Source organism: Trachurus trachurus, assembly GCF_905171665.1.
Source record: "Trachurus trachurus genome assembly, chromosome: 10".
NCBI lineage: Eukaryota > Metazoa > Chordata > Actinopteri > Carangiformes > Carangidae > Trachurus > Trachurus trachurus.
This window is the reverse complement of record NC_139894.1, coordinates 37646104-37790282: the sequence shown is the minus strand read 5'-3', so window position 1 is coordinate 37790282 and position 144179 is coordinate 37646104. Positions and strand designations below refer to the sequence as shown.

Genomic DNA, 144179 nt, shown 5'->3' with positions numbered 1-144179 from the left:
CCCAAGTCAGGGAGGACCCCAACTCCTCCTCGTACATGTGTGCTGCCTCAGCAGCATTGGGCAGCAGCTCTGTGGGCATTCTTGCTGGACAACTAGCAGCTGCAAGTTGGTTTGGTATCCCTCTGCCTAAAATTGGTAAAGATTTGTTTTTAAAATTTTGTCAGTTTTAAAACTACATTCATACTGTATAAATATTATCACACCTTACCTGGTATCCTGTGGGCGTTCCAAGACTGCACAACTCTTCCAAGTCCTATCTGACTCACTTGACATGCCAGGTTAGAGACACAAAATTTTGTTGTATTATCCTGCATATCGAGTAACTCCTGATCCAGCAGGCGAACCATGGCCTGTTTTAGGGGGTGTTTACCCGATTGTTGACCTCTGGCCAAATTCTCTCCACTCGAAGGTTCTGTTTAAACACAAAAAAAAACTTTCTTTTACAATCCAAAAATCAGAAAAGGTAGCAGACGGCATTGATTTAACTATCACTGCTGTCAGGTTTTATCTGCATATTACACACTGGGCCAACTTTTTTTATTTTATTTAGGTTTGTCAATCATTTTCACTGAAAATATTTTGTTTAATTTCAAAAGGTCAACACTAAACATGTCAACTCTAAACATACCAACTAACTACAGTACTTTCAGTTACCGGGCTCCTTTACTGTGGACACTCTAACTACATTTAAGTCCAGTCCAGACCTCCTCTCATCCTCTCCTCTCCTCTCCTCCTCTCCTCTCCTCTCCTCCTCTCTTCTCCTCCTCTCCTCTCCTCCTCTCCTTTCATCCTCTCCTCCTCTCTTCTCCTCTCCTCTCCTCCTCTCTTCTCCTCTCCTCTCATCCTCCTCCTCTCTTCTCCTCTCCTCTCCTCTCCTCCCCCCCCCCCCCCCCCCCCCCCAGTGGCGGAGCCAGGAAATTTTCTGTGGGGTGGCCAGGATGGTCATGTGATCATTATGGGGTGGCAATGTCTCACTGTAAAATATAGCGATATTTAGGTCACCTGCTGTAAACCACACACCTCCATAATATTTAGAACGCAGGTAATGATGGAAAAGATCAACTAATATTCAGTGTATCTAACTTTTTTTCTTATTCCTGCAAGTAAAGTAACAAATATGCTTACACTACAAATAGCACAATATACAGACAACTGCACAGTGTACTGTGATGAGAGGATTCGGGAGATGATCAGCTCCGCTTGTAGTGATCACTATGAGCTCATTCTGTTGGTGTATCAGGAATACACAGACATAATTTGAGAAACAATTGTTTTATTATAGGCTGATCAAGCTACAGTATAAAAACACACAAATAATGGCCAGCAAATTGGGTCAACATACAGTAAGGATTCCAGTCATAGACAAGGCTTAAGGGCTACTGTGCAAATGCACAAAACAGTTATATGTTGATGGTCTGGAATGTTGTTGAAAATAAATTGGAGAAACCTTAGGGTGAGCAACAGAGGAGGGATCCCTCAGGATGGGCAGACATGCAATGGATGTTGTTACAGACAAAACAATTTACAACACATAGTTCACCATCTCCTGCTGTGGGTCTGTCTGTTGTCTGTTGACACCTGTCAGTTGAACCACACACACGATAAAATATTAATAGGAGGATTTGGTCATGTCAGGTTTAAATTATACTATACTATTACCTAGCATTGTTACTTAGAATGTAATGATTACTTGCAATACATAAAGTAAATAGTAGCTGTGGGCATACCTACCTTGTGATGAGCCCTGCATAGGTTCTGTGGTGACAGTGTCTGCAACACAAATGTTAAAACTGTCAGTAAGTCTTAATGATTTTATCAAGCATCATTACATATTACATTATAGGTGATACAAAAGGCAGAAACGGCAGCAGTCACAGTGTGCAGTAGCTACAGGATCTGTGTTCTCATCCTGTTCCTGTCTGTCCTCACCACTGTCCCTCCTTTCAACATGCCCTGTCTTTCTACTGAAGTAGCAGGCAATTTTTGTTTTCATTTTGCCTGACAGGTAAGGAGAGCAGCAAAATACATTAAGTTACCACACGACTATCGTTATTTGAGTGTTTATGCTTATGCTGCTCTGCTACAGAGAGTAGCAGCATGCAAGTCACTATTAAAAGATATTGTGTGCTGACTGTGTGGGGAAAAAACATTGCAGCTGGTGATTAATCAATGGTATAATGATGTCTATTTTTTTTAAGTGCAAAAGACTTGTCTAAAATCACAAAATACACACAATATAATATAACGTAAATGAGGGCAGTCAGAGCAGACTCTCCATTCGCTAATGTAGGCTACCACAAGGAGACCAGATGTATGTGTCTGAAATGCTTCAGAACTGGAGTAAAGTCACAGTCAACAAGTAAGAAAACTCGACCAGAACCGACCAAAGTGATCACTTACCTCCAAAGGTGTCCTTGCTTGGCGACAGCGTATTATGACAAACTGGCTGCTCCTGCTCTGCCCCTCTGCTCTGCTCCCGCGGTAAGTTTGTTGTGTGCTGCAGTAAAATGCGTCCGTGCGGAAACGGCGGTAGGGCGGAACTAAAGTTCCGCGCGCAGAGCCGTTTTTTGTCAAATTATGCCCCAGCCATGGGGGTGGCCACCCCTTAGCTCCGCCACTGCCCCCCCCCCCCCCCCCCTTTTCCCCGGCTGTTAAACTGGCCTGTTCCTATGAACCAGTCTGCCATCCAGTCCTCCCATTAAAGGGGAACTAAACCCCTCAGTTTTGGATGACGTGCTCTAAGCTTGAAATTCAAAAAATGCCTTGATTATGGGCGGGACTCCAGGAGCACTCTCCGATCCCCCCCTCCCCCCTCCCCCCTGCGCCCCATTCACACCCGCGAAATCACACAAAAGAGAAAAAAAAGTAATAAACACACATCGACACTTCTGCTAGCGCTAACGAGCTACTAACGAGCGACTCAACAGCACTAGTAGGGCGGACACTACTAGGAGAGGAGGACGCCAGAGCCGTGACACAGCATCTACAGCTGATCCGCCGGCTCGTTAGCTTGTTAACGGCTCGTTAGCGCCGGCCGCACTAACGATTCCCGTTCAGGCAGCTGTTAGCAGCCGAGCCGTTAGCTGCAGCAGAGCAGCTAGAGTGCCTAGCAACCGTTGCGGCAGGCAGCAGCCGGTGCTGATTGGTCGGGGAGCTGGTGGCCGGTGACGAAAGCTGCCTCCAAAACGTCATCTGCCTCCATCTCAGCCAATAGAAAAATTCGATTGTAATAGCCGTGTTTCAACCCATAGAGGGCAGTCACTCTACATTTTTACTACAAAATACACCAAATTGAAATATTTTGACTAAAATGTCAAAAGTTGGACCAGAATCAACTGACAACACTACCTTATACCCAAATATATTTGTTTTCAGCAGAAAAAAGTGGTTTGGGGGTTTAGTTCCTCTTTAAGCTGGTCTGCTCTCCCTGCCTCCCTTGCCTACCAGAAGCTTCCTCCTTCAGCTGTCGTTAACATTTCCATGTTTCTCACATTCTCTGTTGTAAACTGTTTTCTTGTCTGTAACAACATCTATGTCCCGTCTGTCCGTCCTGGGTGAGGGATCCCTCCTCTGTTGCTCACCCTGAGGTTTCTCCTGGTTTTCCCTGTTAAAAGGGTTTTCTATGGAGTTTTTCCTCAGTCAATATGAGGGTCTAAGGGCAGAGGATGTTGTTATGATGCCATGTGAAGCCCTTGCTTTTAAATCTGTACTGTACCTGCCCAGGGACTGCAGATGTAAAGGAGCGAAATAGCTAATCATAGCTAAATCTGGCATAAATCATTTTCTCTCATTTGAGATTTATGTATTTGTGCATGGCCCCCCTTTCATAAATAAATAAATACAATTTTAATTATTATCTTTATATGTAATCAGTAGGACAAAATGTACCCTTGAAGAAGTTGTCTGCATGTAAGGAAGCCTACTGATGTTATGTCTGTGTTGAGACAGCTTCTCTTGCATGTACAGGGTCAAATAAAACTCCCTGCCATGATCGACTCTGATTTGGTCCCACATTCCATTGTTGGCAACTGCTTTCCTGTAATAGAGAATTGTGCAAATTATATGGATACATGAATGTGGATATGATAAATTCAGATTTTTAACCTTGACTACTTGCCTGTAAACTTCCTCATAAATAACAAGATTGTTCTTCACTGGAATTGTGGATTCAGCAACAATTTTGCTGCTGAAACCATCAATAGCCAAGACATGTGTCACTCCAAACATTCCCAGCTTCTCATTCTGATCAAGGTGGAGTTTGTGGCCCATGTATTCCACATGGTAAGGAACTGGATTTAGATTACGCGCTCCCTAAAACAATAGGCTCTGTGCACAACTCGCGTGACGTACTTCCGTTTTCCCCGGTTGTCGGCAGAAGAGTTTCCGGTTTTCTTCCTGCTTCACTACAACAGCGGTGAATATGAATCTAAACGAACAAATGAGAGCTGCAACTGTACGAAAGAAGAAAAAAAATAACATGAGGGATGGATATAAGTTGCAGAAGGTTGTAGGGGGCTCAAATGAGCATTGTTGTGTGCCACTGTGTACTGGATCGAGTCGGTATAACACCGAACTCAGCTTCCACCGGTTTCCTAAACATACTGACCACCGTACACAGTGGCTTCACAAGATCCGCAGAACCGGGTTTACCATTACTCCGCATACAAAGGTCTGCAGCCGTCATTTCACCAAGGACCAGATCCGCACCACTGCAAAAGGAAGACGGTTTTTAACTGCCAACGCCATACCAACTTTGTTCGAGTGGAACGCTTACAGCAACAAGACGCGGGCCGGTGTTTGGGAGCGCCGCACTCGTCCGACATCATCGAGTCCGGAATCTGGCCCGGCGGAGACTGAGGAGGAGATTGTGGATATGGTCCCGATGCCCATAGACCACGATTACGTAGAAAGTGCAGCGGTGTGTGTTGACCGGGAGCAATACAATAAATTACGTGAGGAGGTCGAGATGCTCAGACAGCAGGTCCAAACACTACACCTGCAGAATTCATTTGGACTCCAGCGGTTTGAATCCTCACCAGAAGACATCCGATTTTACACCAGGTAGGATGTGACAACAAATCAAAATTAGGCTAATAGTTAATATTAAGATCAACATTTGATGTTGCTGTAATTACTATTGTATCTATTGTCTGATCAACTGTAATACTGGATCTATATTTTAGATTCCCCTCATATGAGCATCTGATTGCGTTTTGGAACCTGGTCAGTGCTGCTTCACTGAAAATGGTCAGGGTCACCAGCACCAGAGCAAAGGACACATCAGCTGAAACCTCTGTGCCCAGACCGACTGTAAGTGACACACACAACACACCACAACACACACACACACACACACACACACAGGGACAACACGGAGCTGCTTGTGCATATTTAGTTGTTTACATCAGGATGAGTTCATCAAATCAGTATAAATAAGATATAGTTCATATCAGAGTTTATATCATAATAGTGTACTGGCAGGAAAGTAGTAAAGAAAATATTGTGTTGGTCATAATATACCTAGAACAAGTTACTGCTTGTGTCTATTGATTTAAAAAAAAGTTTAAATATTACAGTTTTTCTCAAATGCTAAAACACTAAACCCTGTTGTCTGAACCAAATTCCCAGTTGCCTGAACCCACTGATTGAATCAGTCACTCTTTTGGCAAAACTATAAACACTTTTCACCTGTTTAGACACAACTTACCAACACATTTTCATTGTGATGCACCTGTGTTGCATAATGCTGAGCACAGGTGGCAAAAGTCAAACACAAGTAAAGCACAAGTTTCACCGGTTGAACACAACAACTCAAAATTGATAACACTTGTGTCTAATGATGTGAGGGCACATATACTGTAAGCTAGTTCAGGATGAAGTCCTGTGGTCTGATCCAGTACAGAGAAATGATGCTGTGGCTGAGTTATGCACTTCTCATTTCTATATTTTTGTACTTTATTTTTTACGTAGGCTTACTGCATACAAGTGCTAAATGCACAAGATTTCTGTTTGTCTTTGTACTGTACAAGTGCTACGTGTAAATGCACAAGATTTCTGGTTTTTGTACTTCTTTTTTTTTTACTATGTACAAGTGCTAAATGCACAGGTTTTTTGTTTTGCAAGAGGAGAAGATAAGAGACGACAGGGTGAAGGAAGAAAGGATGAGGGAGGGAGGGAGGGAGGGAGGGATGAACTGGAAGAAAAAAGAAGAAGGAAGGAAAAGGGGATGAAATGGATGTGGAGAGGTAAGGAGGAGGGTGAAAGAAAGGGAAGGAGAGAAGTGCTACAGTGTAAATGCACAGGTTTTTTGTTTTGCAACATGCATTTAGCTACAGTGAACGATAAACATTTATTTCTACAGCTTCATGTGCTGAGCATTGTGTTTTCTATTTGTCTATGTAGTGTTTAGTGGCTGCTCAGTAGTGTTTTTAATTTTGATTGATTCGGGGCACGATTTGACAACATAGTTCAGTTTTGGGCACAGATTGAACTGTTTTGAGGTGAAAGTTTGGTTTTGCAAGAAGAGTCTGAGGTTTTGTGAATGTAGCTTGAAAATTGGGGTTTGTGTTCACAGTTTAGAGAAAATGAGAGAAGCTTTCGAGAAATGTGTCTTAGCAATCGAGAAAAACTGTACCATGTGGAGAAATTATTAATTAATGTTAGTTCAAAATCATAATTTTCATGAACATACTATGTATTTTTCTAATTGTATTACCCATTTTGTTCACACTGTACATTTCTCCCTGCAGAAACTGCTGCCGATAGATGAACTCTTCCTATTCTTGTCTTATCTATCCACTGGCTGTACCCAGAGAGAGCTGGGCCACAGATTCAATATCCACCGGACAACCGTCAGCCGGATTATTGTGACCTGGGCCAACTTCCTATACAGCCTACTTGGCTCAGTGTGTATCTGGATGTCTCCTGCAGCTGTGAAGGCCTGTCTTCCAGTCAGAGGCGGTCCTGGCTGGATTTACGCCCTGGGCGAACCATCCCTTGCAACCCCCCCCCCCCCCCCCCCCCCCGCGTCGCCCACAAAAAAAAAAAAAAAAAACTTACCCCCAAACCCTGACACCAACACAACAATATATTATATTATTTGTCTTATTTTAATATATATAATCTTAAATACAAAAAGGTAACAAGAACAGAGAAAAAACAAGATAAATAAATGAAATACAGTATATAAACACCAATGTAAATTGCACAAATCCTTCCACAGGATCTAATAACCATGCTTGAAAAATCCCTGAAGAAAGCTAAAAAAAAAAAAAAAAAAAAAATACTCTGTGGAGCATTAAAAAAAGATTCCTGCAGTATACTATATCGTATTTTACATACGAGTTTTGTTTTGCATCATCCTAATACCATCTCTGAATAGTTCCAGTTATGATAACACACCAGTTTTGTACATAGAGAAACAGCAGATAATTAACATAATCTGAATTCAGTGCTCAGACTGTAGCAGATTTTTCACCCTGGGTTTTTCACCCTGTTTACAACTGGCATTAACATTACCAACAGGTGTGAAGTGCAATCTAAAACTTGACTTTTCTCGCCTTCTTTGCTGCAAAATCATCAATTACATCATCATACGAAATCTGTTGTGCAACTGTATGATTGATGCTGATGATGGCAAGTCCAGAGAGACGCTCCTGGGACATAGTGGACCTCAAGTATGTTTTAATAAGCTTCAGCTTGGAAAAACTCCTCTCTGCTTCAGCTACTGTCACTGGGAGGGTCAAACCAATTCTGAGTGCAGTCCACAGATTGGGGTAGATTTCTGCGAGCTCTTTCTCGTGGATGAAAGTCAGCAGCTCAAGCAGAGTCATCGACTTTGATGGGAGGTCAGGGAAGTTCTTTAGCTCCTGCACAAGCTCTCTGCCATCCACGTCTGAGTGTCCTTTAAAGTGCAGTGTAGTTTGCAGGGTCTCACATTCTTTTTGCAGCTCTTTGTCTGGGAGGTTTCTGAAATTAGAGAGAACTCCAAACTTCTCTCTAATATTCTGCAGTGTGGAAAATCTTTCCTGAACAGCTGAAGCTGCAGCATCAACAACCACATTGAAAAATGTGACCTCCAGCTTCTTCAGAGCATCACTTAAAGGCTCATCAAATGCTTCATAGGAGAAGTGACGCTTTGTGGATCTCAGTCTCTTCTGTTGCAGAACAGCCTCAACATTCATTTCTTCACAAATATCCTTGGCTGACATCTGTGCTGTCACAAAGCCTGTTGCCCTGTAGCTTTGAAGATCTTTCTCAATCCTATTGAGAAGACTGACTGCTACGTCAACTTGCATGCTGGGAGACTGCATCAGCTTGCTCACATGGTGTGTCTGGCTCAAGATGTCGTACCACACCACTGTACAGATGCTGAAGCGGTAGGATCCCACCTCCTCCGACAAGGACTGGGCCTCAACCTTAATGATGGGATCTTTAGTGTGATCTCTCACCTCAATCAGTGCCTCTCTCACAGCAGCTGCCTGATATCTCAGGGGCTCAACACTCTTCACTTTACTTTCCCACCTTGTGTCAGTCCACATCTTCAAAGTGATGCCCACATGTTTTTTCAGTATGGCCCATCTCTGAGTGGAGGCTGAAAACAGGGTGAAAAGCTTTTGTAAGATGCCAAAATAATTCAGGGCATCAGTGGAAGCCTTAGAAGCATCGGCCACAACCAAATTCAGGGTATGAGCCCCACATGGCACAAAAAGAGCTCTTGGATTCATTTGTAGAAGCCTGGCTTGAACACCCTTGTTTTTCCCCTTCATGTTTGCCCCGTTGTCGTAAGCCTGTCCTCTGCAGTCCTCAAAAGGAACTTTGAGCTCCTCTAGTCTCTTGAGAATCAGAGATGCCAAATGCAGACCTGTTGATTCCTCTGCCTCCAAAAACCCCATGAAATGTTCCTTTATGCAGGGCTTCTCCTCTGTCAGTGACACCACACGAATTACAACTGACAGCTGTTCGGTGTGGCTGATGTCTGGTGTGCAATCGAGAATAATTGAGAAATATTTTGCCTGCTTGATGTCACTCACCATTCCTGAAATGATCTTGCTGCTCATCAAATTAACCAGTTCATTCTGTATGCTGTGACTGAGGTAGCTGGGGTGACCAGAGGTACTTTTTTGGACCCGGTTAAGGTGCTCTTTCATTACTGGGTCAAATTGTGCCATCAGTTCAACCTCTTTGAGGAAATTGCCATTAGATGGCGTGAACAATGTTTCTGTACTCCCCCTTAGTGCAAGATTTCTCACTGCCAGAGACTGCACAATCGCAGTCAAACGGGTCAACACTGCTCTCCATCTCATCTTCTCAGCCTCTAGAAGTGCCATCTCCTGGTTATCAATTGTTTCCCCCTTTTTCATCCTGACTGCCAGTTCTTTCCATACTTTCATGGAGTTGAGGTGTTCTGGACTGGTGTCGTGAGAGGTGAGCAAAGAACTTGCATGTTTCCAGTCTGTCAGGCCTGAGCTTGTTAAGTGAATTATCCTCTTAGAAAAGAGTTTGCAGCAGAAGCAGAAAAGGCTGTTGTTTTTCTCTGAATAGATTAACCAGCTTCTGAGAATCTTTTCACCATTAACCAATGTTTTCTTGAAATACTGGTGGTGGCAACTTCTTCCATCCAACTCATTCCTGGGGAAAACAAGGTCAGCAGGTACCTCACTTGGTCCTCTGCAAACCAGCTGTGTCCGAATCCTGTCGGTCAGAACTGAAGGCCAATTAGCAGGGTCAGTAGACACAGGCTCATCCTCAGGCACAGGATTTGGTGGGGTTTCGGGTTGAGGCATTTCTAATAAAGAGAAAATTGTATTGTCATTAGTATACATGCTATTCACAGCATTCATAGCATTTGCAAAAGTAAAAATTTATGCAAAAACGCACACATACAGCCCCCCACACACTCTCTCTCTCTCACACACACACACACACACACACCTGAGGAGTCCTGCAAGGAACATGTGGCTGAGGAGGTAGATGGCTCCAGGACCATCCCTGAAAAGGCCTGTGTGGCTGCAGAGGTAGATGGCTCCTCATCAGACTCCAGGACCATGTCTGTGGCTGCTGTGGACGTATCTGACTCCTCATTTTGGCCAGTGGGTGCTTGTGCTCCAGTTCCAAAATATTTCAGAAGTGCCCCTGAATTTACAATTAAGATACAATTTGTAAGTTAAATCACACTTGCGTCACACAGTTACCCAATTAAAATTACCATAATGCACATTTTATTAACATTTGTTTTAACATCCTACTAACTAAACATAACACACTACAAATTATTTAAAAAGCTATATCACATGTGGCTTACAAAATACCATGTCATAGGGCCTATTAAAAGTTATTTAAGTTAGCATAGTGTATAGCAATAAAAAAATTCCAGTCAGGAGGACGTCTGTGTGAATATGCACTTGTGTTGCAAACACAAACTAGACTAGGTTGCCTATTGGTGAAATTAGTTGCATGACATGATGCCTCAATTCTAATAGTTAACAAAACTAAAAACCAAATTCAGCAACACAGTTGTCTTCTGTGGCTAATAGCAACATATTAGCAAGAGGCTAATAAATAGCCTATAGCCTGTCCCTCACGTCACACTAGAAATCTGCATACCTTTATCTTTTGCCCGTTTCTCCTCTTCTTCTTTTCTTCTCTTTCTGAACTGGGCACCTGATGGCTTCCTTGGTCTTTTACCTTTATCCATGATGAAGATGAAGACTCGACATCATTAACTTTTGCATGACCTTTTGCCAACACCGTCCGTTCGCCCGTCAATCAACCGGAGTCACGTGACATCACGTAAATAAATTCACGGAGATGACTGCACAGATTTTTTTTGGATTTTTTTTTTTTTTTACATTTTTCACATAACCCAATTAATTACATGTAGGTATATGGGTCTATGTTAATTTTAGGAATGAAATACAATTTATTTGGCAGCAGTTCGTGTTGTGTGGTGGCCTAGCATCAGTCTATCCCCCGCCCCCCTCCCTCTTGCAAACCTCTGCAGTCGCAAGTTGATCCCCCGCCGCCCCCCTCCCTGTGCCTCTTCTGACACACACACACAACCTGTATCACTCTGAATCTCAGCAGCAAGTTGACGTGAGGGCGCCAAAGCGCCCACTCCACCAACTTTGACATGGAAATGAGCGGCGGTAGTATGGCGTATAGTATAGTATATGGCGAATTTTTTTTTTTTTTTTTTTTTTTTGGAGGGCGCTCGCTCGTGCGCCCTCACATAGATTGCGCCCTGGGCGGTCGCCCACATTGCCCATAGCAAAAACCGGCCCTGCTTCCAGTTGACTTTCATGGCAGCTACGGAGACACACAAGTGGTGCTTGACTGTACTGAGCTACGCTGCCAGACTCCCTCATCCCTGCTCCTGCAAAGTGAGGTCTTCTCTGCTTATAAATCCCACTGCACCTTCAAGGCCATGGTGGGAATGGCCCCTCACGGAGCCCTGACCTTTGTGTCGGCCCTCTTTGAGGGTTCCATGAGCGACAAAGAGGTATTTCGCCAGTCAGGGATTACATCCCTCCTAACACCTGACATGGCCATCATGGTCGACAAGGGCTTCTTGGTGGATGACCTTGTACCTGGGAAAGTTCATCGACCTGCCTTCCTCTCCAAGAAGACACAAATGTCAGAAGTGGATGTTTTGGAGACGCAGTCCATTGCTCGTCTAAGAGTGCACGTTGAGAGGCTGATCCGAAGAGTTAAAGAGAATAAACTCTTTGAAACCACCATCCCTCTCTCCATCTCAGGGAGCATAAACCAGCTCTTCACAGTAGCATGTCTCCTCTCAAATTACCAGAATGGGCCTCTGGTCAAGAAATGGAGAGTTTGAAATGATGAGGAAGAAGTATCAGTAGGGAGTTATTGAAACAGGGGTGTGGTTATTGTCATTTTCAGGTGTTTCGGTCTGTCAAAGTTACCTTTTCTGTTTTGAATGCTATTTTGTGCAAAGTAATGTACTTCATATGTGAACAAAATACTGCATGTTTTCAGCAGTTATTCACTCATGACAGATGCTAGTTTATGATGTCATAATCACTCAGCAGGTGTGCTACTTACTGGTGAGAAGCACACAGTTTTTCACTGTCACTTTGTGGCCAATATTTGAACCTTTTGGTGTTTTTTGCATACTATGTTATTTGTGTAATTCAAGTTTGTATAGATCGGCGAAGGTAATGTTAGGTAACCAGAATATGAATAAATGTGAATAAATGTATTGTTGATACTGCCCGGATGTCTGCTGAGTCTACTTCTCATTCAATGGACCCAAAAATCAACTCACTTCATTCAATGTTGCATCATATGAAGAGTTCTTTTCCAAAACGCTATAAATCCATTTTACTAGTTTTCCAGAAAATGACATTTTTTACCTAGACCCACCCATTTTGTTAATATTCAATTTATCCTGTTAAAATGATTGTTGGCTCAGTCTGGACATGATGAACAATGATTATTAAATCAAACAACAATATTGTTGATTAAAAACTCAAAGTTTATTTTATTTTTTCTCAAAACGCTATAAATCCACATTTAAAAGAACAATAATTGATGGTTTCTGTCTTGAAAAACCAACCAACATGACATGAGAACATCACTGAGGTGCTGCGTGTCTCTCTCTCTCTCTCTCTCTCATGTTATACTCACCTGAAGGACTGAGAGATCAGGTAAATCCCCACTGAGGCCTTTGTAGAGTGTGCTCCTACATAAAGCATAAAACTGAGGTAAGTGTTATACACATTTTCATTCAAACATTCATGCAGAATATACTAAAAAATAAACTAAAATACTCAGCTTTTACCTTACACCTTCTCTTGTTGCTGCACTCTTTGGTTTAGCAGACAGCACATTCATCTTATCCACAGGGCCTGGCTTTATACCCTATCAAGTTAGGCAGGATATAGTTTAGAAAATACCACCAACACGTATGACTGTGGAATAGATATGCCTTTTTTCTTCACTTACCAACGTTCTCGGCTTGTGCCATTGTTGTTCTCCCTCGGTACAGCTTAGTACAGGGGGGACCACTGACACCTTCAGCTGAGAATAATGTGCTGACTGGAATAGCAAAGCCACACAGTGGTTACACAAAGCTGCTCCAGCCACACATGTGCAGCTGTGATGCATCAGCTCCACAGGACTGGAATCTTTCAGTACCACCTGTAAAAGTAAAGTGTCATAGTTAATACTTATCAATCTTAGCTTGTTTTATTGTTTAATCATTCTTTTAGGACACAGTCTGGGTTGTTTTTTTCCTCAATAATTTTTACGTCTCATAACCACTAAGCAAATGTGTGTGTGTGTGTGTGTGTGTGTGTGTGTGTGTGTGTGTGTGTGTGTGTGTGTGTGTGTGTGTGTGTGCTGTTTGTTTTACAATATTTCAACTGCACTGAATCAATATCCCTAATTGATTTAATGTGATTCATGGTAGCCAGCTTGCATCTTAAATGAATGACTGAGTTTAGATAAAACATAGCTAATAACAACAGTGAGAGGCATGCACAAAGACATGGTGAAAAAAATATTAATAGGAACACAGTCAAGCAGTAACTCATAAACTTACCTGCCTTCTCTACTGTAAGGGGAATTGCAGTTTTTTAATAACATAATAACATGAACGCATGCAGTAACCCAGTGGGGACCAGCAAGGTAACGTTAAACTTACCTGTTAACCACTCTTTTCATTGTGTGCAAATGTAAGAGTTACATGAAACATCTATGACCTTAGCTAAGTCCCCAACAACATCGGGAACACTGGGTTTTTCAAGCAACCGCTTGTAAAGCAACCGCTGTCAGCAACCGCTGTCTTATCTATCCAAGCTTCCCCACCATACACTCAAACTGTGAGGCTTCTCGGCTTTCCTCATCGATCTGTGACACAGTGCCCTGACAACAACTTCACCTGTGCCCTGATCTTTGCCCGACACTGAGAGAGACATAGAGTGAACACAGTCAGTAAAACAACAAACAATTTAGTAATACGAAACAAACGCATCCATCCATCCATCCATTGTCGCTAACGTTAGCTGGTCGGCTAACAACAACAACATAATCTACTTACCCTCATACTGGTGCACGTAACTTGATATATAAAGACGAAAGCCCTTCTCTCGCTTGCTTGTGGGAGCAGGGGAGTGGGCATCAACAATGCGGTGGACATCGTTTACCGAGATTTTTGGAAGATTTTGCAGGCATCTTGAAAAGTTCATTGTGGCGAATGAAGCAGGAACAAAACCGGAAACTCTTCTGCCGACAACCGGGGAAAACGGAAGTACGTCACGCGAGTTGTGCACAGAGCCTATTACAATGCAATCCATGAAAAGTGCATTAAAGCAGAAGTGAGTGATCCGGTCGTTTTCGCTAATGCTGCGTTCCAGGCAGGCTTTTGAAATCGTAAATTACAGCTTCAAGTCACAACTTACGACTTTGTAGCGTTCCAGGCAACCCACTCGTGTTTTTCCGACCTGTTTTACCGGTGAAAGTCACTATAACGGCCACTCGTAACTTCCGACCGGTGAACTCGTACCAGATCGAACTGGTACCACTTCACGGTCGGAAAAATACGAGTTTCCTTGAACGCACCATAACAGTCCTCGTCGCTACGTCACCACATTCACGGCGTTCCTTGGCTGCACACACAGCCCTGCATGCTGTTCTCTCTCCTCATTGGATAAAAACTGTAGGATACGATAAATGTTTTCTCTTCGGCTCAGAGCAGAGCAGAGGGACTGAGAGACCCGTGTTTCAGTCCAAACACTCTATGTAAGTGATTGCTGTCGGAAGATATAACTATTTAAGACTTATATTAACACAAATATATCACTCACTTCTGCTTTAACATTAAATCTGCTAAAATATTCTAATTATTCACAAACCTAATACATGCATGTGCATGTACTGATAATATACTGTAAGTCTAAATTAAACTTTTCATGAGGTCACTAATTTCAAAAATCATCTTTTTGCTCACAAATACAATTAATGTAGGTGACTCACCTGGCGGCGCAGCTCATTATATGGCTGGTGAACCTCTCTGAGAATCCTTCCCACTCGTGCTTCACCTGCTTTAACTCCCACAGATGACAGGTATCCTGTCATGAACTTTCGTCCATAAGTTGGACCTGTCTGTCAAGACAAAAAAGGGTTAAATTAAATAATTTGCCTAGCCTTGTAACTAAGACTTAATACTAATTTAAGGTTTACATTAAAAGTCAACAAGTCGACAAAAACTGTCGTGACTTTTGTGAAACTTGACATAGGTATAGCCTAACTACCTTTTACAAATTACACACATGACAAGGTCAAATATATTCACAGGAATTAGGCACAGTGTGTTTAATAGGGTGACCATGTTTTTATTTCAAAAAGAGGGCACTCATCCTCGCCTGGAAATACAAAGGCCCAGTGTGTAGTAATCAATAGGCTACATTTCGTAGCACTTTTGTCCCAATTAGAACAGTAAGTGGGGGATTTTTTTTTCTGTTATTAATTTATAAAACTAAACTTTGCACCAAGATGGATTCAACATCATTTTTAAAGTGTAAAGTGTCTTTGAGCATTTGTAAAAGCGCTTATAAATAAAATGTATTATATTATTAGTTATTATTGATATCATAATATAATGATACACGGATTGACCGGAAGTGTCTGGACTTCAAAATAAAAGCCCAGTGCATTGACTTATAGCCAAGAAAAAAAAAAAAACTTGTTTCCCCCTTGTAAATGTTGTGTTTTGAGCAGGTTTTGAGCATATGCATACATTTTCGCAGCTGTTTGCCGCTGATACGTGTGTGTGTTTGTTTATAAATATATATATATATATTACGATCTGCTGCAGTAAGGCCACCACTGGGGGCTGGGTGCATGATAGACCAACTCCTACTCCCGACTCATTTCGACCCTGAGATCTCCAACCCCGGGCATATTTGGCAGGTGGCAGTGGCCCTTTTATGGTTCTTTTCTACTCTTTTCAGCCACATGAGATCCAGTCCCAGACCTCGGTTACAGTCAGGGAACTAGTGGAATCACCTCCGCTGTGCGTAATGGTAATAGTCGCGCGTAATGACAGCTCCTCGCCGGATGAATCTACACATTTTTCCCACTATGTTGGCCCATTTCAAAACTCATTCGGGCGCCAGCATACAATTTATATTATCATTGTTAAGATTACATCAGTGACAAATTTCTTTCCAGTGTGATGTTTACTGAACATTATGTGTAAATCCTCTCTCCACACCCCGGAGATCCAATAACAACTTTTATTCTCAATCCATGTTGTGCATTTACAAAGAATTACCAGCAGGTGTCGCCGTCATCTACAGGATCTGTAATGTAACGTTCCTTGATTACCCCCCCCCCAGAAAAAAAAAAAAAAAAAAAAAAAAAAAATATATATATATATATATATATATATATATATATATATATATATATATATATATATATATATATATATGTATAAAATAAAATGTCATATCCCAATTACATCTCATGAGAAAAGTTTAATAATTTTCATAATTTCTATCCATACTTTGTGCTGAACAGTTTATATGTGGAAGTCTGTTAAATTGTTATAACTACTACTGAAAACACAATTTAATTTATTTAATTCAAGTGTCAGAATAACAGTCTACAGATCAGTGTGCGCTGCAATCTACAGATATGATTTTAAAATTAAAAAAAAAAATAGACGGCAGGTAGAGTGACGTTACACCGGAGTGTGCGTGCGTACGTGCGTGCGTGCGTCCAGCGGATGTTGTTTGTTTCCGTTTGTTTCCCGCACGGCTGTCGGCTAGGGGCAGGCCTACCTCTAAATTACACCAATCAGATTGCGTCACTGATTCTGTCGACCAATCATGCCTAAGCTGCCAAAGATAGTTAGGCGCCAATTGTCAACATAGTTATCGCCAACGCCATTCGCACCGTCATTAAATCATTAAATGAAGATAATGTCCTTGGACAAGTATGCAGATTTTATCGCTGAAAGAAGAAGAAATGGGATGTTCTGTGGGCACATCGCTGCTGCCTTAACTACACAATTTGGGACGACACGGGGGTTTTCAGAGAGGAATGTGCGGAGGTGGTGCGCAGATCATGGGCTTGTGAAGGACTTCTGTCCCGATGACCAACTTGCTGTTGAAGTGGCTCAAGGTATCGTTGAGGTAATATAAACTTGCCTATATTGTTTCGATGTGAAGTTGTTTTGCAGTGCTTTACGTTAATGTGATTTGTTGTAGGTATAGCAGATAGATCACAGATAAAGAAACACATCCAGATAGTCTACACATTAATCTAATACTCCCACATAATAATGTTGATGTATTCAAAATAAATTGTCCCAATTTGGTCTTTAAGTAGCAATTTCAGCACCAGAGCAGGTTCTTGGTGGAAAATGTCGGCCTAAAATGGTCCAATTACTTTGGGTTTGGTATATCCATGTTAAGAATGATTGCATTAAAATGTATTTTGATGCATAAACACATTCTAAATACATTTTGATAAAAAAAAAAAAAAAAAGCAATAATGTTGTTTTTTTAAAGAACTTATACACTCAACATTTACTTGTCACAAGCATTTTTGTGGTCTTCATGCAAAGTGCCTCCGGTTTGAAGGCTGTCCCTGCTGTCCTTTTTGATTGGACATTTGAGATGTCATGTGATTTTGATCATGCAATGTCACAGCTTGTGTGAGCCCACATTTACATTAACTTTCTTTTGCTATAAGACCTATACCCACTTGAGTTTAAGTGTCCCACATTAGACAGTCTCCCACATTTGGCAAATGCACCCGTATTCAACATACTGTACATACCCCCCTCTCCTTTAGACTGGAACATCGTTTGGTCGAAAAATGATGACTGGACATCTGTCCACAAAAGGAGTGAAAGCTTCTGAGGGCAGAGTGGGAAAAATGTTGAAAGATCTTCATCACCCCTACCACACTGAAAGACAGCAGGTAAGGCCAATTAGCCTAGTACTGTTTTTTTCTGCATTTCAATCAAAAGGTAGACTCTGCCATTTAAGGATAAAAAATAATAATAATTGTTTTTTATATTTTAGGGTGCCAGAAATCTGAACCCCATACCCTACAATGCTGAATACATGGGTCACAAGCTACATGTAGATCAAAATGAAAAGCTCGTGATGTTTGGGGTGACCCATGTAATGGCTATCGATGGTTTCAGCAAGAAGGTTGTCAGTCACTCCACCATGCCGATAAAGAACAACATCGTCATTTATGACGAAGTGTACAGGTAAAATAACTTCACAAGCACTTTATTTGTCAGAATGTCTTCTGAAAATGTTCTTGCCTCTAAGGCACTTGTTTCTTGTGCAAAAAAACAACATAATACAACAGACAAACATCAGACAAAGTGTCACATCAGACGATGAACAAAATATAACATCAGACAATTAACAAGATATAACATCGGACAACCATCCAACATTTATTTGTTAATAAAACCCAGAAATTTCCTGTTTTCTTTTCTCTCATTCACCCCCCTCCCCCTGCAAGAAATATCCTGTAGATGGTGGATTATTAAGATAAAGACTTAGAGTGTTGAATAAATAGAAAAAGAAAACCACGATCCTAAAACCGTGATATGAACTGAACCGTGGATATTGTGAACTGTTAACGCCCCTAATGTTTGTCTGTCTGTTTATCCTCAGACCTGCTGTGCTTTCCTATGGCCTATGGGACCAGGTCAGAGTTGACTGTGGGAGAGAATTTTATTTGATGTTATTCATCCAGGGAAGGCTGGCAGAGCACAGACACAATCTTCAAAGGCAGCCATACCTTCAGACACCTTCTACAAGGGTAAGAGTGTCAAGCAATCCTGGTGTCATGGAATTTTTGCATACTTCTAATGAGAGCATGCAGACTGACCTATCCTTAAAACCTACACAGAACCATGTGATAGAGAGAATGTGGGTTGAGGTGAATGCACGAGTCAACTACCCGTTGAAGACAGCTTTGGTACAGCTGGTGGACGAGGAAGAAGTGGACATGGAGGACAGCCTATCAAAGTATTGTGTATCAAACCTGACCTGCCAGATGGCTAGGATTGGCCTCACAAATGTCGTGGCAGCATGGAATGCACACAGGATCCCCGGTATGATTCTGCTAGAGATGTAAAGATAAAGCCTATGGATTCTCAAAAGCAGATGGGCATCAATACATTTAAGCAAGAATAAAATGACAAATTAAATGAAGTTCATATTCAATATTGACAACTCCAAGATGCTGATGGATAGCTAAAACAATAATTTGTCCTGTCAGTTTCAACTTAAATCTCACTACTCAATGTCCTGTCTTGCAGGAAAGGGAATCCCAAATGAGCGGTCTAAGGAAGGGTGTCCTGCCACAATTCCTGTGGATCTCCTGCCTGTTGGTGGTGTTGCAGCTGACCTGTATCAGCAGGAGGTGGGATCCACCTTGAAAAGGGAATCCATTTTTGGACGTGATCCTTTCCCCTCTGAAGCTGCCCAACAGTGGGCTGAAACAGAGTTTAGTTCCCACTTTGACTTGATGACACTACACCAAAATGTAGTTCACAACAACTATGGCCCTTTCAAAGATGCAATTCGGTCTCTTATTGACATCACCAGAAGATGTGTGTGACCTGTAAATCCATGGTGAAGAAGCAGTAGCATTAGCCACATGTTTTTCAAGTACAGTACAACTTTGTAATTTTTCAAATACAATAAAAGCACTTTCTGTACAACCTTACTAGAAATTCATTTTTGAACATGTAAATGAGTTGTGTTCCAAGACAGAAAGAATGTACAATCATAATCTGTTTTATAAACTTAAGTATGTTTTTGGCAAACCTATCCTTTAACATGGGAGTCAACCATCAATTAATCTGTTTTAACTACTTCATTGAACTGATTTTGAAGAGAAAATGTCGTTACCAGCTACTGCTCCATTTCAAAACCTGTTACAAACACAGTGGTGGACAGTAATGGAGTACATTAAATGTAAATGTCATTTACTTGAGTAGGCTACTGTACTTAAGTACATATTTATTTGTTTATTTGTTTATTTGGATCCCCATTAGCTGTTACAACTGCAACAGCTACTCTTCCTGGGGTCCATGATATCCAGAGGATTTGTACTTTACTTGAGTATTAGATTTCTTTGGTACTTATTACTCTTACTTGAATACATCTCCAAGACAAATATTTTTACTTTTACTCAAGTTAATTTCTAGAAAGGCTGAAAAGTACTGGTTACTTTCAGGTCTGCTCTTTTTTTTCTAAAATCCTATTGGACACAAGCTGTGTTTGTCAAAGAAGGAAACCCTAACCCCTAAAAGCAGCACATCAGTGCAGCTGCTTTCAAAGAGTTCATTCTCACTAACAAGAGTTAAAAACTCCTTACATTCATTTAGAAAAAATTATAGTCATTCATTGATGTGAAAAATAAGAAATTTACTCTTACTCTTACTTTTACTTAAAGTAAATTTAAAAGCATGTACTTTTGGATACTTAAGTACCTTTAAAAGCAAGTACTTTTTTACTCTTACTCGAGTAACATGTGGACTGAGATACTTTTACTTGTAACTGATTAAATTTTGACCAGTAGTATTTGTACTCTTACTCAAGTACTGGGGTGGAGTACTCTGTCCATCTCTGATAAAACATCAAAGATTGAACAGGTAAAACGATGACCCCCGAGGGTATGCTCGCAGTGCGACACCTGCTGGTAATTCTTTGTAAATGCACAGCATGGGTTTTACAAGGGGAAAACAAAACATAGAAGTTGTTATTGGATCTCCGGGGTGTGGAGAGAGGATTTACACATAATGTTCAGTAAACATCACACTGGAAAGAAATTTGTCACTGATGTAATCTTAACAATGATAATATAAATTGTATGCTGGCGCCCGAACGAGTTTTGAAATGGGCCGACATAGTGGGAAAAATGTGTAGATTCATCCGGCGAGGAGCTGTCATTACGCGCGACTATTACCATTACGCACAGCGGAGGTGATTCCACTAGTTCCCTGACTGTAACCGAGGTCTGGGACTGGATCTCATGTGGCTGAAAAGAGTAGAAAAGAACCATAAAAGGGCCGCTGCCACCTGCCAAATATGCCCGGGGTTGGAGATCTCAGGGTCGAAATGAGTCGGGAGTAGTTGGTCTATCATGCACCCAGCCCCCAGTGGTGGCCTTACTGCAGCAGATCGTAATATATATATTTATAAACAAACACACACACGTATCAGCGGCAAACAGCTGCGAAAATGTATGCATATGCTCAAAACCTGCTCAAAACACAACATTTACAAGGGGGAAACAAGTTTTTTTTTTTTTCTTGGCTATAAGTCAATGCACTGGGCTTTTATTTTGAAGTCCAGACACTTCCGGTCTGTCATCAGCGTTAATATTATTATCAAAAACGAAAAAAGAGATTTTGTAACAAACAAAATAAAAAATTGGCCGTTATTTGATTTTGGTCTCCTCGTTTTTTGGTTTTAAAAGCAAAAACCAAAAAACGAAAAAACCAGCCTGAATTTTTGTTTTTTTGTTTTTTGTTTGAAACGGAAAACCAAATTACCAGCTTACTTTCGTTTTTTGACAGTTCTGTTTAAAGGAAAAATCGAATGGCCGCGAAGTACACAGACCGGTGAGGAAATCATGTGTCTAGAGTTTAATTTGTGGCCGTGCTGACAGTTTATCCAGAAGAAATCCAGAATGTTTTTTCACTCTCTCTCACTCTAATGTTGATGTCACGCACTCTAAGCTCGGCTCGTTAGACGCAATACACAACCATTATGAAGTTGGATTTTGTCAAAAATTGTAATGATTTTAAAACTGACAAATATCTGAAACTGTTGAAGATATCAATAAGATGAGTTATACGGGAATAGAGTAAAAGTTTGTCTACAGTTTAAAAGTCAAATGGAGTCTGTGGGAGAAAGTATGCTGAAGTTTTAGAGGTTCAAAGAAGTAAGAAGATTTGAAGAGTTTGAAGAAATTTTCAATGCATTCCTATGGAAGAAAAATTGCAGAAAAAGTTCAATATTTTTAAAAGTATAAATAGTATGAAAGAGAAAAGATATAGCAACACTGTCCTGAAAAAGCTGCATGTTTTGATGTATGAATTGTTGAAATAGCACAAAGTATGAAGGAGGAATTAAACGCAGAAAAAGAGCGGAAGAAGTAAGTACGTTTAAAGAAACAAAATGGCCGAACTGAATAACAATACTGTGAATGCTTTCAGCATTCACACTAATAAGAAAAAATCCACACAATAACAGTGTCAAAATGTCACCAGTGCTGCAGGCACTGGTCACTGCAGCTATTTCATTGCTGTTGGGACCAGTGCCCGGTACGATGGCCCATGGCCCTAATATTAGTGGTGGTTTCGTTGTTCATAACACCTTCCAAAAAGCATTTAAATTTAAAAACAAAGTCAACGGTATGTGCTACAGTTTTGAATCTTTCACCAACCTGTAGCCGAGATACTGGTAAAACCTTTGTACAAATTCTGAAGTCCATCACTCCTATCCGCCTATCTCCTCCCACAAATTTTGCTCAATTGTCACCAAACTTGCTACAGAGCATCTCCAGACTGTCCTCCACAAAACTTGTTTCTCAGATTTTTGATTTATCAAAAATTGAGCCTACAGAGCATGAAAACATTTGACTGTAAACAGTACTGTAAACATATACCATCCAATTCTTGATAAATACGTCTTCAATCTTCCTGAAAAAGATTGAGAATATTTTGGAGTCATGGTTGATGAAGTTTGGCAAATATCAGAATTTTATCTCAAAAACTGAATTTTTGAGAACATTCTGAATTCTGCTCTCATGGGAACAACTGCAGCCAATGTAAGAGTGGCATTTTTAAACATCACATTTTCTCTTGTGAAGCAAAACACTTATCATTAAAAACAAATCACCAACATTCCCACCCTGTCTAGATGCAATTTATGTATTATCAGATTTTTGTTTAGTAACAGAATTTCTGACATTTTGACCATTTTTGAAATGCCTGCCTGCTGCCTGAGTCTGTTTGAGAAGAGACATCTGCCTGCGCAACAGTGAATGGCTTACACAATTTGTAAAGCCACTGTGAAACTGCAAAGTCAAAGTCAATGTTTTTTGACTTTAAAAATGTGTAAAAGGGGAATTATGCAAGTCCAGTCGCTTTTTCACTGTTTTATTGGATATATAAACATGAATTACATTACACAAGCAGCAGAAAAATAAATGTACAACTCCTGTAAGTTAAAGAAAATACATCACAGCAAAGAACACAGTAGTTTATTATGAAGAGGTTGACAGACGCTAGGTGCCGAGGTTAATATCTGATTTAGATCTGCTAATTCATCTTGTCTCAGAGGTATTACACACAGCTCATCTTTAGACAGGAATCTCAGTCAGCATGTTTGCTGAAGGTGTTTCTGAAGATCCTCAGCAGAGAGAGTCCACAGCAGTAGAGCTGACTCTTCACTATCAGCACCGTGTAGAGCAGACAGAGCAGCTTCACCCTGCACTGAGCCCGGAGAGGATCCAGGGGAACCACTGCAACAGAAAAGGATTCAAGAGAAACCAGTCAGTGTTCTCTGTGACCGTGTCCACATGAAGCTGAATCACCAAGTCTCCATCACCTTGTTGTGTTTGGGCCTCCACTGTGTCCCCCTCATGTTTGATGTAGCAGCGGTATTTATAGGAGCTGTTCTCTGGTTGACGGATCAGCAAGATGGAGACAGAGCGTCTTGATTCTGTGAGTTGAAGCTGCTCTCCCTCAGCAGGAAGCAGCTCCTCCAGACGACCGTCCTCCTCCTGTCTTTTCCAGGAGAACTGGACCAGAGGAGGAGACATGTCTGAGGCCACACACAGCAGGGAGCTCCTCCCCCCCAGGTGGCTGCTGGGTGCTGCTGGGTACACGCTCACCACCGGCTTCACCACCTGCTCATCTGAAGTTTGAGAAGCAGCACAGACACATTCACACAGTCAACAGCAGCTTCCAGCACCGCACTGCATTCAGTCTGATCCTGGACACTCCATGGACTCTGATCAATCAGCTACTCAACAATACAGCACAGAGGCCACCACCTGTACTGGATTCACCTGCACACACATTCACTGTGCTGTATGTCATGGTTACAGATGATGTTTATCAGACTCAACAAAGTCAAACATGGAAAAACACTATTTAAATTATTTATGTACATATTTCACTTTTATGTCTTCACAATATTACATAATGAATATATTCATTATATTTTAAATGAAAAACACGTGTTTACTATTAAGAAAAATACAAAATTACTAAAATCTATTCAGATGTTATTGCTAATATGTAAAACACAACACAAAATATTGATGATGATAATATATTCTGACAATATTAAATTAGAAATTGGTGAGCATATTTTCTAACATCAGACCACATTTAGGTATGATTTCTGTGCGTGGCCATTTACAAATATTTTATTTCTTGATAATAAATTTGGTTTTGTATCAACTAAATTTATAGTAAATTTATAGTCCTATGATTTTAAATATTTAACCTCTCACAATTCTAGATTAATACACTAATAAACTAAGATGTTTAACTTAAAAAAAGAGTCACAGTTGCATAAAATATTGAAACAATTCTACCAACCCAAACCCCCTAAATGTGTACAATGAAAACTTATATATGGAATATTTTTCTTTATATTATTACCAACATTATTTAATGATGTTTGACATAATTTAGGCAATGACACACAGTTATTAACTAGCTTCAAGACTATCTCCTATATGATTTTATAACTATCTATTTACCAAAATTAAGTGTTTTTATATTTAATAAACAGTTTTCAAATTATACAATTATATTTACTGTTACTTGCTAAAGTCAACTGAGCAGTAAAATCCTTCATGTAGAAGTTCATTTATTTGAGAAGGAGAGAGAAGAGAAAAGCTGTGTGATGGTTGATGAAGCAGCAGCTGATGAGAATCCAGACCAAACTTATTATATCAAACTTTTTTTAAACTCTTCACAAACGTTTTGGCTGCTGCAGAAAGAAAAAAATCCCTTCTGCCGTTCAGAGATTTAAACATCTTTTAACTCATAATTGAACTGTGTAATTGTAGAATAGCTGCATTGCAACTCTGAACAAACTAACATGTAAAGTCTGAAGGCGCACAAACTGACTTTCAAGACATTTTAACTTCTTCAACAAAACAACTGAAGGGAAAAACAAAGATTCTTACCTATTACGTATAGTTTAGTTCCAGAACCAAAGATGTAGTCGCTACCACCTCCTCCACAGTGAAAGAGACTCATACAAAAACCTGCTGCTGCTGAATGTGTCAGCTGAGGTGAACCAGTCCACATTATGAACCAGGATCAGGTTTCAACTCGATCATGTGTTTCTCTAACGTTCACATCAACACCACTGTCTCTTCCTCTCTTTCTTTTTTGAACATACGTATATTCACATTTGAATTGGTCCAGAGACCTTCATGTTCCCCTCAGGAAGAACTACTGTATAAGAACTTCACTGTTGTTCTATTTTTTCATTCTAGGGCCACCATCAGGTCACATTTGAATTTGTCCAACACTTTGGTTTGTTATCAATCACCTGAAATGACGTTATGCAGCCTCAGCTGCTCTTTGTTTTAAAGGGATACGCCAACAACACGAGTCCATGACAAGCAGATACTGTAGACACCATTCTTTTGACCGTGCGTGCAGTAACAAGGGAGAGCCCGTATCGCCCGTAATTAGCTTAGCTCAAATGCTGGAAGTGTATAGGTAGTGTTAGCCTGCCTCCACCTAAAGTCATGAGAGACACTCTTCAGCAACTCTAAACGGACCGATCTTCATCTCAGAGCTGACAAAACTCTCCGGTAAGGCATCTTGAGTGGTCAAATGTCGGTAACGGGACAAGATAAGTCAAAACTGCTCCATCCGGCGGCCGTGCTCCATCTTTCTTTCTTTTTTGTGTCATTGTCGTGTGAGCTACTAGACTAATTTGAATTTCCCTCCTAGGGATGAATAAAGTATTCTCTACTCTACTCTACTAAAATGGAGGGTTCAAGCAAAGACGGTTTATTTTGGTTCAAGCTAGCTACATTGAGGGTAGGTTAGCTTCCTATTTCAAAGTAAAAGCACTTCTGTATGTAAAGGGCAATGGGTGTTTTATTTTGTGAAAGTAACCGGAAGTGCGCTGGTCACAACGGCTAGCTTGAGTAGCACTGAATTCGTCCGAACAAAATTGTAAACAGCTGGTCTTTAGATAAATTAACGACACACTGCTGATCTAAACGGCTACTTTCTCACCTAAAAAACATTTCAAATGTTGATAAAGTGATATATTTACAGAGTTTAGAGCTAAAATGAAATCAGCTTCTGACTGCTGATTTCGGCTGGGGTAGGAGGCAGGCTAACCCTTCCTATACACTTCCAGCTTTTGAGCTAAGCTAATTACGGGCGATACGGCTCTATCTCACTTGTTACTGCACGCACAGTCGAAAGGATGGTGTCTATCTGCTGGTCATGGACGCGGAAGTGAGGCAAGACATGAAAAAAAATGTTGTCCCTTTAACTCTTTCGCGACCACACTAATTCCTCAGCACATCCGCTCAGGACCACATGTTTTTGGCTATTTGTTTACCTTTTATCTCACGTCGAACCGAACTCTGTACATCACCTAGAAACAAACGGTCTTCACGTGGTTGAAGAGTGACTTTACAACATGCTCCTCGAAAAACGGCGTTTCGTTCGTGAGTACGAAGGAGAAGAAGAGAGCTGGGTTTCTCCAAAAACGGAGCTCCCGCTCTAGTTTCAGAGAAAAACGCACTTTTGTGTCAAGTGGCAATCTGCTCATTTTACCGGTACTCTGCAGTGTGGCGTCTCCCAAATCATTTCTACGGCTAAATAAATATATTTGTAGATAAATCTGGGGGGTGTGGCAGCCTGGAGAGCAGCGGTGCAGCGGTGTGGGTCTCTGGCTGCAGCACAGCAGCTCCGTGACACTGCTGTGTGACTGGCCGCCGGGTGAGTGCTCTGGGGCGGGGGCGGCCGGTCACAGCCCCCACTGCAGAGCGCCCGCTCTGCTGCACAGCGCCGTGAAAACAGCCGTGATAACGGGCTTTCAGATCCGAGTCTCCAAACCATAAACGTTTGTAACAGCACAGGAAAAACTCGCCAGATTTGTCGTCGGTCGCTTTTGTCAAAAGAGGGTTTGGAAAGTCGCCAGATTCAGCGAGAAAGTCGCAACAATGTAGCCGACAGCCGCACAGCGCTGCACGCTGTCCCCAGAGCAGCATTCAAGGAGAACGATTACTCAAACAAAACCAAGATCACACAGTTTATAAAAAACATTATGTTTTGATTTTAGTTTTAAACAGTTTTACATATCAGAGGACTACCATATTCACACACAGGGTACCTCAGAGTGTCTATTATGGTAATCTGTAAAAAAACGGTTTTGACGAGTTTACTCGTCAATGGTCGTAAACGTTCGGCAGGCTGTGACGAGTTTACTCGTCAATGGTCGCGAAAGAGTTAAGTCATTAATAGTTCACGTTTGCATGTTCAAGTTCAAGGATTCTTTATTGTCATCATGCATACATGTAACGAAAATTACCTTCGGGTTCCTTGCATAAAAGACACCACAAGGCAAACACACTTTAGAAAAGACAAACACACTATAAATAATATAAAATATGTAAAACAAATCTGTGCAATAAAAACATTGGAAACATGGCGTAGCAGCAGGTCGATGTCATGGTTAAAATGCATCAAGACTCTCATATGTTTAATTGGTAAACTCAATGTTTCGACCAATGTGGTCTTCCTCAGGCAACTAGAGAAATGGCGTGACAGGTAGCAGGTATACAGGATGAAGGCCTGATGGCATCACATCTCTGTCATTAAAGGTGTACAGAAATGGCCGTTTGTCCTGTTTGTCGCGCCGAGTTGTCACGAGCTGCAACACGAGTTCACCCGAGTGAGGAAAACGAATTTGATTGGTCGTTATCAAGCGGGCGGGATATTCAAAGCTTGGGGCGAGCCCGAGCTCCGTGTGTGTGTGCGTGTCTCAGACGTTTGAATGACGGATCCAATATCAGTGGCTGGTGAATCGTGTACAGGCTGACGTATAATCCGTGCGCCTGCATTATCCAATGCGAAAAAAAAAATACACACTTTCATCCCGGATTTACTCAAAAATAGAATTTTGCACAAAGTTTGGCCTACAACGTCTGAAAGATGAGTTATCACATTAATTTTATGTATATAATATATATATATAAATTTATTCAATTTTCTTTTCTGTACACCTTTAACTGGACGGGCAGGCTTCAAGTTGGCCAATTATAAGCCACTTAGTATGCACATAGGTCAAAAAGTGTACAATAAATGCTACACAACACAATACAAAATATACTGTACAGGTCAAGTGTTTCAAAGGTATCAAAAACATGAGATTACAGTCGATAACAGAACAAAACAACAAAATATAAAGTCTGATGAAAACTATTTGGAGGTTTGAGACACCAAATACCATTTCACAAGAAGGGCCTAATGTCTAAGTCCTCATTAATTAAGCTGACTGTTTTCTCTTCACCTTAGCTTCAGTATTTCTTTATAATATCTGATATTAAAAAAAGAATACATAAATTGATATCAAAGAAAAGTCTGATGTGGAGTGTGTGAACCTGGGCTGTGGTTTTATACTCTGACTCTGTTTAGTTTAGTTTATTTAAAGTGTAAAATCACCATGGTGCAACATGGTCTCGGTACACTTTACAAAATGAATTACAATAATTAATCAAATAGCAAGTCACTTTACACAACAGTTTACAATAAATGATCAGAAAAAATACAGGCAAAATAGGCGAACATAGCCTACTGTGGAGGACAAGCAAAGAACGTACAGGGAGATAAATAGGACACTCAAATTTTGCCAAAACATTGTGTAAGAAGGTGCTTCTTAAGAAGTGTTTTAAAAGTTACGGTGGAAGTGGAATGTTTGACATGTAGTGGGAGACTATTCCATAAGCAGGGTGCACGGTAGGAGAAGGCCCTATAACCAAGCGATTTTTTATTGACTGTGGGAACAACCAGAAGATGAGAATTTACAGAGCGGAGAGGGCGGGGTGGAATATAGGGTATGAGTAATTCAGACAGGTATGATGGAGCCAGGCCATTTAATGCCTTATATGTAAGGAGAAGGACCTTGAAATCAGCTCTGGCCTGGACCGGTAACCAGTGGAGAGATTTCAGGACAGGAGTTATATGGCTGTATCTATGGGTTTTGGTCAGTAGTCTAGCGGCTGAGTTCTGTACCAGTTGAAGGCCATGAGTTGTAGAGGCGGGAAGACCGGAGAGGAGAACGTTACAGTAATCTAATCTGGAGGATACTAGAGCATGAAGGACAATTTCAGCGTTATGACGGGACAGAACGGGGCGGATTTTGGCGATGTTACGAAGGTGAAAGAAAGCTGATTTGGTGATTTCCCTGATATGGGGCTGGAATGATAGGGAGGGGTCCAACGTGACTCCTAGATTTTTAACATGTGGACTTTCCGTAATCGTGCAACCATCAACAGTACAACAGAAGGATGGAGACATCTGCTTATTATTACATGATTTGAACACAACTAAATCGGTTTTGGCAGTGTTTAACATGAGGAGGTTTTGAACCCTAACCCTAGCCTCAAAATTACGGGACTGGGAGGTGTCATTGGGCCGTAAAGGCATGTACAGCTGAATGTCATCCGCGTAACATTGATATTTAATGCCGCATTCTGAAATTATCCTTCCTAAAGGAAGCAGGTAAATACAGAACAAAAGAGGGCCAAGGACAGAACCCTGGGGTACCCCAGACCTTACACTAGAGCATTTGGAGTGAGAATTATTATAGTTGACACACTGGGTTCTGTTGGACAGGTAGGAGCGGAACCATGAAAGCGCCGTCCCCTGGACACCAGCGCAGTGTTCCAATCGATGTAGAAGGATGGTGTGGTCTATGGTGTCAAACGCTGCGCTTAAATCAAGCATGAGAAGTATAGATGCTGACCCAGTGTCTGCTGTGATTAGCAGATCGTTAACGACTCTGGTCAGTGCTGTTTCAGTGGAGTGACAGGAGCGGAAGCCAGATTGAAATTTATCAAAAAGATTGTTAGTGGAAAGGTGATCAGTCAGCTGGCCGGCAACAACTCTCTCAAGTAATTTAGATGCAAAGGGAAGAGTGGAGATGGGTCGATAACTGGCAAGAACCAGTGGGTCAGAGTTGGGTTTTTTGAGTAGCGGCTTAATGACTGCAGATTTATATGCTAAAGGGACAAATCCCTCGGAGAGAGACTGGTTCAGGATGGTGCGTATGGGACCATTTAAAATATGAAAGAGTTCCTTAAAGAGGGGAGATGGGAGAGGGTCAGATGTACTAGTAGTGGGCTTGGAGGCTGCCACAAGAGAAGCTAAAGCCTCGGAGGAGATTGGTCGGAACTGTGGAAGAGAGCAGGAGAGCTGGGTCTCAGGGCCAGGACTGACAGTGTTGCTGAGGGCCTGCTGAGCAATGATTACGTTTCGGATTGATGATATTTTATCGGTGAAAAATTTTAGAAAATCGTTTGCTGTAAAGAGATGAGGTGAAAACAGGGGGGGGCTGAGTCAGCTTAGCCACAGTGTTAAACAAGACCCGTGGATTGTTCTTATTCATTTTAATTAAATTTGAGAAATAAGCAGCCCTGGCAGTGGAGAGTGCTTGTTTGTACACTTTAAAACTGTGGGACCAGGCAAGCCGCGAAGACTCAGATTTGGTGACACGCCACCTGTGTTCAAGCCTGCGGCACGTCCGCTTAAGGGAGCGAGTGTGGTTTGTGAACCAGGGGACAGATTTAGATCGTGTGCCTTTACTAGTTTTAAGAGGGGCTAGAGACTCGAGTGATTCTAGCAATGCACTATTTATGTTATCGGTAAGGCAGTTGAGAGACACGCTCATAGAGGAGGCAGATTCAAGTTTGTCAGGCAGGCAGTCAGTCAGAAGGGACTTAACGTGATCATCTATGTGGCGAAAGGAGCGGGGGTTTGGTTCACAGCGGACACCCAGCCCACTGGAAACAACATTAAAAAAGACACAAGAATGGTCAGAGACAGGGACCTGTAAAATGGATGAGATGCCTGCAGTGATACCTTTTGTGAAAACCAAATCCAATGTGTTCCCAAGATTGTGGGTGGCGCTTTTAACATGTTGGATGAAATCAAAACTGGACATGAGATCTAAAAATTCATTAGCTTTTGAATCAGAGCTATCGTTAACATGGAAGTTCAGGTCTCCAAGAAGAACAATATTGTCATATCTAGTCAAGGCAGTTGACAGAAGGTCAGAAAATTCAGAGAGGAAACTGGGATTATGCCTAGGCGGCCTGTAAATATTCAGTGCCAAGACATGTTGGTGGGTTCCAATAACCATAGCTAAGTATTCAAAAGATGTAACAGCACCAAGAGGACATACAGTACATGGAAATGAATTGGAGTAGATGACTGCAAGACCACCACCTGATCTGTCTTGCCTAGCAGAAAATGAGAAACTGTAGTCAGAGGGGGATGCTTCAGTAAGGACAGCATTTGCAGTGGAGGATAACCAGCACTCGGTGAGAAAGAGGAAATGCAAGCGATATTTAGTTATAATGTCATTAATATAAAAGGTCTTATTTGAGAGCGACCTTATATTTAGCAATGCACAGCTAAGGTTGGCCGGAAGATGGACCAGGGGGACAGGATTACTTCTACAGTTGACAGTAACGAGATAGGGAGAGGGACGGGACGGTTTAGCAGACTGTGAACATTGATTGCGTACAGACCTGGGGCCTCATTTATCAAAGAGGGTGTAAAACTGCTACTAAATATTTGCGTACGGCGAAAAGACGAAAATGGCGTACACCCTAAATATTTACACCTTTTTCAGATCAATCAAACTGTGCGTACGCACAACTCTCCGCAATAGATCACACAGGACTCAAGAATGGTGCACACGTGAACACACCTCTTACTCCGCCCCCGGAACGCCTATATAAACTATATATGGTCAGCACGTGCATATTTAATTAGCCATGTGCTCTCTGTGGTGCAGCAACTTTTGTGACAACAAAGTGACAACGGAGACAACCGGCGGAGGACGGGGGAAAGAAGCGGAACTTCTCCGCTTCTCCGAAAGCAGATACACGGGCAATAAATCAGTCAGAAAAATGATCTTGCATTTTAATAAGCTACAATAAAAACAAAAACCTCCCAAATCTCAACAAAAGGGAGCAGAAAGAAGAAGAATCTTATGTAATCTGCCCCTTTATCCCAGAAAATCTTTTTTTTTTTTCTTTCTTTTTACCTAGATGTTAAAACAATGTAGGAAGCAGGACGATAGTTACCATTATTTTGCATGCCTTTCTACACAGTTACAGCTCTACTGGACTCGGTTTAGGTCATTTTCCATTAGGCTACAGCTGAGTCCTTCACAGTTCCTCCTCAGGGCCGCGTTGTCTCGCTCTTTATTCTCTCCTCTCGTCAGCTCCAAACTCACGTGCACCTCGTTAACTCAGGTGACAGAATAATAACAGTCTAGGCTGCAGATCAGTGTGCGCTGCTGCCGGTGTGTTTTTAAACTTGGATGGTTTGATCCTTGTCGGACGTCACATAGCCTAATCAAAAAAGCAAAATCCACAATCCGCTCTGTTTATCAATTAACATAAAGCCTAGTGTTATTATAGAGCGGGTTGGATTGCCAGCATCAACGGTCCACCACTACCACAATTACTTCATAAAATCCTACTGTGCTCTTCTAAACGTACTCTGCTCCTCTCTCCCTCTCACACTGCAGTTCTCTGACTCAGCAACGGTGTCGCCAATTCCTCCTGTTCCTCAAAAAAGGCGTACGCCAGGGTCAAAATGGGTGTAAATGTCCGCACTTTTCCCCGTCAGGTTTTGGCTTGATAGATCCCAAATTTGGCGGAGAAAAGTGCGTACGCACAAAACGAGGGGAAAATGGCGTAAAAAAAGGTGTATCCACAATGATAAATGAGGCCCCTGGTTTGAATTATGACTGGGATAGGGGAGGGGCAGACTTCACCCATAGGCGTTGCAGGTGAGGAAACATGATTGGCATGTGTTGATCTGGAGGTTTTTGTTCAGGCAGCAGGGATCATTTCTCACTGTGGGGAACATACTTCCAACAGCAACAGTAGTAGGAGGCTGAATGAATGGGTTTAACTTTCTCTATCATCAAGCCCCAGCCATTCTGTTTATTAACAGCCGAGAAATCATCTTTCTGAGGATGATTGTAACCTGAGGAAATTTCACCATTTTTTTTGCCAATAGCCTACCAAGGATCACTGTGAATGTTTCTGTCTCTTTCTTCTGGTACCAGAACACATAAAAGCCGCCACACTGTTCAGTTCCTTCACAGCTGAAGGAGACTGATTCACCAACTCTCCTGGTCAATGATGACTGGTTCTTAACCAGCTCTGCTGCCATGGCAACCAGTGCTGCAGAGACACAGACAGGTAGATGAAGGTCAGAGTGACAGTAGGTGTGACAGGTAGAGCGTGTTGGCTCCTTATTGGCTGGAAACACTCACCTGAACACAGCCAGCACAGAGCAGCAGCTGGGAGGAAGAGCATGTTGTGCAGTGGTGTTTCCTCTGGAGAAGCTGAGGAGAAGTGGAGCTCTGATGCTGCTGAGGCCCAACAAGGACCAGCTGTGAGCTCAGACGAGGCCACGTGGTTTCTGACGGCTCCTCAAACTCCCATCAGCCCCTGCTGCTCACACTCATTTGTCTTATTACGTATGCCTGTGACTGCAATGAAAAGCGTTAGACTGGCTGTTTCTGACTGTTGTTTATTTAGTTTCTGCTTATTTTGTTGGAGTTTGTTAAAACTGTATATATTATGCAGAGTACAATCCTAATATTTTGGTGAAGGTTTCTTCTACTGATACATGAAATGATTAAATTTTTTTTTTTTTTTAAATCATGTGTTTGTGTGATTATTTAAACCCAAATAAAAAAATTGTTATCATCCATTAAAGCAGAGTAAGTCAGAGAAGCCTGACACTTATTTAGGATAATATTGAATGTTATTTTAATGGCTGTTGTTTTATGTTTATTATAAATCTTTGCATGAAATAACCAGAAGAATGGCAGGACATGGAGTCTCTCCCATCTGAAACAGACAGGCCTCCACTACTTTGTGTATTGTAATGGAACGACTTTAAACATTAGTATCAGATTATTATAACACTGAGTAGTAATCTCTTTGTGGGTTTCTGTTCTGCTGTTGGTGCTTTAATACGAAATGCAGATGAAGACAGCTGCCCTGTGGTTAGTTAGAGGAAGTGCAAGGACAAGGATTATTATTATTATCAGGCTACGTTTACCTACTTTGTATTTTGTTTTGAGGTCAAATGTGTCAAATGTGCTATAATGGAACCTTTGCCATTCCCAATATCACCCCAGTTGTTTTTGTGGAAAATGCAAAGCCGGTGTTGTGCTGAAAAGAGACACCTTGCCGAAAAACTACTGCCCCAACGGGAATGCTCAAGGCAAGGCAAGGCAATTTTATTTGTATAGCCCGTTTTTACAAACAGTTTGTCTCAAAGGGCTTTACATGGCATCATAACAACATCCTCTGTCCTTAGACCCTCACATCCACTGAGGAAAAACTCCATAGAAAACCCTTTTAACAGGGAAAGCAGGCGACGGTTGGTGCAGGGAGATGGAGCTCCGGTGGATCTGCGGAAACACAGACAGAGTGCGAGACACCAAGGCCAAACTACAAAGTGCAAAAGTTCAAAATGTGCGGAGAGGAGAGGAGAGGAGAGGAGAGGAGAGGAGAGGAGAGGAGAGGAGAGGAGAGGAGAGGGCTCCATGTAACCAGATGTGTCCCCCAGCAGTATATCATCTCATCTGCGGCTTTGCATTTACCTATGCATTTGCCTCGAAAACAACTCTGTCTCGTAACATTTCATTATTATTTCATAGTGTGGTGAATGTGCAGGATACAACTTGTCCACCAGAGCCTCCGTAGCATTAGCTGAGTAGCTCGCATCCCTGCCTGGCCAGTTTCAAAACAGCTTGCACCAACAATTAAAGGTAACAAACCTGTGACTATAGGGATTATGGCAATGGGCGAAATTGCCAAAATGTTGAAATATCCCTTTAAGTGGAGTCACATGTGCTCATGTGATGATGACAAGAGAGACATCAAATGATCAAGACCAATCATAGGTGCCTGATTCAATAACAAATGATCAAAAACAAAATACATACAAAGTAGTTTCTTCCAGTCTGCAGGAAACCTCCATTGTTTCAGAGATGAGAGTTTAGGGTCAGGGTTGAACTGTCTTGCACCTGTGATATCTTTTATCTATTGCTTTTATAATGGTTTTGTAGTGTTAGTTGTCCAACTAATTGTGTTATCCCTTCCTCTCACCAACGATGGAGGTGGTGGTTTCCATTCATGGGCCGTGTGCCCCTGGTTTTTGTTTTCTTTTTACGTCGCTATTTTCTGTGTGTCACATACAGTACGAGTGGGGTGCTCTTCATTAGCCTCAGCCACTATAGCAGTGTAGCCATTTAGTCGTATTTTTGTGACCATCAATCAAATAAACTTTGGAAATTATTTGCTGGGTGTTGAGTGTCATCTCATTACTGTCCCCTATTATGTTATTATTACACAGATTAGCATTGGGTGACATTGTTGGTTTTCATTGGTCATTCATTAAACAGGGTAAATTTAAGTTAATTGCTATTGCTTATTGCTATAATCTCTGTCGCCTCTCGTACCGCCAGAGTACAGTATGCTCTTCTGCCCTTGCGTCTGCATTAATGGCAAAGACTAATTTCATGTTGCACTGTCACCACCAGAGAGCAGCAACTGTTGTGGGCTTTTTGAATGGTCAATAACAGAATCAGTGCAACTGGCAATGTTCTGTAAAAAATAATAGCTGTATTATTCTCTATGATAAACATGGACCTGACTTTATATCTTTGCAATAAAATGCCTCAGAGCTGGGATGTAATGATATCAGTGCGGTTACATGGGTTTCATTCCAGCTGTACTAAATGAAAAAATTGTCCATTTTATCGTAGTCCCTCTATTACATCTGCAGTATTACATGTCTATGTGGTCTGAGCTCTATTAAAGGGATAGTAGCATTTTTTTTAAGTGGGGTTGTATGATCTACAAATAGCCCCTAAGTACATTAATTGCAGTAGAAGACTCTCTGCACTCCTCCCGTTAGCAACACCAGCCCATAGCCCTGCCCAGAGATTTACAACATACATTGTTGTGAATGGACCCAAAGAAACGGCCTATTTTCAAAAAATTATATTATAGCGAACAATGGAACTGTGTATTTTTGTTCACGTAAAACCTCTTTTAGGCCGCGAAAATAGGCCGTTTCTTTGGGTCTGTTCACAACACTGTATGTTGTAAATCTCTGGGCAGGGCTATGGGCTGGCGTTGCTAACGGGAGGAGTGCAGAGAGTCTTCTACTGCAATTAAAGTACTTAGGGGTTATTTGTAGATCATACAACCCCACTTTAAAAAAAATGCTACTATCCCTTTAACGTCTGGGCAACTACAAAAAATAGTTGCTCTCATACAGTGAGGGATAGTGCAATTAAAATTTCACTACAACAGTTTTACATATGACACACATTTAGATATCACAAGGTTTCTTCAATTTATGCCAACAGTTGCATTATGTCACTGCAGGGTAGTACATGTATCTAAAAACTAAAATCAGTCACATGCTCTCCTCCCCCAAATAGGACGGGTTATTTAAACCCACCAGTTTACCTGCTCATCCCTGGCTATGCTGCTGCTGCTACTCTGCTGCTGCTCTGCCTTTCTCTACCGCTGCTGCTGCTGCTGCCTTGCTGCCCATGAGGTTTTGCAAACCCACCACCTCCCCAGCATCCACCTGTGGGCTCTGTCTCTTGATTCCCTGTGGGGGGTCGACTTCATTCCCTGTAATGTCTGGCAAAGCAGATCATTCAGGGAACGAATATGAGTCAGAGCCTGACGCCAAACCTGCTGCAACCATGCTCAAGAATATGCTATCCATGCTGTACTTCAGCTTGCTATGCTTACGCTCAATAAATGATTTCTTCTCATTCCAGAGTTGTCTGATTGAACTAGATTTTACTGCTGCTCGTACAGTATTTGATGCCTCCTGTAGATGAGACAAAAAGCTAACTATGCATAAAACATTCAGATGACTATGCTGTGTACTATAGATCAACCTGAAAATGTAGAATCTATCTATCTCTGAAATTTGTAAATTATGCTTATCATTTGAGGAACAAAGCAAACAAACGGACATGGTATTTCAATGTATAGTTTTTATTATGTCCATTAATGGTGGTTGGGTAAAAAAAAGTTAAATTCAAGAGGTACATTTGAGTTGTTGATGTATCTTCAAACCCGGACTGGCTGGAGATGGGCCCGAGTCGTACACAAGGAGAACAGGGCCCTGTCACACAACACAGCACAACTGACTTCATCCTCCTTTACCACACCATTTATACTTGTACTTTTTGGACTTTGACATATTAATCACATCCTGCTCTCTGCTCCATGATCCTGTTACTCTCTCTGCCCTCCACCATTTGCACTGTTAATCTCTTTCTGGCCCTCCAAGGTGTTTTTACAGGAGTTTCCTCCGGATCGTAGATCCTTTTTCTGATGCTGATTACTACTTGTGCCACCTCATCAGCACACCATGACCCAGGCTTTTGTGCAAAACTAAGACCCTAATGGTTCTTCTATCCATAAATTGTGACACAAGCGCTTCGTGACGGCTGGCTCCGCATGGAACTGAAAGTTCCTGCGTTCCGCTTTCCACTTTCACAAACAAACTCATACTGGGGCTGCCTGTGACCCATGGGGATTTTGGTGTAGTCTTAAAAGTTCACTGAGAGGCAACAGATGCATCTAGATCTATGCATATAGTTTCAATGGTGGATATTCTTTAAGGAGAACAGGAGTTCAAATCAAGGGCAAACATTAAGAAATATTAAAACAATAGACAAGGCAAGGCAAGGCAATATTAAGAGTAAATGTTAAATGATTATATACTAAATGAAAAACACACTTTGATTAAGAAAAGTAGCATAGGATCTACACATTTTGTATTTTCTTTTTCCAACATATAAGCCATTACACACATACAATTTTACACTACATTGTTACTGAACAATCAATAAAAGACTTGACTAAATCTGTTTGATTCTCTTTGAATATCAGAGAAGTTCAGACAGACAAAAAATAACATGATGTAGATATGATGGCAAATTATTAAAAATGAGATATGAACAGCTGAAAACTTCAAATACTAACATGATTCAACTTGACATTTAAAGACTTGAAAAACAACAACACAAACCTACTGAGAGAAATAAATTTGTGACAAACTTAAAAAAAAAAGAATAAAAATAAAAATCTGTTCTTTTAGTTGTTGTTATTTCTGACAACATGACTCTCATCATCTAACCATCACCTTTTCAAAACTAATTCCAAGATCCCAAACTACCATGTTTCTTTGGTGATCATCATCGTATTAGGTCTTAGCATGAATAATGAAATCAGACTGTCAGATGTTGTGATTTATTTATGACTCATTTATAACTCACAGACAAACCATTTTTCAATGATGAACTGTGGGTGTAAATGTCATTTTATGTTTTTTGACCCACAATTATTCTGAGTCACCCAGCTTGTACATTTCATCAAGACTTTGAATCGCTTCAGCTTTACTGTATCCCCACCCTCTAGGAATTTCTCCTCTGCCCAGGAACTTTAATTGATAGTGTTCCTCCAGATTTGTTTTAAATCGAGACACAAACCATTTCCAGTATGCCAGTTTAGACTCATCAGGGGTAATGCTCCAGTTAGCAAACCTTGGTCCAGCAGTTCGGTACTGTTTAAAGGCAACAGCCTCATCTGAATCATGCCGAGGGTGAAATTTTTGATCACTTGCAACATTTGTTGTGCAGAATTCAATGCCCAGTTCCTCTGTGTTTCTGTAATGCCATCCATTGACTGCTATGGATCGATGAAAAATGACACTGTGGTCAGAACCACTGTGGTCTTCCAAAGTGTTGGTGCAAACAGCTCTACAGAATGGACACTTTTCCCAGCAGCACTTGCACAGCTGATCAATCAGGATTTGATCAGGCTTCCGTCTCGATTTCTTAATCATATCCAATGAGAGGCTGCTCATCTCCTCCATGATGGGTTCAAGACCTTTTTCTATCTCTCCTTTCAGAAAGTCAAAATTGTTTATGTCTTTGAAGTTTTGAGAACATATTACATCAAATGTCAGCTCATCTTTTAATGAACTGAAAAATTTCTTCAGCCACATGTCTGTGTCTCCTTTCTGAGTTGTGACTTTGTCTGTTGCTGTAAATAAAGCCTGACTCACAAGCTTTTTCAGGTCATCAACATTTTTCTCAAGTATTTCTCGTGCTTTACCTCTCTGTGTTGTGAAGATGTATTTCTCTACCTCCTCATTAATAAACCTCTCTACTTGTTTCCGTGGGTGTCGGATGTACATGATGAAATCGTCAAAGTCCTCTTTTTCTGCCAGTGACGTCAACACATGTTTCTCCAGGTTCAGTCTGTTCCCATTGAATGCTGGGAAACTGCACCTCATCTCTCCAGCGAGACCAATAGCAGTCTTGTTCCAGACAGCCTCAGCAGTGGAAACCTTCAGTTTGTCACAGATCAGTTCTCCAAGTACAACAGCAGAAGAGCTTCCTTTACAGTAGCTTCTGAAAATATTGTAATATTGAGCCCTATTGCTGTCTAAATATGTGAGTGCATCATTCTTCTTCTTGAATTTGTTGTGGGACTCTGAAAGCCAATGCCCTGCTTTGCCAAACACATACAGTGAGAGATCAACTGTGAACTCCTTCTTTAGAGCATACTTCCTCTCTGATTCAAATTCTGTCACTTTGTCTTTAACATTTTTGGCCACTTCTTGCAAATGAGTTCGATTGTAGCCACTTGTAGCTACAGGTTTGTTCTTGATTGTTTCAAGCGACTGTTTTTCAACATCATCAATCAGGGATCTGAACAGTTGTTGGTCTACTTGTTGGAATGAGCCCTTAATGTACTGTAATGCTTGTTTTAATGGTCTTGCAACAAAGTCAACCACTTGGCCTACAGCACCCTTTTGGGCACTTCTTGTCACCCTCTTCTGAGGTTGTTGTTTTTCATCACAATGCTCCTGATACTTGGTGAGGGCCACATAACGAGAGTAATTACCAACCACTGATATTGCATTGCATCTGCGACTGTTTCTGCATTCATCTATAAGAGCCCATTCAAATCCAAGCTCATGAAGGATATTTGTCTGATCTTCCTCCAAGTTGATGTCTTCAATAGGTTTTATACCTTCAGTTAGTTCTTTCACCCAGACGCTCCAAACAGAGTCAAACTGCTGTTTCAGTTTCTCTTCATCTTTTGCCTTGTCTTTTAACTTCTGAGCGAGCTCTTTGCTTTTCTGAAGCAGCTTCTTCTCAAACTCAGTCTTCTGATCATCAAGCTTTTTACAAGCCTTTTTCTGCTGGATAACTTCATCCAGTTTTCTTTTCACTCCTCTCACCAGTTCATCATGCAACTCCTTGATCTTGATTTCAAATCGGCCTCGCCACCGAACCAACATTTCTTTGTCTCTGTCGTCATCAAAGTACTTTTTCATATCTTCTGTGGTCTCTTTATATGTTTTGCTCATTTCTTTAGACAGATCACTGAGCTCAATCTTATCAAGTTTTCCATTTTCAATTCTGTTATACATCTGGTTTTCAACAGTCAACATTTTGCTCCTCAGGGCCCAGGTCCAGTTCCCATACTGAACCTCAAGTTTTCTGTACACTACAATTTCAAGGGTGTTCTTGAAACTGAAGACAAAGTTTTCATTCAGTAGAGCGTTCCACAGGTCCTGAACTTTGCTTTTGAACTGTGACAGAGTAAACCCAGTAGACTGTGAAGCTTTAGAGACAATGAAGTTCTTCAGCTCTTGGACACTCTCACTATAACCTGGATTTGGAGGAGCCATAGGTGGACTTCCCTCCCATAGCTGGGCAAAGTATTTCACATCTTTTTGCACATCAAATGCAATGACGTCACTGAAAGACTCAACATTACAGACCTCCTCTTTGGCAGCTAGTTGGGCCATCTGGTCCAGTTTCTCTTGCAGGCGTCTCTTTCCATCCATGTTCTTCTCTGCAGCTGAAATATCTGTAACATTCTGGTGAACAAACACACAACTTGGAGAAAGTTTAACTTTCTGCATCCTCATGAAAGCCTGGACAACAATCTGCAGAACATCTTGCATGTCAGCTGGATTCTCTCCAAAGATGTTGATCAATGTCATGTTTCCCAGACCAACAACAAAGGTTGCCAGTTCATTGTCGTGGTTAAGAGTGGTGTTACCTGCTAATTCAAGAGCACGCAGTCCTTCAGTGTCCACCACCAGAACAAAGTCAAACTTCAACTCTTTCTTCATCTCCTTTGACACTTTGACCAGCTGCATGAAGGCCCCCTTGGTGCATCTACCAGCACTCACTGCAAACTGTAACCCAAACATGGCATTCAGCATAGTTGATTTTCCACTGCTTTGTATGCCCAAAACTGACAACACAAACATTTTCGGGTTTCCCAGTTTCTTTTTGACTTCATCTAAAAGACTAGTGATCCATGTTAGAGGCACATGACCTGCATCACCATCCATCAGCTCCATGGGATGTCCTGATATCATCAGCTCTGCAGCCAGCTCAGGGAATTTAGACCAGTCAATCTGTCTCCTCTGTGGTTGTTTCTGCAAAGATTTATGGGCTTCATAGATCTGTCCCATTTCTCTGAAGATGTGCTCCAAGCCAAAAGTTGCTGCCTGCAGTTTTTTGGATATGTGTTCAAGCTCATCTTGTTTTGTTTTTAACATCTTGTCATGGTCTTCCTTCTCAGATTTCTTCTGCTTCTCATCACCGCTGTCAGATCTGTCATGTTTCTTCATGGCCAAGACCTCTGACCACGTCTCATCATATCTCTGGAGAATTGATGTGAGATCGTCTGTGGAGAGAGCGTCCATTAAGATCTTAGTCCATTTCAGGAAATACTCTTTGTCTGTTGATGTCAAAGGTGAGATACTTTTAATGAATAACTTGACCAGTTGACTGCAGGGAACATCACATTGTTTTTGTCTTATTTCCTTCAGTTTTTCTTCTTTTTCAGTTTTTTCCTTCTCGGTGTTGTTTCCTGTGAGGTGATACAGTTCCTTGTGTGTTCTGCACCACTCATGCCACAGTTGGCCATGACAAGGAAGAAATTCATCTTTGATTTTTGAAACATCTTTCCCCTGAAGTAAATTCACGATTTTCATAGCTGTAGATTTCTTTGTTTGGCAGACTTTGTCAGCTTCATCCACTCTGATTCCAGAGACCTGGGCCATGGTTTCAAGCTGGAAGGATGTATGTGGTCCAGACAAGATTTCTCTAATGATCCTTTTTAATTCCTCAGAAATATTTGACTGGCTTTTGTCTTTTAGACCCATTTTGTATTTTCCCTTTTTCATCTGACCTGCACGACAATCATTATCAGCAATGAGACAGATGAGAGGCTTATCAGAGTTAAAAAGAGTTGAGATCACCGTTGTACTTTTGGAACTTTTTTCCAAGGTTGACACAAGAACAACATTGACAGAAGATTTTTGTAGTATGTCACATTGTGTTTCCATTGACAGAGCATCACCATGAAGATTACAGAAGGCAGTGCAGTCAGTGAAGGCATCATTGGGTTTTCCAGCAGGACAGTACCAGGCAATCTCTGCTACACCATCCATCAGATGGCGAGACTTGGTGCTACCTGGACAGTCTCTGTGGAAGAAGGTGTTGTGGCGGTCGTTAATCAAAGTGTTGATTAGCTGAGATTTAGACACTGACAGTGAACCCAGGCGGAAAAATGACACCATGGGTGTCTCAGCTTCACAGATGGGCAAACTCTTCATGGTGATGATGGGTGAATTATCTTTGATTTCAGTTTTCTTCCATGTTTTTCTTATTTGTCTGAATGTCCACAGAGGACACTCAACTTCCATTGTGACTGGGTCAGGGACAAGCAAAGGTAAGGCATACTGACACTGTGAGAGCTTGGTCACCATGTTCTGCTTCAGGAAGCTGTCTGAGCAGTGAAACACTGCCATTTGAACGTCCATTGGATGAATGTGAGTCTGACTTGATTGGTCACAGCCAATATCGCTGCTCAAAAAAGCATCAAAGTCACAAGTTTCAGCAACAGGGGTTGAATGGCTCGCCTCAGCACTGACTTGTCTTACAGATATATATCTGGCTCTGTAGTCTAACATCATCAACCTCTGAAGAAAAGTATGAGCTAGATCTTCCTCAGATATTTCATTGTCCTGTTTTACTGGTCGACCTATTTTAAGAAAATCTGCTGGTGACAACTTCTGTTGATGTTTGTCTGGAAGGTGAAGTCTCTGGAGCAGAATTTTAGTTTCTCTTTGACACTCATTCTTCCTGTTCAGCTCTTCAGAGGCTTCCACCATTGGCTGTAATTAATAAATGAATACATAATATTTATATTAAAATTATAATGTCACCCAGTGGGACAGAAGTAAATAAGAGGAAATTGTGAGTTTCTTACCTTATCCTTGTCGACACTCAGATCCATGTGTATGGTATCTACAGCACAACAATGAACCAAAGTGCCATATATAATTCAACACAGTGTTAAAAAAAATCATGTTAAGCTCAATTAGTTCTATATTGATTTAGTCTCAATTGTATTTTTTTTGTGTGCAAAATTTTACCTTTTTTCCCAGTTGCTGATTGGATTTCAGATTCTTCCTCCATTGTTGTGCCCCCATCTTTTTCCTCTGAGTGGTGAGTAACACGGAAATCAATCACTGGATGGCACTGTAAAAACACAAAATTTATATATATGTAACAAAATATACAAACAAACAATAAAACAGGACTGCACTGTGCTCTCCAGTTAACCTGCAGCTCCACAGATGAGCTGTCAGAGAAGCTCTGCTGTTCCTCTCAGTTCGCAAAACAGTTGTCAACATGCAGAAACTGAGATGGTTTCTCATTACCATCACTATTGTTCTTCCTCTCCGCCATTTTCTTTATACTTATTATTCGTGTGAATGCTGAAAGCATTCACTCAATTGTTCTTCTGTTCGGCCATTTTCTACTGCCTTTTTACGGTCTTCTTCTAGTCCTTCATACTTTGTGCTATTTCAACAATTCATATATCAAAACGTTCAGCTTTTTCTGGACTTTATCGGATGTATTCAAATTTTGCATACTTTTTATACTTTTTCAAATATTTAACTTTTTCTGATTTTTTTTTCCCCCATAGAGAATGCATTGGAACAGTCTTCACGGTTTCAGGGTTCCAAAAGCGCGGTTGCGTGTGGACAGAACATACAACCGGGAACATATGTTCACGGTTTCAAAAATACCCGGGCTCGTGTGGACAAGGCCTCAGTCATTCAAGCTTGACTCTCAAGCTTTCTTGGTGTTGACACAGTATGTTTCCAACAGGTGCAGCTTTGGGCTCGTTAACTTCAGAGTGAGACAGAGTGCAGCTCATCAACAGACAACAGAGTAAAGGTTTATTGATCATGAGGTCATGGGTTCGATTCCTGCCTCATTCATGTCGTACTTTCTGCTAGAGACTTCATTAAAATTCTGATCTGTAGACAAACTTCTAATGGCTCATTTATACTCTTTTCTTTTTTTTAAGCATCATTGAAAAATCTCACATTCATCAAAGTCTCAACCTCTCTTCAGAAGTCAGTGAGCCTCTTATACAGGGATTTCTTTTACCCTTCTCTCATTGAATGTAACTATGGTGAAGTGGTTAGATCACTGGGCTGATCTACTGAAGGTTGCAGGTTCAAGTCCAGCCCCGACCACTTTGTTAGTGAATCATTCCCCCAGTCTTCCTCTGTTGGTTTCTGATAACTTGCTCCTTGTTTAAACTGTGTAAACTACAGCTGCATTGGACAGTGTTTGATTTATCACGGTATAAAATTCTGCATGTTTTATCTCCCTCTGGTTGAGAGGTTAGTTTGCTGGGTTGCCAATCATGAGGTCCAGGGTTGTGGACATGTTTCTTGTTTATACTACTGCTCTAAGATTTAAATGCACTGGAGCAGCAGAGAAAAGCAAAGCTCTTGAATGATTTGTATCCATCATTTCTTGTCCTGCGCTGCCCACTATTGGACGTCACTGGCAGAATTAACCTCCCCTCCCCCGCCTTCAATTGGTTACAGGTGTTTGTTATCTCCTTGCTTACTCATACCAGTTTGCAGCACATCATCACATTACAATGAATGACAACAGTCTTGAAAGCAGTGTGCTCTCTGTAGCCGAGTGGCAGAGTAAAGGTTTAGTGATCATCATGAGGTCATGGGTTCGATTTCTGCCTCAGTCATTTCACATCATTGCTTGACTTTTGATTCCAATTATTCAGCTGTCATTGGACAGTCTTTGATTCCTCATAGTATAAAGCTCATTGTAACTCAGGTCCTCTGTGGCCATATGGTTAGTGTGTTAGGTTACCACTCATGGAGTTGTGGGTTCAATTCCTTCCATGGACATGTTTCTTGTATGCCATTCCGCATGTCTTTGTCAATTTATTCTGCTAATTCAGCATGGTTCAGCAATGGCTTTCAGGATTCACACGCATGTTCCGTTAGGAAATGCTGTTTCTAGTTTTATATTCTTACTACTTTCCGCCTTTTTACGGTCTTCTAGTCCTTCATACTTTGTGCTATTTCAACAATTCTCACATCAAAACGTTCAGCCTTTTCGGGACATTATCGGATTGACCTGTCTCTTTTCAAATATTCATACTTTTTGCAATATTCAACTATTTCAGATTTTTTCCCCCATAGAGAATGCATTGGAACAGTCTTCAAACTCTTCAAATCTTCTTACTTCTTTCAGCCTCTAAAGCTTCAGCATACTTTCTGCCAGAGACTTCATTCAAATTTTTAGCTGTAGACAAACTTTTTAAGTGTTCCTCTATGACTTGATATATTGATATCTTCAACAGTTTCTGATATTTGGCATTTTTAAAATCATTACATTTTTTGACAAAATCCAGCTTTATAATGGGTGTGTGTTGCGCCTAATGAGCAGAGCTAGAGTGGTGACATCGTCAGCCAGAGTGGAGAGAGCCAAAAAAAGCAACTGGAACTTTTGTCTTAAAACTGTCACCACAGCCACAAATTACACTCTATACTCATGATTTTAGCCACAGTTTGTAGCCACACCTGTCTTCTGGCTGACAATCTGGTCAAAAATGCAAAGAGATTTATAGAATAATTTAAAATATTTTTTAAATGCAGCCTGGGTGCTCTCTCTCTGCCATTTACCCCAATGCAATTTTTTTCCACAGTAGAGTAGAACTAGCTCAACTTTGTAATTCACTGGAATGGGCATTATATTTTGTTTGATTTCGCGCCACTAAACAACAATAACACAGACGCACCGTGCCGTGGCACAGCCTCTCGCCACGGAGTGTGATGGTCTCTCGGCCAAAAGCAGGTCGGGAACACCGGTCCCACCGGTGGTCGCGGTCCTTCTGTGGTACGGGTCGGTGCCGGCGGCCTGCTTTGGCCCAGAGACCATCACATTTTACCGCGGGAGGACCTTGGGGAGGACACAGTGTTGCTCCAGATGAAGACCGGGCGGGACTGTCGGCTGAGAGCTTCCTGTTTCGGCTCCGAACTGCTGGAGCCTCGCGTGTGAGAGCAGAGCCGCTGCGCTGCATCCACATGCAGAACTCCGTTTGCAAAAGCCGAGTTATGATGAAAACTTCCAGATCATGAGCTGTCATGAGTTTTTGATCGTCATCTATTTCAGTTCTGCTCGTCGTAGAGTCCCCAAATTTACACATAAGGTGTGTTAAAGTGTCTAGTTTCATAATTAAAAAAAAAAGCAAAAAACGAGAAATCTCGCAGAGAAATCTCGTTTTTGGCAACCAACGCATGGGAATGAAAAACGAGAAATTACGTGGTTGGCACTCAATGAGTTAAGTGTGTGCTCTCTGTGGCGAAGCGGCATGTCATTCCGCATGTCTTTGTCAATTTATTCTGCTAATTCAGCATGGTTCTTAAAAATGTTCCACCGTCACATTCTTGTCTAAGGGGTAAAAACCTGCAAATCCAAACAATCTGCAAACATATTGGATTCCACAAACTTTTATGTGCATGCAGATTTTTTTTTAGATTGTCTTAGATTAGCTTCTAGATTAGCTTGTCTAAATGTGGAATAAGAAGAGAGACTGCACACAACTTTTGCATTTTATGTTCAGATCATTTTTGTGTAAACATAGCCTTAAACATTATATTGTATGGCCTTGAAGTGGCAGCTAGTAGCAGTGTGGACATTGCACATTGGTTGGGCTGGTATGCCTTTATTGTCATTGAAAGAATTCAACGAAATTTACGTTGCTGCCCTGCTGTGGTACCACACAACATACACAAGACAAGATACACAAGGTGTCCTGATGTGTCTGTGTTTCCCTCCAGTTTTCTATTCAACCCTTATCTTTGTTTTGTTTGTTTTCCACCACCTAAGAGTATTTCATGTGCAATTGTTGCACCCACTGAGTTTTTTGTTCACAGAGGTGACGCGAGGACAGCACCTGGCCCAGATGGCGTCCCAGGACGGGTACTCAAGGCCTGCGCAGACCAGCTAGCAGAGGTATTTACAACCATCTTCAACCTCTTGCTCCAACAGGCTGCGGTTTCTACCTGCTTTAAATCAGCTGGGGCACCAAGTGGCGCAGTGGGTTAAGCAGGTGCCCCATATATTGAGGCTATAGTTCTCGTGCAGGCGGCACCGGTTCGAATCCGGCATCGGACGGCCCTTTCCTGCGTGTCAGTCCCCCTCTCTCTGTCTCCCCATTTCCTGTCTCTCTCAACTGTACTGTCAAAAAAATTTACTTAAAAAAAAAAAAAAAATCAGCCATCATCGTCCCTAGCCAAAAAGAACACAGTGAACTGCCTGAATGACTATCGCTTGGTTGCCCTCACCCCTATCATCACTTAATGTTTTGAGAGACTCATCCTTCCCTCCATTAAGTCCGCCATCCCGGCTGAACTCGACCAGCACCAGTTTGCCTACCGAGTGAAAAGGTCAATGGAGGATGCTGTCATGATGGCACTCCACACAGCTCACACTCACCTAGACCAGAGTAACACCTATGTGAGGATGCTATTTGTAATAATAATAATAATAATAATAAATTTAATTTGTAATGCACTTTTCATCGGCACAATCTCAAAGTGCTTGTGGATTTTAGCTCAGCATTCAACACAGTCATCTCCCAAAAACTGGTCATGAAGTTGGGCAACCGGGCCTAGGCAGTTCACTGTCCATGGATTTGGGACTTCCTCAGGAACAGACCCACCCCAGCGTGTCAGGATGGGAGATCGCACTTCCTCTACACTCACCCTGAACACTGCAGGGGTGTGTCCTCAGCCCCCTCCTCTTCTTCCTCTTTACCCATGACTGTTCCTCCATCTATCCCACAAATACCATCGGTAAATTTGCTGACGACACCACCATTGTTATTATTGGACCAACTGATTAATCCAGGTGTGCCTGACCATTATTGTGAGGTCAGACACACCTGGATTAATCAGTGGGTCCAATAATGTAAGACAGGAAAAAAGGGAGCTGGCTTATTTCAGGAAGTAGTGGAGCTGTGCATAGAGCCCATTCTAATTCTAATTTTACCTTTCAGTATGTCTCAATCAATGTACATTAAATTTGTTTGGGATGTCCTTATTACACTTGTAACAGATAGCGCTTGTAACACTTCTAAAAGACAATAGTGCTTCTCAATCAGATGGTGGAAGCACTGAGCTGAAACTCCGCAATGTTGCTTTAAGAAACAACGTCAACAAGGTTATTACAACCCATACCAAAGTTTAACACCACAAGTCCTTTTTTATTTATAATCTCCTCTCCTTCACCATCACGTTGTCTCTACAGCTGTTCTGTTGTCGCTAAACACACGCCGCTACACGTAAAATTATCCTATCTTTATCAGCTTTTTTTATTGCTGTGTGTGTGTGTAAGTGGACCTGCCGCCGCTTCTTAAAACAAAACCTAGAGTAATCATTGTAAATCAAATCCGCCTTAGCTGTTCACGCTGGGGTCGCATTGGAAAAAATCGAATCCGATACGAAAATGTCCGAAAATTCGGATTTGGGTCCCTTGTAACTGCAGTGCGAACGTAGCCATAGTCGGTACATTACCTGTTCTGTATTCTGAGCAACACACTCCTGGTTAGGAGAGCTGACTGTGTCCACTGGTAGGCCATCATAGCTGTGTGTTTCTGTGCCGGGTCACCAGAAAAAAAAGAGTTTTAGACACTTTGTTTGCTTCATGTAAAATATTTCATTATTTTTTATCTTCTCATCAAAACAGCAGTGTCATTTGGAAAGTGCCAAAGTTCAGAACATAGAACTGAAATGGGAAGGATTTTGCCTAAAAAGTTACTGTACAAAAAAAAGTTGTTATTAAAACATCACCTTTCTCATTGGCTGCAGATGATTTTTCAGACGTGACTTTAAGTTCTCCTCCTGCTGTTGTGCTGTCATCCTCCTTCTCTGACTGTTCATCATCACCAGGTTCTTCCACTGGCTCCCTCTAAGAAAACAAGAGATTTAATAGAGACTTCATGTGACCTTGGTCAGCACAGCTGTGGAGATGAAGTATGTAAAGATTGAAACAGATTTCTTACCTTTAGCTCATTTTCATCTATGAGTTCCTTCTCTTCAGCTGCAGCACAATGTAAAAACAGCAGATTATATAAGGTCAATACTATATTGGTAAATGTTTATTTCTGGTGTAAACATAATTCGTATCTCCAAGTGTTATATTATAGAGATATGTTAATATAGGTAAAAATGTTATCAGCAATTTGTAAATCTGACCTGTTTGATTTGGATGAAATGCTGTAGAATCCCCCTTTTCTTCTTCATGCTCTTTATTGTCTCCACATGTCAGTCCACTGTGGCAGTGTGGATCATTTTCAGAGACCATGGCATCTATTTTTTCCAGCAGTGCTATTATTTCATTTTCGTCTCTCATAGTTTTTGTACATGTGTGGAATCTTTTTTCATCAAAACTGCTGAAGTCTTTCAGGTCTGTCAGTGCACTGGCACATTTTTCATCTGACTCATGAGTCACGACTGTCATCAAATAATCAAGTGATTCTTTGCCAAAAGTTTCCTCTAACCACTGCACTCCTGAACTGTAATGGCTGCTGTGCTGACCATTTGGTAACAGCAGGAGAAAGGCATGAATTCCCTGATATAAAGGGAGTCTTTCAGTGTTTTGTTGACCAAGCATGTTGATGATGGAGATATGTCGAGCACACAGATCATACAGTCTAGATGAAAACTGCCCCTCATCTGTTTGTTCATCATGATCAAATAAGATGTTATTTGAACCGACCTCAATAGAATTTGTGTCACCAAATAACAGAAGTGTGAGACTGGGAATCACTGAAACAAAGAGAACAACATCTCTACATTAGACCACGTAAATCAAGGAAACAATATTCTCTTAGTTTTATGATTGTTGATTGAAATGGAAGAATAAGGAAATGGAGTGATTCTCACCTTCTTTGATGTTGGTAGAAACAGTCTGAGATGTTGGACTTGTGTCCTTCAGTGTCTCTCTCTCCTCTGCAGACCGCTCACTAACGTTGATGCTGTTTTCAGTTTTAACCTCTCCGACTGCACCAGCCTCTCCGGCTGTAGGGTCACAGAGAGATTAGTTTAAAACATTTTGATGAAGTAAAACTAAAATATAATTTCGTAGTAAAAAATGGGATTTCTGTAGATGATGTTTTCATGAAAATCTTACCTTTCTCGTTTGTTGCAGGTGGTCCAGACTTGATTTCAGACTCCCCTCCTGTGATTGTATTGTTCTGCTCTGGATCCTCAGTTTCACCAGGTCCAGTCACTGATTTAGACTAAGGAAATAATTGATTTCATGTAATAATTAGTTCACTGGGTTGGAGCTGGGATTAATGTGTTTTCAATGGGAAACAAGGTCAGTGATGAAGAGTAACAACATACACTGTTGTTGCAATCACTAAAATGTTACTAGTACTGACCCAGTGACACTGTCATTGTGACTGAACCAGGTGCTCATTCAGACAAGAGACCTGTATGTTAAAGCAGAAGTAAGCGGAATGTTTGTGTTAATATAAGTCTTAAATAGTTCTATCTTCCGACAGCAATCACTTATATAGAGTGTTTGGTCTGAAACACGGGTCTGTCAGTCACTCTGCTCTGCTGTAAGCCAAGGAGAAAACTTTCCTTGTATCCTACAACCTTTATCCAATGAGGAGAGAGAACGGCATAAAGGGGCAGGACCACCTCTCTGTGTGTGCAGCCAAGGGATGCGCGTGAATGTGGTGATGTAGGGACGAGGACCAATAGATCCATGACAAGGGCTGGGACTGCCATCGGCTAACAAGAAGTTAGCCAAAATGACCGGATCGCTTACTTCTGCTTTAAATTACCATTAACATGAAAGTGTGCATGTCTGTAGCTGGGAGAGCAACATAAAATTGAAGTTCTGTCATGTTAACTGGCTCTGGTGTATGCATATATATATATACAGTATATATATATATATATATATATATATACAGTATATATATATATATTTTTTTTTTTTTTTGTATTTTTTTTTGTATTTTTTTTTTTTTTTACCATGGTTTTAGCTGCACTTTCCTCCAGCTGTTCTTCTGTCAGGTCATGAAAGAAAAAAAGATTGAAAAGGGTCACCTTAAAAATCCAAGAATGGTAATGGTTATAGGAGAATTCCGGTCATGTTTGACCCCTAAATAGTTGTCCTGATGGTCACCCAGTGTTGGGGGGAGCAAAAAACGCGACTAAAATTGATGCAGGCAAACCAGAGTTACACCGTGGCTAGACGGTGCTAGCAATAGCCACAACGCTAACCTATGGGGGCAATTCTTTCAACCACAACAAACACTCAAAAACAATCAAATATCTATGGTACATAACTGTAATCCTTACAACAAACCACTGAACTCATAGGCTGTAGTGTACAGTATAAACAGTATAAACTTTGTGATTTTGCATGTAGTCACTCACCTCAGATAGCCGAACTCTGAAACATCCTGGAAAGACATTACTATCCCATCACAGAGCGCCTGCTCTCCCCACCACAGAAAGAAACACTTTTTCCTTGTTGTGATGATTTCTTTACAAAAATAAACGGTCAGAGATATGTTGGACATTACCACTGCACTGCTACATCGTTTATTTTAGTAAAGAAATCATCACAAGGAAAAAGTGTTAGTTTCTGTGGCGGGGAGAGCAGGCGCTCTGTGATCGGATAGTAATGTCTTTCCAGGATGTTTCAGAGTTCGGCTGTCTGAGGTGAGGGACTACATGCAAAAACACAAAGTTTAGACTGTTTACCCTGTACACTATATGAGTTCAGTTGTGTCTTGTAAGGATTCCAGTCATGTACCATAGATATTTGATTGTTTTTTGAGTGTTTTTAGAGCCCCCATAGGTTAGCGTTGTGGCTATCGCTAGCGCCGTCTAGCCATGGTGTAACTATGGTTTGCCTGCATCAATTTTAGTCACGTTTTTTGCACCTCCCAACACTGGGTGACCATCAGGAAAACAATTTAGGGGCCAAAAATGACAGAAATTCACCTTCAATGAATGCATTAACAAATTTTCATATTACCATTGTCATCTGTCACAGATGGTGTTACGAGTGTCATTTCAGACTCTTCTCCTCCTCCTCCTGTGTCATCATGTTTCTCCTCCTCCATCTTATCACCTGATCAAGTGAACAGACACAAGATAAAGCTTCAGACAAATGTCTAAATTAATTGTGACTGGAAAATGACATTATAAAACCAGATTATGTTTTTATGTAGCTGGGTGGTTAATTAACAAGTGTTATTTTCCACTTGAGGGTTAATGTATTCCAATGTACTAATGTGTTTTTGTTTTCTTTTGTTCTTTCTTTTAAATGTCATATTTCAAATGTAAAAGTAAACCAAATGTAAATGAGTTAAATAAGTGATCACAAGGTGGCAGCATTGAGCTGTTTTGGGTTCAGTTGGGCGCATTTTGTCTTGACCCTCCAAGTGCATTGTGGGTTATTAAGGTAGCTAAGCTGCCAGGACCCTATTGTATTCCTAGGAATTCTTCTTCTTTCTTCTTCCAAGGAAGTCATACATCCCATGGGCGAAAAAACTCACCAAACTTCACAGAAACATCCAACCCCATGCCAGATTCACTCAACTCCAAGGACATGTGCCCCCCCTCCTGGGGGCACAATAAGCGTTTAAATTTAAAAACTTTAAAAAGTCCTACCAAACCAACGGTAAATGCTACAGTTTTGAAACTTCCCCACAATGTAGCCCAGATACTGCTGAAACTTTTGTCCACTTAAACTCATTACAAATTATGATGTCCATCACTCTGTTTTTTTCAATAACTGTAAAACTTTTAAAATGTATCTCCTCCCACAATTTTTGCTCAATTGACACCAAACTTGCTACAGAGCATCTTCAGACTGTCCTCCACAAAACTCGTTTCTCGGATTTTTGATTAATCAAAAATTGAGCCTACAGTGCATGAAAATGTATGACTGTAAACAGTACTGTAAACATATACCATCAAATTCTTGATAAATACATTTTCAATCTTCCTGAAAAAAATTGAGAATATTCTGGAGTCATGGTTGATGAAGTTTAGCAAATATCAGAATTTTATCTCAAAAACTGAATTTTCTAGACATTTTGAATTCTGCTCTCATGGGAACAACTGCAGTGAATGTAAGAGGGACATTTTTAAACATCAGATTTTCTCTTATGAAGCAAAACACTTATTATTAAAAACAGGTCCAACCCCATGCCAGATCCCATGTATTATCAGATTTTTGTTTAGATAACAGAATTTCTGACATTTTGACCATTTTCGAAATCTGCCTTGACAACAGCTGCCCGGGCATTGACTCCCTGAGTCGATAAATTAAGCTACACAGGGGTCTCACTACCAGCCAATTAGCTCAGTGAGTTAGGAGGTGGTTCTTGGTGTCAGAGATTGTGAGTTCGAGGCCCAGCAAGGGTGATGATGATGACAGACAAATGTCCTAATGGTGGCATCACAGCAAGCCTCTAAATTTAAAAATCCAAATAGCTTGGACCGGACCATGTGCGAAGGCTCCTAACATCTTAGACTCATAGTAGATGTTTAACAAATACATATCATTATTTTACCTCAAAAACTGACTTTTCTTTTTACAGTGGTTTCAAATCTGCCTACACGACAGTGAATGGCTTACTCAATTTGTGAAGCCACTGTTGAACTGCCACTTGTCAATTAGCTCAGTGTGATAGACAATGGGCTTTGGTTCCCGAGGTTGTGGGTTCAATCCTTAACTGGTGCAAATTGAACATTATAAGGTCAACTGTCTTGTCTTCCTATTCTCCTGTTTGTTGCTCAGAATTGCCTAATTTTTCCCAAAAGTAGCCCAGACCCGACCCATCGCTGCGCAGCAGCTATAATTGTTCATCTTTTCTGCTGAATGTGAGCCACGAGCGCCTGAGATGTCTCGCCAAAGAGAGGAGACTGTTGTTCTGTTAAATTGGTAGGTAAAATATGTGCACACTGTAAGAGACGCCGTAACAGAATGTGACAATATAGTCTCATTTAGAGATGTTGGTGATTTATTTCAGAGGTTAGCATGCCAGCTGTCGACCGGGTCTAACAGCTAGCTTCAGGAACAGGCACGTGCACACATAGGGCCCAAAGGGTGCTTTAGCCCCTGCCCTTTTTGCCTCGTATTAAAAAGTGCCCTTTTTTATGTTTTTTTTTTTTCAATAAATGCATTCCTGTTGTGCATGAGGATGTAAACAACCGCGCTGTAAAAATGCCACGGTTATCTACCGTACGCTTTTCCTTGTAATACACACGGTATTGTGTATGTACGTTGGTCTGTGTGTTGTCCGCTGCTGCTCCGCTCTGTCCCTCACTGAGGTGCGCGCTCCCTCACATGCACGTCCAGCACGTCCAGAGAGAGAGAGAGAGAGAGAAGCTGCTGCCTCATCGATAACCCGCACATATATGAGACGTGACAGTGGAGCGACTTGTGTCGAATCTCGTGAGTTATAAATCCACCAACATAACTTCCTTGTCGGTTCTGACAAGTCGCCGTCCACTTATTCAACGAGCTTAATAAGAGTCATATTTAAAAAAAGCGCCCATTTGTGTTTGTTTAGCTGACTGCTTGTTAAGAGTTAAGCCCCACCCCGTCCTCTGTCTAACATCACCTGAATGTAGTGAACAACAACAGCAACAGGAGGAATGAATCACTCACTCAGCTTGATTTCACTGACTATTTGAATTTGTTTCCAGATATTGAGTTACTGGTAATTGTGACTTTGCTGTGGTAAATATTGCTGCTGTTGGTAAATATGCACAGTAGCAGTCACAGTAGTCATTTCTTGGTTTTGTGTGTGTAGCCTGTAGGCTTAGCCTACTTTTTTTTTTTCTGCAAGCCATGTTAATGTGCACCCAATACCATATTAGCCTTAGCCACCAGTTCAGAAGTCATGACTCTGTTTCGGGAAGTTGGGAAATTGGTTCAGCATGTTGACTGCAGTCCTGAAGGCGTGCAGGCTTTCTCTACCGACTAAATAGTAACTGTAATTTATTTTAATTTATTTATTTTGATATTAAGGCCTGAAAAAATTGTACACTGCCCTTTTCTAATGTTGAGCCCCTGCCCCTCTATAGTCATGTGCACGTCCCTGTTCAGGAAGCTCCAGCTCCCGTAAGTGATTGTGGTAATATTTTGAATGCATATTTTCGAGTTATGTGACGGTGTCATGATTTTTATGATGTGTGTATTTTGTTGTTTCTGCAGACCTTCATAGCCCACTGCCGTATTTTGTTTCCTATGACATTTTTATTTTTTATTTTTTTGGTTTCGGTTCTCTCTAAGTCTCAGATGAGAACGAATGACTTTGAGTTTAGAAATTAGGTCAGACAAGCCTTTTTGCAACTGATGTGAAATAAATAAGGAGGCTACAAGAACTCCAGTAATTGTGTCCTGTGTGCTTCTAATTCCCGGGCTATATATGTATATATATATACATATATACATATATAGCCCGGGAATATATATATATATATATATGTGTGTGTGTTAGGGCTGTTTTCGACTAAGGATTTTCATAGGCGAATCTGATTCGTCAGATTTTGCCGTAGTCGGCTGGTCGTCGAACTTTTTTTTTTTTTTTTTTAGATAGCAGCAAATTTGCGACTTTTTCCCATTTCAAACAAAAGAGCTAAAACACCCAAAAAATATGGTAGGTGTAAAACAAATACCTTTATTTATTTCCCACACTTTGGATGATTTTTAGTAGCCATTGTGAGCCAGGGTATGCGTTTATGTCACATTGCCCTGGACAACGCTCCTTTTGCTCGGACTGTGAGTGGCAAATCAAACATCCCTCAACGTGATGAAGGATAGCGGTGGTCGTGGACACAGAGAAACCGGGTAAAACATGTAGTATCAAAACAAACTGAGGTCAGAAGGACTCGACAATCCGTACATTACGTTAATCAATCCTGTAACACACAGTGTGACCGCGGCACCGGCAGAGAGACAGACAGGCTGCAGAGGGACGAGATTACAGCTGTGACTCCCGATACTTATGGTGCGTTCATTACAACTCGGAAGTCGGGAAAAAAACAAGTTCCTCTTCTGAAAAACTCTGACATGTCAAACTTTAGGATGTGTTAGAGACTAATTCATCTGTCTAACCATCAGAACTATTGACACTTGAAACGGTAAACACAGCTGATCCATCGAAAAAAAAAATCACCGCTGGAGTTAATTTATTTTCCGTGATTGAAAGCAGGTTCTTGAATGTAACTCGGTCAAAGTGAGATGTATCCTCACAATGTTTTGCTGTTCTGTTAGGTCATGCATGATAAATGTTGACAAAGTTAGACTGTCAGACTTCCTTGATTTTAAACTTTGGCGGCTCTGCCTCTTGTCTTTTTGCCACTCTGTTGAGTGTTCTGCAGTGACTTCTGAGTACCGTGACTTTGACGGTCCTGTTGTGTACTGCTCACCTCCGCTCATTTGAAAAAAAAAAAAAAAAAACCTCCGCTCATTTGATTGTGCAACTGCAGTGGGTGATTTATTAATACGTAGTAAGAAGCTAAGACTACCGTTTAAACGCACACATCATTTTGAACTCTTTATTAACAGAAAGTAGGCAGATTTTGTATCAAAAAAGACTTTTTATAACAAAAAAATACATTCTATGTAACAATTTATGCTCAGCAGCCGTGGGCACCCCCATATAGTCAGAATGGTACAGTCTTGGTTAGATTCGACTACGAGGTTCATAGTCGAATCAGACCCCTCCGAATCGAATCGTCGAACAGTCGACTTTTGGAGGTCAGCCCTAGTGTGTGTGTGTGTGTATATATATATATATATATATATATATATATATATATATATATATATATATATATATATATATATATATACTGTATATATAGATCACCAGAACACCAAGTTATTTTGGTGAACATCCTGATGAATTTACTGTAGGTGGAATCTTTCAAATATTGAAAAGGCTTTCTTTCTGATAACAAAATGCAAGCCTGTGCATATTCTCATTTGTCCAGGTCATAGTATCTCAAAGGAGGTTAAAGCAGAACTATGCAAGGAAATAGCTCGCTCCTTCGTTGGTTTCTCTTTTTTTTCCCTCCCCGGAGCTCCCCCACAGTTCAGGTAGGCACATGTCACTGTCGTAAAAAAAAAAAAAAAAAAAAAAAAAAACTCGTCCCCCCCCCCCCCCCCCCCCCCCCACACACACGTGCTTGTGTTTACTGCTGAAGGTAGAGAGCGGTGTTTGCTAAGCCCTGCTAACACGGAGCTAACGCTAATACGACATACACACACATGAATAAAGGTTCCAAAATGTGAAGGCGTGTGTGTGTGTGTCATGATGTATAACATTATCTTATAAAAGACCCATGGTGTGTGTGTCTGTGTTAGCATTAGCTCCGTGTTAGCCACAAGCCGAACTTCATCAGTACAAATATTTCATGTTTCCATGGTTTCCTCCGACTTTCCGAACTCAAACCAATCACGATTCGTGACATGCATGACGTCATCTGCGTTCTTATCTCGTACTGCCGTAAGGCAGTTTCTCGCGATAGTTCTATCCATTGACAAGATTTGTAACACGAGACGGAGGACTGATCTTGCAAGTGCGGTTTTCAGCCAGTGGCGGGGGTGAGCGCATTGGCCTAGACCCCATTCACCTCATAATAGGTCACTCTACCATCACAGTGTCTCTGAGCCACAATAATTACAGCCGAAATCCTGCATAGTTCTGCTTTAAATCGAAAGCAACTGGACTTGGTTATTTGTCTAGGAATACGTTTCACCCCTCATCCAAGTGAGAGAACCAGTGGCTTGGTGTTGTTCCTTCAAAGGAGTTCAAAGCCTTGTTCTCTACCTCCTCCATGTATAGATTTGCCACAATAGGGGATACTGGTGAACCCATGGCACAGCCGTGTTTTTGTCTGTAAAAGTATGTGGTGTTCAGGCACAAATCCAGAAACTGGCAAGTGACTCCAACGACTGTCGTTATAACACAATAGCGCACTAACCAAGTCAAAACCAACTTCCATCACAAACAGTCACTTAACGACTGTCGTTGGCACTTGGAGCACAAAAGGGAACCAGTGACATCATCAGCCTTGTGAACGCCCCCACAAGAGGTTAAATACCTGGGTCTCCACACCAGATAGTTGGACCAGTCCCAGCCTGGTCAGATGCGTACATGAACTGATGAAGCCTCTTGGATGAGAGGTGAAACGTCTTCTTAGACAAATAACTAAGTCCAGTTGCTTTCGATTTAACCTCCTTTGAGAACAAAATGCAAGTGAACATTTCTTTGTGTGTGTGTTCTGCTGAAATAATTTAAAAATGAGCAATCATGAAGGATAGTTTATTATATAAAAAATAACTTTGTAATGCCAGAAGCACATACTGTTCATCCTAAATAGAAAAGAATAAGAACAATCCCATGTTCCTTTTCAACACTGTGGCCAGGCTGACCAAGAACCATAGTGCTGTTGAGCCATGCATCCCTCCGGGTAGCCATGGTGTAACTCCAGTTTGCCTGCATCAATTTTATTACCGTTTTTTGCTCCCCACCAACACTGGGTGACCATCAGGAAAACGATTTAGGGGTCAAAAATGACCGAAATTCTCCTTTAATGAATGCATTAACAAAAAATCTTCTCTCAACCCAGATGTATTAGCCAACAATAGGCCTATATCCAACCTCCCCTACATGTACATCTCCAAGATCCTCGAGAAGGTTGTCCTGGAGCAGCTACATGAACATCTGCACAGTAACGAGCTCTTTGAAGCTTTCCAATCTGGATTCAAAGAACACCATAGCACTGAAATAGCACTGGTCAAAGTCTCTAATGATCTTTTTTGACACCATCGACCACAGCATCCTGCTACAGAGACTAGACCATGATATTGGGATTAAAGGACCTGCCCTAAAATGGTTTGAGTCGTACTTATCTGAAAGGTTTCAATTTGTTAATGTTAATAACGACCATTCGGAGTATAGCAGAGTTACATATGGTGTACCGCAGGGTTCAGTCTTAGGGCCAATCCTCTTCATTCTTTACATGCTCCCATTAGGTGACATAATCCGGAAGCACTCATTAAATTTTCATTGTTATGCTGATGACACGCAACTCTACTTGTCCATGGAGCCAGATGACAGAAGCCGGTTCACCAATCTGCAAGACTGCCTCAAAGACATTCGATCCTGGATGTCCTCTAACTTCTTGCTACTGAATTCAGATAAAACTGAGGTCATCGTGTTTGGACCTAAACATCTCAGGGACACTTTCTCTTATCAGATCGCTACTCTAGATGGCATCACCCTGACCCCGAGTACAACTGTGAGGAACCTTGGAGTCATTTTTGACCAGGACCTTTCCTTCAGTTCCCACATAAAACACGTGACTAGGACCGCCTTCTTCCACCTGCCTTCAACCGCGGTTTGGACCATGTCAGATTTTAATTTTCAGCCTCTTTGAGACCTCTCCTCAATGGATTTTATTATTAATTTTAAATTTCTGACCAATAAGAGAACCGTTACCATGTGTGAACACAAACGGCCCCCAGAAAAGAATGCAACAGTTGTATTGGTTTTGTTACTGAATCGGAACAAAGCAGCACACCTGGTTCATTTGAAGCAATTGTTCCGAAACAGGGAGCGTTTTGCCTCAAAAGGTTTCCACTGCAGGAACTTCGGGGTAATTTTACGGGGCCAGCCCCGTTGGTGCGTGTCTCCACTGCAGGAAAGTCCCCCACCCCTCCCCTCTCCCTCACAAGACAGCTACACAAGACTCAGATTGAGTCTAGTCTCTTGTCACCAGGCTCCTCATACAGAGCCTGGTTCCCATTCACTCTGAACTTTGTCTGGATTCTGGTTCTGGTCTAGAGAGCGGATCCGGAATTCACCAAATTCATCAAAGTAAAAGTGTTCACCAACATAAAACTTAATAGACAATAACTTAGTAATACAATTAAATACAATAAAAGAAAAAGGTTAACTTAATGGCTTGGGGATTCTCTTGTAAATTATATTTGTTAAATTAAAAAGTTTCACAGCATTTTATTAGCTTGGTGCTTTTAAGGAAAGGCCTGGATCTCTCGCCCTGGTTCCAGTTGCTTACCAAAACAGCCGCTACACGGCCCCAGACTATATTGGGTCTGGTCTTGGCTTCAACCTGGTTCGAAATGCATATGTATAAGTTTATTGAGTTTTTATTAGGGATGGGAATTGATAAGAATTTAGCGATTCCGATTCCATTATCGATATTGTTTATCAATTCGATTCCTTATCTATTCTCATTGGGAGAGGGAATGAAAGAGATGTGGGTTTGTTTGCATTAATGGCTCTAACATTTAAAAAGTAGACAGGACCGACCTGCCTGGAGAGGTTAACACTGTGGCTGTGGGGCAGCTGTGCTCACAGGAGGAATTTACAATGTTTTCATTTTATGGTTTTCATGCATCTGTATTCTTCTCACTAGTTATTGTTTTCATATAATGTTTGTTTTTATGCGGAGTGAGCGAGCGAGAGAGAGAGAGAGAGAGAGAGAGAGAGCGCGTGAGAGAAAAGACACAGGGTGCACCAGATTTCACATGGCTACGAGCAAAACCTGGAACGAGGTGGTTAGAAATGAAGACAAGAATCGACATGTAGCCTATGTACAGGAGACAGGTTGTACAGGTTGTCCTGTCTTCACGACTTGAGTGAGGTTTTTGATTTTCGATTCCCATCTCTAGTCTTTATGCTTTGGCAAAATAGTCTTTCTTTGTGACATTCATGCCAATAAAGCAAATTTGAATTGAATTGAGAGAGAGGCATATGCCAAGAACCGGCCCTGCCCCCATTCATCCTTTTTCTAAGTCACAAGGTTTCAGGGAAATGCATCACTCTTACTTTCACTGTTACTGATACAGCTTATCTTATACAGTTCATATTTGCACAGGCAGAGAGGGTAACTCTCTTTCTCCCTATACAAAAGAGTTTTGTTTTGTTTTGTCAATAAAACAATGTGTAAAGTAGGGAGTCTTAAGGTTTAGAAAAGAATTTCCCTTTACAAAACTGTGATGTAACTCACTCACTGCGAATAAATCTAGTTGTTAGATAACTAATGACTCTCCTACTTCAACACAGAGTCAGAAAAATTAGAATACAAATGGATCTGCCTTAAAAACAATATTTGCTTTGTAAATTTAATTCACGAAACATCAAAACATCTCACACAATCTCTTCCATGTTGTCACAGAAAAAAGTTTGTTAATATCAAGTTGTGAATTGTCCAACAAAAGTCCAGGTTTTCCCCAGTGCAATTCTATGAACAGTAGGCCTGACTCAGAGAAATAGCGGGGGTGTCTTACAGACCCCCTCCATGTGAAAACCAAACCATAGAAAAAAAGAGAAAATAGAAAGTGAAAGTAGAAAGTAAAAATCATTCTGAGAAGAAAATTCTCACATTTGTTTTGTCTCTTATTGTAACCAGCATTTAAAAAAATCACATGTACCATAATCCATGTTTTAAATGAGAATGAAAATTCAAGATCAAGATTTGACTTAACCTAAACACACACAAAAAACATTTAATCTATGAGGTGAGATAAAATAAAATAAAAATTGTTTTTGTTTGAACAGTCCATCTCTGCTATTAAATTGTATATTCACTGATTTTTATATATCACACAATGTAGAAACATTGAACTAACTCACCTTTGTTTTGCTGTTTCTCAACTCTGTGGTCTGTGTGGATGCATCTATCTTCTTGTGAATCTGTACTGTAGTCACAACTCTGTATATACTGACCCTTAACAAACCCCTCCCACCTACTCTGAACAAATCAGATGTGATGTGACACGTGAGGATCAGAGAAAGTGAAACCTAAACTATTCTGCTTTTTCAGGACGAACAAATAAGGTTATTATAAGTCACAAGGTTTCAGGGAAATGCATCACTCTTACTTTCACTTTTACTGAGCTTATTTTATCATACAGTTCATGTTTGCACAGGCAGAGAGGGTCTCTCTCTTTCTCTGTCTTTTTCTTTCTCTATTGTAAGACAGTCAGACCCCCACCCTGAAATGTTGTCTCTGAAGCAATGGAAGTTTTACCTCAGCCTGGATGTAACCTCTTTGTGTATTTACACCTTTTGGTTATTAGTGATTTAATCAATTATCTTTGTTAGAGTTTCACCATTTGATGACTGTCTCTAATCACTCAAGTGTCTCAGTGCGAGAAGTACAAAGGTGTAGGTGATTCATTGTCATATGAAAAGACCCCCTGATGATCAAAGGTCTCCAGATGCGAATGGTATCTCCATGCAAAGTCCCAATTGTTATGTGAATTAGAGGTGTTTCTGTTCTGGTTGGATATTTAAGGGAAAGAGCAAGAACCTCACTTTGAGTTGATCTGCTTACCAGAGCTCCCACACATTGAGTGTGTTGCATTATCTGTTTCTTAAGTATTGTTACTATTTGCTATAGTTTGTTCATTTTGTACATCACAATAAACTGGAATGTTAACCCTTCATTTCTAATATTGCCTTATTGAGACTTTGTTCTAAATAATTAAGAATCTGTTATTGGATATTTATTTGGTCTTTAGTTATATGGTAAGTTTCATTTGGTAACATTCATACCCTTAACCTCTGAGTTGAATAGAAAAGATTGAGTATCATGTCCTTTAACCATTGAGTTATATTTTATGACCTCTGAATATCTCAACCTAGGTGTCTGGGCTGTTCTTCTATGTTAAGAAGGTCACTGAATAGTTTAAGTCTATATCTGCCATCCCTGAACTAAGTTAGTCTAAAAGATCTTAGTTAAATGGTAAGTTTCACTGGGCGCTATTCACACCCTTAACCTCTGAGTTGGACAGATAAGATTGAGTATCATGTTATTATACCTCTGAATACTTCAACCCAGGCATCAGGGCTATTCTTCTATGTTAAGAAGGTCACTGAGTGGTTTTAATAATCTATACCATCACTGAACTAAGATTGATTCCAGATTTCTTAACAATAGAATTGATTCTTAAAATGTTTATATTTTAAATGATTGATTAACTTTTAACTTTTAAAGAGTAAAGTTATTTTTAAATGGAGTCAGATTAAACGAGTATTTACTTTACTTTATTTTGAAAACCTCATCTTAACACCGGAAAGACAAAACACGTATTGGGGAGATATTGTTAAATATTGATGAATATTTCCTCCCCTACACTATATACAATTTTTTTGTTTTGTTTTGTCAATAAAACAATGTGTAACGTAGGGAGTCTTAAGGTTTAGAGAATAATTTCCTTTTACAAAACTGTGATGCAACTCACTCACTGCAAATAAATCTAGTTGTTAGATAACTAATGACTCAGCACAGAGTCAGAAAAATGAGAAGCCTTAAAAACAATATTTGCTTAGAAAACCACATTTAATTCATGAAACATCAAAAAATTAAATCACATCTCTTCTTCTTTGACACAGAAAAAGGTGGAAACGTAATGTCAATATCAAGTTGTGAATTGTCCAACAAAAGTCAGTTCCAAAGTTCAGATCCAAGTTGCATCTCTATTCCCATCAACAAGCAGAACTTTTTTTTCTCTAATTTTACTTGAAATTTTTCATTCTCTATTATTAGTCTCTCAGAGAAATAGCAGGTGTCTTACAGACCCCATCCATGTGAAAACCAAACCATTGTCACATAGACAAAATGTTGTGAAGTGAAAGTGAGTGAAAGTAGAAAGTACAAAACATTCTGACAGACCCACCAAGTGAAGACGTGCATCACACTTCAAAAACTAAATCTCACAATTGTTTTGTCTCTTTTTTTTTGTAATTCAAGTTTTTATTTATTTTATCTCTGGTGTATGACAGTAGAACATTTTACATTTTCAGACATCTTATGCACGTTACATGTGGCGTCAGAGGCATAGTAAAACAAAAATAAAATAATACCACATAAATGATGTAAATTATATAAATGATGCAAGGATGTATAGGGGACACATTGATGCATTCACATAGCTGGAGAACACATACAACAGGTGGATACATACATGTTGGATACACTCAGAAAAAGGTATTCAAGCTGTAGGATCATCAGTCATAGTGATGTGAGTCCAAAACAAGTCCCAGACTGGTGCCTTGACCTTATTCCTGTTATTCATCTTGTCGAGCATAACTTCATATGAAGCTGTTTTAACCATAATGTTTATCCACTCTTTTAGTTCAGGGGATTTAGGTGATTTCCACAGTTTAAGTATTGCCCTGGCGGCCGTTGTAGTCCCTGCCATGATTACAGAGAACTCTCCACTTGATATGTTTTGTATTTGGCTTCTGTCTCCTGATAGACATAACCTGGGACATAACGGTATGTCACTCAAATTGTCCAGGACTGTTTTCCAAAAAGGCTGAATGACAGGGCACTCCCAGATACAATGTAACAGAGTACCTATGTCTTTCTGGCATTTCCAACACAAGTTATTGTTCATTATGCCGGCTCTGTTTAGTCTTTGTGGAGTCTTTCCTATTGTTAGATATGATTCTCATCCATTCCTCCTCATCCATCAGACATCCCAGGTCCCTCTCCCATATCGTTTTCAGCCTCTGACAGCCATCGCTGAGCAGTTGGTTTGTTGTTCTATAAAATATAGAGGCTCGGCGATGCTCCACAGGTAGCGTGAAATAGTCCATGATGTGGTTTCCATCTTTATACTGAATCTTGGATGTAATACAGTCTCCGATCTGTAGATATTTCCAGAAATGTTCCGTTTTGTCTCTTATTGTAACCAGCATATAAATCACATGTACCATAATCCATGTCTTAAATGAGAATGAAAATTCAAGATCAAGATTTGACTTAACCTAAACACACAAAAAACCCATTTAATCTATGAGGTGAGATAAAATAAACATGCCTCACACTGAATAAAACCTAATAACCATAATGAAAAATACAGTCCATCTCTGCTATTACACTGTATATTCACTGATTTTTATATATCACACAATGTAGAAACATTGAACTAACCTTTGTTTTCCTGTTTCTCAACTCTGTGGTCTGTGTGGGGGTCATTCCTATGTTCCCACAGCCCTATGTTCCCACAGCATTATGTTCCCACATTTCTAACTTTTGTTGTCACTGAAAATTAGGCCCTATGTTCCCACAGCCCTTTGGTCCCACCATTGGTTGTGTTTAGGCAATGAATAAAAGAGTTGGTTAAGTTTAGTAAAAAGACCCGGTAGAGGCTAGACAGGCCAAATAGATAGAGCCCAGATAGGTAGAGAGTCCAGTGGGAACATAGGGCCTAATTTTGAGAAAAATCTTAGAATTGTGGGAACATAGGGCTGTGGGAACATAAGGCTGTGGGAACATAGGCATGGACCCGTCTGTGTGAATGCATCTACGTATCTTCTTGTGAATCTTTACTAGTCACAGCTAGGGATGCAACGGTTCTCGGTAAAATACCGAACCGTTCGGTACGGCCTGCACGGTGCAATACGCTCTTGGACCGCGGTATTTCAGATTCAGCTTTCATCAGCTCTTACTGCTTTACAGGCAGCTGTGCCGTGTATGTGTGTGCCTGGCCGTTTAAGGCGAAAGCCCGCCCCCGCGAGTTGATGTCCAATCACTGTTGAGCCTCCACACACTCACAGTGGCCCTCATTTATCAAACTTGCGTACACCAGAAAAATGGGTGTACACCAAATTCACCGCAAGGATCGGCATTTATTAATCTGAGCGTGAGCGTACGGTACGCACAAATCTCACGCCAGCTCTGACCAGGTGTACGCACATTTGGAACCAGCGTAGAACATGCAGGAAGGAGTGCTGCTGTGTCAGAATGATTATTAAACCATAGTCTAATAACGCAGCGATGTGGACCACATGTTGTTGTTGTTTATATTGATAAAAAAGATAAAAAGTAGCAAAAAAAAAGAGAAAAGAAACGATGAAACCAAGTCCGTGTTGAAAATTTAACTCGACTTTTATTTTGAGCAACTGAGATGAAGGGGTGGGGTGGCTCGGTGCTCCGCTACCAGTGCAGCTGATCTCGCGGCGGAGTCTTTTTTTTTTTCTCCCCGTCACCGGGACCTGTCAGCGGGAGATCGAGCCGGTGTTTCACATCCCTCCATCAGCCGAACCATGCCAGCGGTGCTGATGGTCATAAAGTCGCGTTCGCAGCAGTAATATGCCTATATGATGAGGCATATTAGGGCCGTGATTCTCCTCAGTCACTTGTGTTTAGTAAACTGCAGCAGCATTTCATGAGGTCGCTGGGTTTCCTGACGTGGTCGGTGACACGTGCGTCTGCAGCCTCCATCCACCGGGATGACGCTTATCAATCACAAAATCTATCAATCTATCAATGTGCAGATATTTAATGTTGCTGCCCTCTCCCTGTTCAACGCGGTAATGTCGGTAAAGTCTCTTCTTGGCCGTCTTCCGTGTCTCCATGTGGTAAAAGGGGCAGGCGACGCCTCTAAAGCAGGAATATATCGGGGCGTGACATTTAAATTACGCTCGTTTTCAGCCGCCGGATTTATCACCACCACGCCGGTTCTACGCCGAAATCAGCAGCGTACACACTTTTAGTAAATCACACGTGACACTTGGCATACACTGATATTTACACCAGAATCTACACCAGATCCTGCGCAAGTTTGATAAATGAGGGCCAGTGACTCCCCCCCTGCAACTGAAAGTGCAGCAGCTCACACACAAAGAAGAGGAGGAAAAAAGAAAAGAAAACAAACAGGCGGCAGCATGAGCGGTCGCTGACTGCGATTGCGGGGGAAATTAATTAGTTATTAGCGCGATTTAGCACATTTAGATTAGAGTTCCAGCACAACTCTGTCCATGCACACTGCATGTGTGTGGTCGCGTGTCCGCGTGCCCACGCGCGATAGAAAGACGATGTCCAGCAGGAGGAGTTGACTGACAGGGATGAGAGGTAGTGAAAGGCTGTTTAAAAAAAAAAACAATAGACTAACATCTCTTTCCCAGTGAGAGACTGTGGTGGCTGCCAGCATAGTGCAACTACGGCAACATGTGCTGTGAAGCAAATCTGCTCCCTGGCAGGCTGATGATGGCTTGAACGCGCCTCCCTCAGGCTCAACGTACTCTGGGTTGATTGAACTATTTCTGAACAGCTGTTCTGAAACCGAAAACTCAGAGTTTTCCAGCTCAGGCTCAATCAACCCTGAGCTTTCTTATTTTGGGAGAAAAAAAAGTTCTCTGCACAAAACACATACCGAAACCGTACCGAGAACCGTGGCCAAAAACCGAGGTACGTATCGTACCGTGGGCTACCTGTACCGTTGCACCCCTAGTCACAACTATACTGACCTTAAACCCTCCCACCTACTCTGAACAAAGATGTGATGTGTGACGTGGTGGCATGAGCTGTGATTGTACTTATTGTGAGCACAACCTTCATGGTTAAAAAGCCTAAACTTCAGCAGTGAACCTGCACCCCACCTCCCATCCCACCTCTTTAGACATGTAAGGGGTTGTTCACCCAAAATTAAAATTTCACTCATTATCTACTCACCCTCATGTGGACTAAGGGCTGGGAGAAGTTTCAGAGTTATCCGTGCCTTCTCGGCTTTACAGGGGGTCTCAGCGCAGCACTGCACTGCCATATGACGGTAGCGAACGGAGCTCACTTTTCACACAGGCAGAGCACTAAACTGAGACACTGGGAGCTTCGGCTACAAACAAGCTTAAAATATAGACTTATTTAATTTTTTTGGGAACAATTTCTCATGTCGGGGCTTCAATACAAGAGGGACATTACAGACGAGCAGTATGGAGGTATTTGGATGTTTTTTGGTGTGTCTTTTTGGACGAAGAAAAGTGAGCCCCGTTCGCTAAAATAGAGACGGCTTTGGCCCTTCCTGTAGAGTGCGTCTGTGTTTTTAGTCCAGTCCAGTACTTTTTTTTTTTTGTGCTTTATTGTAAGCATTACATAATTATTTAAGCACATAACATAGCATATGTTAACATTATGCATTATACTGCATTGTACTGTGTGTGCAAGAGACATTTTTAGCAGAGCAGGACTTGGAAGGCCTAAATTCATTACATTGTGATTTCTATGGAGCTGGGGTATCCACCACTGACCTTAGCTTAAAATTAAATCATGGAAGGATACCAGGGGGAGTGGCTATCCTCTGGAAAAAGAAATATGATCCCATGATCAAAGTAGTCAGAGTGGATGTAGATTGGGCTATTGGAATAGAGATAAATTGCAATGACACAAAGTTTATTATTTTGAATATCTATACACCTTATGAGTGCTATCAAAATGAGGGGGAATTCCTCAATAGATTAGCCTTTGTTAGTTCTTTTATCCAAGATAATTCTTCCAGCTGCATCTGTGTCTTGGGAGACATGAATGCAGACATTTCTGATGAGAACTCTTTGTTTGCAAGACATTTCATACAATTCTGTACTGATGGAGGCTTAACCCTCTCAAGCAAAGTGCTTCTGCCTGAAAACAGTTTTAGTTACATCAGTGAAGCATGGCATACAACTTCATGGTTGGACCATTGTGTTTGTACATCTGATGCACATGCCTCCTTGGAAGCCATGGAAATGTACTATGATTATGCCATTGCCGATCATATACCGTTTTCTATATCCTTGAATGTAGAAAAATTGCCAATGGTGTCTACTGTGGAAAACAACACAACTACAGGTAAACTGGAGTGGAGTAAATTAACTAAAAAAGCACTGAATAAATATACCATCAGGACAGACAATCTACTGGGAAATATAGAGCTACCCAAGGATGCAATAAGATGTTGTAATATGAATTGTGATAACCCGCAACACGGGGAAGATCTATGTGTTTTTTATGATTCTATTGTGGAGTCACTTTTTACCTCCAGTAGGCCACTTTATAAAATTCAGTCTAAGGTATATAATGTTAAACCAGGCTGGAACGATTATGTGGCAGAGCTTCATGGGGCAGCCAGAAAAGCATTCAAAGCTTGGGTAGATTCAGGAAGAGGCAGACAGGGGCCTTTATTTGAAGAGAAGAAACGTGCTCATGCAAATTTTAAATATGCCCTTCGATTTATTAAAAAACATGAGAAGTCTATGCGATCTGATTCACTGGCTAAGAAGTTGCAAAACAATAGTGTTCATGATTTTTGGAAGGAAGTCAAATGTATAAATAATTGCAAAATGACTTTACCATCGAACATTGAAGGGATCAGTGATTCTGACAAAATATCCCAGATGTGGAGACAACATTACTTTGAATTGTAAGTAAGTAATCAATTTGAAGTGGGCACTGCTGATACAGATGTGAACATAGCTATAAATTTAGAAGAGGTACACTCTGCAATTTTAGGATTAGATGATAATAAATCATGTGGAGCTGATAAGATAACTGCTGAACATCTAAAATATGCAAGCAAAAAAATCTGTATTTTACTTGCTATCTGCCTGACAGGTTTACTCAGTCATGGAATCCTGCCTGACTCTATGCTGTCTGTTTTATTAGTGCCTGTAGTTAAAAACAAAGCAGGCAAAATAAACAGTTTGGAGAACTACAGACCAATTGCATTGGCTAGCATATTATCAAAAATTGTGGAGAAAATCCTCCTCAATAGGCTGGAAGAGTACATAATCACAAGTGACAACCAGTTTGGTTTTAAACAGAAACATGGTACTGACATGTGCATTTTTGCTTTGAAAGAAATTTTAGACAAATATAATAGACAGAACTCAACAATATTTATGTGTTTTATAGATGCCTCCAAGGCCTTTGACCGCATCAATCACGAGAAATTGTTTAATAAATTGCGTGTTAGAGGGGTCCCAACATGGATTTTAAGAATTCTTGTGTACTGGTATGCTCAACAGACTTTTCAGATAAAATGGGGAAATTCTGTGTCAGAACCTTTCCCAGTTAGTAATGGGGTGAGACAGGGTGGGATACTGTCCCCGTTCCTTTTCAATGTATATATGGATGACTTGTCACAGCAACTGAATGTATGTAATACAGGGTGTATGGTTGGCTCTATGTTAATTAATCATCTTATGTATGCTGACGATTTAGTAATGTTTTGCCCATATAGTGCTGGCTTACAACAGTTATTGAAAATATGTTCACAATACGGCCTCGACTTTGACATCAAATACAATGCAACTAAGAGCAACATTATGATTGTCAGAGGTAAAGGTGATAGGAAATTAGTTTTTCCTGAATTCTTTTTATCTGGTTCTGTTCTTAAAGAATGTAATGAAGTGAAATATCTTGGTCATCATATTGTAAACGATATGTCTGATGATAGAGACATAAACAGACAGTGTCGGAGGCTTTACTTGCAGGCCAACATGCTTGCACGGAAGTTCAGTATGTGTACTAGTAATGTCAAGGTAGCGTTATTTAGAGCATACTGTACTCCCCTGTATACTGCACACTTGTGGAGCGTTTACAGTAAAAAAAACATGCAGAGACTAAATGTGGCCTACAACGATGGCATGAGGATGCTTTTAAAGCTTCCTCGGTGGTGCAGTGCCAGTGAGATGTTTGTTAATGTTGGAGTGCCAAACTGCTCTGCTGTAATACGCAATCTTATGTATAAATTTATGTGCAGGCTATCAGCCTCTAGAAATGATATCATTTTGTTTCTGTGTGATGGTGAGAAGAGCTCATTAAGGTTCTCCTCAAGACTGTGGAGCCACTGGCGCTCCAGTCTGTATGTGAGGGCTGATGTCTGTCCCTCTGGGACCGTATCTGGTTGATATTGATGGCTATGTTTGTGATCGATGCTTGTTTTACATTAACTGTTGCCATGTTTTTATTGTCTGTCTTTTACGTATGTATTTTTAGTCCCTATGGACCTCTGATTGTGTCCTTAATAAAGTCTTATTATTATTATTATACAGAGAGATAGAGGTGGACAAAGCAGACAGGGGGATAATGTAAAAGGAAACAAAAATGACAACAACAATACAAATAATGACATTATAAATAAAAATTGAATAAATAAATAAATACAAATAAACATTGCCAGATTTGGAAGAGTCCATTTACCTAGTAGAAAGTTCTTAAAGAGGGCTATGTTAAATCTTTCAAAAATACAGTTTTTTTTCATAGCTTTTTTATTTTTAATGTCTTTTATTGTAGTTGCATATTGGAGAATTTCTTGTGTGAAATGATCCAGGCTGGGTTTCGATTCTGTCCATTTTTTTTTTGTGGATATGAAATTTGGCCATAAGTACTACCAGTTGTATAAAGAATGTTGTGTCTTTGTCCAACTTGTTATTTTCAAAAAAATAAAAATATCCTTTTCTTGTAGAGTGATGACTTGTCCGGTTGTTCTTCTTATGAAGTGTTGAATGTCAATCCAGAATGTTTTAGAGTACATGCATTTATAGAAAAGGTGCTGTATTGTTTCGATTTCTTGTCCACAGAAAACACCAAGAAAATCCATATCAATTTTGAATCTTTCCAGAGTCTTTTTTGCTGGATAAAAATGATGCATTATTTTGAAAGACACTTCTTTTACTTTGTTACCAATACAAAACCTTTCACCCACCAACCAAGCTTTGTTCCAGTTTATGTTATCATAAAAAGAGTTCCAGTAGAACTGTCCTGCTGGCAAAGTTATAGTTTGTAAGCAATTTCTGATAAATTTATTGGAGCATTGTTTCTTTGAAATATCTATCATATCAATGAAGATGGTACTGTTAACTAAGACCTCGTTGGAGACTGCTGAGCCTCTGAGGAGGTGCAGTATGCCCCTTGGTATAGCATCAAAAATAATAGCATATTCTCTTGGTGATACTGGTAACTGGAACTTAGAGAGAAATTCATCATAACGCAGCAAGTGTCCATTATTAAGAAGTTCACTTACTAAAATAATACCATGGTCAAACCATTTTTGATAAAACAGAGACTTGTTTTTGTACAAAATACTCTCATTGTTCCAGATATACAGGTTGGTTGGTGAAAAGTTATGTTTGTATATCAGTTTCCAGGCAAGTAGAGCTTGTTTGTGAAAGTTAGATAGTTTGATAAGTAACTTTTCAATCTTATAATTGCATTTCAGTATGAATTTGATTCCACCAACATCTCTTTGATCACATTTAATAACCATTTCACTTTAAAGGTATTGTTCAATGTTTCGAAACTCAGCACCTCCATTCGTCCAGTCCAGTACTTGTAATCCTCCACTAAGTCCACGTTAACCCCACGGATGGAGATAGGGGTCACTGGAGCCCTGGTCCTCCTCAGGTCCACCACCAGTTCTTTAGTTTTTGCCACGTTGAGCTGCAGATGGTTCTGCTCACACCACGTGACAAAGTTGTCCACCACACCCCAGGTAGTCCACAATCCAGGACACAAGGGGGGAGTCCACCTGCATCGCCGTCATCTTCTCACTCAGTAGGGCCGGACGGATGGTGTTGAAGGCACTGGAGAAGTCAAAAAACTCTCACAGCGTCTCTCACAGTGCCCCCCGTCTTGTCCAGGTGTGTGTAGACGTGGTCGAGCAGGTAGAGGATGGCATCCTCAACTCCTAGTCAGGGCTGGAGGGGGTCCAGATGTGGTGTGACCACAGGCCGGAGCTGCTGCAGGATCTGCAGGGCTCATACCATCAGGTCCTGCAGACTTGCCTGCATGGAGTCTCTTCAGCTGCCTCATGACTTGATCAGTGGTGATGTGGAGTGAGTAGGTGACCGGTGGGGGAGGGGTAGAGGTGTTGTGTTGGAGAGTGTCATCACCTTGGGAGCTGGGGGAGGTGTGCGGGGGGCCATCACTGGAGGAAGAGGGGCTGTAGGAGGGGGGAGGGAGAGAGGAGTGGGCGCTAACTGCAGGCGTGCAGCAGAGGAGCCCATGGGAGGATGAGCCGGGGTCACAGTGTCAAATCTGTTAAAAAACAGATTAATCTTGTTTGCCCAGTCCATGCTGCCCTCAACTCCTCTATTGCTGGTTGGTCTGAAGCCAGTGATGGTCCTCATTCCATTCCAGACCTCCCTCATATTGTTCTGCTGGAGTTTCACTTGGTGGGTCTGTCAGAATGTTTTGTACTTTCTACTTTCACTTTCACTTCACAACATTTTGTCCATGTGACAATGGTTTAGTTTTCACATGGAGGGGGTCTGTAAAACACCCGTGCTATTTCTCTGAGTTTAGTTTAGTTTATTAGTTTATTGTGCGTGGACAGTCCCAATCAATCAACTGCATCAAATAACAGTAAAAAGGGCAGCTTTAGCCAGCATGGCTAATATTCTGCTGTAGTCCCCGGCCAGATGACAATGGGCACCCTAAAAAACAACAACAGTATACAACAGTAAATTAGAGACCAATAGAGAGACTAATAATAGAGAATCAAAAATTTCAAGTAAAATTAGAGAAAAAAATATTCTGCTTGTTGATGGGAATAGAGATGCAACTTGGATCTGAACTTTGGAACTGACTTTTGTTGGACAATTCACAACTTGATATTGACATTACGTTTCCACCTTTTTCTGTGTCAGAGAAGAAGAGATGTGATTTAATTTTTTGATGTTTCATGAATTAAATGTGGTTTTCTAAGCAAATATTGTTTTTAATTGTTTTCATTTTTCTGACTCTGTGTTGAAGTTAGAGAGTCGCTTGCTTGTCGCTCTGTCGTTTAACAGGCTACACAGTTTGCTGTTGTGAGCATATAGCCTGGTTAGTTTGAGCTGCTGCTGAAGCTAAAGCTAAAGGGAAGAATTACAAAGTGAAAGTTAGAAAAGAGGGAGGAAATGTGGCGAAATGGAGCCGATGGTAAATGAAGTGATTGTGAACGTGTGGAGCCAGCGGTTCATTAGATGAGTCCGGCCCATAGACTGTAAAAAGACCGGTCAGGTCGCCGGTCTCCAGTCGTCATGTTTTATGATCTGACGTCAGAAAGTGGAGGAGAAATGGAGCGGCTCGCGTCGTCTATTCTGCGGTAAGACGTCTCATATGTTGGCTCATAGAGATGCGCGGTTTGCGGGCACATCCGCGGAGTCGCCGTAGACGGCGTGAATAAAACACGCAAAGGCTCCGGTAGATGCGGGGTTACAGTGTGTGTCTCTCTGTGTGTGTGTGTGTGTGTGTGTGTGTGTGTGTGTGTGTGTGTGTGTGTGTGTGTGTGTGTGTGTGTGTGTGTGTGTGTGTGTGTGTGTGTGTGTCAGCACTGCACACACAGACACAGCGTCGGAGCGGTGAATGTAACAAAAACCTGCAGATCACCTGAGTGAAGTGAACTCTGCTCGTAGTTACTGTGAGTCAGAGCAATAAAACAGTGAGGTTGTTGATGAATATTTAACTTTTTACTCTGCTTTGAGACTTTGAGACTGACTGAGTGAGCAGAGCGAAGGTTAGCACGTCGCTGTCTGGCAACCTGGAGTCTAGTGGGTAGGGGAGGGGGGACCACGCTGCTTTGCTTTGAATTTGACTGTGTTACAGGCCTCAGGTTGAGTCACCTGGTCACAGAAGATAAAATGCCCTGTTTTCACAGGAAAAGAAGAGACAGAAGTCATTCCGTGCGTTCTCCATGGCAGGCTGGTAGCTGTCTTTATTAAACAGAATTTTACTCTTTTTCTTTACATTCTCAGCTCTTCACTGAATTATTTCATTCACTAAACATACTCCATAAGTTGTCTAAACTCAATAAACTGTATCACATTCCAACACGGAGTGAAATCACAAAACACATTTGTGTACTCAAAGTTACATTTCTACTGTTTTTAACCAAAAGAATCATGTTTTACTTGTGTTTTTAACACTGAATCATGTTTTACTTGTGTTTTTAACACTCTGAATCAGACTCTACTATACTACTGCCCGTACGAACACATCTACACACGTAAACAACAATACTAGCACCGTGTCGGCGTGCTCTTTTAACTTGACTCGTGACATTAGCATGAACATTCTCACAAAACACATAAATTCACCTTCACAGAACCCATATTACACTTAATTCTTAATTCGGTTCCTATTGCAATTCAAATACACAGTCACTCACAAAAGAAAATGAAAGTAAATGCCCAGGAGCCCTACAAACTGAGCGAAAACATCGGCACATCGCCATTTTGTGTTGTTGTTTTCTATGGCAGAAACGGAGCTACTTTCTCTTTTACACTTCTCACCGTCCACATCACGATTTCTACATCACAAACTTCATTTATACATTCGACAGGCTTTTAACCGTACTTATACCTGAGTTGTGGTCGTTTAACACACTTTACTAACCTGTTTTCACAGGAAAAGAAGAGACAGAAGTCATTCCGTGCGTTCTCCATGGCAGGCTGGTAGCTGTCTGAAGAACGTCAGTCCGACGCAGCCACAACAAGCGCTCACACACGGGGATACTCCCTCTTGTGGTGGAATTAGAGACCTACACTCTGACACTCTCTTTAGAAAACACATTAAATTGGCTCATCTTTTCATCCCAAAAAACACATAAAATATAATAATTCAACATTTGTGACCATACACATTTGTAGGCGTCACACACTCCCCAACAAAAAATAAAATGGCTCCTGGCATTTTACTCCTCTTATCCTTTAACTCATTTACAAAATATCACTTCTTATAGACAAAACTTAAAGTGCTGCCCTTTAACAACCTCTTAATAAGTGTAGATAGGCATGTTATAAAATCCTGAATGAGCATTATATAGCGGTGACAGGTAGGGTACCGTACAATGTGCCATCTGAACAGTGTAAGGTGTCTGGGGGTATGGCTGCATGCCCCAAAATGTCATGTGTGGTGTCTCATAAACTTTTGCACTACTGACTGATGGTTGTGCCCGAAGTGAGGGCTGACCTAGACTGTTATAGGTGAAGAGTGCGGCTGGTCGTCTATCTCTAGTGGACCTTCTGAGTGTCTGCTCATCTGATTGAGGGGCCAGGCCGGGTCCAGCACCAGTCTCCTCTGGAACAGGCTGCACAGTTTCACTTTCACTCCCCGTACCAGGTGCCTGGATGACCTCCGACTCTGCATCACTCACATTTTCCTCCTCTTCAGCACTGTTGTCAGGATCAATGTTTTGTTCATCACACTGTTCTTGTTCGGTTTCTCTTTGTTCTCTCGTTGATTTTACAGGTGTTTTCTCTGCATGTATTAATCCACTCTCTTTTACAGGTTTTCCAGAGCTGACTGTTCGACTTGATTCAGCAGGAGCAGAATTCCTCTTGGAAACACAAGTTGGTTCACAGGTAGGTATGACACTTTTACTGTTTCCAGTTCTCAGGTTGTATCTTAGTTCATAGTAAGTGGAATCATCATCATCACCGGAACTTGTTTCACTGCTCTGTCGCCGTTCTTTTTCTCGTTCAACAGGCTTTTTACTGTTCATCCTGGTTACTGATGTTTTCACTTTCTCTTTTGTTACAGGCAGATCAACAGGTAAGTCATTGACAAGGTGTAACAAGTTACGATGCAGGACTCGTGACTTGTTCCTGTCCCTCTCTGAGACCACTTTGTAGACTGGAAGGTCTCGGATTTGTTCTGTCACAACATACACAGCATTTTCCCAATATGCCCTCAATTTTCCAGGACCACCCCTTTGGCTCAGATTTCGCACTAACACCCGGTCTCCAGGTTGCAGCACTACTCCTCTTGTGTGTCTATCATAGTACTTTTTTCCACGTGCACTTGAGTTTTTGCTGTTCTCTGAAGCTATCCGATATGCCTCTGTCATACGCTCTGCCCACTTCTCTAAACGCGGGTGTCGACCAAAAAGCAAAAAGAAAGGTGAGTACCCGGTTGCCTCATGACGTGTGCTATTGTAAGCATGAACAATCTGGGGAAGATACTCTTTCCATCTTTCCTTTTCCTTCTCACCCAGGGTCCGCAGCATTTGCAACACAGTGCGGTTAAACCGCTCGGCCGGGTTGCCCTGTGGGTGATAAGGGGTTGTGCGTGAATGTCCCACCCCACTCATTTGTTGCAGAGTTCGAAAGAGTTCATTTTCAAACTCGCGCCCCTGATCATGGTGGAGCTTTGAGGGATAGCCGAATCTGGGGATATAGTCACTGAAAATCTTTTCTGCTGCTGTTTTACCAGCTTTATTGCGGGTCGGGTAGGCCTGAGCGTATCTAGTAAAGTGGTCTACAACTACTAAAATGTATTGGTAGCCCCCCTTGCTAGGCTCTAAATGCAGAAAATCAATGGAAACTAGCTCCATGGGTGAGCTTGTACTGATGCTGGACATTGGGGCTCTTATTTGAGTCACTGGTTTCTTTTGTTTGATACATGGGCACTGTCTGGTGACATAAGCTTCGATCTCACGCCTCATGTACGGCCAATAGAACCTTTGCCTTGCCAAACTAAGGACCCTTTCAGCCCCGACATGTCCCATGTCGTCGTGTAAGTGTTTGAGGACGAGTGGTTTAAAACTAGCAGGCAAGACTAGCTGGCGTCTCTCTGTTGTTTTACGATACAATATTCCGTCCTCAACGTGAAGTCTGCTCCATTCATGCATCATTTTCCTGACCATGCCTGTCACATTCCGTTTCATGTCTTGTGTGAGAGTTTGGTTTGAGTCTTTCATTTTTAGGATCTCACCTATCACTGGGTCTGTTCTCTGCCCCTTTTTCAGTTCAGTGAGGTCAATGGGTTGCAGGGGTTCTCTGCTGCTTGACTCAGCCTGGTCACTTTGCGACAGAGCCAGGGCAGCAACCCAGGCGATGTCACCCTCCTTGCCTGCCTTGCAGCCTTCCCATGCGGCAGTGACCGTCTCTCTAGGCAGCTCTTCTGTACACTCAGAAACAAAAGTATTAATGTCAAGTGGAATTCTCGACAGTGTGTCTGCATCGACATTTGATTTGCCGGGTCTGTAGCGTATGTCAAATCTAAAATCAGACAGTTCTCCCACCCACCGGAACCCAACAGCATTCAACTTAGCAGTCCGCATAACATACGTTAAAGGGTTATTGTCGGTGAAGATGGTAAAATGGGGCGCATAGAACAAATAGTCCCTAAATTTCTCGCAGACGGCCCACTTAAGGGCAAGGAACTCCAGTTTTCCTGAGTGGAGTCTGTAATTCTTTTCAGCCGGTGTGAGGGTCCTCGAGCCGTATCCAATCACCCGGAGTTTACCACGCTGGCTCTGGTAAAGGACGGCTCCCAGCCCTTTATCAGAAGCATCCGTGTGGAGCACGAACGGCAACTCGAAATCTGGATAGGCGAGAACAGGGGGGTTAGCCAGCATATCAATTAGCTTACACAGTGTCTCTTGGTGGGTCTCAGTCCACTGGACTGGGGTCTTGGACGGCAGCTGCGTACCCTTTCCCTTCTGTCCCCCACACCTTCCTTGAGACTGCTCTTGGTTTCTCTTTGGCTGCAAAAGTTCATAGATGGGATTTGCCAGTCTGGAGAAATCTTGAATATATGAACGATAGTAGCTCAAAAATCCAACAATCCTCCTCACATCTCCAACAGTAGCAGGTTTTTCCTTCCTCAAAGCATACACTGCCTCCAAGTCCTTCGGATCAATGCGCACACCCTCAGCCGAGACCAAACGACCTACATATCTGACCTCTCGTCTGAACAGGTCGCATTTTGTGGGCCTGAGCTTGACCCCGTGACCTTGTAGGGCTCTCAGGACCTTTCTCAGCCGTTCCACATGCTCCTCGAATGTGCAAGCATAACACAGGATGTCATCCAAATATGGGATACAACACTCATCACGAAGGGGGGCAAGCATTTCTTCCATGCTGCGTTGAAACGCAGCGGGCGCGTTGGTCAATCCGAAGGGTATGCGTACCCACTCATATAGACCCCAGGGGGTAATGAACGCTGTGAGGTGACGCGATCCCTCGGCTATGAACCCCTGGTGATACGCCTTCCCTTGATCTAAAATGGAAAACCAACTGTACCCACCCAAAGTGTCTGTGAGGTCTTGGATTCTCGGTAAGGGGTGGCGATCTGGAACAGTGCGCTGGTTAAGGAGACGATAATCGATACAGAGTCTGAGCGTTCCGTCTTTCTTACGCACACAGACGACAGGTGCTGAGTAAGGGGATTTAGATTTTACAACCCACCCTTTTGCCAGAAGATCCTCAATATACTCCTTTACCTCCCTATAAAGGGGCTTTGGGATGGAGGCATATGATTTCTGAATGGGAGTATTGTCATTGAGTGTGATGGACATCTCCAAGCTTTTTATACACCCCATGTCATTGTCGTCTCGTGCGAATGCTCCTGACTCCTCTCGTAACATCTCCTTCACAATCTCTTGCTGGTTCTCACTTAGGTGGCTCATGTCAACTGGTGGGTCCCACTTTTCCACCACACTAACCCTCTCACTACTCCTGCCTTGCTGAGTTTGGGGAGGCTCGTCAGCATTAGCTACCTGAGTGACACTTGGTGTAGCTGGGTCTAACTCATCAGTCTGCACTATCTTAACTACTGACTCAATGCTCCCTAGCACAGTTCTACTGAACAGAGTTACATCATGTTTTGTATGGTTGCCTATGGGGACTTTGACATAAGGGGCTTTTTCATGACAAATCTCCATTAGGCTGTCACCAACATCAAGCTGTTGCAACTGGGGGTTATTCTCACTGGGTTCAAAGAGCACGAGTGACTTTGATGTGTCAAATGTGGATGGTACTTTACACTTAACAAGCTTAACCTGACCAGCTGGAATAACTACATCATATAGTCCCACTTTAAGTACACTCTGATTTACATCACTATCACTGGTGAGTTTTGTCTGGATGAAGTTGACTAATGTAGTGGCTTTATCATCTTGCAGGTTCATTGCACCACGGATGAGGCTCACAAGCGTGGGCATGAGATTAGCACCATCTTTTGTTCCCAGAATCAGTTGCTCGACTACATTGAAGCCAATCAGGGGCCGGTCTAAGGCCATGCTACTCACCAGGAAGGGTACTTGTATCACTAGGTTTGGGTCACTGTTGTTTGGGAGACTCACCATCACTCCCATCCAACCATCATATGGCAAGGGCTCACCGTTGACAGCAAGCACACTGAGAGTCTTTTGTCCCACCAGTTCAGCCAGTGGACGCAGCTTGTGATCAGGAAGGTAAGTCTTTACCCACTGGCGGTCCAGGATACTCACTTGGGCACCAGTGTCCAGTAGACAGTCCATTGCGTAGTTATTGATGTAGCATTTGATGTTGCATTTCCTTCCCACTAGCTGAGCCACTCTTTCATGGGCTTCAGTCTCTTGGCTCGTGAGTGAGGGACTGACGCAGTTGGTTTGTACCTGAGTCTTTTGTCCTGGTTGTGGCTCTGCCTTTATGATGGATGGGCGGTTGTTGCTGCTTAGGGTGTGGACATCAGCGGAGGGCTGACCTGGACTCTTTGCTTTCCACCTTTTAAGACATCCTGCTGCCCGGTGCCCTGCATCACCACAGATGAAACAGTGATTACATGAGTCTGTACCTTTTTCAACACAAGTAGGGCAACCATACTTCCTTGCTGTCGGTCTGGGCTTTGGTTGAGTGTGGGCACACGGACAGGATTGTTCTGCAGTCTTTGTGGCTGTGAGAGCTTCCACTACTTTGGTCAGAGCATCAACCTTTGCACTCAGTTCCTCTATCACTTTATTTTTATTCTTTGTTTTAGAGTCTGTTGTTTTTTCAGTGTCCTGATCAGTCTCAATTTGAGCAGTGTGAGCATGTGTTACCTTTTGGCGGGAATTATATCCCAGTCGTCGCTGTCGCTCACTCTCTTCACTGGATACTTTATTCACCTGTCTTATCAGCGCTTCATCTGATACAGCATAGTCAGAGAGGAGGGGCTTGAGTTCATTTCGAATGTCACTGTACTTGGGGAGGAGACCCTGATGGATTGTACGCAGAAACACATTCTGAACTGTGCGGGGCTCATACTCAATGTCCATGCTATCTTGTCTGGAAGCGAACATGACTTTCTGTTTCAGTCCTATCATCCGATATAAAAACTGTTGAGGACTCTCCTGTTCATGTTGTTTTGTGCTCATTAACTCCTGAAATAACTCACTTCCACTCTTTTCACTCAGGTGTGACCGCACAAAGCTTCTGAGTTCACTGAGGGTTAAGTCGTCCTTGTTAATCAGCATGTCCTTAAATTGTCCTGGTTTGATGATGCGGAGGACACCTTGGATGATTTCACTCTCTGTGTACTTCGCCATCAGTCCCTCATCAGTTTGCTTACACAGTCCATGATAGCTGATGTCTGATGTACTGTCCCCGACCTGACCCCCGTGAACTTTGAATTCCCTGCGCTGAAGGAATGACAGGTCTCTTAGGGAAACCATGCTATCAGGTTTACTGTGTGCTGAATCTGTTGTAGGGTAGCTATTGGCTCTGCTTTCTACTCTACCGTGTGGCAGTTGCTTGGTAATGTAGGTAGGTGAATGTTGAACTGATGCTGCTTTAAACTCAGTTAACCTTTTACCCAACGCTTCATAGTTAGCCATTAGCACTCCATACTCTGCTGATTGTGGATTTGCAGACTCACTAGTAAGTGTGTCAGCGGCATTACTTTCTGTGTTACTCTGCTGAGTTTCTGTGATCTGTAAGGGTGATGATGTCAGTCTAACAACCTCATCCTCTGATTCTACAGGTGGGCTGACTTCAGTAACTCGCCTAGCAATGACGTCAGCAATTGCATCTCTTAAACACAACAAATGAGAAAGTCCCAGGTCCTCTAGATCTAGCAGTGTTTTACAATTAAGGTAAGTACATATGTAGTCAACACAACTCTCCTCGTTGCCCTTAACTGCACTTACAGGATCCAGGTCAGGTACTGGTGTGATGGCTTGTACCAGTTCATAGAGTTCCTCTGCTGTCAATGAATGAAGACTTTTCTTTATCTTCCACACTAGTTCTTTTCTTTCAACGTCCTCCATGTTGTATTCTTTTTGTTAGCAGTGTTTCACAGTACTGTAACCTTGAGCAAGCAGTGCTGCACTCCTCCAGCTGCGGATCCCCTCGCACTCTGTGGTCCCGTGGCTGCCTCAGTCATACACCTGCCGCTCCAACACGCCGGTCCTGTGATGTCTGCCTTGGGTTCGTGGGTTAGTGGATCAGCATCGCCCGCATATGACGCTGATCCCAGCGGTGCCTCCAAAATTCTGTTACAGGCCTCAGGTTGAGTCACCTGGTCACAGAAGATAAAATGCCCTGTTTTCACAGGAAAAGAAGAGACAGAAGTCATTCCGTGCGTTCTCCATGGCAGGCTGGTAGCTGTCTTTATTAAACAGAATTTTACTCTTTTTCTTTACATTCTCAGCTCTTCACTGAATTATTTCATTCACTAAACATACTCCATAAGTTGTCTAAACTCAATAAACTGTATCACATTCCAACACGGAGTGAAATCACAAAACACATTTGTGTACTCAAAGTTACATTTCTACTGTTTTTAACCAAAAGAATCATGTTTTACTTGTGTTTTTAACACTGAATCATGTTTTACTTGTGTTTTTAACACTCTGAATCAGACTCTACTATACTACTGCCCGTACGAACACATCTACACACGTAAACAACAATACTAGCACCGTGTCGGCGTGCTCTTTTAACTTGACTCGTGACATTAGCATGAACATTCTCACAAAACACATAAATTCACCTTCACAGAACCCATATTACACTTAATTCTTAATTCGGTTCCTATTGCAATTCAAATACACAGTCACTCACAAAAGAAAATGAAAGTAAATGCCCAGGAGCCCTACAAACTGAGCGAAAACATCGGCACATCGCCATTTTGTGTTGTTGTTTTCTATGGCAGAAACGGAGCTACTTTCTCTTTTACACTTCTCACCGTCCACATCACGATTTCTACATCACAAACTTCATTTATACATTCGACAGGCTTTTAACCGTACTTATACCTGAGTTGTGGTCGTTTAACACACTTTACTAACCTGTTTTCACAGGAAAAGAAGAGACAGAAGTCATTCCGTGCGTTCTCCATGGCAGGCTGGTAGCTGTCTGAAGAACGTCAGTCCGACGCAGCCACAACAAGCGCTCACACACGGGGATACTCCCTCTTGTGGTGGAATTAGAGACCTACACTCTGACACTCTCTTTAGAAAACACATTAAATTGGCTCATCTTTTCATCCCAAAAAACACATAAAATATAATAATTCAACATTTGTGACCATACACATTTGTAGGCGTCACAACTGCAGCAACAATTTTGGCCACATTCTTACATATTGTACCTTTAAAGGATAATTTTCGTTTTTTACAACCTGGACCTTATTTCTAGCATAAAATATGATCATTCTACTCACCCAGACAACTTTGGTGTCATTTGGAGTGGTTTTGACGAAATTAGCCCCAGTGGAGCGGCGCGTATATCCGTATAATGCGAGAGCACGGGGCACGCAATGCAGCCTCTAAATAACATATTATCCGCCGCAAAACTCACTCATTTCGCCAATATTTTGTCATGATACACTATTATTCCCCTCCGAGCCCGTGGTGGCATGTTATCAACATGCTGCGCCTGTAGGTTGACTACTAACGTCTTATCTGGATGATGTCATCTCCGACCGCTGCCCGGCGCGGCTAACTTGCTACGGCTAATGCTACGTTCGTTTCTGCGTGTTTCTGACTTGTCAGAACAAAATGAGCAGCTGGATGAAGTTCAGCTTCCACAGGCTTCCTCTCCTCAACCTGGACTCACTAAAGCTCCGGCTAGTTGAGATAAAAATGGACCTGAATCCCGAAGCTGAATGATTATTATCAGAATGAGCCGGGCAGCGGTCGGAGATGACATCATCCAGATCAGAGGTTAGTAGGTCAACCTAGAGACCCCGGATGTTGATAACATGCCACCATGGGCTCGGAGGGGAATAGCACTAGTGTATCATGACAAAATATTGGCGAAATGAGTGAGTTTTGCGGCGGATAATGTGTTATTTAGAGGCTGCATTGCGTGCCCCGTGCTCTCGCATTATACGGATATACGCGCCGCTCCACTGGGGCTAATTTCTTCAAAACAACTCCAAATGACACCAAAGTTGTCTGGGTGAGTAGAATGATCATATTTTATGCTAGAAATAAGGTTCAGGTTGTAAAAAACGAAAATTATCCTTTAAGACTCCCTACTTTACACATTGTTTTATTGACAAAACAAAAAAACAATTTTGTATAGAGAGAAAGAAAAAGACAGAGAAAGAGAGAGTCCCTCTCTGCCTGTGTAAATATTAACTGTATGATAAGATAAGCTCAGTAAAAGTAAAAGTAAGAGTGATGCATTTCCCTGAAACCTTGTGACTTATAATAACCTTCTTGTTTGTCCTGAAAAAGCAGAATAGTTTAGGTTCCCTTTAAGGTTTCTCACCTGCTTTATGACTTTCAGACACTTTCCAGTCCCCACAACATTTAAAGACCGGGGAAACCAAGAATAAATGTGTTTTGAGTTTATTATACCACAGGAAATCATATTATTAACCACTCTGTCAAAAAAGGAGTACTAGAAAAGTCTCTTTCTAGAAAAGAGAGTGAGCCCCACTGATGAAAAATAAACAGCTGTGCCCCCCCCCCCCCCTTAAAAAAAGAGAGCATTAAACATAGCCTATTTATTATCAGTTAAAGCACTGACAAATATAGAACTCTGTAACACACTCATCAAACAAGCAGCTCCATGCTCTCCCTGTGTGATCATCTGGGAAGCAGACAGTCTGAGGTTGAAGTTTAATGAAATGCACAGGTGATGGTTGTTCCCTTTCACCTTGATATGAGTGCGCAGCCGAAGCGAGCGAAGGGGAAGTCTTCCGTTCGCCCCTGTCCTCAGGAGTGCGGCTTCTCCCTGCACGAGAAGGACCTCCACGAAGCATGTCCCGTCTGTCTGGGGATTGTCCACGCTCGCAGAGCGTTGGCTGAGCCCGGGTCTTGTGACTCCTGTCACCAGCTCCGGAGCTCAACCCTGGAAAGGCGAGTCAAGTTTGTGGAGAAAGTCCTAGGAAAGACAGCCGTTGCACGTCTGGACCCCCTCCTCTCCGAGTCCAAGGATCCGGCTCTGTCCGAGTCCGGCGACGAGGAGCTCCTGGCCGGAGACCCGGTTGAAGACTGGGCGGCCCACATGGAGTGTGCTAGCGGGTTAGCTGGGTCTGAGCCGGGCCCCTCCGAGGGCGCTAGCCAGCCGCTACCCGAGTTAGCCTGCTACCATGACGAGGAGGACGTCCTGGACATCGGCCTGGATGTGCATGGTTTGTCGGAGGATGAAGAGGAGCTGTTGTCGTCGGGTCAGTGCGCCGCCGCTGCTGCGTCGGTGGACCAGGTCGACACGTCCTTCCTCTCACTGTACCGTCGTGCAGCTGAGAGACTCGAAGTGAACTGGCCCTCTCCTCCACCGGCTCAGAAACCGTCACGGTTCTCGGGGTTTTTTCTTCCTCCTGAACCGACGACGGTGAAGAACAGCCTGCCCATGTTCCCTGATTTTGTCGCGGAGCTCACCTCGACATGGAACAAACCGCTGTCTACCCGCGCCACGGTGCCCGGCTATGGACAGTTTTTGGACTTGGATGGAGCTGAAAAGGCTGGTCTGGTCAACCTCCCTCTCGTGGAGGCGTCCCTGGCAGCCTACCTGGCCCCAGCCCAGAACCACGGTGTCGGTCCCACTACGCTCCCCTCCAAGCACTGCAGGTTCTCCGCGTCGCAGCTGGAGAAGATTTACCGTGCACAGGCGAGCACGGCCCGTGCACTGAGCTCCGTCACCATGCTCCAGACATATCAGGCTATGTGTCTGGCGGAACTCGGGTCACTCATGTCTCGTGACAGTCCACTGTCCCCTCTCTTGAACGAGGTGCGAGTTGCCACGGATTACATCCTCCGTGTGTCCCGCTGTGCAGCGCTCTCTCTGGGTAGAGGGATGGCTTCCACGGTGGTGGCGCAGAGGCACCTGTGGCTGACTCTCTCCGACGTTCCGGACCGGGACAGAGCGGTCTATCTGGACGAGCCAGTGTCGGCTGAGGGTTTGTTTGGACAATCGCTCGACACCATCCAGGCTAAGTTTGAGCTGAGGAAGAAGCAAACCGAAGCTTTGAGCAGCATCATCCCCAGGCGTGATGCTAAGCCCATGCAGCCAGCCAGTCTGCACAAACCGGCACCGCCGCCTCTTCCCAAGAGGGCCGCGTCACCCGTGAGTTCGGGGCCCCAGCCGGTGAAGCAGCAAACAACCTGCCAGAACCCACGCCCATCGGCCTGGAGCAAGGGCCCGCCACCGGGCTTCCAGAGGGGCTCAGCGCCCTGGAGGAAGAAGAAGCAGTCATCCTAACTTCAGGATTGACTCGAGAGTGGCTTTAGCAGCAGGGAGACGCTGCTGCCCCTCAGTTGTTGCCGCCAAAGTGGCTGCGTTCATGTTACGTTCAGGGGGCCAGTCCCGTGAGGCGCTGCGCTCCCCTAACACAGTCTCCCAAGCACAACACCCCCTCACACACAAGTGCCCCAAAAATGGTGCCTATTGTTCACTGTGTGAATGTTGCAAATGTTCTTTTATTGAATTCAATAAAGACTTAGTTTTGTTCTCAAAACATTGCAAATCAAATGAGCCAGAGGAGACCAGTATTACTGTTCCCCTCCGGCACGCCAGAGGGCGACAGCCCCTCCCCCACAGTGCTGCAGGTCAGTCGGCTGGCTGTTCACCTCCCTCGGTGGCGCGCATGCGCAGTCTCACCTTGGGCAGAGAGTACAGTTGCCGCGGGTTACCGTTTACAGTACGGAACCCGGCCGCCTCGTTTCCACTCTGTAATAATAAACACAGTTGTAGGAGACAAAGCAACAGCAGTTCTGAGGGAAGGAATAAACAACTTGTTGAACAAAAGAGCGATACGAGTTGTTCCCGCTTCGGAAATGAACAGAGGTTGGTACAGCCGTTATTTTGTTATTCCGAAGAAAGGAGGGGGCTCCGTCCTGTTGTAGATTTGCGAGTGTTAAACAGGTATCTACGGACTTAAAGGTTCAAGATGCTTACACTCAGACAGCTGCTGAGCGCGATCAGACAGGGAGATTGGTCTGCAACTACCGGTCTGTCAGAGCACAGGGCAGCTGCGGTTCACCGCTGCCTCGCTTAATTTCAGTTGAGACACAAACTACGTTTCCAAACCAGTTTACAGCTGACGGGCATGATGGCATTTATTATCGCGGTAGTGATGCTCGGGCTGTTAAAGATGCGAGCGTTGCAACGCGAGACTCTATCTCACCGTCTGTGTGCAGCAGTGAGAGGGGTTTGGACGCCAGCACAGTGCAGGCTCCACATCAACCACCTGGAGTTATTAGCGACCCTTTTAGCTCTGAAGCGTTTTTGTCCCGTTCTGACAGGGCATCATGTTCTGATCAGGACAGACAACACAACGGTGGTTTCCTACATAGACAAGCAGGGAGGGACACACCCCCTTCCCCTGTTAAAACTGTCAATCTCTCTGTTGCTCTGGTACAGTGTTCATTTTCTGTCCCCCAGAGCCGCACAGGTTCCAGGGCATTTGCCCTGGCAGCTCCCTCTTCGCAGGGATCTCCTCTCCCAGACGGCCTACCTGTTGAGAGGTCCAATTTAATAGCTCAGGGTCTGCCCCCAGATGTGGTGGCAACGATCCAGAGTGCGAGGGCATCATCTACTAGGGGCCTATATGCCTACAAATGGCGGGCGTTTGAGCAGTGGTGTCAGGACCGAAATGTACTCCCTTTTCAGTGCTCTATTGTGGATGTTTTAACATTCCTTCAGGAGCTGCTGGATAAGGGTCTCTCTTTCTCAACGATTAAGGTTTATTTGGCAGCTATATCTGCATGCCACGTTGGTTTTGATGGAGTGACGCCAGGCGCTCACCCTCTCACTATGCGTTTCCTGAAGGGAGTCCGCAGGCTGAGGCCTGTGTTTAAACCCAGCATTCCCTCATGGGATTTAGTGTTGGTGCTTGAGTCTCTTTGTGGACCCCCATTTGAGCCTATTGAGTCTGTAGATATGATATGTCTTTCATACAAGACAGCATTGCTGCTTGCTTTGACTTCTGCAAAGCGAGTGGGTGACCTCCATGCTTTGTCTGTGCATCCTTCTTGTACCCAGTTCACTCCGGATGGATCTAAGGTTACATTGCGTCCGAATGCGGCCTATTTGCCTAAGATTATCCCTGCAGCCTATAGCTCTATGACTTTTGAGCTCTTGAGCTACTGCCCCCCTCCATTTGCATCTGAGGAGCAGAGGAGGTTAAATTCACTGTGCCCTGTGCGTGCACTACGCACTTACATAGACCGCACCCAAGGTGTGCGTTTATGTGACCAGTTGTTTGTCTGTTTTGCTAATCCGGCTAGGGGCAAGGCGCTGTCTAAACAGCGGCTTTCCCACTGGATTGTGGAGGCTATCTCCCAAGCATACAGCAGCAGGGGTCTTCCGTTACCCCAAGGTGTGAGGGCACATTCAACCAGGGGCATGGCGGCCTCATGGGCCTTGTTTAAAGGGGTTTCTGTGAGTGATATCTGCGCTGCAGCCAGTTGGTCATCACCGCACACTTTTGTTCGGTTTTATCGTATGGACGTGACAGCCCCTTCGGTGGCTCACTCTGTCCTTTCTGCTGGCTCTACGATGCACTAGAGTATTGGAGGTTTGGCTCTGGTTCGGTGGCTGCTCTGCGGGGCGTGTATACATGTCCCATACAATATGTGTTGTACCGAGTGAATCGACTGAAAGGGAACGTAATGTTATGAATATAACTACTGTTCCCTGAAGGAGAGGAACGAGGTACAACACTACGTTGCCCCGCTACGCAGCTGGGCTCGGTGAAGAGCGGCTATCGAACTGAAGGATGACTGTGGTGGAGCACGTATATATGCAGGCGTGGCCTCACATACGTCACCACCACGTCATCTGCCGTAAAGGCGTGAATAGAGGTTTCTTCAGTTAGGCCACGTGGGGGCGTGATATCCCATACAATATGTGTTGTACCTCGTTCCTCTCCTTCAGGGAACAGTAGTTATATTCATAACATTACGATTTGTTTCTGTCTCATGTAAGTCTTGCTGGGAAGTGTCTTTTTTTGTGTTTTTTTTTATGTAAGTGAGGCCAAAGATGAATTTCCTGCCTCGGTTGGGACAATAAAGTTTTCTAAATTCTAAATATTATCCCGTTCCTACGGCCTGCCCACGGGCCCCCGGGGGGGTTTTAAACAGGGAGGTGTCATAGAGGATGTCACCAGTCACTTGAAATAGTCATGCCACATATCGTTGGAAAGCTAAAACTCTTGTGATTAAAGATATGCCGACCATTCCTAAATATAATCATCACAGCAACACTCAAATCAGACTATAAACATGCTAACAAAGTTCGTAAAAAGCCGATATAACTCACGATTTGTGTCAGGGCAGGCTCAGGATCACAGGGTTTCCCCACAAACTGGATGTCGTTACATTCAGAAAAGTCCAGTAAATCCAATCCAGTAAAGTATTTAGTCCAAAACACACGGTTGTACCGGTAGATAGCCTCATCCCGCTGCTACATCTTATGAAATTACGCATTGTATATCCAGTAAATCCGTTTATTTCTCCTCATAAGTCCGGCGTTTACATGAAAACAATGTTTATTTCACTTCACAAAATGGCGCTGCACTCTGACCTTTCGATTGACAGCTCACTCGACCAATCACAAGCTCCCTGTCCCCAGAGGTGGCAAGTAACGAAGTACAAATACTTTGTTACTGTACTTAAGTAGATTTTTTGGGTATCTGTACTTTACTTGAGTATTTATTTTTCTGATGAAGTTTCCATGGAGTTTTTCCTCAGTCGATGTGAGGGTCTAAGGACAGAGGATGTTGCTACGATGCCATGTAAAGCCCTTTGAGACAAACTGTTTGTAAAAACGGGCTATACAAATAAAATTGCCTTGCCTTGCCTTGCCTTGATGACTTTTTACTTTTACTCCCTACATTTATACGCAAAAATATGTACTTTCTACTCCTTACATTGTAAAAACAGGCTCGTTACTTTTTTTTTTTGACACGACGTAAAAGCACCGGTAAAAGACGTGACGAACTAGAGAGGGAAAGAGGGAGAAAAAGAGGGAGGGAGGGGGGCGGTAGAGAGAAAACCGAGTTACCAACTTGTACTGTAGCAGCGACATGGAGGCAGCAGCATGGAGGAAGGAAGCGATGGTGGTCTGACTATCAGGGGTTTGAACACTGTACAATCAGCGCGATACAGCGCATTACCGTTCACAAGCGGCAAAGCGCAACCTGTCCATGTGCCCGTGTCTGTGTGCGCGCGTGCGTACGTGTGTGTGTACGTGCGGTGCGACCGCACGCGAGAGAGCCGGCAGGTGGACTGACTGGCAGAGATGAGAGGTGATGAAACGCTGTTTAAAAATTATTATTATTATCATTATTTTGTGAGAGTCTGTGGCGGCCCAAACGTTGGGAAACACTGCCTCTGGTCAGTTCAATCTTGATTATTCTGTCTATCATTTTTACTTTTTACTTTTACTTTGAAAGTACATTTCAGAGCCTGTACTTTCTTACTTTTACTTGAGTAAAGGAGTTGAATCAGTACTTCTACTTTTACCAGAGTATTTTTTTACACATGTATCTGTACTTCTACTTAAGTACAGACTATGAGTACTTTTGCCACCTCTGCCTGTCCCTGGCTGCCGCCTGCAATAGCGAATGAGTGGCTGTGTCTCATGAGGAACATGCCCTCCGACAGCGCTGAATGACTTCAGCCAATAGGAACCGATCCCGATGGCAACTGATGCATTGAATAGCCAATGAAATTCCGAAAAAAACGATGTGCTGCATTCACAGTCCCTGGGAAAAGGCAGCACTGCCATCTTCATGCGTAACTGTGCAAAAGCTGCACTTTGGCGCATGTATTGTTTCTCAATTGCAACTTTAGGAAAACGCCTAGACATACACTTAGAAAAACATGTGTAAAATACTCATTTTCAGCAGGATTGTTATCAAATTTGAACTGGGGCCAGGTAAGGCTTCATGCTGTAGTCCCATTGTGTTTTCCAGCTAAAATTCTCAGCCACACTCATCTTCAGGCATCTGATTGAAACAAAAAAAATTCAGGCGAGAATAAAAACATTCTAATTCAGTGTGTTCCCACTTAGATTACTCAATGATAGTAGCACTTATAGTGATTATTTCAGTTTGGGAAAAAACTTCAGAGTGTTACCTTTCAAAAGAGACCAAGCCCATCCATATTCTCCAAACAGTTCAAGAACAGCATTCAATTTACTTTGGGTACGCCTTGGATAGGCGAATATTACAGAATTTATAGGAGTGGTAAGAGGTTAAAACTGAGGCATCCAAGGTGGGCCTTTTGAAGGTGTATAGACCGGGGCATGTTTAAAACAGGATGGAAAAGTGCCAGTTGACAGAGAAAGGTTAACAATGGCTAAGACGTCGGGACCAACCATCACCGTCACAAACACATATTTTAAAAACCAGGTGGGCAAACAGTCTGAGAGGCAGGTGGAAGATCTCGACGCTGTAACTATGCGCTCCAGAGAGGACAAGGAGATTTCATTCAAATGAGTTAAAGGAGAGTGGAGGAAAGAAATTCCTCACACTTCTCTGGGGAGGGGTCAGGGAACTGGCTGGGTGCAGTTCGAGTCACATAATAAATGGTTTTAAAAAGTACCCTGGAATTATGGTCCTGACAGGCAATCAAGTTAGCAAAGTACAAGTTTCTAGCCACTTTGACAGCACGCTGATATGAGGACATGGGACCTTCAAAGGAAGTGAGGGAGCCACTGTGCTTGTCCTGTTTCCATTTCCGCTCTGCCTTCCTGCTCTGTCTCTTTAAGAGATTGAGATCTTCACTCAACCATGGGCATGAAGAAGGAGTCTTTTTTTCATATCTTACGGGTGCAATAGAATCTATAATAGTAGTGCAGGAGTGAAATCACTGACCAGTTTATCTACAGAGAGAGGGGGTTGTAGATGGTTGCCACGCATTAAAGAAAAGGCATGGCAGAAGGTTGGAGCAGAGAGTGAGCTAAGGGGACGAGAGCGGATATATGAGGTGGGTTTAGGGACTGGAGAGAGGTCAGGGATCTGGAAGAGGACTGCGTTGGGATCAGAGGCCACAAAGTCAGTCAGAAAAACATAATCCAGACAGAATCTGTGGGAGAGGACAAGGTCCAGGGTGTGACCTTTAATGCTGCTTGGTTGCTTTACAGGTTGAGTCAAATTGAAAGAGTTTATAAGAGTAATAGAATCAGAGGTGAACAAGGAGGCAGATGGAGAACTGTTGCCCAGTGTAGAAGTACACACCCCTTTTCCAATAATAAAGACACTCATATTTATTCTTTTCAAAGTCCTGATACTAGTGACAATGTGGTGCTGATGTGCAAAAAGATTTACGCCCCACTACGTAGGATTTCTTGCTCTGGTTGAGAAGAGCAACTGTCTGCTACCTCGTTCGTCCTGTCGTCCTGTTGGCTCCGTCCAGCCAGGACCTTCAACTTGTACTGGGGGGTTTACAGCCGAGTGTGAAGCAGCTGGGATGAAAATCAGCACCTCCAAGTCCCAGGCCATGCTTCTCGACTGGAAAATGGTGGTTTGCCCCCTCCAGATGGAGGAGAGCTCCTGCCTCAAGTGGAGGAGTTTAAGTATCTCGAGGTTTTGTTCATTAGTGAGGGAAGGATGGAGCATGAAATTGACAGACAGGTCGGCGCAGCGGCTGCAGCAATGTGGTTGATGTATCGGTCTGTCGTGGTGAAGAAGGATCTGAGCCAAAAGCCAAAGCTCTCGATTTACTGGTCAGTCTACATGTGCGTTCCTACTCTAACCTCTGGTCATGAATGAAAGAACAAGATCTTGGATACAAGATAGGTTTGGGATCTCTGTCTGCTCCTCCACATTGAGCTGAATCAGACATGCTGGAGTGTGACTGTGTGACTCGGCTAGCCTGGGAACTCCCGGAAGAGCTGGATGAAGTGTCCGGGGAGAAGGAAGTCTGGGTATCCCTGCTTAAACTACGGCCCCCGAGACCTGGCACTGGATAAGTGGAAGAAGACAAAATTAAATGAAACAAAATGAAAAAGGTTTTTGTCTAGGTAGTGACAGTGTGTTTCTTTTGAAGTTACTCTCCGAATGCATTTAGCCAGGCTTACACATTTATGATTTGAATCTTGCGCATAGAGACACTTTTGGAGTAGATGAGACTGTGATCCAGCAGCACTGTTTATTAAAACTGTTGCTGTGTGTGTGTGTGTGTGTGTGTGTGTGTGTGTGTGTGTGTGTGTGTGTGTGTGTGTGTGTGTGTGTGTGTGTGTGTGTGTGTGTGTGTGTGTGTGTTGTAGTTGTGCTAGTGTGCGCAATGGCACAGGCTGCACTTGTCAAGCATGTCCCGATTGCTTTTAAATATCCCCCCATGTGCTTGGTCAATTAATACATGCTTGCACATTATGCAAATATACGTTCTGCCAGCAAAACGTCACCAAAGTGTGTGCGTAACCAAGCGCACTGAGCCAGGTGTGGAGAAATGGGACAGGCCCACAGTCTATGGTTTCTTGCCTCTGACAGGCACCTGACCCTGCTCCTCTATCAGGGGTGGAAAGAGTACCAAAAAAATCTACTCAAGTAAAAGTACTGTTACCTTGATGAAATTTTACTCAAGTAAAAGTAAAAGTACTGGTGTAAAAATCTACTCAAGTAAAAGTAAAAAGTAGTTCATTTAAAATTTACTCAGAGTAAAAGTTACTTAGTTACTTTTTTGGGGGGGGGGGGGGGGGGGGGGGGGGGGGGGGGATTTGGGGCAGAGATTGGCCTAACATTCTCCGTGCATGTCTCTGTGTTCCAAATTTGTCCCTTCTCCATCGATACACTGGTCTCCACCATCTTTTAGCTCCTGTGGCACCAACTTGATTCTGACCTTCTGACACTGCAGTTGTCCAGAGCCAATCAGATGGACAGTTACATTTACTGGCACTAAGGTTGTCACGATCATGATCATGATACTAAAAGGAAAATATTCCATACTCAATACCATTTTTAATACGGATAAAAAAAGAAAAGAAAAATCTCTCTCTCCCTCTTTCACTCACACCTGTTTTTTTTACTGTCTTTCCTGTCTGCTCACACACACACACACTCACACACACACACACACACACACACACACACACACACACACACACACACACACACACACACACACTTGCCTCTTTACTGTAACTGCTCTGAAGCAGTGGGCTGCTTGTCTGTTTCTCTGAGCATGGCCATGGATCTGACTGGGCTCCTACATTTAACTCAACGGACTGCCGGTCCGGCCTTCAGCCCCGGTGTGTCTAGTCATTTAATCTGGCAGGGTCAGCGGTCCCGTTACCGAACACAGCCGGACATGTGTGAGTTCATTAAAAAAAGAAAAAACGGACGCCACGGACAGGACGTGAGAAGTGGACATGTCCGGGCAAAAGAGGACGTTTGGTCACTGTAAACGTAGCCGAATAGATGGACATGCCTGATAACGTTGTCTTTAATCATTAACGTCAGCTTTTAACCGCTAGCTGTGGCTAATGGCTAATATTAAGACGACAACATAGCGACGAGCCCTGTTATGCACAAACTCACGTAGCGGTGAGGGGAGAGGTGTGTAGCCTACAGTACCTGCTGCTGCTGTGTGCGTCTGTGAAGGGACAGAGAGAGAGAGAAAGAGAGAGAGAGAGAGGCGGCAGCGGCGTACTTTTGACAACCCACACAGACGCAGTGCAAGTTGATACTGTATTTTTTACTTTGTAACGGAAGCTATTTAAAATGTAACTAAGTAAATTTCTTCCAACAATATGTACTCAAGTAAAAGTAAAAGTACTGATTTTAAAAATTACTCAAAAAAGTACAAGTACACAAAAAAGCTACTTAATTACAGTAACTTGAGTAAATGTAACTCGTTACTTTCCACCCCTGTCCTCTATACACCTCCATTATTGCACTATAGCTTTACACTCCAGATCATATTTAACATCTAGTCCTAACTACTTCAACCTTTGTCTCTGCATGTTCAGTGCCTTGTTCTCTGATAGTGGAATCATGAGTTTGGTGTTTGGTGTATTGAGTTTTCAATAGTATTCAGCATATTACCTGTGTATTTGCACCATCTAGTGGAAAAATATGAAATACACCTTCCCTTGTCTGAGTTTTTCCTGGCACAGACTGGGTTTCTGCCGCTGGTTAGACTTGTTTAGACAACGCCCTGTTTTTGTTATTTTGTTTTATCTTTAGACATGGACTATGGAGTAGTGAGGATTTGACTCCTCAGCTCAGAACAGGCTCAGACACCAGGACTAACGAAGGAGAACGAGCAGCTCCTTGTCTCCAGATGTTTGGATGTGAACGTGGAGAGTGTCTGAAAGTCGACCTCAAGCGAGTTCAACAGGTGAGAATCTTCCCTGAGGAATCTGTAAATGTCTGAACATTCACTACGGTCACATGGTGACGTTTCACTTTTTTTCATTTGGGTGTTTCTAATCATGTTAAAATAATCATAAAACCAATCTGGTTAAGTTAAAGTAAATTATGCAATTAATAATATAATTTGAGGTTTATTTGCATTTATATGGGTGGTTCATAGAGTCAACAGAGGTGTGATTGTAACATGAGATAACATAGTCCGTGAGAAGATACAGGGAGCGACGGTTTGGATCAACATGAAGATTTCTTTTTTTAATTGTTGTATTAATCTGTCTAAACAGATTTTTTTCAGTATTGCTCTGAGTGGATCTGTTCAGTGTGTCTGAGCTGGTTCAACAGAAACTCAATTCAGATCATAAGAGCAATATGAAGTCAGACCAGCAGGCAGCTTGTCTGTCTAGATATCCTGTACAGTAATGAAAACTATGGTGCACCATCATTATTCACACTCACTGTCACACCAACTAGTCAACAAAAGCTTAGAAGAACTCATAATCAACTACTAAGAAGACTACATGAGAGTTCAGGGCAAAGTATTTTTGCTTCTTACCTTAATCAGAGCTGGATGAATTCTCTAAATGATGAGGAAAGAAGTCTACTACTTCCTACCTTATCGCCTTTAGCATTTTCCTGCAGTTTAGATAATTTCTGAGGTTCTGTTAACGCATTATCTACTGTAATCGGTGTGTAAAAGTATCACTTTTTACCTGGACAATAAAAATATTTCTGGATGCCATTTGGGTGTTTCTAATCATGTTAAAATAATCCCGAAAAATCTGGTTAAATTAAAGTAAATTATGCAATTAATAATATAATTTGAGGTTTTTTTGCATTTATATGGGTGGTTCATAGAGTCACTCTTGACTCTATGAACCACCCATATAAATGCAGTGTGATTGTAACATGAGATAGCATAGTCAGTGAGAAGATACAGGGAGCAACAGTTTGGATCAACATGAAGTATTCTTTTTTTTATTGTTGTATTAATCTGTCAAAACAGATTTTTTTCAGTATTGCTCTGAATAGATCTGTTATGGTGTGATTGTAACATGAGATAACATAGTCAGTGAGAAGATACAGGGAGTGACAGAACTGGTTGGACAGTTTAGATCAACATGAAGTATTCTTTTTTTAATTGTTGTTTGTTTAGCAAACTGTGTCAAAACAGATCTTTTCCGTATTGATCTGAATGAAGAACTCATAATCAACTACTAAGAAGACTACATAAGAGTTTGGGGCAAAGTCTTTTAGGTTCCTACCTTAATGAGAGCTGGATGAGTTATCTAAATTACGAGGAAAGAGGCATGGAAAGTTAGAGATCGTCAAAGATAGAAAGATAGAGATCGTCATGCAGTGTTGTGTAAATTCATACATGTCATGAACTAGTTCAAAGTTCAGTTTACTCAGATTAAAAATGAATAGAGCACATTGATAGTTCATCAAGGTGCACGTTTTTAATTTTGAACTTGTTCAAAGTTCAGTTCATTTCTTTTTTTTTAAATGAGAGACCCACCACAGGGTGCTTGAGAGTTTATGGGAGTTTTTATGAGTCTGTGGTGGCCAGTGCCATTCTCTACGCTGTGGCGTGCTGGGGCAGCAGACTGAAGGTGTTTTTAACTTTGTAATTCTGGTAATATTTAACTTTGTAATTTTTGTAATATTTAAACTGTAATTTATCTTTTTCTCCTATTTTAAGTTGTTGTATTGTATTATTCTGCTATAATATTCTTTACCTTTGTACACTGGAGTGCTGTGACGAAAGAATTTCCTGCAAGGGATTAATAAAGTATATTCTATTCTATTCTAATTTGAAGTTTATTTGCATTTATATGGGTGGTACAAAGAGTCAACAGGGGTGTGATTACTCTGAGTGGATCTGTTCAGTGTGTCTGAGCTGGTTCAACAGGAACTCTATTCAGGTCATGAGAGCGATATGAAGTCAGACCAGCAGGCAGCTTGTCTGTTGATAATCTAGATATCTGACAACTATTAATGGTGGAAGTGAGTCTTGTTGTGATGAAGTCTGTTGTTATGTCTGTTTGAAGGTGGGGCTCTGCTATGAATCAGTGTGAGGACAGAGGGCCCCCCCCTCCCTCTAAAACCACTCTGGTGGTGGAACATGAGGGCCAGACCAAAGCTGAGAGGTGAGATGAGGCTCTCTAACTTTCCATGACTCTTCTCCATGTCAGAGCTCACCATCACATAACTGCACCATCATTATTCACACTCACTGTCACACCAACTAGTCAACAAAATCTTAGAAGAACTCATAACTACTAACAATGAAAAGTAAATGACTGATTAGTGATCTGTGAAAAATGAAGTGAGACCACATCTGCTCAAACCTGAATCTTTTTATAGGTTAAAACTACTATTACTTTTCATTTCTCATTTGTTTGTTTGTATCAGGATGCAGCAGCAGAGACCAGACTCTCCTGAACCCAGCTGTGTGTCCATGAAGAGTGATGGGTCTAGAGGCCATTTGATTTGCTTCAAAGGTGAAGAATCTGCTGATGGAAAGTAAGAAATAAAAGTTGAATGTCTTTATTATCTGACTCTCCTGATATAGTTCATTATGTCCGAATGTAATAATTAGTTTCCTTTTTTCTTTTTCAAGACAAGAAGTTTCTCATACCTTTGTTAACAGTTTTGGCGTGTTCTTCCACCGTCTTCAGAACTGTCACCGTGATGTCAGACGGTGACGTGCCTTATCAGCTGGTGTTACGGAGGCGTGACCTTCTGTGGGGTTGCTCCTGCAGGACGGTCCTCCATAATCCATCGTTGGTATCTATTTTCTTCGCTGCGTATGACTCTGGTCTTCTCCCAGTTCATTATGTGGTTTTGTCTTTTACAGTGATCCATTATGGCTGATTAAAAATTTTCCTGGTATACTTTCTCTTTTTCGGATCTGATGTGCCGTTTTTCCGTTTCTTTTTCACATTCTTTCTGGTGTTCTTTTTTGCGGGTGTGGAAACATCTGCCCGTTTCACCTATGTAGACCTTACTGCATGAATGGCACGGGATTTCATATATGACGTTACATTTATTGTCGGGTTGAATCTTGTCCTTGGGGTGTACTAATAGCTGCTAGTTTTGTGTATGGTTTTACTGGCGTGTTGATATTGTATTTTTTCATGGCTCGTTGAATGCGTTCAGTGGTTCCTTTTATGTATGGTAGTGTGACGTATTTATTGTTTTTGTTTTTCCCTTTCCTGTTTTTTCTTTTCTTTTCTTTGCGTCTGTTGTTTTCCTTTCTGGATTGCCCACAGTGGGTATTAGTAGTTTTTTAATGCCTGTTGAATGTGTTTTTCTTCCTCCTGTTTGTCCTCCTCCTCCGTGATGTTGTGTATACGGAAAAAGGCAATTTTATTTGTATAGCCCGTTTTTACAAACAGTTTGTCTCAAACGGCACATCAGATCCGAAAAAGGATTTTTTTAGAAAAAGGGTCCTATGTTCCCCGGTCCCATACAAAGTGGGGAACATAGGACCTGGGGAACATAGGGATGATCCCGCGGTGGAGATCAGAAAACGTGCCTACAGAACTATGAACCGGGATGAGGGAGCCTACACACTGTCACACACCTGGAGCACCGTCCTGCAGGAGCAACCCGACAGCAGGAGGCGTGACTGAGCTGTCAAACCTGACAGGAAGGTCACGCCTCCGTAACACCAGCTGATAAGGCACGTCACCGTCTGACATCACGGTGACAGTTCTGTAGAAGGTGGAAGAACACGCCAAAACTGTTAACAAAGGTATGAGAAACTTCTTGTCTTGAAGGAAACCAATGACTCTCCTGATCTTGAGAAGTGAGAAACATGGTATCTCTAAAATCTCTCAGCATACAACTGTCTTTACCCCACTTTTTTATTTGATGTGGATACAACTGAAATTAATTTAGTCACATCATCATCATCATCATCATCATCATCTCTCCTGTGTGGAATCTACATATAGAATATACCCCACCGTCTGTATCTGTGTGATTTAGGGTGCAGAGAGGATAGACTCATCTGAACCAAGCTGTGTGTCCACAGAGAATGACTAGTCCTGTTTTCTTTAAAGGTGAACAAACTGCTGGAAAGTAAGAACTGAAAAGCTGAGAAGTGAAATGTGTTAGTAGAGGACATGAGGTAAATCTGACTTATCCACACCAGTGAGCACTGAATTTCTGAATGGTTCACTGAACAGAAGCTCGATCTCAAATTTCATTTCATTTTCATTTCACCTTTATTTATTGAGAACAAGCTTTCATTTCCAATGGCACCCTGATTACAGCATAAATACAATTCAAACACATTATAATACATATCCATAATAATATACACTCAACAGAAGCACATAGTGAATTCAAGAAGCACATGTACATTCAGAAATCATGAGATCAACAAGAATGTATTTAAAATGATTAAAAGGAATCAGTGTATCCAACTGAAGCTGAGACAGTAAATTATTCAATTTAAAAGGAGCGAAATAAACAAAAGCTAATTTCCCTATACCTCCAATTTAAGAGCTGGGATATTAAGAGCCAGTGGGTTTTGTGCACGAGTGAAAAATCTAATTTGATTGCTAATCAAGCATTCTAGAATTTTCGCCAAGCAGGATAATTTTGACATTGGATGGTAATTATTCAATTCATTTGTAGGGCCACTTTTATGCAGAGGAGTTACAATGCTGTTTTCCATATACATTAGGAATACAACCAGTTAAAAGGGTCAGATTAAAAATGTGCAAAAGGATGTCAACAATAAAGGCTGCATCTAGTATCAGAAGTTGAGTATTTAAAAGGTCAGCCCCAGTAGGCTTCCTAAGATCAAGACTACACAGAGCACTGAGAACTTCAGATCTAGTGAAGGGCCTAAAATAAAAGCTATGGGGGCTAGTATTTGCAAAATGTGCATTAGAATTACTGACCGGACTGGTGGTATGAAAGATATCACCTGCAGCAATAAAATGTCAGTTAAAAAGATCGAACACTGCCTAACACTGCTCATGACTAAATCATCTACCAGTCACCTGCCATCATCAGTTTTACCCTAGGAGGCTTTTTATGCTCCTGTTTAGTTTGACTTTGCTTTGAGCAACAGAAGTGGAAACTTATGTACATTTACATTATTTTCTGCCTATTCATTATTTTCCTTTGTCAAACTCTTTGTTCCTACTGAAGGAAAGGATCTCCGCACACTTGGATCTATGCAATTTCACTTTAACTGAACTTTTTGTTCCTACCAGCAACCAGTGGCAGAGACAAGACCCTCCTGAACCCAGCTGTCTATTAAAAACAAGATATCAAATGTTGGTATGAGACTTCAACAACCGGTGTGCTGTGTGTGTCTATTCTCCACAGAGTTCTCCAGGAGACCTCAGAGGTTCCCAGTGATCAGTCCACCAAGCAGCATCAAACAGACCTGGACTCCATATTTATGGTGTGTAAATGTTCATGACTACAGCAGCCACCAGGAAATGTTCAACTTCCAACAGTGTTATGCTGCTGTCATTAGACCAGGGGGGCTTTTTTCGTTTTTCAAAACATTTCCTGACTGTCTCTCTCCTGTCCATGTACAGTGAATCCCAAAGAAAACATGTGTCACAATTGAATTTTTCATTTGGTAAATTAATGTTTTGAGAGGGCTGTGTATTGTATGTAGTTTGGGGATGATATGATGACCAGGATTTCTGTGTTGTCAGTAATGAAACTAAAAAGTACTACATAGCGATACTTATAATTGGCCATAATATAAATAATGGCAACAATTCATATTCTACCCTTTTTGGTAACCCTTTATTTTACATGCGAATTACTTGATAATGTCAAGAAATAGCCAAGAAATAACAATTAATTGCATAGCAATGTCAAGAGAGAGCCTAGAAATAATGGTCAATTTTATAGAAATGTCATGTTTCTCATAGAGGCAAAAGATTACACATGCTTTTCATGCTTTGAATTTTTGGGACAGGCCAGAATTTTCTTTGCAATTGGCCGTTATTTCTGAGCTATTTTCTACGCAATCAATTGTTATTTCTTGGCTATATTTCTTGACATACTATGAAATTGATCGTTATTTCTAGGCTGTTTCTAGACATCAAGGCAAGGCAAGGCAGGACAAGGGAAGGCAAGGCGTACAGTATATTTTTTACAAATAGCTTGTCTCAAAGGGCTTTACATTCTGTAGCATCAGAACAACATCCTCTGCCCTTAGACCCTCACATTTACTGAGGAAAAACTCCCAGAAAAACTCTTTTCAGAGGCCCAGCATTGTGTGGCAGTAACTGGTTGCAAAATGTAATCCTAGACTGGAAAGAAATAAAACATGTCAGTGAGATGCAGCAACCAAGATCGAAGATGTGCTGGAATTTCAATCAAAGTGTTTAAAGATGAATTGGGCACACTAAAGGTCATCACGGCAAAATTCTTGTAAATCCTGATGTTGACCCTAAATTTTGTAAGAGCCCTTCATTGTCATTTGCCATGAGGTCAGGAGTGGATGCTGAATTACGTAGCTCGACTGGAGAAGGCCGTTAAAGTATTTTTGGTGTTAATTCAGCACCTTCCATTTTCCGACCATATCGTGGAAAATCTAATGAAAGATCTGGATGCTTAAAATGCAGATTAATGGTTCTTTACAAAGCAGGTTGACAGTTGGTCAGTATAATAATAATATAACTACTGTGTTCGGTTCAGTCTGGTTCTGTCACATTACGCATTAAGCGGCACGGTGGCACAGTGGTTAGCACTGTTGCCTCACAGCAAGAAGGTCCTGGGTTCGAATCCCCGGCCGCCCAGGTCCTTTCTGTGTGGAGTTTGCATGTTCTCCCCGTGTCTGCGTGGGTTTCCTCCGGGTGCTCCGGTTTCCCCCACCACTAAAAACATGTCGGCTAGGTTAATCCTCCAGTCAGCGCCCCTGACTAGGGCTGCCACAATTAGTCGACTAGTCACGACTACGTCGACTATTAAAATCGTCGACAACTAATTTAATAGTCGATGCGTCGTTGTTGTTTTTTTTAATTTTGTTTTTCTCTCAAAATTGCTGCAGCACCTTCCACACACACACGCACCCGCCGCCGCAGCCGCGCATCACACACACACATGCACACACTCAGTACACATAGGTGTTCTCTCTCTACCTGTCTTGTCCCTCATCAAGCGGCACCGGTGTAGCCCCCCCGCCCCCACCGCCGCCGCCACCGCTCCTCACCCTCTCTCTCTCTCTCTCCTCTCTCTCTCTCTCGTCTGTCGTTTTAAATGAGAAGTGATACTAGGAGCGGTACCGCCGGTCCATCGTTTTAAGTCACGGACTGAAAAACAGCCGTTCGTCATTTAAAAATAACTTTGAGAGTCGGTGTTGGAGAATAGTGGAACATTACCGCGTCTGGTCACAGCGGTCACGTAATGAGCGCTCATCTTAACAAGGAAGTCTTCTCTCCCGGCGTAAAACTACGTGAATATTTTCCGGTAGCTTCTCATCACAGTCCACACTGTGCAGAGTTTGAGCTGCACCTCAGTTTCACTTGTTTTCATTTGACAGAGTTTCACACAGAACTTTCTGGTGGAGTCTTTCCATGTTTCTCCCTCTGTGACAGTAAAAAGGGAACATTTACATTTTTTCAGACAAGACGATTGTCTTATAAACTATTCAATTTTTTTTAACAGAACGACTATTATTTACACTGAGCACAAGTTATATTTGAATGATAAGCCTACCAAAACTTTATTATTGTCAATAATTCCTTAGTTTCAGGTGTCTACCTCATTTTATTTAAATATGTTTAATGCCAGAGACAAATGAAGGAAAGAAAAGCCTAAAAAACCTTTAAGTATTTATTTTGGTGTTGTTTAGGCCAGTGCCTTATCCTTATTTTACTCAGCTGTTTGCACTTTATGCTACAGTTAAAGCTGCATATTTCATTACATGTTTAATGAACTATCATCTTAATTGTCTTTATTTTTAGTTAGCATATAGACCTTAAACACTTCAAGCTGAAAGCTATGGTTATATGAGAGCAGCTGCATGCTGGTGCGATAATCTGTATGTTTTGCATTCAATTTACGTATGATCCGATTAGTCGACTAATCGAAAAAAATAGTCGGTGACTAGTCGACTATCAAAATAATCGTTTGTGGCAGCCCTACCCCTGACCAAAGGCACTGGCTCATAATCTGGAGTTGGTCCCCGGGCGCTGCACCGTGGCTGCCCACTGCTCCTCAGGGATGGGTTAAATGCAGAGAAAGAATTTCACTGTACTAGCTGTATATGTGACCAATAAAGTACCTTTACCTTTACCTTATGTGTGTGCAGTAAGAGTGACTGCGTCCTGTGAGTAATTAGGGAAATACACCACAATATGGATATAAATGTATGTGCTGATTCAGATAGTTCTGATAGTGGTTGTTGTGATTATTTATTGCATTGAAATGTGCCTGGAAACCTCCCCATGAGGTTCTGGTGACATGTGCACCAGTCAGCCAAATTACCAGCTGCGCTTCGCCCTGCTCAGAGAGTGCACCTTCAGCACAGCCTTTTGGCACAAAATTGTCACTGCGGCAAGCTGAATCTGTCGACACCTCCCCCTACTGCGCCGCCACAGCTATCTCGGCGCACCTCAGTACCAAATTGACTGCATGCGGTATTGCGCTGGACAAAATTAACACTGCGTGGGGTTCGCCACCCTGCATCACCGTGTGCCTCGCTTGAACCTGGTACGAAATTAGAGCCCCATGATGTAATTAATTGTTATTTTTTGGCTATTTCTTGACATTATCATGGAATTAACGACCTGTAAATTAAAGGGTTATGTAAACAGGTATTTTTTCAAAACAAGGCAGCAGGTGGGGTTTTTTTAAAGAAAACTTTTAGCGGTGTCACCCTTTTGTTATTGTCTTCATTGCATTTCCATCCCTTTTATCATCTTATGAACTTGAATTACCATGGATGTATACAATAGATTTAGTATGAAACGTGAAAAAATGTCTTGTCAGTAAACTCGGACAGTTGAAAATTGTCCGAGTTTACTGACAAGACAAGCAAGAGAAAGAGAAAGCGATGTGGTGGCAGACAGTACATCAAAGGATCAAGGTCATATTCTTATTTGTTTGTTTTGGTTTTCACAGCTGCTGGAGGAGAACATTGTCGATTTTGTGAAGAAAGAGCTGAAGAGAGTCCAAAGACTTCTGATTCCAAATTACCCAGAATTCTTAGAGAATCAGGGGGAAAATGCTGAAGTGGTGGGTGGTGAGGATCAGGATCAAATGAGGAGCAGCAGAGAGGCATTAGTGAAGATCACAGTGAACATTCTGAGGAGAATGAAGCAGGAGGAGCTGGCTGACTGTCTGCTGATCAGTAAGAGGATTTCTCTAACATGACCAAGAACTGAGAAATTTACTAATACCTCAACAGACATAGTAAATTCATATACACATTTTTGAAAATGTTTGAAAAATGTTTAGACATTAACATTAACGTTATTATTATTGATAGATTTAACTCAGTTGTTCTTTGCTCGTTTAGAAGAACATGCTGCAGTTTGTCAACGTAAACTCAAATCTGCCCTGAAGAAGAAGTTCCAGTGTGTGTTTGAGGGGATCTCTAAAGCAGGAAACCCAACTCTTCTGAACCAGATCTACACAGAGCTCTACATCACAGAGGGAGGGTCTGGAGAGGTCAATGATGAACATGAGGTCAGACAGATTGAAACAGCATCCAGGAAACCAGACAGACCAGAAACAACCATCAGACAAGAAGACATCTTTAAAGCCCCACCTGAAAGAGACCGACCAATCAGAACAGTGATGACAAAGGGAGTGGCTGGCATTGGGAAAACAGTCCTAACACAGAAGTTCACTCTGGACTGGGCTGAAGACAAAGACAACCAGGACATACAGTTCATATTTCCCTTCACCTTCAGAGAGCTGAATGTGCTGAAAGAAATAAAGTTCAGCTTGGTGGAACTTGTACATCATTTTTTCACTGAAACCAAAAAAGCAGGAGTCTACAGGTTGGATCAGTTCCAGGTGGTCTTCATCTTTGATGGTCTGGACGAGTGTCGACTTCCTCTGGACTTCCACAACACTGAGATCCTGACTGATGTGACAGAGTCCACCTCAGTCAACGTGCTGCTGACCAACCTCATCAGGGGGAAACTGCTTCCTTCTGCTCGCCTCTGGATAACCACACGACCTGCAGCAGCCAATCAGATCCCTCCTCAGTGTGTTGACATGGTGACAGAGGTCAGAGGGTTCACTGACCCACAGAAGGAGGAGTACTTCAGGAAGAGGTTCAGAGATCAGCAGCAGGCCAGAGAGATCATCTCCCACATCAAGACCTCACGAAGCCTCCACATCATGTGCCACATCCCAGTCTTCTGCTGGATCACTGCTACAGTTCTGGAGGAGCTGTTGAAGACCAGAGAGGGAGGAGAGCTGCCCAAGACCCTGACTGAGATGTACATCCACTTCCTGGTGGTTCATCTAAAAGTGAAGAAGGTCAAGTATGATGGAGGAGCTGAGACAGATCCACACTGGAGTCCAGAGAGCAGGAAGATGATTGAGTCTCTGGGAAAACTGGCTTTTGAGCAGCTGCAGAAAGGAAACCTGATCTTCTATGAATCAGACCTGACAGAGTGTGGCATCGATATCAGAGCAGCCTCAGTGTACTCAGGAGTGTTCACACAGATCTTTAAAGAGGAGAGCGGCCTGTACCAGGACAAGGTGTTCTGCTTCGTCCATCTGACCGTTCAGGAGTTTCTGGCGGCTCTTCATGTTCATCAGAGCTTCATCAAATCTGGAGTCAATCTGCTGTCAGAAGAACAATCAAATTCCCGGAGGTTAAGACTGTTCAAAGACAAACCTGAACCAACAAATTTCTACCAGAGTGCTGTGAACAAGTCCTTACAGAGTCCAAATGGACACCTGGACTTGTTCCTCCGCTTCCTCCTGGGTCTTTCACTGCAGACCAATAAATCTCTCCTACAAGGTCTGCTGACAAAGACAGGAAGTAGCTCACAGACAAATCAGAAAACAGTCCAGTACATCAAGAAGAAGATCAGTGAGAATCTCTCTCCAGCGAGAAGCATCAATCTGTTCCACTGTCTGAATGAACTGAATAATCGTTCTCTAGTGGAGGAGATCCAACAGTCCCTGAGATCAGGACCTCTCTCCACAGATAAACTGTCTCCTGCTCAGTGGTCGGCTCTAGTCTTCATCTTACTGTCATCAGAAGAAGATCTGGATGAGTTTGACCTGAAGAAATATTCAGTTTCAGAGGAGGCTCTTCTGAGGCTGTTGCCAGTGGTCAAAGCCTCTAACAAAGCTCTGTAGGTACACACATATCCATCTGGATTAACTGTGTTGTGTCTTTTGTCACTGTAACTGTTTTGTTGTTTACTTTTCAGATTGAGTGGCTGTAACCTCACAGAGAGAAGTTGTGAAGCCCTGTCCTCAGTCCTCAGCTCAGAGTCCTCTAGTGTGAGAGAACTGGACCTGAGTAACAACAACCTGCAGGATTCAGGAGTGAAGCTGTTGTCTGTTGGACTGAAGAGTACACACTGTAAACTGGAAAGTCTCAGGTAAGTATGCAGCTATTGTGTATTTATGATAATGACTTCTTATTATAGAATTGAATGTAAGATTTTTTTTGCCTGCAATTCCTCTTAAGACTGAGCAGCTGTAACCTCTCAAAGAGAAGTTGTGAAGTTCTGTCCTCAGTCCTCAGCTCTGACTCCTCTAGTCTGAGAGAACTGGATTTGAGTAACAACGACCTGCAGGATTCAATAGTGAAGCTGCTGTCTGTTGGACTTACGAGTACACACTGCAAACTGGAAGGTCTCATGTGAGTATGCAGCTGTTGTGTAGTACTGACCACTCATTATAGTATTGAATCTGAGATTTTTTTTTTTTTTTGCCTGTAATTCCTTTTAAGATTGAGTGGCTGTAACCTGTCAAAAAGAAGTTGTGAAGCTCTGTCCTCAGTCCTCAGCTCCCAGTCCTCTAGTCTGAGAGAACTGGATCTGAGTAACAACAACCTGCAGGATTCAGGAGTGAAGCTGCTGTGTTCTGGACTTAAGAGGTCACACTGTAAACTGGAAGGCCTTGGGTTAGTGTTTTGCTGATTTGTATGCATTTCACTGTCTTGTTTTTGTAATGTATCTCATATTTGAATCTTCTTCTGGAATCCTTCTTAGACTGGGTGGCTGTAACCTGTCAAAGAGAAGTTGTGAAGCTCTCTCCTCAGTCTTCAGCTCCAAATACTCTAAAAGTACTCTGAGAGAACTGGATCTGAGTAACAACAACCTGCAGGATTCAGGAGTGAAGCTGTTGTCTGTTGGACTGGAGAGTCCACATTGTAACCTGGAATGTTTTAGGTTAGGATTGAAATTTTGAGCATATTTTGCAGTGTCCTCATGTTTTATGAAGTATTAAATGTTTGGATGTTTTTTCTTCAATTTCTCTTGAGACTGAGTGGCTGTAACCTCTCAGAGAACAGCTGTGAAGCTCTGTCCTCAGTCCTTACCTCCGAGTCCTCTAGTCTGAGAGAGCTTGATCTGAGTAACAACGACCTGCAGGATTCAGGAGTGAAGCTGCTGTCTAATGGACTTCACTGTCCACACTGCAGTATGAAGACCCTCAAGTGAGTTTTCTTCAATTTACCATGGTTTTCATGTACAGTTTCTATTAAGGTAGTTAGGGCCGGATTTACTAAAGGTTAGCGTGTATTAAAACGTTTGCAAACGTGATTGCACGCGCAAACACACGTGGAACCTTATATACTAACCGGACGCACTGAGGATTGCGTCCCTCACACGGACAAAATAGCACGTGCAATCCATTTAGTGTGTTTGCCTTGATGAATATGTAAATATGGGCGTTTCAGCCAGAACGTGCAAAATACTGGGAGGAGTAGATGCAAATCGATTTATTTAGCGCACGCAATGTGATTTACCAAACCAGGAAGAGATTGTGGTGGCTGTTTTTGCGTCTTTATTAACCACGTCTGAAAACCATGTACTAACTGATACAACTTTGCCAAACCTTATGCGTTTATTGGTTTGATACCTGTCGGAGCCCCGTGATCTTACATCTCTGCATTTCCTCACGTCTGAGTAATTCTGTAACAGTTTTTCAGCCGTGTTAAAAGTCTTTTACGCGCCGTTACGCACGTCTGTCCTGCAGTGCGCTCCTCTCCTCTCCGTCTCTCAGTCCCGGTCCCGGACTGAGACACGTCACCGCTGCCTTCACCCGTCTTTGATCCCTCTGGTCAGTGGTCAGAGCGTTTAGATCCATGTGTCCCACCTGAGCTCTCTATTAATCCACTGGATCATGGGCGGCACACACATATTACAGGTGTGTGATTGTTGCTGCAGCTGCTGCCTGTTTGTCACTATATGACGAGTTGGGCCCTGTAGCGATTTGTGTTTATTTATCTAAACAGAGCGCGAGAGAGATGAACACACATGCTGTCATTGTATGCATCGGATCAAATGTCATTCTGTCCCTTCGTCCGTGCAGCTCTCTGTCCACTCTCTCCATGGCGGAAACGATTACCACTCGCAAAACCCTCATTTACATATTGTGGTTACGCGGTATATGCTATAGAAAATTTGGCTCACGGTCGAGATTTGCGCTCTACCATCTTATCGTCGATGACGTCATCGCACCTGCCTCAGAGACAGCGGAGCAGGAGAGCTTGTTAAAACGAAAGTTGACGAAAGTGAAAGTTAAGTCTGCGACTGTAAGTACCTCGTAGAGAGAAGACGTACCGTATCCATAGCAACCGGAGACTCCAAAATGATCTCACATCTCGCTCACCATGAAACACACTCTTCTTGTGTGTGCGTGTGTGTGTGTGTTGGATGGTGGAAAAGATCATTTGCAAGATGTGTCGAGTGACAGTGACAGCAAACAAAGATTTGTTTTTGTTTGCACTATTTGCACCATAAAGTGCTGGTTTTAATTTTGAGTTGTTGTTTTAAAAAAAATCAATTTAGCTTTGCTAAGGGACTACAAAACGCATTCAGAAACACATCCATTATAATTTTTACACTGGAGGCTGGAGACAATGAGTCTGAGTGGACCATATTCTCCACTGCCATTGTTGACGCAAACTTTGAGAGCTGTAGCCATGAGGTCTTTGATGCCTGCTGTAGCAGCAATCCAGGAACCAGGTGGTGGACACCAGAATTAAGGGATGTCATCAAGCTGAAGGAGTCCTATTGAGCCTGGTTGGCTCGTGGAACTCCTGAGGCAGCTGATGGGTACCGGCAGGCCAAGCGTGCTGTAGCGTGGGCGGTTCCGGAAGCAAAAACTTGGGGCTGGGAGAAGTTCGGTGAGGTCATGGAGGAGGACTACAGGTCGGCCTCGAAGAAATTTGGGCAAATCATGCCTCAGAAGGCATGGCAAGGCAAGGCCCTCCTCTGTTGCTCACCCTGAGGTTTCTCCAATTTTCTGCCACCACTGCACAATTATGAAAGAATATATTCATATTATATGTCAAATTAAACAGCAGAAGCTGGGCTACAACGTGTAAACGCTAGAATGCACTCCCACTGGTTACAATTCATCTTTAAATGCATTTTTCTGAACTGCCCACCTTACCTTAAACAATACTTTGTTCCATACTCATCATCATACTTACTCAGACAGTTGCAATATCCCTCCTTTACTGTTCCCAGAACATCCAGAGTCATTGGGAGAAGAGCCTTTAAATTCAAAGCACCTTTTGACTGGAACAACCTGCCAAACTCCCTTCGCTCCATATCCTCTTTACATACCTTCAAGACTGAGTTACTCAACCACCTAAAAACACAATGCTCTTGCTTCTAGTGCGTGATATCTGCCTGGTCTTGGAGGTGTCTGATGTACATGTACAATGTATGCGTCTCCTTTCCCCGTGTGCTTTGTTGTTGTTTTGTATGTGCATTGCCTTATGTTTTTTTATCTCTGTCTCCTTTCTTCTGATTGTCCCTTCGTTTTTGTCTTGGCTCTGTTTTGCTTCTGTCTGTAACAGTGTTGATTGTTGAGATGCTAAGGATCCCCCTTGAAAACGAGGTGATCCACCTCAAGGGGCTTTTCCTTTAAATAAATAAAGTTGATATAAAAACCATGTTTATATGACCCAAACACAGCCCAAACATTACTCAAACAAACAACTAGACATCAAACTTCATGAAGCACCTCTGTGTGGACCCAGTCGCCACATTTCTGGCTCGTATACTACTGTACATTATGCAAAACACATCAGCAACCGCTCATCTGAACGAGCCGGATACAAACATTGGGGCATTGCATAGCAACCGCGGCTAACACAGAAGCTAGCAGCAGCACGGCAGAGGGAGAAGCCACCAACGAGCAAAGTCGAGCAAACACAGACGCTGCGTGGCCAAAACGGGCGCATGACGTCTGTCCGACTACCCATTTCTCCGACCATACATTTCTTTATTTTTGCGTCATCAGTCCGACCTCCCACTTCTCCGACTTAAGTAGCCCTAACCCTTAACCTTACCCTAAACCTAACCTCAACACTGTAGAATGGGTAGTCGGAGAAATGAGCCGTCGGACTTGTGGGCAGTCGGACTGACGTATGCTCCCCGGCCAAAACATGGTCGTACATTTCCTCTTACCTTTGCTGTTTTGCCGTGAAAAGGTTGTTTTGTGGGTAAATCCACAATATTTCCAGTTGAACTCTGCCTAGTGTTTACATCTAAATCAGTCTGGCCGCAATCCGACGGCTTTAGGACCCGGGGGAAGCCTGCACGAGCGCACACAACCCCACGTTGGCCTGCACGTGGATCTGCTGATTCTGATTGGTTCATGGCTGGCTCATGGCTGCCAGTGCGGCCAATCACATCGACGAGGGTCTAGCTTCATTCTATGCTCTCTAATGGTTCGAATGAGCCGTCAATCACTCAAATCGACCAATCCGCTGCAGAGATAGAGGCCACCCAAATAAGCTGCTCTCAGTGCAGCTTTACGCAGACAGACAGACAGGGGTTAGGAATGCAATTCTTATTTAGTCCTGGTTAATTCATATCCTGTTAGTTTATGCAAATTGTGTGAAACTAAAGATTAAACAATGGTTTATAGTGGCAGGTGGTTCCAAGCTGTGCCAAAAATGGACATTTTGGAAAGTTCGCCTGAATATTTTGTAGTAAAATCTCAATAATTTTGTCCTGCTTCAATTAATCAGAATCAACCACTGCAGAGACAATGTTAATATGTTGTACAATGATTGTATAGAGAGTTTGAGCTTCATTAGCATTATTCTAAAGGGCACTCATCAAAAATATGATTTTTTTTAGGCGAATATTAATTGTATTAATTTTTTTCTGTGTGTCATCTTCATTTACTCTTCACCAGTAACAGATATACTGAAATTTACACATCTCAGCAATTCCTCAATTTTTTACTACTTTTTTTAAGTATTCAAATATATAGAGATATACTCATTTTATTATGGATATGCAATTTTCGAGAAAAGGCCTAAAAAATAGGCTGGTTTTTAAGGGGTTTTCCTGGAAGTTTATCCTCAGTCAATATGAGGGTCTAAGGGCAGAAGATGTTGTTATGATGCTGTGTAAAGCCCTTTGAGACAATCTGTTTGTAAAAATGGGAAATAAAATTGCCTTGCCTTGCCTCGCCTTGCCTTCTGAGGCTTTGAATGGTTTGCCCGAATTTCTTCGAGGCCGACCGGTAATCCTTCTCCATGGCCTCCCCGAACTTCTCCCAGCCCCAAGTTTTTGCTTCTGGAACCACCCAAGCTACAGCACGCTTGGCCTGCCGGTACCCATCAGCTGCCTCAGGAGTCCCATGAGCCAACCAGGCTCGATAGGACTCCTTCAGCCTTCAGCCACTTGGTTCCGGGATTTCCGCTACGGCAGGCATGTGATGCCATGTTAAGCCCTTTGAGACAAACTGTTAACTGTAAAAATGGGCTATACAATTAAAATTGCCTTGCCTTTCCATTAATGACAGCATGTGACACATAATATGTGACTATGGAAAGATTGATCTGGTTCAGTAAAGAGAGTTGAAGAGTTGACTAAGGACTAGAGGTCGACCGATTAATCGTTTTGGCCGATTAATCGGCGCCGATAGGACGTTTTACAAACTATCGGAATCAGCGGAACTTGGCTCCGATAGTGGCCGATGGCTGCAGTTTTTTCCACAGCGCCATAAACTGCTTCTTCCCTGCCGCTCTCTGTCTCTCTGATCACTGAGGGGCGGGGCTGCTCTTCACACACACACAGAGCAGGAGAGAGAGAGAGACGGGGCGTGTGCAGCGGCAGCAGCGGAGAAGTGACCCGGGTGAGGGTACTGTAGGTGCGGTGCGACCGCACTAAGAGAGAGGCGGCAGGTGGAGGGGCTGACTGGAACGAAACTCTCTTGTTATTTAATGAGAAACACTGTAGTATTTTCTTAATCATATAAGGGTTCCTGCATAGATAATGTGGTGGAGGCTGCCACGCTAAATATCTCACCGCCACCAGCTCACGAGTTTTTTTTTTCCCCTCCGGGTTTTTGTGCTTTTATTTTGAAAGGACAACTAGAGAGAGACGGGAAGGAGGAAGAGAGAGCGCCGCTTCAGCTTCAGAGTTGGGGCAGACGCACAATAATGGCTACACTACAAAGTTGGGCTCTACTGGGCTCTACTCGACTTGGTTTAGGTCCTTTTCCATAACAGCTGAGTTCCTCCTCAGCGGGGACGGGGTCGTCATATCACGGCCGCTATGTGCGTCTCGCTCTCTTTTTTCTCTCCTCCCGTCAGCGCCAAACACACTCGTCCAACTCGATCACGATCATTACAGCGTGGTTTTTCTTTTTACAGTCTATGGGTTTTCCACACAGTAGGCTAATTGTAGTGAAACAGTCACCTGTTAATGTACGCCGTAAACACACCACGAGCTAACGTGTCCTGTTTACCGGTAGTTACAGTCTCCTCTCCTGCAGCGTCACGTCCTCACTACAGCTGATCAGTGTAAACAAACTCACGTGTGGAGTTCGGCTGTTCGTCACTCACAGGGTCCAGGGATGATTCAGTGTCCCACATCCTTTAGTTTTACACTAGCTAATAGCTATATATTATTATTATAAAAAAAAAAAAATTAATAAAAAATATTTAATTAATATATAAAAAAAAAAATTGTGGGGGGGGCTATCGGCTTTTTCCTGCTCCAAACTATCTTTATTATATAGGAATTAAAAATCCACTATCGGTCGACCTCTACTAAGGACATCCTTGAGCTTGTTGGGGCTGGGTCAAGCAGACATGTGACTGATTTGGAAGAAGGGGGAAGCAGTGCTCTGCCAGCACTGTTTACAGTGGAGGTGGGGAGCTGTTGACCTCGACTGGGGATATTGTAGGGCGGTGGAAGTATTATTCTAGGATCTCCTCGGTTCCACTGACACACCTTCCATAGAGGAAGCACAGACTGACTCTGGACTGGCAGACTAGGGTGGTGGTCCCCCTCTGCTGTGGAGGACTGTTACCACAACACGTTCTCACTCCCAGTGCGTCAACAGCCTTACGAACGGTCACTGTCCCTCATCGTCACATGCCTGACTCATTAGGTACCCGTTTTTCGTCAGGTTTTGACGCGCTCGGCTTTCAGTTGATTCCAATGCAATCCCCTTCGTGGCGATATGTGACGCTCAGAGCAAGTGATCCAGCCGACCCAGCGTGCGGCACTGAAAGACGTTGTGAGCAGAGGATAACTTTGTTTTTTTTTAACTTTTCCTTAAAGCTTTATTGAACCTGATGCTGCTGTGTCTGACGTAGCTTTCGGCAAGGACGTCCTTTCGGTTATTTATTTATTTAGTGTGTTGGTGCAGAATAATCAATCAATAAATAAATAAATTACGTCCTTGTCGGAAGCTACGTCAGACCAGGGGGGGGGGAGTTGTGGATTCTACAGGTGAAGACCACTTCCGCGTTCAAAAAGCTGCTCTGTTTAATTTGTTTATTTGTTTATTTTCAGGGGTGCAAACTTGTCACCTTTCGGCGAAATTCGCCGTTTTGGATCCCAAATTGGTCATTTGTGTGATTCGTGTAAATCCGCAATAAAAAAAATTTGAGAGGGGGGGGGAGACTAGCTCCAGTGCGACCTGTTCAGCAGCAGCAGCAGGAGGAGGAGGAGGAGGTTGACTGACTGTGGCAGGACACCTCTGCCTCTGTTTCACTTTATGTTGCTGGTAAATAATGTGGTTGTAAAAGTAGTAGGCTAAAGTTAAATTATTTAGTATGCACTAATTAAAGGGGCAGAGCTTTAAGAGATTTTAGCTTTTATATTTTAAGATATATTTTTTGTAAGAACCACAATTAATAAATATAGGTTATATATTTCAGTGAATATCTAATTGTTCTTAGCATTTGTTAGATAACTTTATTTGCCCAATAAATTAAAACATGTTGGAACTATCAATGTCTCCTCCCTTGCAGCCAGATTCTCACCTACTTTTAACCTCAGACCGTCACAATGATCTATCAGATGTCAGACTGCCTCATTCTTTAAGTTTTAACCTGAATATACAAGACATGATTGATTTTCCCAACGATCAAAGTATACCAAACCGAACCGAAAACCATGACCACAAAACCGTGAACCGAACTGTTTGCTTGAACATCTTTTAAATACATATTGCCGCTTATGTTTTATGTAGCCTATGGCATTTTTAAGCTTCATGTGTGTTATTGGACAGAAAGAGCAGCCTCGGAGCATAGCCTACGTAGCCTACAGAAAACACATTTACATCAATAAATAAATGTTTCACACACAATGAACCAATCAGTCTGTATTAAATTTTATTTAGTTTGAAGGCAAGGTTTGCAAGGTTCATCTGATGGACATCAAGGGACAGATTCTCCAAGTTTTGCACAGCTTTTGCTCATGCTAAACCTACATAGGCCAAACACAGAGAGACAGATTGTGCAGGTTTAACAGGAGCAAAAGCTGTGCAATCTGGACCCTAGTCTCATGCTAAAATTGACTGTAAATTCACCTTTAAAGTTGGTTTTTAAAAAAAAAATCCCCGGGGGAGCATGCCCCCGGACCCCCCTAGGGGGTCGGTATCTTGTCACCTTTTTTTACCCCTGATGAGTTTGCACCCCTGTATTTTAATTGGATCCCCATTAACTCGTCTTAGCGTTTTTTTAATGGCAACGCCATGCTGAATGTCTTGCCCTACTCCTCTGTGAAGATCAGACTTGTATCATCAAAATAAAGTGCAGAAAAACACATTTGGATTGACATATAAAAAATATATATCGTATTTCTCCCCCCTCATGGAGCGGTGTGGGTGTCTGACTGCAGCGGCACCGCTCCGTGACTCTGGCCGCCGGTGAGAGCTTAGGGGGCGGCGGCGGGGCTCATGGCGGCTCGGCAGCTCGGCGAAGCTCTGTGCAGCTCCGTGATACAAACCACAAACGTTAGTAACAACAACCCCGTCGATCGCTCGTCGTTAGTCGTCAAGAGCGTTTGGAAAGTCGCCAGATTTTGCGAGAAATCACTCGGATAGCAGCTTGAAAATCCCGCGATCTAGTGTGGATGAGGAGCGGACGGCGCCGGCGAACGTGACGAGAGCTAAAGATGGTGTCTGTCTGTTGTGAGCGTGCATGGACTGTCTGTGGCTGTGGGTTCAGGGGGCACGTCAGCCAGAGCTGTAGGCTGTGTGTGTGTAGATGTGTGTGTGAGACAGAGAGAGAGTGAGTGAGACCGCTGCCTGCTGACCAGAGGAAGCTGGATCTGATCTAAAGCGCCGTGTTTCGGCTACAAAAACCTGTCGAACTGATCCGCGCACGCACACACACACAGACACACACGCACGCACACACACACACACACACACACGTACATGCACACGCACACGTCACGTACGCACACACACTAAAAAAAAGGAAAGAAAAAGTTGTAACTCAAAGAAAAGAAAGAAAAAAGGCTGCAGTAGTGTGTGTCAGTAGCTAAATGTTTTGTTTTTTGTCATCAAAAGTCATTTGTCAGTGTTGATTTAGTTGTTGTTTACAAGAGAATAACTGTACAGATGTTGAGGCATCACTAAGGCAAAATATAAAGGAGCCAATTGTACTGGTCCACCTAAAAATGACACCCGACACAAAAACCTCTTTTTCTCAAGATTTTGGTGCCAAAATGGCATTTTGGGCTAAACTAACCTATATTCAACCGCCAATTTCTTAAGACTGGAACAAGATAGAAACAAACAGGTTTTTTAGCTGGAAAGTAGAGACCCTCATCTTTCCTTTGATGGGTTATATGTGTATGTAGTAACAGTACATAATATATGGTGGGTCTACGGAAATCAGTCAAAAAGCTGGAAAATGCCTGGCAAGCTGGAGGAAGCTGCTGTGAGAATGGCTGGCAGTCAAAGAGTTAAGAAAACACTGTTTTTTGTTTCTAATGTCATATCACGGAGAAGCACTACATTACCCATAATCCTCATATTTATCAGCGACGTGTCTGATTGGTTGAGCTTGCTGTTACCAGCAAATGAAAAAATAAAACAAATTGAGCTTATATTATTTTCTTAGTAACTAAGAGGTCTTAACATCTTTTTTGTTTTCAACATTGAATAAAAAAAACGGTGCTATATTGTTAAAATTCAACAATAAAGTGCATAAAAGTTGGCTTGACTTCTTTCTTTTTTTCTTTTTTTTTCATAATTTTCACCAGCATCTTTCTGGTCCACATCACATCACATTTATTGTAATTTTTTATTCAATGAGTGAAATTTTATTTTTTGTCTGAAAAACATTATTATGAATTCAAGGGTCAGAGGTCGACTGATTAGTGTTAAATTTAACCTTTTTGACCCTGTTTCCTTGAATAAATCACTAAGACTTTGATGCGGGAAGCTGAGATTTTGATAGGTTGTTCAGAGCACTAGGGACAAAGTTTCTGTAGAATTTCAGACCTGTCGGACCTCCAGAAGGGTCACAGCTGACCGTCCAGGCTCGTTTCTCGGCCTTCAAAGCCTAGATTTAGAAGCCTTTTGTCTAATAACGTCCACATTCTTGGGGTTATAAGGCTGAAAGTTTAATGTATTTGTCCGGGGCCTAAGGCCATCCACCATGTGCAATTTCAAACCCGTGCGACCTTCACAAGTGTCAAAGGTCGCTGATCTGTGACCTTTTTGACCCCGTTTCCTTGAATAAAACACCAAGACTTTGATGCGGGAAGCTGAGATTTTAATATGTATTAAAAAATTAGAACTGTACGACTTTTGGAAATGTGTTTTGTCTATTTCGGCTTTTCTGACTTAGAGGGTCTCCCTCGCTTTAAGTCTGACAGACTCCGAAATATATATATAGATATATAGATAACAGGAGAAGTTACACAATGTCCCTTTAAAAAAAACTTTAGGGTAATTAGCTATGACGCGGTTCGGCGGCAACCTGTCAGAATAGAGAGGTCTTTTTCTTTTTCTTTCTTTAATTGTAGTGTCAATTTATGGCATCATTTGTACTCTCTGTCTCTGTCTCTCTCTCTCTTGCTGTGTGTGTGTTCGTTCAGTCTGTCAGGTTGTCTGATCACAGAAGAAGGCTGTTCTTCTTTGGTCTCTGCTCTGAGCTCCAACCCCTCCCATCTGAAAGAGCTGGACCTGAGCTACAATCATCCAGGAGATTCAGGAGTGAAGCTGCTGTCGGCTGGACTGGAGGGTCCACACTGGAGGCTGGACATTCTCAGGTATGGACAGACAACAGAAGTTCTCACACTGTGTTTCTGTATCTCCAACTGAGGAACTCATGGTGATTTTATGGTGGATGAGTGAAGGTGGATGAAGTTGATCCTGACTTGTTTCCTCCTCCAGGGTGGACCATTGTGGACCTCAGAGACTGATACCTGGTTTGAGGAAGTGTGAGTTTGATTCATGAGAACACACCTGCACGAGCACACCTTCACCATGATTCATAAAACAGAACCATGTGAAATCATGGCTTTATAACCCTGAAGAAAATAATGGATTTGCATATTGTTGTCTCTGTGCACACATACATTTGTGCACCTGACCCCTGGTCAATGAAAAGCAGTTTAAAACCAGTCAGTGGAGCCTCAGTCCTCTGACTCAATGTCATTCCGACTGTTGTGAAACTTGTTTGTAGCAGACTGCGCTAGTGTGAGCTCTTTGATGGAGGTGATGACAATTTTTGAAAGCAGATGGTTCAGAGCTTCTTTGTGCAGCAGTGGCAAATTATTATCCAGTTTTATTAGTGACACTCAATGGGCTCTAGTTTTGTAAACCAGCCATCTTGGCGCACCGCATTCTACCAAACTGACCCCGCGCTGGTCGAAACTTGCACTGCGTCGGCTGCGCCACCCTGCGCCACCTTGCGCCGTGCCAGAGGAAAAGCAGAACATTGTTGAGATCCTGACTCTCATGTTCAGTAACTGTTGATGTTGTTAGAAATGTATTGTTAGATTTGTTGGAAACACCATTCACAGTACAAAATAATGTAAAATGTAAGTTTGAATGTTTCACTTTGATGAATTGTCAGTGAAGTTGTTGATAAATGAGCAGATGATAAACTGCAGCTGTGTTGTGTCTTGTTCTCTCCATCAGACGCCTGTGAACTGGAACTGGACATGAACACAGTGAACAAACGCCTCAAACTGTCTGACAACAACAGGACGGTGACATGTGTGACAGAGAATCAGTCATATGCTGATCATCCAGGCAGATTTGATGTCTTTCCTCAGCTGTTGTGTAGGACTGGTCTGACTGGTCGCTGTTACTGGGAGGTTGAATGGAAAGGACTGGTTCATATATCAGTGAGTAACAGACAAATCAAAAGGAAAGGAAACGGTGCAGGCTGTTGGTTTGGAAGAAATGACCAGTCCTGGAGTCTGAGCTGCTCTGATCATGATGGTTGTTACTCTGTCTGGCACAACAACAGACAAACATCCGTCTCCTCCTCCTCCGTCTCTAACAGAGTAGCAGTGTATGTGGACTGTCCTGCTGGCACTCTGTCCTTCTACAGTGTCTCCTCCGATACACTGATCCACCTCCACACCTTCAACACCACATTCACTGAACATCTGCGTCCTGGGTTCTGGATCTATCCTGATTCCTCAGTGTCTCTGTGTCCTCTGTAGGTCTCACTGTCTCTCCTGAGGACAGACACTCTGCTGATGGTCACCTCCAGGAGGCAAAGATGACAAATATTTAAATCAAAATGTTTGGGATGTTCACTTTGTAAATTTTGAGTTTATTAATCCAGGTTGGGTTGTCACGGCCCCACTGTAGCTACAGCAGTGAACTGATCATCACTGTAGTCATGGTTTGGTCAGGTTTAGGAAAAGACAATAATACTAATCTTAGATTAAACAAACCAAACTGCAGGTTTCACACAAGAAACTGTGTTATATTGTGGTGTTTTGTTCTGTGTTGTAGTGTAAACTTTTGTGTATGAAGCAGTGGCGGCCGGTCAATAGGGGGCGCTAGGGCGCCGCCCCCATCAAATTTCAGGAAAAAAGTGTAGACACAGTAAACATAAATAACATAATAAAAGGCAATTACCATATCTGTTCAGTGTTCACTCATACAATGGGTTTTACTTTGAAATTTAAAAGCCTTTCCATTCCATATTGGGTTTATTCTGGGTTGTTTCATACATTTCAATAGCGAGGGGCGCCGGCCTAATGAGTGTGTATGTGGGCTCTTAAACGTTTGGTTTCCATGTGACTTCATGCTGGTCTCTAATTGGTTACTTCGAGATTCTCCTCCGGGCGCAGCTCTCTGCGCCCGTGGCCAATCAGCGCGTTTGGGTCATTTTTTCATCCAATCGGATTGATTCATGATACCTGACCTGTCAATCAAAGTCACTCCCCTGCAGCGGCGACGTGCCTGTCACTCAAACAGTTACAGACGCACCCGCGTGCACACGGAGCAGACAGACAACAACAACAAGACAGGAGACAATGGCGGCCGCAGCAAAAGAAAAATCAGTTGTTTCTTTACGAAATAATCCTTTCACGAGGCGTTCGCTGGAGTAAAAAAAAAGGATAAAGGAGCTTGGATCGGAGCAACCTGACTTAAAAATCCTGCAGCAGGCAAGTGGCCGTGGACGGAGTTACACGACACTTCTCCCGTCTGTCATGCCAAACTCAGCTGAGGGGTGTACTGCGAAGCCAGTTTAGTGAGTTAGCGAGGTATGTTGAGTCTAAAGCCAGTCTCTCCTGTACTACAAAGGTGGCTCTCTTTTAACCCGGCTAGATTGTAACAATTTCCCTTCTAATAAGGATAAGGGGAACTGGCACAAACGCCTCACTGCTGCAGGCGGACCTAGGTTTGCGCTACTGGTGCGTCCGGGGAAACAATAAGGAAACAATGATCAAAATCGCTACTTAGTCTCAGTCTCTGTATTTCACTGAACTCAAAACGCACCCAACGTGGGGCGGCCAATAATAAACAATTACACACAGATCAGATCAACAAAACCCGAAAGCCCTCCCCCCTCCCGCTGTCCATAAAGTCCGAGTCCCAGCTGTGGGAGTGAGTGTGTGCGTGTGGTGTGTATGTGTGTGTGTGGGGCGCGAGCGCACAGTCACTGTCCGTGCCGGCGTGTATGTGTGGGTGTGGGGGGGTGCGCGAGCGCACAGTCAATGTTCGTGCAGGTGTGTGTGTGTGTGTGTGTTGGCACGTGGTGAGGGTGAGTGAGAGAGAGTTTGTTTGTCCTACTGTCCACACGGGAGAGACGCCGCGGCTCCGCCGAGGTGATCACGCCAATCCTCTCCCTCGTCCCGCTTGGCTGAAAACGGCCCGGCCGTGCGGTGTCCAAACGGGCCTTTACAATCCACCGGTTAATCCACAAGGAAAAGTAAATCCAATGTGCCGCTTCGGAATTTCCGCCACGCCAGCCGTCCAAACGCCGACTGTGTCTCTCTCTCTCCCCCTCCTCCCGACGTCACTTCCCCATTTAAACCCTCGGTTCCACTCAATACACCTGTGCGCATTACGCACGCAACTTACAGCAAAAGACATTCATTCATTCATTCATTACAGGTCCGCACGTCCCCGTGCGCAAACAACAAGGATAATTGATAACCTTCCCAGCCCAATACACAATGAAACAAAACCTGGGGAGCAAATCACCTACCCCAGCTCCAATAGACTATGGCCAGGTAAAATACAGTGGATCACTACATCCCCCCCCCCCAGCCAGCGGCTTACCAGGGCCATAGTAGGGCTTCATGTCAACAACATTTATGGTGTCCACCTTATCTTTATCAGTTACCCACTTCACACGGTAGTTTACAGGACCCAGCCTTTTCTCTACCCTGACGGGTCCGACCCAGCGGGGTGCCAGCTTGGCAGAGAACTTGGCGGAGGCTTTAGACAGTGGATGTGACCTAACCCAGACCAGGTCCCCGGCAGCAAAGTGTACCTCTTTGCGCCGAGCATTGTAGTACCTGGCTTGTCTGGCTTTGGCCTTACCGACATGTCTTTCCACCTCTCTCAACAAGCATGTATGTGAGTGTAGTGTATGGTATGCAGGTGTGTGGGGTGCAGGTGCATTGTGTACCAGCCGCTCCAGGGGCCCTTTAAGGCTGCGTCCCAGGGCTAACACAGCAGGGGTCACGCCCGTGGTCTCGTGCACTGCCGTGTTGATAGCCAACCGAAACTCTGGCAGCCACCGGTCCCAATCCTGATGGTGGTCCCCCACGTATGAGGCGATCATCGTCTTCAGCGTCCGATTGACCCTTTCCGTGAGGTTGGTCTGAGGATGGTAGGCTGTTGTGAGTTTCTGAGTCACCCCCCATGCGTCACACAAACCCGACAACAGTCGGCTGGTGAACTGCGGACCTCGGTCCGACACCAGATAGGTGGGGACCCCCCAGCGGGTGAAAATGTCATTCCGGAGAATCTGGCAGACCTTGGGTGTCTTAGCGTCCCGTAGCGCGAAGAGCTCGACCCACTTGGTGTAATAGTCCACTACCACCATCAGCACCGAATTCCGGGCTCTGCTGAAAGGGAAAGGGCCCATAAAGTCCACCCCTATCATCTCCCCCGGCGCGGTGACGTCTGGGGTCTGGAGGAGCCCAGCCGGCTTGGTGTTGGAGCCTTTATACTGCTGGCAGGTGTGACAGCCGCGGACATGACTCCAGACATCTGCACGCACGCTGGGCCACCAGGCCACCTCCAGGATCTTCAGCAGGGTCTTCATTCTCCCCAAGTGACCCCCAAATGGACTGTCGTGGAAGTAGGTGAGGAACCTCGCCGCCATAGCCGCCGGAACGACCAGCTGGTAGTTGAATCCCCCATGCCTTGAAGGAACGCCCCGATATAGCACCCCCTGCTGGCGCTGGAAGTGTATCCGTCCAGGGCTGGGCTGGCTGTCAGGCTGTTCCAGTTCTTGGCATTGGGCATCTGACAGCTGCGCTGCTGCAATGTCCTGGAGGGAACTGGGGAGATCGGCCCAATAGGTCTTAGCGACCGCCACACAAACGCTGCCCTCCTCTACCGGTGGTGCCCGGGACAGGGCGTCCGGTACAACATTACAGCAGCCCTTCTTGTAGTGCACCCGAAAGGTGAAGGCCTGTAGTCTCAGGGTCCATCTTGTAAGACGGGATGATGTCTTTGGACAATTGAAGGCCCAAGCCAACGCGCTGTGGTCAGTGTACACATCAAACGTTTCTCCCTCCAGGTAGTGGCGCCACTTCTCTACGGCCCATACCACCGCCAGGCATTCCTTCTCCGAGGTTGAGTACCTTAGCTCCGCACCATGGAGAGCCCGAGAGGCAAAGGCTACGACTCGTTCCTCACCATCCTCGGTCTGTGCCAGGACCGCCCCCAGGCCGATGTCACTGGAGTCACAGTGCACCTGAAATCCCAGGTGTGGTCGCGGCTGAGCTAAGACAGGCGGCGAGAGCAGTACAACTTTAAGATGGTCGAAAGCACACTGACATTGGGACGACCACTCCCAGGGCACTCCCTTCTTCTTGAGGTTGTTAAGTGGGGCAACGAGGTCAGCCAGCCTGGGTATGAACTTGTGATACCACCCTACCATGCCCAGGAATCTTTGGAGGCTCTTCAGATCTGTGGGGACGGGGTATGCTGTTATGGCCGTGACTTTCTCCGGGTCCACCTTCACCCCTTCTCCGGTGACTATGTGCCCCAGGAAGGTGAGTTGACCTTGGAGCAAGTGGCATTTTTTGACATTGAGAGTCAGGTTGGCCTGGTGCAACTTCTGGAGCACCGCCTCCAGGTCCTGCAGATGTTGCTCCTGGGTCCTGGAGAAGACGATAATGTCGTCTATATAGACGAAGCAGATCCTGCCCCTTAGCTCCCCCAGGACCCTCTCCATCAACCGCTGGAAGGTGGCCCCGGCGTTCCTTAACCCGAATGGCATAACCCGGAACTGGAAGAGGCCCATGTGTGTGATCATGGCTGTCTTTTGTTTGCTGTCCTCATCCATAGTCACTTGCCAGTACCCGCTTTTAAGATCTAATGAGCTGAAGTACCGGGCACCTTCCAGGGACTCGAGGATCTCATGCACCAGGGGCATGGGATACGCGTCGTGGTGTGTTTTGGCGTTAAGTCCCCGATAGTCCACACAAAAGCGGGGAGTTTGGTCCTTCCTCGGGACCAACACCACGGGGGACGCCCAGGCTGATGTAGATGGCTCAATCACTCCGTCGTTGAGCATCGTCTGGACCTGCTCCTCAATAACGGCTTGCTTTTGTGGGGACACTCTGTATGCTCTCCTCCTCACTGGCAGTTCATCGGTCGTCAGTATCTTATGCTTGATGACGCTGGTGGACCCTTTTGCCTCTGTCCAAACCGTAGACCACTTCTGCAGCAGTGGTCTGACCACCTCCGGCTGATCCTCCAAGAGGGGTACGGCCGTTGGCCCCAGCTCCGCCACATAGAAATGAACTGCTGCGCCGGCCGGCCCCCACTTCAGAGCATCCCGGGTCTTCCGCAGGAACCTGAACTCCCTGCCGCCTGCCACCACATAATGACCGGTGTGGGGCTTCAGGACGATCTGGCCCGCACACATGAAGTCGAGGCCCAGTAACAGAGGCATGCACAGCTGGTCATCGTCTAGCACGTGAATGCACACGCTGACATGGGTTCCCTGGAGGGAAAGGAGTAAGGTGGTCCTGCCCCTGGCCTTACAGCCTTGTCCATTTGCCATCGTGAACTTTGGTATCTCGCTGGGGTTGAGTGTCTCTCTCTCCTGCTTGATACCCCTCCACAGGGTGAAGCTCATCAATGAGTACATGCTCCCTGTATCGAGGACGGCATCCCCCCGGGAGCCCCGGATCCCTACCGGCACCACCAGGAGAGAGGGGACCGCCACCATGGCTGCCACATCGCCCTGCCCCCGGCCCCAGCCTGGCTCTGATTTCTTGGCTGCTTTCCGGGGATTACGGTCGGTGTGGCCACCTTGTTGCATCCGGCTCCAGTAATCCTTAGAATTACTCCAGTCCTTTTCGATGAGAGACCCCACCTTCACGAGTTGCTCCACTGTCGACACCACTCCGCGAAGCCCACTAGCCAGTCTAGGGTTGCATGCGCTGAGAATCCGCCGAACCATCTCTTCCTCAGTCATGTCGGGTCTCCACTTTAGGCAGAGCGCCCTATGGTCGTAAGCGAAGTCCCGTAGACACTGTGAGGGTGCTTGGATGTTCGACCGGAGCTGCTCCTCGATTTCCGACTGGTAGTCAGTGGGGAGGAAAGCTTCCAGGAAAGCCTTTTTAAAGGTCGTCCAGTTCCGTATGTTGCGGCGCGTCGCCAGCCACCAGCTCCGAGCAGGCCCCTTCAGAACTGCATTAAGGGTGCCGAGGAGCTCCACGTCACTTAGTGGCCGGAGCGTGAGGAAGTTTTCACACTGCTCCACGAAGTCTGTGACATCGGCAGAATCCCCCGAATCCCCGAACTGGGGAAACTCCAGCCGGATCGGGAGCTTTGCTGATGCCTGCATGGTAGTGTGACCGGGTGAGTCATCTCCCTCCTGGTCACTGCATGGCGCTGTTGTCAGCCTGGCGCAGGTTAATGGGGGGACGGCACTGTTAGGTGATTAAAACAGCTGTGTTGGTCGACATTTTCCCTCTCTGCTTCTGCTGTGCGGTGCGTCCGGTGAGCTGGCCGGCGTGCTTGTTTGTGTCCTCCCATCGTACCATTAAGGTAGGAATTCTGCGTATTTGCTGGTTTGTGTTTGCTGTTATTGGGCCTGAGGCCTCATCCCTTTGCTCCGTTGCAGTGTTGGAGCAACGGCGAGCTGGTGGAGCGACGCTGTGTGTGTGATTGGGACAGGTGTGTTTGGTCGCTGTTCTCCCTCTCTGCCTCTGCTGTGCGGCGCGTTCGGTGAGCGGGCTGGCGTGCATGCCCGAGTCTCCCCGTCATATCACTAAGGTAAGCATGCCGTGTTAGTTATTGTTTGGTGTTTTACTTTTATTGGCCCTGGGGCTTCATCCTCCCGCTCCGTTGCAGTGCTCGGAGCGGCGGTGAGCCGGAGGGAGCGAGCGGTTCTGGTGGGCGCGTGTTGGGTGCAGTAGAGCTCAGAGGTAGGCTGCTCTAATTGTCTGCTGTTGCAGTTTTACATCATTGCACTAGTTGTGACACTGTCTCTCTTGCTTTACAGCGGGGCGCTGTAACCAGCGGCCCCCACTCTCCTAGTTCTGCACACTATCCTGCGTCCTGGTGTGTTCCGGTCATCGGCCACCACGATGTTTGCTGCTGTTTTGTTCGGCTCGATTACATGGTTTTAATTAAATGATTGTTGTTGCCGACGATAGTGACCTCGAAGACATTTAACAATTTATTTCTTTCCTTTTCCTTTTGTGGGTGGGGCGGGTTTGATGATTGTTTAATTGTTTTCCTCTAATTTGTATTTGAATATTTTAAGAAGACTTTATTATGTTTAATTTGATTTTGTATTATAAATAATATCTATTGTTTGTGGTGTGTGTGCGAGGTCAGCTAGACTGCGGCCATCTTAATTTTTCCCTCTCTCCCTGTGGACAGGTGCTGTAGTCCAGCGCGGCGGCCCACCCACCCTGGTGGTGGCTTCTTCACTCCTCCATTGCGTGTGTGTGCAGTGTCACGGGTGATATTATTTTCTTGGTTTGTTTCTCCTTCCCCTTGGTTTGATTTAGGGTCGCCGTGGCTGGCCCAGCCCTGTCCATTCCCCTTTCTTTGGCCCAGTCTGTTGTGAATGTGAAATATTTTGGCAACTATTGAAGTTTTATCAAAACAATATTGTGACAATAAATTATTATCCTTTTGATACATGAACTCTCCCCTGTGGTGATTCGAGCCTGCGTGACCTTTTTCATTTTTATAAAAAAACAGTAACTATTTCCTGGGGCGAAACTCCCCAGGTGGCGTTGTTGGCAACCACTCACCACTACTCACCACTCCACCTCGCCACATCTTATAAAAAAAACAGTAACTATTTCCTGGGGCGAAACTCCCCAGGTGGCGTTGTTGGCAACCATTCACCACTACTCACCACTCCCACCAAGATGATGTGACAGTTGAGGTTCCTGTCACTATGCCTCCAATTGATCATGTGCCCTGGCTACTTGGCCAAGGGGATGTCCCTTTGGGTGACTGGCAAGCGCGCATGACTCTTACCCGGGAGGTGTGGGTTCAATCCCCGCCCGGGCCCTCTTCACCTTGCCACATTCTGGCGTTGTTGGCAGGATCCATGTAGCACTAGGGGTGGGTCCATGGATTCCTAATGTGTGGCAGCCTGCGCGGACGTGCTTGTGAAAAGAGGGGGAGAGATGTGACAGTTGAGGTTCCTGTCACTATGCCTCCAATTGATCATGTGCCCTGGCTACTTGGCCAAGGGGATGTCCCTTTGGGTGACTGGCAAGCGCGCATGACTCTTACCCGGGAGGTGTGGGTTCAATCCCCGCCCGGGCCCTCTTCACCTTGCCACAGTAGGGAATGACGCATCCGCCTCGGGGGCCAGGAGATTTGGGACGGCCTGGGCCGCAGGGGTGGAGAACCCTGTCGGCCTCCACGGAAACCGGCCCGTGTCCTGGACCCTCCTCCTGAGCTCTTCGTCCCAGCGCTTGTCCCTCCGCCGCAGACAGTCCGCCACGATCTGGTCGTGCTCCTGCAGCTTTAAGTCAATATACTCCTTCATCTCCTTCCCCACCGACTGGATCGCCGTTCTGAGGCCCTCCTCTCGGTTAAGGGTACTGTCCACCGCCTCTCTGAGTCTTATGTCCAGAGCATCCACACACAGCTGCAATTCCTGCACTAGCTGTGCCAGGCCGGTCGCGGCGGCATCCTCCGCATCCGCTGCAGCCTCTGCAGGACAACGGTCCTCCGCCTGAGGCTCCAGATACAGGGAGTCCAACAGACTTGTCAGTTCTGAGACCGCACTCCTGTCCCCCCTGATGGTGACATGGCGGCCAGGGGGTGCATCGTCGGTAGCGGGTGGTGCCGGTTCAGGAAGTAACTCCTCGAGTGGGGGGACCTCCGCCACTTGCTCCTCGCTGCTCCCTGTGGACCCCTGCTGGCTTATTAAGGACATACTGCCCCCTGGAGCGACAGTGGAATGAAGGTGAATTATGTGTAAGGCTGTATTGTATGTGAATTAGTGTGTATGCGTGGAAGTGACAGCAGTGGCGGAATACTAAAATGCTACAGTGTTCAACCAGTAACAGTAATAATTCCTATCAATGATAATATTAATCCCCAATATTACCTGTTATTATTACCACAGGTGAGAAACAAAACTATGCACAAGGTAGCACAGCTGAACTCAGTAACTGCTCACAGCAATACAGGTAAATCACACATTCAGATAAGGAAAACAAAATAAATCCCCATTGCACCAAACGTACATATAACCACAAAACCTGTATTTAAACAATCCAGTTCCCCGTACGGGCCACCACTCTGTAACAATTTCCCTTCTAATAAGGATAAGGGGAACTGGCACAAACGCCTCACTGCTGCAGGCGGACCTAGGTTTGCGCTACTGGTGCGTCCGGGGAAACAATAAGGAAACAATGATCAAAGTCGCTACTTAGTCTCAGTCTCTGTATTTCACTGAACTCAAAACGCACCCAACGTGGGGCGGCCAATAATAAACAATTACACACAGATCAGATCAACAAAACCCGAAAGCCCTCCCCCCTCCCGCTGTCCATAAAGTCCGAGTCCCAGCTGTGGGAGTGAGTGTGTGCGTGTGGTGTGTATGTGTGTGTGTGGGGCGCGAGCGCACAGTCACTGTCCGTGCCGGCGTGTATGTGTGGGTGTGGGGGGGGTGCGCGAGCGCACAGTCAATGTTCGTGCAGGTGTGTGTGTGTGTGTGTGTTGGCACGTGGTGAGGGTGAGTGAGAGAGAGTTTGTTTGTCCTACTGTCCACACGGGAGAGACGCCGCGGCTCCGCCGAGGTGATCACGCCAATCCTCTCCCTCGTCCCGCTTGGCTGAAAACGGCCCGGCCGTGCGGTGTCCAAACGGGCCTTTACAATCCACCGGTTAATCCACAAGGAAAAGTAAATCCAATGTGCCGCTTCGGAATTTCCGCCACGCCAGCCGTCCAAACGCCGACTGTGTCTCTCTCTCTCCCCCTCCTCCCGATGTCACTTCCCCATTTAAACCCTCGGTTCCACTCAATACACCTGTGCGCATTACGCACGCAACTTACAGCAAAAGACATTCATTCATTCATTACAGGTCCGCACGTCCACGTGCGCAAACAACAAGGATAATTGATAACCTTCCCAGCCCAATACACAATGAAACAAAACCTGGGGAGCAAATCACCTACCCCAGCTCCAATAGACTATGGCCAGGTAAAATACAGTGGATCACTACAAGATCACCACGATAACTTATGCTTGTTCAGAGTTTCATCCTAAAATCGGCTATAAAGGCACCGCTGTTTCACTATTTAACTCGTTTTCAGCTGGCATCACCTTTACTTTGAGCTGGATCAGAACGGAGCGGTGGACGGAGGGAGAGATCACACTGATCCACTGTTGTTGACTTTCTTTTGAGTGTATGGTGAAGCAAGCAGCTAGAGCAATAACAACTGTCATTTAAAATTGTGTTTTATAGGCTATTGTTTTTATATAGCCTATTCCACTGATCGCAAGAATGCGAGTGTGTGTTTTATTGACAGCGAGGCTGGATGTGCGTATGAAAACAATGGATTTTTTAGGTGCTGTGGCTACAAGCATTGTCTCTGTACAAAGACAACAAGACCTTTGTAAATGTGATAACAGTGTAGACCTATTTAAGATTTGCGTTTGGGCAACACATAACAGGCGAAATTTTAATTTAATTTATTCATGGCCACATTAAGTGAAATTATTAACTTTACCGATTATCCATCTGATTATCCATGTCCTGCTGTGGGTGGACAACTTCTTTCAGTGTGACACTGACTGTATATAAAAGTAAAATAGATATAGATTATTATATAATGAGCTCCTGACGCTCAGCTCAACGGGTGAGTCTGTAGGCGGAGAGAGAAAGTCAGCAGCAGCGGATCAGTGTGATCTCTCCCTCCGTACAAACGCTCCGTTCTGATCCAGCTCCACTGGACTTTCAAAGTAAAGGTGACGCAGCTGTAAATGAGTTAAACAGTGAAACAGCGTTTATAGCCGATTTTAGGTTTAGATGAAACTCTGAACTTGGTCGGGACCACAGGTTATGAGCTAAGCATAAGTTACCGTGGTGATCTAGCCGGGTTAAAAGAGAGCCACCTTTGTAGTACAGGAGAGCCTGGCCACTGCGCTCAGGGGGTCATCCGAAGAGGTTGTGGTCGGACAGAAGTTCAAACTTCATGGCTGCCAGAAATGGCACAGAATGGCAATGGGACTTCCACCCTGCGGACGCGCCCCACAGAAATGGAGCAGCCGAGGCAGCGGTTAAACTCATTAAAAGAGCCCTTCACAGCCTTTGTGGATCAACTAGCTGTTACACCTGGGGGGGAATACCAAACCCTTCTTTACTCAGCAGCTAACTTAACGATTAACCCATTGACGCCAAGGCGCAAGAGCAGGAAGATGAGTACTTGACTCCTAACTCTCTTATCCTGGGACGCACAGGACTAGGAGGAGACATGCACGGAATCGACGTGGAAACCCATCCTTGGTGGAGGCTATGGGGTGTCCAGGCTGGAGTGGACAAGTTCTGGTCAAAGTGGAGCGAGTTGGCAGGCCCAAACTTGTTCACCCGGCACAAGTGGCATCTGCCCCAGAAAAGGGTGAGGAAGAAGAAAGTCTTGCCAGGATGAAAGCCTCAGTGATCCAGAAAAGGTCTATGGGGTCAATGTTCACCACCAGATTCTTGATACAGCCGCAGAGGCCCTTCACAAAAGATTCCTCACCCATGGCACGCTGTACTCGGATTTATCCCTTCTACATCCTAAAAACTTCCACCTCATCCACACCAGTGCTCTCCCCGAATCTGCACTTGCAGAACTCAGCAAATGCCTAGTTGTGTATGACAGCAAGGCAACTGTTGCCAATCTACAAAGTCTCTCTCTCTCTCTCTCTCTCTCCAGCCTGGTGTTTGGCTGCACTTTGTATAACAACTAGGGCTGTCAAACGATTAATTTTTCTAATCGCGATTAATCGCATTTTTTCCATAGTTAACTCGCGATTAATCTCTATTAAAAATATTATATAAAACTTTGGACTTTCAACACTCCAAAGTGTTATAATCTCTAGACAAACAACTTTTAGACCAGACCTAGTAGGCCTACCTAATCATAACATATGATGCATGAAACTCACACAGAATTGAAACGAATTGCATCCAGTGGAAATTGCCCTTTACTTTGCTACGCCTCTGCCTGGCCATGTGCGTTTGTTGACAACAGAAGCCGTCAAAAAATCAATACATGGCCATGTGCATTTGTTTACAACAAAGCCGTCAAAAAATCAATGGATAGAGCTGTGGATATATGTTAGACATTTGTGTAGCAACCAACTTGAAGGTGCCTTACCGCCACCTACTGGACTGGAGGTCCCACACTCCAGTCCTCCAGTCCAGCAGACAGAGGACAAAATGGGCCGCGATTAACCGCGATTAAAAAATTTAATCGCGTTAATTTTTTTAATTAATCTCATCGCGATTAACGCGTTAACTCTGACAGCCCTAATAACAACGGTTCAATATTGTAAGATGTAGCCGAGCTGCTAATGCTGCTCAGCTGTAGCACCGTGTGTTTTATAACGGCAGTAAAAAACAAAAACAACTACATCGATCATCCTCCGGGCACAAGCCGAGTCACAGGCACTCAATAGAGCGTTTGAGCCAAGTTTGTCCACTCCGGTGGGTGCACCGCCACCTATGTATTTGTAAACAACTCATTCTAAGCTTTTAATCAATCAGTTTTAAGAGTTTATAAAGAAAAAAAAGTCTAAATTCTCTGATTTCAGCTTCTTTAATGTGAATATTTCTGGTTTCTTTGCTCCAAATGACAATAAAATGAGTCTCTCTTTGGTTTGTGGACAAAACAAGACATTTGAGGACGTCATCGGGTGGTCATTTTTCAAAGTTTGTTAAAGGGACAACGAGGAGTTTCTATTCGGTTATAAAAAAGTCTCACGTTAATGTGGATGAATCTCCGCTACCCACACTTGTTAATGGGCCCATTTTCGATAAATATATCGTTCTGTCTCTTTCGTTATTTTGTTATTATTAGTGGTGGCGGAGATGCTGGTCGAGCCGACCAGCGTTTTTTACTTTCGGTTTCGCAACGAGTCATGAGAATAACGCAGCTGAATCGCCGTTTATGGTCGGAACTATGACGGTATGTGAACCTCTTTGAACCTCTGACTTTAATTCTTGATGAAGGAAAACATGAGTCCGTCTTGTGCCGGTCAAAAGAATTTTACGGTGCGCGCGGAGGCTCATAAATGTAGTGTGAAAACGCTTCGCTTTTCCAAAACTCCTCGTTGTCCCTTTAACATTTCATTGACCAAACAACTAATTAATCATTTACATACCAACAGATAATTGATGTTGAAAATAATCATTAGTTGTTCAGGTGTAGGACCGGAGCGTCCCGTCCTCTAACTGCTGTGGAGCTGCTGGTGTTTCTTCAGGTGGTGGAACCTGGGGAAGGCCTTCCCACACTGCCCACACACATACGGTTTTTCTCCAATGTGGACGCGTTGGTGGACCGTTAACTCTCCAGAGGCAGTGAACGCTTTCCCACACTGCTCGCAGCTGTATGGCCTCTCTCCAGTGTGGACGCGCCGGTGGATCGTTAAATATGTAGAGGTAGTGAACCCCTTCCCACACTGCTCACAGCTGTACGGCCTCTCTCCGGTGTGGATGCGCTGGTGGACCACTAACCCACTGGAGTCAGCGAACACCTTCCCACTAGTGTTGTGACGTTCACGAACGAACCGATTCTATTGAACGGCTCGTTAACATGAACGATGGGAACCGAGTCTCAGCTGGGAACCGTTTTTTTTTTTTAAACATCTCTGTGTGTTCATAACAGTCAATTGAAGCTGCTCCATTGTCTACGTAAGTGGCGTGCAAACTCAGATATTAGTGGGATATCTAATTTTGTATTATTTTGTTCCAAATCTCACCCCATTATTTCCAAGATAAAATGAGTTACCACCAGGCTGGCTTCTTAAAACTTAATACATATTTAAAAAAATCAGTCAAATGAGCCAGTTTTTTGAACGGCTCTTTGAAAGGAATGGCTCACCAAGATCCGGCTCCCCTCAAAGAGCCATAAATCCCATCTCTACTTCCCACACTGCTCGCAGCTGTATGGCCTCTCGCTGGTGTGGACTCGCCGGTGGACCGTTAACATTGAGGACCTAGCAAACGCCTTCCCACACTGCTCACAGCTGTACGGCCTCTCTCCGGTGTGGATCCGCTGGTGGACCATTAACTCTGAGGAGGTAGCAAACGCCTTCCCACACTGCTCACAGCTGTACAGCTTCTCTCCGGTGTGGATCCGCTGGTGAATTTTCAGTCTGGACAAGTTGGTGCAAGATGTGCCGCACTGCTCGTACCTATACACCGCTTGTCCACATTGGCGCCGCCGGCGGTGAGTGTTCAGATGAACTGAGGTCCTGAACGTGTTACCACACCCATTACAGCTGTGTGGTTTCACCATGTTGCGGTCCTGTTTCTATGGCAACAGACAGGAAGAGCGAGAATCAATCAATGATGGATGGACATTTGTTTTCCTTTTTAAATTCTTTTTTTTTTGTGATCAATTTTTTATTTTGTTTTATTTCATTACAATTCCATTTATCCATTCCCCTTGACCCCACCCTTGTCCCAGGTCCCGGGGGTAACATTAGGTTAGGGTGATTACAGGGAAAAACAAAAACAACAAACAAACGAAAATAAATAAATAGTTATCAATAATTATCAACAGTACATAGCAGACATATTCATGAAACAGAGAAAATAAAAAATAAAAACACGCAAGCCCATCAAAACAACGCTTTGACATTCTCAGCTGCCGCTTCTAGGTTATGTATAGCTTCTACCTTTGCCTTTTGGGCACGGGCACTGGAGATTTCTAGTGACAAAATTTCATAAAATGATAATTTCCACAGATACACATTTAAAACATGTGGTGGTTTCCATCTTTTTATCAACATCTTTTTAGCAGCAGTTAAACCTGCAAACAGTACTCTCTTCTTAAGAAATGATAAATTCAGAGGGGTGTCATCATTCAAAAGCAATATATGTGGTAAACAAGGTATATTTGTCTGAATTAAACATGAAAGAAGATTCGAAATACTGAGCCAAAAGGAATAGACTCCAGGGCATTCCCACATCATGTGCATGTATGTGCCCAACACTTGGTGAGGACATAGTTGGCATAATGGGCTCTGGGTAATATGGATCTGGCAGCATCGTCTTGGAGATAGATAGAATATTTGTATTAACTTATAATGAATTAACTGATGATTGTGATTACGGGATGATAGGGAAATATTACTCCAGACTCTCTGCCAGTTGATGCTAAACCCGTAATCTTTAGTATCCATATTCCAGACGAGAACATTGCCTGCGGGTCCAGTTAATCTTCCTTGTAGCTCATTATATATATAAGACACAAAACCTTTTTTTTTATCTTTGCAGTGTACAAAAGATGCATTAGGGGATGAATTAATAGTGTTTGATTCCATGGGACACCATATGTACGCATTGCTGTGCGCAGCTGTAAATAAAAAAAGAAAGAGGTGCCAGGCAAGTTATAGGTTTGTCTAAGTTCATGAAATGATCTAAGACTGTCTTCATTATACATATCGGACAGAGTATGAACTCCCTGGTTTTGCCAGGAGGAGAATGTGATTGGTTTACTACGGTGGCCGAGACGGCTCACACCAAAACAAAAGCCACAACACAAAAACAAAAGCCGCAACACAACAACAAAGCCGCAACACAACAACATAGAGCCACAACACAAAAACAAAAGCCGCAACACAACAACAAAAGCCGCAACACAACAACAAAAGCCGCAACACAACAACATAGAGCCACAACACAAAAACAAAAGCCGCAACACAACAACAAAAGCCGCAACACAACAACATAGAGCCACAACACAACAACATAGAGCCACAACGGAAGTGAACGAAGACGGACGGCGAGTGACCATATTGGACTAATGTCCTAACAACCTAACAACCTACAAACTCCAAACGTCTCTGAACCTCTTCTCTGGTGAGCGATCTCCACAGCAACTCGAAAGGTAAATTAATTTTTCGAACTTTATATATGTTTTCTAACATATATTAGCATAACCCTATCTAGTGTATCCTGCGGTAACGTTAGATAAAGTTACGTTTTGTGAGTGAGTGGCTGTTACAATCATGCTCTGTGCGGTGACGTTAGCATTAACGCTAGCTCCTAGCATAATGAATGAATGAAGATGACCATATAATAGTGTTTGAAGATATGACGGCAGTAAGGCTAACAGTTAATTATTCATGGAAATCGTTATCCACACGTAGTTGTTACTGAATAACATGAAGCATAACAAACCGGTATTTCCATCTCCATGGCAACCATCAACAAACTTGGTTTGCCTTTGATTTCTATGCTTGCTTTGTTTTTTCCTCCTCGATTTATTTTTTATTTTAAGTCCGGCTCTCAGCTTGATGATCTGAGCGCGTTCACATAAAAGGGGGCGTTTGGCGTCATACTTCCGCACGAAATGGATCCACAACGGGCTGATTTCAGCCAAGAGGAGCAGGTTGAGCGAGAGAGAGAGCGATACAAAAAAGCCTGATCGCAGCCTGAAGCAATTGTGTTGCTGCAAATACGACAAGAGAGGAGGCTGCTTTTAATTTCTGACATAGCTCTGCGCTACTTTTAAATACTAGAAGTATTTATCCATTTAAACTAAATAAACTAGAGCAACAACATCTGTCATTTTAAATTGTGTTTTATATTGTTATATATTTCACTGATCGCGATGCGAGTGTGTGTTTTGGAAGCGAGGCTGGATATAGTGGGGGTTTTTAGGTGCTGTGGCTACAAGCAAATCTCATATTGTCTCTGTACAAAGACAACAAAGACCTTTTTAAATGTGAATACAGTGGAGACTAATTCAATATTTACGTTTGGGCAACACTGAAATATAACAGGCGAAACATCGAAATTAATTTATTCATGGCCACATTAAGTGAAATTATTAACTTTACTGATTATCCATCTGATTGTCTGTCCTGCTGTGAGCGCACAACTTCTTTCAGTGGTGACTGACTGTATAAAAGTAAAATAGGCTCTAGTCTAGCCTATAATGAGCTCCTGACGCTCAGCTCAACGGGTGAGGAGAACATCTGTAGGCGGAGACGAGAGAAAGTCAACAGCAGCGGATCAGCTGATCTCTCCCTCCGTACAAACGCTCCGTTCTGATCCAGATCCACTGGCTTCTTTCGGTTCCTATAGCTCTCCTCTCTCTCTCACTCAGTTCACAGTTTACAGTTCTCCTGTAGCTACTGGGTCTGGCGGCCCAAAGAATGTTTCTGTGGGGTGTCTGTCCTGCATAATGATTTCAGACTTGAGTGCAAGTCAGAAATCTGTAAAAGACAGTACATGCACAAAAGTTGATTTAAACTTGACACATATTTTAAAATGTAAAGTTGGAAATGCAGCAACTGTGTGCAGGAAATAACAAAACAATAACAAAATAAAAGAGGGAAAACAGTAAAATAAAAAATAAATAAAAAAGAACACAGTATATGTTTGAAGTGTTTTATTTAACACAGAGCACACACTGTGGGCCATATGCTTGTGTAATGAAAACAAAACAAACAAAAGTCACTTTGGTGCATTTCTCAGATCAGAATTAAAATTCTCATAACTATTAGTTCAACCTCCACAACATGTAGTCATTTGTCCACATCATAGTAGCAATATCTCATTCCTTTGAACAAACTGCAAATGCTTTTGGACATGTATCAGGTGCTTTCATACAATTCACTGCTGTTTTATAACATTATCATTTATTTATGTCATGTCAGTCAAAATGAACTATACTTATGAACGCTGAATAGTCATTCCCCCTAAAACTAATAGTTCTCATTTAATTGCTTGAGTCATTACATTCAAAATTGTTGAACTAGTTGTCAAAATCTGTCAAACTAATTTTAAATGTTGGGAGAAACAGTGTAAATTCAATTATTCAAACATTTTGTAGGGAGAATGTACAGACAGTAATTCAGCACTACATGATCTGCACTGCACTACTGTCAGTGTGTCAGTGTGTAAGCTTACAATGGAACAAGATTTGTGCAATGGTGATTGCAAACCATTAGGTTGAGAGAGATACAATGCGAAGATGACAATATCTTTGGGAATTATGACTTCTGAACTGGTAGGCTAAGGCCAGTATGGTATTGGGTGCACATTACAGTAACATGGCTTGCAGGGGAAAATAAATGTAAGTGCTAGTGCAAAATAGAAGTACAGGCTACACCTATGTGACAAAACCAAGAAATTACTACTGTGACTGCTACTGTGTATGTTTCAGAACAGCAGCAATATTTACAACAGCAAAGTCACAATAAACTCAATATCTGGAAACAAATTCAAATAGTCAGTGAAATCAAGCTGAGTGAGTGATTCCCCCTGTTGCTGCTGTTGTTCACTACATTCAGGTGATGTTAGACAGAGTACGGGGTGGGGCTTAACTCTGAACAAGCACCGCCATGGTTTACATCTCCATGCACAACAGGAATTTATTTATTTATTGAAAAAAAGGGCACTTTTAAATATGAGGCAAAAAGGGCAGGGGCTCAAGAGCACCTTTTGGGCCCTATGTGTGCACGTGCCTGCGAGTCCAGCCGCATTGGGTCCAGACTGGTGCCATGAACCAAGCAGCTTAGAAACTGTTAACGAGTGATCGTCGGCTATGAGTAGATTGTTATTCACAAGAACTTGCAGAAAATAGATATGAGACAGGCTTTTATTTGCTCAGACCCGGCGGCCAGGCTACAGGATAGATCAAAAATATGCTGCATTGAGCTGGATTTCAGTACTGTGCTTACACCTAGTGGCTACAGTTGTCACTTGCATTTCACAAAATGCGTGAATGAGTGAGAAGTCCGTTTTAAACTAGCACCCATAGTTAACGGGCAGTCTAGCATAGGGATCTATGTTGTTTGAGGAGCTCTCCCCGGTGCTGATCGCCCGCGGCAGATGCATTTCCTGGCATCACCGGCTCTGCCTCATTCTTTTTGTGTTTTTCCACCAACTTTCCTGTTTGTGTACATTTTTGTCCTCTGGCTTATGACACGCAGCTGACTTGAGAACCTAATGCATAACTGTGGTTTAGTATTGCGTATAGTATTCCTTTTGCTGCTATTAGGATTGATTGTGATACAAATAAATGGTAACTGGTAAAAACAAACGTGCATCAAAATTACAGAAATAAGTGGCAGGCAAGGAAGTGAAGTTTTGCTCGGTGGCGGAGAGAGAGTGTGAGAGCGGCATGAGCAGAGAAGCAGAGATATTTAGCCTTCAGTGTGTGAATGGGTGAATGCAATGTATAATGTAAAGCGCTTTGGGTATTGTTACAGGTATAGTAAAGCGCTCTATAAATACAGACCATTTACCATTTACTGATCCACAAAATGACACAAACAGGAGAGCCAGTGCCAAAAAGAAAAAAGAAAGAAGCAAACACATGAACCATGAGTCTCCTTCGCCTCGAGCCTTTCCAAGCTGATCCACAGCCAGTCTGAAAATATAGATGGTTCGATTTAGCCCTGGTTGGAATATAGGGATTATTTTTGGTCGGAGCAATGGGCAGTCGGGCCAATGGATCTAGAAAAGTCGGATTAATTAATAAAGTCAGAGAGATGGGCGGTCGGATTTTTGGATGCTGGCCTGGGACTGACGTATGCTTCCCCGTGTGTAGGGTGGATGATAGACAAACATTGAATTTGGAGCACACATTATTTGTCTTTATAGTTTTTGTGTTGCAAGATTTAGGCTAGTTATTGAATCTCTTTTTTAAAGACACAGAAAGAGGGTTTCACTTTTAATACTTTACATCTGTGAATGAGCCATATGATAAGATTGGATTAAAAAAATGTTATCTAGAGTTCATTCTCTTTTATAGTTTGTGTAACCAAATATTATATTGTTCAAGCAAAGTAAGAAGTCACTATGTGGTCCAATACCAAACGACAGGTGCTCCTTAGTTTAGTTTAACTGCCTCCTACAGGTCAGTCAGGGTATTTTTATCTTCATGTGTGGGTTTAAAAAAAAATTGTGTTTGAGATTCAGAAAATCTTTGTGTTTGTACCAGGCTTTATTTAGTGATTGCTTCTAATCTGCTCTGTGCACAGCTCCACTACTCCCTGAACTTAATACTGTTCCTCTGTTTCCTGTCTTACATTAGTGGACAAACCGATTTAATACAGTGTCTTGTCTTCAATTCTATCCACCAGGACATAGATGATGGATGAACTAATCCTCCAGTATTTCACAGAGGGCCACAACTATGAAACAATTATAGACTTTCTGGCGACGAAACACAACATTTCATTGAGTCTAAGCACTCTGAGAAGAAGATTACTGGATGCAGGCCTGACAAGACGGAGTAATTACACATCAATTGCTACTGTGCGGGCAGCAATTTCAGAAGAGCTGAGGGGATCAGGCCAACTGCTTGGATATCGAGCTATGTGGCAAACTCTACAACAAAAGTACTCCCTTGTAGTGAGAAGAGACGACGTGATGCGCCTAATGGCTGAAATTAATCCCACTGGAACCGAAAATCGCTCCAGACGAAGACTTGTGCGAAGAGCGTACCAGTCAATGGGACCCAACGAAGTCTGGCATGTGGATGGCTACGACAAGTTGAAACCCTTTGGAATCGCAATAAATGGCTGTATCGATGGCTATTCAAGGAAGATCATGTGGCTCAAATGTGGCAAGTCTAACAGTGATCCAGCAATTATTGCCCAGTTCTACATGCAGTGTGTGATCGAGTTTGGAGTAATCCCAATGCGACTCCGCACAGACTGCGGCACAGAGAATGGGCTGATGGCAGCACTCCATTGTTCCCTGAGAACAGAACATGGAGATGAATTTGCAGGAAGAAAAGCCCATATGTATGGAACATCCACATCCAACCAACGCATAGAAAGTTGGTGGTCCTACTTTCGCAAGCAAAGGTTAGTATCCCATACTCTCTGTTTGTTTGTTATGGTGAAGCCTTATGTCAAAATTATTTTTTCCCTCATCTATCTACACTCAGTAACCTACCTCATGGGGACAGCTGAAACCCAGAATTTAAGAAATTTTGCTAAATTAATCAAAAAGACTCCTGGTATTCTATGTTGAAAGCATACTAGCATCCAGAAAACACTGACCGGGCATCTGCAAACTCCAGGTGCACACACACATTATTTATAATAATAATAATCATAATCATAATAATTTCGACTTATATAGCGCCTTTCAAGACACTCAAGGACGCTTCTACAAATTGTTATTGGTTTTAAGCCCCCAGCTCCCATATATTTCATCCCTCTGGATGGTGCTCTGGAGATTATCATTTTTCTCAGTCACTTTGGTGCTTTTCTCAGATCAGAATGAAAATTTTCACATAACTATTAGTTCAACCTCCACAACATTTAGTCATTTGTGCACATCATAGTAGCAATTTGTCATTCCTCTGAGTAAATTTGAAAGGGGGAAAAATAATGACATGTAATTGACAGCTTCCAATGAGTGACAGTTAAAATAACATAACAGCATGTTTACAGCAGGCTTTGGTTGCAGATTTTTTTTGTCCTATTATGTGCTATACTATGATAGTCAAATGTTTGTTCTCTAATTAGGAGTCAATTTTGGATGGACCTCTTCGGAGACTTGAGGGAGCGGCATCTTTTCAATGGCAGCTACCAAAATGCAAGTCTGGTCCGATACTGCTTTCTGGATGTCTTGCAGAGAGAACTTGACGAATACAAGCAGTTCTGGAACACCCACACTATCCGTCCTGTACGCCAGTCCCAATGCCCATCTGGCAAACCTGAGGCCATGTATAATGTGCCTCACAGGTGAGTATCTCACACTCACACACACACACACACACACACACACACACACACACACACACACACACACACACACACACACACACACACACACACACACACACACACACACAGCCTGTCAATCTGCTGTCTGTGGTTGCACATATAAGATACATCGCCTTACCGATGGTAAAAAAAAAAAAAAAAAAGGGACGGTGAATGTGTGGAGCGGTTCATGAGATGAATCCGTACGGGTCAGTTTGCCTATGTGTTTGAAGCCTCGTACTGGACACGTATTTGTCGAGGAGACAGAGGATGCTCATCAACAGGAAGATACAACAGGTAGAAAGTAGTGGAGAAAACTCAGAGGCTTAGCTGCTTGTTTTGTTTATATTCTGGTTCATTTACGGGGTGAAGAACATGCACAAAGGGTCCTGTAGATGTGGGGTTACAGTGAGTATGTTTGTCAGTGCTGCGTGCGCACACGTGTAGTTTCAGAGTGGTGAAGTGAAACAATAACCTGCAGACAGGCATGGGTAGTAACTACATTTGATCACGAGACACAATGTATCTTGTAATTATGCTGATGAGACGCAGTTGTATATTTCCCTGTCCCCAATAACTTGAGTCCTATACCCTTGCAGAATGTATGAATGATACCAATTTGGATGTCCAATAATTTTCTACAATTGAATAAGGACAAAATTGAACTCATGGTTTTCGGGGAAATATATTTTAAACTTTCACAACTGTCTCTGGAAAGCTATTGCACAGGGTTAGAAAAAAAAATGAATAAATATATATATATATATATATATATCTGTGTGTGTGTGTGTATACTATATTTTTTTTATTTTTGTGAGTACCTTTGATCACCAAAATCATCGTCTGTACTGGGCTTCGAACCCATGCCAGAAGGGAGGCTTGATTGTCGAGGGTGTTGCCCTACAGGGTGAGCTATAATTTTTTTTTTGTCGTGGAAAAAAAACACACGGGTGAATCATTGCGGTCACGGTTCTCAGTCTGACCATTACATCTCTTAGTGCATGATGTGACCAAGAGGAGCCAGGTCGTTTAATTTAGGCTATATCTATAAATTATGAAGTACATGTAGGGTGTAACTGATTTAACACACACACACACAGTATACATAATACTGTATATATACACTATACAAAGGCATTGGTATTTGGGGTCTCCCTGTACCCTAACCCTACTGTGACACACTGAAGCAGAGCATGACCCCCTACCTTGGGCCCAGGGCAGTAGTCCAATATGATAATGACCTCAAACACACTTTCAAGATGACCACTGCTTGCTATAGACACTGAGGGTAAATGTGATGGACTGTCCAACATGTCCAACTAAAGTAACCTAAGTATTATTCTGTACTTCCTCTCAGGTTTAATGGAAGGAATTGTGGTTTTCCGGCATCCGCAGAAACTCTGAGCCAGTTCAGCGGCCTCATCCCAACGACAGCAACTCCTGATGTGGATGAGGAACTACAAACTCGCTTCAGTGAGCTGCAGATAGAAAGTGGGTTACCAACCCCTCTCCACTGGGAAGCTGCCATCGAGCTGTACATCGCTCTGGAGAACATGGCTGATTTTTAACCCTCAGGGCTTGAAACACTTACATCGTAGGCTACATTGGTGTCAACATTAAACATGTTTGTATACACCCTGTCATGCCCTGAGTTTGCCGCCAAACAGTGGCTCGGTTTTTTGTTATTGGACTCTTGGTTTCTGTGTTTCCCTGTTTGGTTTGGTTGCTGTTTTATTTTTAAGTTCTGTGTTATGTTGTGGTCTGTGTCTTCGTCCTAGTTTCCTGTTTTATTTTGAAGTCCTTGTCTTGTCTTCCTGTGTGCTCCCTGTCCTTGATGACCTAATGTGTCTCACCTGTGTAAATGGCACCACCTGTGTCTCGTTCCCTCATGTATTTAACCTCAGTATCTCCCTTTGTCTTTGTCGATTCATTGTCGTTTGTCCTCGTGGCTTCATGTTCCTGTGTTCCCGTACTATGTGTGAGTTCATAATAAATCCCTTTTTTGCACTGAACCTGTCTGCATTTGGGTCCTGCATTCCCACCACCCTGACACAACCTTGGATTTAGAATTGTGTTTTTAAGAACAAACAACGGTTACAGAAATTAAAACCGAATAAACTATACAATGTTTAGATACTTAGATATAATCTATATAAAATGATTAAACTGACATGGCAAATGAAATACATAAATAATAATAAAAAAGAGAGGGGAGGAGAGAGGAAAAAAAAGGGAAAAGAAAGGGGGAAAAAAGTCCATAAACGGTTGCCATTTGTTGAAGAATTTGCTCAAGTTCCCTCTTCTTGAATATCTAATCTTCTCAACTTTCAAAAAGGACATCTTTAATCCATTGTGTACTGGAGGGAGCCGTTGTGGATTTCCAATTCAGAAGGAGGTGGCGTTTAGCAATTAGTGAGGTAAAAGCTATTACTTCCAATTCTTTCGTAGAATATAGGGTATAGTCATCCGGAAGACCAAAAATGCCAATGTGTGGAGAAATGGGAATAGTTCTTGAAAATACCTTAGGCATGGTGTTGAAGTAAATTTGCCAAAAGTTCG

General features: G+C 43.0%; 2 protein-coding genes across 2 annotated transcripts; one reads left to right on the top strand and one right to left on the bottom strand.

Moving 5' to 3' along the window:
- Positions 1-38719: 38719 nt before the first annotated feature.
- On the bottom strand, positions 38720-82004 carry LOC310992927 (uncharacterized protein; the record flags this gene model as incomplete). Its single annotated transcript, XM_083981157.1, has 14 exons — positions 38720-43591; positions 43687-43724; positions 43853-43958; positions 49331-49410; positions 49607-49724; positions 49819-49856; positions 50012-50584; positions 50702-50836; positions 50949-51057; positions 72914-73057; positions 73213-73292; positions 73390-73584; positions 78302-81106; positions 81728-82004. 14 exons carry the CDS (start codon positions 82002-82004, stop codon positions 38720-38722), a joined length of 9570 nt encoding a protein of 3189 aa, XP_083837283.1.
- Positions 82005-92083: 10079 nt separating this feature from the next.
- LOC310992926 (uncharacterized protein) lies at positions 92084-120198 on the top strand (the record flags this gene model as incomplete). The annotated part of the gene is made up of 12 exons (XM_083981156.1): positions 92084-92182; positions 93147-93292; positions 101453-101531; positions 105215-105443; positions 105612-107415; positions 107494-107667; positions 107757-107930; positions 108021-108194; positions 108283-108462; positions 108555-108728; positions 118618-118810; positions 119674-120198. The coding sequence occupies 12 exons, from the start codon at positions 92084-92086 to the stop codon at positions 120196-120198; spliced, it is 3951 nt and encodes a 1316-aa protein (XP_083837282.1).
- Positions 120199-144179: the final 23981 nt, after the last annotated feature.